This window comes from Rattus norvegicus, chromosome 4 (assembly GCF_036323735.1).
Source record: "Rattus norvegicus strain BN/NHsdMcwi chromosome 4, GRCr8, whole genome shotgun sequence".
NCBI lineage: Eukaryota > Metazoa > Chordata > Mammalia > Rodentia > Muridae > Rattus > Rattus norvegicus.
In genome coordinates, this window is record NC_086022.1 from 68,227,765 (window position 1) to 68,349,041 (window position 121,277).

General features: G+C 41.3%; 4 protein-coding genes, 1 long non-coding RNA gene, 1 other non-coding gene and 2 pseudogenes across 20 annotated transcripts; 5 read left to right on the plus strand and 3 right to left on the minus strand.

Moving 5' to 3' along the window:
* Positions 1-10,387: 10,387 nt before the first annotated feature.
* Positions 10,388-12,334, plus strand: LOC134486759 (uncharacterized). Its single transcript, XR_010066142.1, has 2 exons — positions 10,388-11,103; positions 12,061-12,334. It is a non-coding gene; the product is annotated as an uncharacterized LOC134486759 (long non-coding RNA).
* Positions 12,335-12,588: 254 nt separating this feature from the next.
* On the plus strand, positions 12,589-12,661 carry Trnar-ccu2 (transfer RNA arginine (anticodon CCU) 2). Its single transcript has one exon. It is a non-coding gene; the product is annotated as a tRNA-Arg (tRNA).
* A 583-nt stretch (positions 12,662-13,244) lies between these two features.
* On the plus strand, positions 13,245-21,281 carry Fmc1 (formation of mitochondrial complex V assembly factor 1). Its single transcript, NM_001037795.1, has 2 exons — positions 13,245-13,431; positions 20,133-21,281. Exons 1-2 carry the CDS (start codon positions 13,294-13,296, stop codon positions 20,334-20,336), a joined length of 342 nt encoding a protein of 113 aa, NP_001032884.1. The 5' UTR covers positions 13,245-13,293; the 3' UTR covers positions 20,337-21,281.
* A 2,389-nt stretch (positions 21,282-23,670) lies between these two features.
* Luc7l2 (LUC7-like 2 pre-mRNA splicing factor) lies at positions 23,671-87,097 on the plus strand. Of its 12 annotated transcripts, XM_006236315.5 has the most exons (12): positions 30,418-34,070; positions 40,594-40,661; positions 43,650-43,720; positions 45,372-45,466; positions 59,222-59,320; positions 62,554-62,664; positions 65,153-65,296; positions 73,226-73,402; positions 73,949-74,040; positions 79,035-79,064; positions 81,353-81,544; positions 85,788-87,075. In XM_006236315.5, the coding sequence occupies exons 3-12, from the start codon at positions 43,663-43,665 to the stop codon at positions 85,963-85,965; spliced, it is 1,176 nt and encodes a 391-aa protein (XP_006236377.1). In that variant the 5' UTR covers positions 30,418-34,070; positions 40,594-40,661; positions 43,650-43,662; the 3' UTR covers positions 85,966-87,075. The 12 variants fall into 12 exon arrangements, with proteins under 12 accessions (XP_006236378.1, XP_063142074.1, XP_063142073.1 ...); XM_006236316.5 differs by lacking the exons at positions 30,418-34,070; positions 40,594-40,661 and adding an exon at positions 23,671-27,198; XM_006236323.4 differs by lacking the exons at positions 30,418-34,070; positions 40,594-40,661; positions 43,650-43,720 and adding exons at positions 30,144-30,206; positions 45,910-45,956.
* Positions 66,088-68,582, plus strand: LOC103692107 (small nuclear ribonucleoprotein E pseudogene; annotated as a pseudogene).
* On the minus strand, positions 67,714-72,917 carry LOC120102490 (insulin-induced gene 1 protein-like). The gene has a single exon (XM_063286939.1). The coding sequence runs from the start codon at positions 70,481-70,483 to the stop codon at positions 69,725-69,727; it is 759 nt and encodes a 252-aa protein (XP_063143009.1). The 5' UTR covers positions 70,484-72,917; the 3' UTR covers positions 67,714-69,724.
* Positions 86,583-113,995, minus strand: Klrg2 (killer cell lectin like receptor G2). 4 transcript variants are annotated; one of them, XR_010066141.1, is made up of 6 exons: positions 112,424-113,995; positions 108,361-108,462; positions 107,841-107,986; positions 106,376-106,701; positions 104,359-104,462; positions 103,989-104,017 (listed from the first exon to the last, which is right to left on the minus strand). XR_010066141.1 is itself a non-coding variant. In XM_001072378.7 (5 exons), exons 1-5 carry the CDS (start codon positions 113,118-113,120, stop codon positions 103,897-103,899), a joined length of 1,170 nt encoding a protein of 389 aa, XP_001072378.2. In that variant the 5' UTR covers positions 113,121-113,933; the 3' UTR covers positions 86,583-103,896. The 4 variants fall into 4 exon arrangements, 3 of the variants coding, with proteins under 3 accessions (XP_001072378.2, XP_006236406.1, XP_006236407.1); XM_001072378.7 differs by lacking the exon at positions 106,376-106,701 and having other exon boundaries at positions 86,583-104,017; positions 112,424-113,933; XM_006236344.5 differs by lacking the exon at positions 106,376-106,701 and having other exon boundaries at positions 103,885-104,017; positions 104,355-104,462; positions 112,424-113,990.
* On the minus strand, positions 98,268-98,595 carry LOC134486758 (small nuclear ribonucleoprotein Sm D1-like; annotated as a pseudogene).
* Positions 113,996-121,277: the final 7,282 nt, after the last annotated feature.

Here is a 121,277-nt window from a genome sequence, read left to right on the forward strand (position 1 = left end):
GAGGTTTGATTCTTGAAAATCTATGGACTGAGCCGATGAAAAATAGAGTGCACTTGAAGCTGAGTGATGGCGGCCAACGCCTTTGATCCTGGCAGGGGGCAGGGTGGGGGCAGGGTGGGGGCAGGGGCAAGCGGATCTCCGAGTTTGAGTTCGAGGCCAGCCTAGTTCCGAGATAGGGTTGCACCAAAAAACCCTGCCTTGAAAAGCCAAAAACAAACAGAGAGAGAGAGAGAGAGAGAGAGAGAGAGAGAGAGAGAGAGAGAGAGAGAGTTGGGAACAGAAAGGTGAAGAGGCAAGCGTGTAAGAAGGCGTCCTACAGACGACTGGCAGTGGCAAGGGCATGAGAAAAGGATGCACACACAAGCACATGTGATTACTAATATTTGCTGTTTTGAGAGACAAGGTCTTGCTCTTTAGCCTGGATTGGCCTCAAAATCACAGCAATCCTGTCCCGGTCTCCCAGGTGCTGAGATTACAAGTATAAGCCCCCACACTTGCTAGCCATTACTAAATACTAATTTTATGTGCATCTGACTGGAGTATACTTCCCTGCTTCTCCTCTCAGTCTAATAGTATAACTTTGTTCTCAGTTGAACAGTTCGGACCTTACTGACAAGAAGACATGAGGGCAAAGAAGATGAAGTCCCTCGCTGTGAACTTGCAGAGAACTATGGGTAGAGTGCAGAATGTTCTTCCCACAGGGTGGTCTTCTAGAAGTAACTACATAAACTGTGATGAGCAAAAGCCAGGCCCGGCAGGGGTCAGGGGAGACCCCATCATGTGCGCTGTGTCTCTGTGGGAAAGGCAAAGGCAGGCCTGGGGTTCACCTGACCAAAGATGAGAAAACACACCACCAGGTGTGTTCCTTCGCTGCATTTGCATTTGCTTAAGCTAGCCGTGGACACCACCACCATCACGTTTTGCTTGCTTTAATAATAAAAATGAGATGCTTGCTCTTTGCCCTGCTGTTGAGATCAAATACTTGGAGTCCCCGGGTATCCCATTAGTCTTTGGAATATCCTTCAATTCACGGGGACTTAGCCTTGCTGGTTACAGGGTAGGGTTTACAATCATGCAAGGAAGACAGAATACAATGTTAAGTTACTGTGTTTTAGATACCCTGAATGGGAGGACAGTGATTCCCCCAAGAAGACATGGGTTAATAATGAAAATGTCAGTACCACATTTGGATACCTCCCTTCTAGTTATTGGTTAGGAAGGCCACTGAGGCCCTCAAATGACGCAATCTAGTGTCATTGCTCTTGCTTGCCCACTGGAACTCCATGGTAAGGCCCTATTTGTGGGGAGAAGAGGAAGTCCTGAGTGAATGATGTCCTGAGTAATTCTGCTGTTGACATAAACACAGCCATGTCAAGGACCAAAGCCTTATACCCATTGGAAAATGGGGAAGCCTCCACACTTCTGGCGAGGCTTGGTAGGATAGCAAAGCCTTCCACTGGTTCATGTGGATATTGACAGTATGTGCAGAAATATCCTCTATAACTTTTCTCCTCTGCAGGGACTGCTCCTACCAGGATTGGTAAACCTGTCTCCTTGTTCTGCTGTATATAAAATAATAAGCCCGCCTCCTGGCTTATACCCATGCACTAACCCACCTCCCTGTTCAGTTCTCCATCTGAGAGCCCAGACCAGCCAATCCCTGCTCTTGGTGCATGTGCCTGTGTGTGCATCCTTTTCTCATGCCCTTGCCACTGCCAGTCAAGTCTGTAGGATCTAAGCTGAGCAAGAATGCAGCCCCTATTGATGAGAATGCAACATGCTTTGGGTGCCGAGAAGTCAGGCTAGCACTGAGTGTTGGAAGCTCTCTCCCTGCTGAGTGGCTTTCACGGTGGAGAAAGTACTGTGCAGGCTTCTGAGGAAGAAAAAGGTGTGAGGTGTATACTGCGGCTGCCCTGCAAGCTATAGTTTCAACTTGTCAGGCAAGGCGTGCTTATGTATAATAATACCATGAAGGCTATACGGGTAACCTACTGTTTTTGCATCAAATTTGAGGCCTGCTTCACAGGAATGAATTCAGACCTGGTACTGTAATCCTGATCAATAGCTTGGGAGGCCATGGGCCATAGGGAATGTGCTAGCTAGTCTAATGTCAATAATACACAAGCTTGAGGTATCTGAAAAGAGGGAACCTCAGATTTTATGTCTCCATAAGATCCAGCTGTAGGGCTGGAGGGATGGCTCAGAGGTTAAGAGAGATGTCTGTCTGCTCTTCCAGAGATCCTCAGTTCAAGTCCCAGCAGCCACGTGGTGGCTCACAACCATCTGTAATGGGATCTGGTGCCCTCTTCTGGCCTTCAGGTATACATGCAGGCAGAATACTGTATACATAATAAATAAATCTTTAAAAGTTGCTTTTTGGTCATGGTGTTTCATCACAGCCATAGTAGCCCTAACCAAGATAAGTTGGCACCAGCGTCGTTGGGTGTTGCTGCGACAGACAGACCGTACCCATTTGGGGGGAGGATTATGGAAGGACTTTGGAACATTGGGTTAGAAAAGCCATTGCGTGTTGAGAGCTCTGTGGGATGTCCTGTGGGTCCCTGGAAGATAAGACTGTGGAGAGCAATGAGAGGATGGAGGCCTGGCTTGTGAAGTTCCAGAGAGAAGTTTAATGACTCTTCTCAGGGCCCTTTGCTGTTTTGATTTAAGATGCTGTCATTCTGGTTAGTTGGGGCAGAAGAACCAGCCGTGCTTAACAAGATACCAGAACCATTAAAGAGAAACTTTTAGGGGTTGGGGATTTAGCTCAGTGGTAGAGCGCTTGCCTAGCAAGCGCAAGGCCCTGGGTTCGGTCCTCAGCTCCGAAAAAAAGAAAAAAAGAAAAAGAAAGAAAGCCTGACTCGAGTTACCTGGGTGGTACTGTTTTGAAGGCATGAAGGAGACATGGAGAGACGCTGCCTGAGACTTGGTACTGTGAGCCTATGAGAGGCTATTGGTGAAAGTGTAGCCCATTTGCAGCAGAAGACCCCAGTGTCTTGAAAATGCCAGTACCATGAGGGTGTCCACCAAGAACTGCAGTGAAATGGAGCCAGCTGGGGCCTAGAAGACGAGCTGTGTGTGCTGCAAAGACAGAGCTGGAGAAGTGACCCAGGCTCCTTGGAGGAACCCAGAAATTCGTGATTGAATCCTGAATAATTATACAGTGGTTCTCAGACCGTAGCACGGACTATTGTTGTTTGACTACGTGACACTTTTCCAGACTGCTTCCTAAGTCATTCTGCCTCTGTAGATTAATCCTGCCATCAACCCAGGGAAGGGAAGCATCTCTCTGCAGTGGCCAACAGTTAGTGCAGAGACACAACTGCCGGAGTGATGAGTAAGCAAGTGTCTACTGGATGCTCAACACTGTGTGGGGTATTTATATCTGTAGGAGGCTCGGAGGTCTTTGTGTCCACAGATAAGCAGTGGGGGAGCTTGGAATGTTAAGCACACTAGGCTGTTCTTCAAGGGAAGGAATGCAATTCTGTTATCTGCCCAGAAGCCTGGAAGCAGATGTGTGTGTTTAGTGGCCTGTCAACCTTTGTGCCCTGTGGTGGAGACTTTTCTGGCAGCAAATCCTCCCCAGTGCCTACATTGTGCTTTTTACTCAGCCTTTCTTTATGGACTTTACACAGAGTTCCAATATAGTCACATCCATCTGATCTGTATTTAGCTTGTTTGTTCCCCAAGAAGATTCATGTAAGATTTGCTGTGACCATGAAGCCGTTCGCACCAGATTTTGCTGTGCTTAAATATGCCTAAAATAAAACCATGAGGGGACAGACCCCAGAAGCTTGAACCATCACTGGCTACTGGGTCATATTGAACTGGGCTGCCTCTGTGCTGCCTGCTGATGTCACTCTGCTGGTTGTGAAGGTTGTAGAGACCCCACACATATTACGCTGGCTCCCCAAGGCTCAGGGAACATCTCAGAAGAGCATAGAAAGAATGGACGGTCCAGAAGATGTACTGCAAGATGCTGTCTTGTGGATAAGACAAGGCCGTTGTACTCACGAACTCGATCTGCACGAGCCTGCACGAGCCTGCACAAGATTGAGTTGATGAAACTTGTGAGCATTCCAATGGGCAGCACGAGTTGGACTCAATGCATTATGAGTGGCAAAGAAGGCAAGGACACAAGCATTGGAGCTTCCTGAGGCAAGTGGGAAGGACGATCTGGGGACTCCTGAGGATGGGGAGGGAGGAGTTGGGGTGCATATGTTCAAAATGCATTGTTTACGTGTGTGAACTTGTCAAAGGATAAAGGATGGTTTTAAAAAGTGACTGTGTGGGGCTGGAGAGATGGCTCAGTGGTTAAGAGCGCCAACTGCTTTTCCAAAGGTCCTGAGTTTAATTCCCAGCAACCACATGGTGGCTCGAAACCCTCTTAATGGAATCTGGTGCCCTCTTCTGGTGTGTCTGAAGATATCAACAGTGTGCTTATATACATAAAGTATACGTGTATGTAAAATAAGTAAATAAATTTTTAAAAAGTTGCTGTTTGAGGTCTCTGCTACAGCAGGCTAGCTAGTCTTTAATAAAGTTATAATTGCAAGAAATTAGAAAAATTACTGTCCTCTACTTGAATATACAAGTCATTTGTTTCTGATAATTGTATAAGAGTGAAACTGGCACCAAAATCAAGTGTTTTGTCACCATAGACTATTACATTTATTTATTTACTTGTTTTGCATAGTGTGTAGGTTTTATGGTTTGCATAAGAATGACCCCCATAGGTTTATATATTTGAATGTTTAGTCACCAGGAATTGGAACTTTTTGAAAAGATAAGAAGGATTAGCATCTGTGTCCTTGTTGGAGGAAGAGTGTCACTGAGCGGTGGGCTGTTTTGAGGTTGCCGAAGCCATGCCAGGCCCAACTCTGTCTCTCTGCTTCTGTATCAGGGCATAGCTCTCAGCTACTGCTGTTCACCATGATGATCATGGACTAGGCCTCTGAACCAGCAAGCCAGGCCCAGCTTACTGCTTTTCATTGTGTGAGCTGCCTTGGACATGGTGTCTCCTTACAGCATTAGAACACTAGCTACACCAGAAGGCATGTGTGTGCCAGTGTCTGTGGGGAGCTCAGACAACCTGTGAGAATTCATTCCCTCCTTCCACCAGGAGGGGCTTGAGAGTCAGACTCAGGCTGGGAAGCTGGGCAGCAAGTGCCCTTACCTGCTGAGTCATCACGCCACTGGGCCCCTGTCACCACAGATTGATTTACATCTTACACAGATGTATACAGGTTTGGTGAGTCACTCTTTTTGGGGTGATGATTTTGAGATCTGTTCATGTTACTGCATAAGTCATTTATTTGTCCCTTTTATTTCTAACTAATATTCCACCATCTGGACATACTACATCTCTCTCTCTCTCTTTTTTTTTTTTTTTTTTTGGAGCTGAGGACCGAACCCAGGACCTCTACCACTGAGCTAAATCTCCAACCTCTACATCTCATTGTTTTATGCGTACATTTTAAAGATATTTTGTACAGGCTAATCTTATGTCACCTTGACACAAACTAGAGTCAGCAGGAGGGAGCCTTAATTGAAAAAAAAAATACTTCTGTGGGATCCAGTTGTGGGCAAGCTTGTAGGGCATTTTCTTAATTAGTGATTGACTGAGGAGGGCACAATCCATTATGGGAGGTGCCATCCCTGGGCTGGTGGTCCTGGCTTCTAAGAGAGAGCAGCTTCATCAAGCCATGAGGAGCAAGCCAGGAAGCAGCAGTCCTTTGCGGCCTCTGAATAAGCTTCTGCCTTCAAATTACTGCCCTGTTTTGGTTCCTGTCCTGACATCCTTCGATGATGAACTGCTAAACAGAAGTGTAACTCAAATAAACCCTTTGCTCCCCAGGCTGCTTTGGTCATGGTGTTTTCATCACAGCAACAGTAACCCTAAGACAGATTTTATATAGTATATATAATATATAATATTAACATATAATAATATACAGTAAGCACATATATATGTATATATATACATATACACATATATATGCTTATTTATTGACAGGGTTTCTCTGAGTAGCTTTGCATATCCTGGAACTCACCCTGTAGGCTAGGCTGGTCTTCAACTCAGAGATCTACTTGCCTCTGCCTTCTGAGTTCTGGGATTAAAGGCATGCACCACCGCTGTATGTGTGTGTGTGTGTGTGTGTGTGTGTGTGTGTGTGTGTGCACGTATGTGTGTGTTAGATGTACGGTCATGTGAATGCAGATGCCCAAGAGGCTAGAAGTCAGATGCCCTGGAACTGGGTTAAGATGTGGAATGTGCTGGGTCCTCTGGAAGAACAGTATGCACTCTTAACTACTGAGCTATCTCTCTAACTCCATGTCTGTTTTATTTTTAAAAATGCATGTTTTGGAGTGTGTGTTTGCAGGATGCTCACTTGAGTGAATCAGTGGAGGTCAGGTTGACTCCGGCTGTCTTCTCTTTTGCCACACCTTATCTTTGGAAACAGGATTGTTTGAAGCTTGTCGTTTTGGCTACACTATCTGGCCAGCAGACCCCAGCAATCTCTCTGTCTACTACTCCCCAGCACTGGGGTGGGGTAGGGCGGGGGCTGTTGGAGATCTAAACTCAGGACTTCACACTAGAATATCAAACACTTTACCCCCAGCTGTCTCTCTAATGCCATGTTTTGTTTATTCATTCCTGTTAATGGACATTAAATCAGGAGGGTCTGTTTTGTTTTGTTGGGTTTTCCCTGTGTAGCTCTGGCTGTTCTGGAACTCACTATGTAGATCAGGCTGGCCTCCAACTCAGAGATCCATTTGCCTCTGCCTCTGGAGTGTGGGGATTAAAGGTGTGCACCACCACTACCCAGCTTAAAGCAGTTGTTCTTATAACCATGGTGTGCACATCAGGAATGACTTCAAAAGTATTATCATTTCTCTGACATTTAGATTGTTTCTCAGATGGCCAACACCTTAGTGCCTAAAACTGCCACAGCTGCTGGCCTGGCTTGCTAAGCTTCCCAGCGTCGGTCAGTGAGGGGACACCATGGCAGAGTCACAGGGTTTCAGACAAACAGCAAAAAGAAAATCAGTAGCTGAGCATGATGGTTATGCCTGCAATCCCAGGACTTAGGTGGCTGATATGAGTCAGAAACTGAAAGGCAGCCTGGTCTATGCGGCAAGTCCAGGCTTTCTACTGAGACCCTATACCAAAGTAACATAAATACATAAAGAATATTAACTTTAAAAATAAACACCTAGCCAGGAGTTTGAAGGCACGGCACCAGCCACAGAGTTGAAATCCCAGTAGTTGGAGATGGAAGCCAGAGGGTCAAGAGTTCAAGCCCAGCTTCAACAGATATAGATACCAGGCTAGCCTCACTCAGCTAACAGGGAAGATTGACACTGTGTCTCTTCTCTATAGTCTTTGTTGTTTAACTAAAACAGAAGCACCAACAAACAACAGCAACAACGAAAGCAAAAACAAAAAAACCAACAAACGCCTGATGGTGCACTGGACTGTCAGTGCCCATGGAGGCCAGGAGAGGGCATCAGATCCTATGTGGCTCCAGTTACAGACACTTGTGGAGGACCTAAGTCCATTTGCAGCATCTCACCTCAGTACCTTGCATTTCCAGTCCTGCTCTGCCAAGTGCAGCAAGGCTGAGCTTTCAACAGAATCTCCAGTGTTAAATCACGACTTTGTAGTATGACTGTTCATACTTATTGTAAAGGTTTTGTTTACATTTATTCTCAGGAGCTTTTTTTCTTTCCAATAGGAATTTATTTTCTGTGTATGAGTGTTTTGCTTGCGTGTTTTTCTGTGTACTAAAGTGCATTTGGAGGTCAGAAGGGGCACTGGATCCTCTAGACCTACAGTGACATGGGTGTGAGCTGCTGTGTAGGTGTTGGGAACAGAACCTGGAATGTCTTTTTCCAAAGGTAAGATGGGTGACCAATGACCCATCTTTCTCCAAGAAGCACACACCACCTTTTGTCCATTTATGTGCCACACCCCCTTATACACACAGTTTTGTTCCTGTTTTGAAACAGGATGTCTCTGGGCAGTCCTTGCCGACCTGTAAACTATTTGATAGACCATGCTGGCCTCAGAGTTCTGACAATCACTGCGACTCTGTTCTCCTGAATGACGGGATGAAAGGTGGCAGGCCACGCCCTTCTTTTGATTTTTTAGTCGTAATGGGCTTTGTTTTGCATTTTTCATACAAATGTCATTGGTTTTTTTGCTCATATTCCTCCTCTTTCTATGCCCTCCCTCTTCCCTAGTACCCCACTTTTGCTGGCCAGCTTGTTCTAATGTCACATGTTTTCCAATTCTTGCCCCCCACCCTGCTTTGTTTTTGCTTCTAAAGATAGTCTCATGTAGCCCAGGCTGTCCACAGAGCCCGCTAAGTACCCAAGGCTAGCCTTAAACTGCTCCTGATCCTTCTGCCTCCTCCTACCAAGAGCTCAGATTCTCAGAGGTCTGCCGAAACTGCCTTGTAGCAACCTCACCTCTCCCCTTCCGTTTTTCACTACCAGAGGCTTATGGGCTATGTTGTTTTTGTTTTTTGATATTGTAGTATGCCTTATTTTCATTTCTGTTGCTGTGATAAAATACCCTGACAAAAAGCACCTTAGGGGAAAGGGTTTATTAACTTACCATTCCAGGCTAACATTCTCTCATTTTAATTTGAAGCAGCTGGTTCACAGCTATGGTCAGGAGCACAGAGAAATAAATGTGTACATGCTGACAGGCACTCAGCTCCTTTCTGCATTTACACGGTGCAGGGCCTTAAACCAGGGAAAGGTGCTGACCCCCATGAGCCGATCTTCCTACCTACGGAAAGCAAGCAAGTCCACAGGCCAACCTGATCTACATAGTCCATTGAGACATTCCTTCTAGGAGACTCCAGCTGTGTCAAGTTTACAATTTAACCATCACATAGTACTTTAAGAGGTTTTTAGGGTTGGGGATTTAGCTCAGTGGTAGAGCGCTTGCCTAGCAAGCGCAAGGCCCTGGGTTCGGTCCCCAGCTCCGGAAAAAAAAAAAAAGAAAAAGAAAAGGAAAAGAGGTTTTTAGAAGGAAAAAGTTAGATTTTTGAAAAACAAACAAACAAACAAACAAACAAACAAACAGATTTCCAGCAGTCCACCTCCTTTTGGGAAAAATGAATTAATTTTCCTACCAGGCAACACTTAATAGAGGGGAACAGTGTCTGCCTCTGGAAAAGTAGCCTGAGAGCCCACAGTCCACCAGGTTCATCAACCCTTTTTTAAAAGAGAAAAAATATATTTTATGTGTACATATGTTTTGCATGCATATATGTCTGTGGCTGGCATCCACAGAGGCCATAAGAAGGCATGAAACAATTGTGAGCTGACATGTGGGTGTGGGAATTGAACCCAGGCCCTCTGGAAGAGCAGCAATGCTCGCTCTCAACCACTGAGCCATCCCTCCAGTCCTTCATCAAGGTACTTGTACTCATTAGCCTATCACTACTATGCCACTGGGGCCATCCTTTGAGATATCAGGATGGTCTCTTGCTCCCACTAGGTTCTTGTCTAGCTCTCACCTTGATAAAACTGGGGGAAACGGTGAGCAAACAAGGAGGGTTAATTTGGGATTAACAACTTTTAATTGTTGTTAGAGGTTCTAAATGCAATCCCAGAAACCACATGGCATCTGTGCGCAAGCACCTACTCTGGGGTTCTGATGCCCTCTTCTGGCATGCAGGTATACATGCAGACAGAACGCTCATAGACGTAAAAATAAATACAGCTTTAGGAAAAAACAACTTTAAATGGAAAACCAGGTTGCCACACAGAATTGGCGACCGGATAGCAGCAGTGTGGAAGTGAGCTGGACTAGAGCTGGAACGTAGAAATAACACAGGCAATACCACAGGAAAGCCTGGACTTCCGGGTCTCAGAATAGCGGGTCCTAATGGCAGGAAGTAGCCGCAGGATGCGCTTCTGCCTCTCTGCCTACAGCACGGACTTTGACTCTGGCGAGTCTTGAAGGCTGTCTTCTTCCTGCCTGTTACAAGTGAGCTCAAGCTATCGAACCTGAAGGGAGAAGGGAAGAACACTGAGCCCACCAACTGTGTGCCCAATCAAGTGGGCCTGCTTCTCACCACCACCAATTACTTGCCTCTAGCTCCCAGCTGCCACAAACTCTGAATCTGAAACCCTTCTGTGTCTGTCACTCTTAGGAGCCTCAAACTAAAAGGGGAGCCCAGCACAACCTTATCTTTTTTCCTCTTAGGGAGATGACAAGTCTCCTCGTTGAAAGAAGAAAACAGACAACCACAACAGGATATTAATGTGGTAAACAGAGGGCACCAGGAAAGAAATAAACGTGGTATCAAGGAGACACAAGGCCACAGTGTCTTTGGGGTAAGACACTTTTTAAGACACTGTTCAGTAAATTTCTACTGGGTAAGAAACCTATTTAAATTATTAATGCCACAAACCAACAGGCAGTCAGCAGCATGGCAAGAATCCAAGGGCAGTTCAGGCCCAAGTATGTCAGAGTGGGTATCTCTTCTCAGAGGTTTCAGAGGGCAGGGTGGGGTGAGCCTCCATGCCAAGAGCCATGCTTGTAGGGGTGGGAGGAAGTTTACATCCCAAGGATGGATGTGCGATCATGAGGATATGAAAAGGCTGGAGGAGGAGCCTGTTTAGTTAGTGTGTATCCATCCTGCACTGTGTCACTGGTAGCTCCTGATAACTTTGTCTATAAACTTGGGTCCTGTACACAGAAGCCACTCCTAGGAAGGAGAGACATAGTCGCATATGGGTATGAACTAAGCATTTGGTCTGGGTTCTAATAGACAGGAATGCCTTTTCTTTTTTTTTTTTAAAGGATTTTTTAAATTATTTATTGATTCTACTGCTACTTTTAAAATGTTTATTTTTAAAGATTTTTTTTTTTACTTTTTCATTCATACAGTTTTTTATTGTTAGTTTTCTGACAAGCATTCAAGTGTCACAGAGGGAAAGAGAGAGAGTGTGTTATATTCCCTGCTGTAGGAGTTACAGACACGTGGGTGCTGAGAACCAAACTGGGTTCTCTGCAATGACAACTGCCAAGCTGTTTCCCCTCGCCCTCTAATGCTACCTTTAATTTTGACTGTAAATGTGAGTATCATGATCTCCATTTCATATTGCTTACATGTTCCTTCTTCTGCCAACCAGCTTTTAAACACATATACTCAAATGTATTATGCTCACACACATTATTGAAATATACATAACATGCAACAAATTGAAAATACTTAAAATACACTATTTAATATTTTTGACATCAAATGAAATAAGCACCCCTTCAACAAGTCACCACAATCATCATATATGTATATATATATATTTTAATGTAATTTGAGACAGGGTCTCACTGAGGCTGTCCTAGAATATCTGGCCCAGGATCCTTCTTCCTCTTCTTCCTAAGGACGCCACCACGAGTGACAAAACTAACTTTAACCTTGACATGTAAAGCATAAGGGCAGCTTCTAACAGACACTGAGCAAGTGAAAAAACCCCGAGGGTTAGTAAGGATACTTAGGCAATATGCAGGCTTTTAGGACTGAGGAAAGAGGCTAGCTCAGATATCTGAGTAGAGGGGCACAAGAAGCAACTGGCTCAGAGGTTAGGAGCACTGACTGCTCTTCCAGAGGTCGTGAGTTCAATTCCCAGCAACCACATGATGGCTCACAATCCTCTATAATGGGATCTGATGCCCTCTTCTGGTGTGTCTGAAGACAGCTACACAGTGTATGTAAAATAAATAAATATTAAAAAGAAAAAAGAAGCGACAGGTGCTAGACAAAGGTTAAGATATAAAAAGCTAATGAGGTAGGGCCTACTAGGGCACCCTCAAAAAGTGGTTTTGTGACACGGCGGTAATCCCTGCACTCGGGAGGCAGACTAATTTCTGAGTTCAATGGCTGCTGGTCTACAGACCACCAGGACTTCAGAAACATTGTCTCACCCTCCCCACCTCCCACACAGTGGTTTGTCCAATTTGACAAACATAATTATCCCTAATTAACTTCTAACTATAGTAGGTACTAATTTCTCGCCGTCCTATACTTATAGCCCACTTGAAAATTCGAAAACACAACCATTCTAATACATCATTGACTGCGGAAATGGCCTCAGCGCTGCAACCGGAAACAGAAACTGACCACTACATAAACGCCATCTAACGACCAGCTTAGAGCAAAGACAAACCCTGAAAGTAGCCCAATCGGAAGGGGCTTGGCTTTTCCTGTTAAAATCTGACAAAGAACAGGACGAGAGGGAGTCTCGAAGAACTGTTTTTTTTTTTTTCAGCCGGTTTGACTCTGTCGTCCCTCAAGACCACTTTTGCGCAGGCGCAGAGCTACTAGACACAGAAACGAACACGTAAGCAAAAGCGGGAGCCGGTTCTGCTTCGTTGCATCCACTGTTTGCAGGGTGAAACTGTTGACTCTCGGTATCTAAACTACATTTCCCAGCAGGCATCCGTTTCATACTGAGACTAAGTGTGGTTCTCTGCGATAGGGTAAAAACAATAAATTTGAGTGATGACGTATAAAACAGGAAATAACTTGATTACAGTGTTTGAGTGTGTCAGTACTAGAAGCCCCAGTGGCCTAATGGATAAGGCATTGGCCTCCTAAGCCAGGGATTGTGGGTTCGAGTCCCATCTGGGGTGGTGCTTTTTTAAATTTTAACACCTTTCAATTAGGAGATGATTGTTGCCAATCACACCTATTATTCATTTAATGTATTATTTTGAGAAAAGGTCTCTCTACACAGAATGGTCTATGAACTCTGTGATCCGCCTGCCTCTAGGGGCTGTAAAGGCGTATACCACAACGCCCGGCCGTTTTGTTTTAAAACTGGAGAAACTGATGTATGGTTTTACTAGTTGAGGATCTGCAGTTTGCCATACCAGGATATGAGTCCATTTTCTTCCCCTAGGCTGCGGGTAGCCAAGTTTGGAGGTCGGTACGTTTAATTTTGACATCCCTGGTAGAAATAGTTAAGACCTTTTTGGCGCGACCTAGGTCAAATCTACATACTCTCTTGCCAGACACCTTTTCTCTGAGACTCGGCGACCTTCGGATTAAGGAAGTCTAAAGTGACGCAGTCAGAAGGGCCGAGAGGATTCGGTACCTTCCCTTGCTTTTCTTCTGATTCCCTAAGGTGTCACTTGGCGTTTCACTCGCAGGGCACTCGGTAGACGGCGCTGTGGGGCGGAGTGGGCGGGCCAGTATCTGCCCCTGACTGTGCGAGCGAGGGCGCCAGAGGCTGTTAGGGACCAGGTTCGCCAAGGACAGGAAAATGGCGGCCTTGGGGTCGCCGGCGCGCACTCTGCGAGGCCTTCTGCGGGAGCTGCGCTACCTGAACGCGGCCACCGGGCGACCATACCGCGACACAGCAGCCTACCGGTACCTGGTTAAGGCTTTCCGAGCACATCGGGTACGCAAGCCGCGTCTGGTGGGCTCCAGGTCGCGGGAAAGGGAAGATGAGGGGGAAGTGTGATGGTGGAGTCTTAGGGCAAACGTGTCTGGTCGACCTGTCCTCCACCTGCGGTTCTCACCACATAATCCAACCCCTTTGGTACCCAACCTGTGGTCTCAAATCCTCTACTGGCCTAGAAGCCGCTTGGGGTGCACCTTCCTAGGGACTTCGTATCTGCCACCCACCAGGGTGGAGCTGTCTCTGACGATTTCATTGGTTTGTCTGGTACGTGGGGTGTGGAATGGGGTAAGGGGCGGGCGTTGTGGGAAGTAGGTACTAGGGGTCGTGAGACTTAAAGGCACAAGGGTACAAGCGTCCGCCTCCTCCTCACCCTTTCCACATTAAAATCTTAATAGGAAGCAATGGTGGTGGTGTGGTGGTGGTGGTGGTGGTGTGTGTATGTGTGCACGAGCGCACACTTGACATGTGTTTGTGGGGAGTGAAGATGCAGAATTTCAGTATTAATCTGGCCGACCTGGAATTTGCTGTTTAGCCAGATTGACCTTGAACTCACTCTGCCTTTTTCTTCTGGTGGGTCTTAAAGGCATGGGCCAGGTAAAAGCAATTTTTAAGGCAATTTAGTTGGGAATATTCAAGAGTTCAAGAGTGGTACAGTTTTATTAATTGTTAGCCTTTCATCACTGAGGAAAGCAATATCTTGTATTCTATAGAGATTGCATATCTTTAGCTTGCTGTATGACAGGATACAAACATAAACATACAAAATGCTATCCTTGAGAAGTACTATTTTGAAATCCACAGTTCACATCCCAATAGAAGATGGTTAATTTTCCAAAGGAGATAGTGCTCAATTCTCTGCCAATGCAAGAGGGGTAGCTAAGGCTCAGGGACACTTACTTGAACAGTTCTGCTCAGAACTACAATCTAGGGGAAGGAAAACTAATGTTCTTGAGCAATTATAATTATAATAATAATTATTATTTTTAAAGATTTATTTTATTTGTATGAGTATACTGTAGCTGTCTTCAGACACACCAGAAGAGGACATCAGATCCCATTACAGATGGTTGTGGTTGCTGGGAATTGAACTCAGGACCTCTGGAAGAGCAGTCAGTGCTCCTAACCACTGAGCCATCTCTCCAGCCCTTGAGCTTATCCCAACTGCTGAATTTGAGCAATGCAAAACCTTAGAACTAAAATTCACTTAGCTTTTAAAAAGTCATGTTAGGGGGTTGGGGATTTAGCTCAGTGGTAGAGCGCTTGCCTAGCAAGCGCAAGGCCCTGGGTTCGGTCCCCAGCTCTGAAAAAAAAGAAAAAGAAAGAAAAAAAAGTCATGTTAGGGACTGTGTATTAAGAACTACAGCCAAATATCAAGAATAAGATGTGACAGGTGGTGGTAGCACATGTCCTTTAATCCTAGCATTTGAGAGGCAGAGGCAGGTGAATCTTTGCCTTTGAGGCCAGTCTGGTCTCCACAGGGAGTTCCAAGACAGCAGGACTATAATAGAGAAACCCTGAAAAACAAACAAAACGATGTGCACGTAAGAAGCACCGTCTACCTGAAGAGCCATGAAGTAAGATCAAGTTTACCACAAACAAGTGCTAAGGGTATATAGATAGTCAGGGGACAGGGCTGTATAGATAGTCAGGGGACAGGGCTATATAGATAGTCAGGGGACAGGGCTGTATAGATAGTCAGGGGACAGGGCTATTTAGATAGTCAGGGACAGGGCTGTGAGGAAGAGGTGGTTAAGAAAGGCTAGCAGTCTACAATTAGGGATCTGGAATTTGCAAGTGAATGGAGGTTAGGAAAGGTTAAGGATACAGGGAAAGAAAATGCATAATCAAATGGCAAATCAACAGTTTCGAATAGTGGAAGGTAAGGTAGGTATATACGGCTGCAGCTGTACATTATAGACGGAACATTATTGCTCCTGAAGGGGCTTTGCAGTAAAGGTTTTGGAATTCCTCACAAACAACATTTGCAGGCAAAGGCCATCGGATCTCTGAGTTTGAGCCCAGCCTGCTCTAGAGTTGAATTCCAGGATAGAATTCCAGAGCTCCACAGTGAAATACTATGGAAAAAACAGTAACAACAAAAGAAATTCCTCAGGAAAACAACGTAAATTCATGCTCAAAATTCCAGGGCTGGGCCAGGCATTAAAGGTGATTCACACCTTTAATCCTGGAAGCGTAAGCGGGCAGATTCTGAATTCAAGGCCAGCCAGAGCTACCCTGTCTCAAGAAACTAGCAAAAACCCAAACAAAACAACAAAAACAGCCACTCAAAACACTAAGACATTTGCAGATGATATGATTGTATATTTAAGTGACCCCCAAAAGTTCCACCAGAGAACTACTAAACAACTTCAGCAAAGTGTTGGGGTATAAAGTTACCTCAAAGAAATCAGTAGCCTTCCTCTACTCAAAGGATAAACAGGCTGAGAAAGAAATTAGGGAAATGACACCCTTCACAATAGTCCCAAATAATATAAAATACCTTGGTGTGACTTTAACCAAGCAAGTAAAAAATCTGTATGACAAGAATTTCAAATCTCTGAAGAAAGAAATTGAAGAAGACCTCAGAAGATGGAAAGATCTTCCATGCTCATGGATCGGCAGGATTACTATAGTAAAAATGGCCATTTGCCAAAAGCAATCTACAGATTCAATGCAATCCCCATCAAAATCCCAACTCAATTCTTCATAGAAATAGAAAGAACAATTTGCAAATTCATTTGGAATAACAAAAACCCTAGGATAGTGAAAACTATACTCAACAATAAAAGAACTTCTGGGGGAAATCACCATTCCTGACCTCAAGCAGTATTACAGAGCAATAGTGATAAAAACTGTATGGTATTGGTACAGAGACAGGCAGATAGATTAATGAAATAGAACTGAAGACCCAGAAATGAACCCACACCCTATGGTCATTTGATCTTTGACAAAGGAGCTAAAGCCATCCAATGGGAAAAAGATAGCATTTTCAACAAATGGTGCTGGTTCAACTGGAAGTCAGCAGGTAGAATGCAAATTGGTCCATTCTTAACACCCTGTACAAAGCTTAAGTCCAAGTGGATCAAGGACCTCCACATCAAACCAGACACACTCAAACTAATAGAAGAAAAACTAGGGCAGCATCTCGAACACATGGGCACTGGAAAAAATTTCCTGAACAAAACACCAATGGCTTATGCTCTAAGAATCGACAAATGAGATCTCATAAAACTGCAAAGCTTCTGTAAGGCAAAGGACACTGTGGTTAGGACAAAACGGCAACCAACAGATTGGGAAAAGATCTTTACCAATCCTACAACTGATAGAGGGCTAATATCCAAAATATACAAAGAACTCAAGAAGTTAGACTCCAGAGAGCCAAATAACCCTATTAAAAATGGGGTACAGAGCTAAACAAAGAATTCTCAGCTGAGGAATATCGAATTTCATCAGGGAAATGCAAAGCAAAACAACCCTGAGATTCCACCTCACACCAGTGAGAATGGCTAAGATCAAAAACTCTGACGACAGCAGATGCTGGCAAGGATGTGGAGAAAGAGGAACACTCCTCCATTGTTGGTGGGATTGCAAACTGGTACAATCAGTCTGGAGGTTCCTCAGAAAATTGGACATTCCACTACCTGAGGACTCAGCTATACCTCTCCTGGGCATATACCCTTATTTATAATAGCCAGAAGCTGGAAAGAACCCAGATGCCCTTCAACAAAGGAATGGATTCAAAAAATGTGGTACATTTATATAATGGAGTACTACTCAGCTATCAGAAACAACGACTTCATGAAATTCATAGGGAAATGGAATGAACTGGAAAATATTATCCTGAGTGAGGTAACCCCAATCACAGAAAAACTACATGGTATGCACTCACTGATAAGTGGATATTAGCCCAAAAGCTTGAATTACCCTAGATACACAGACCACAGGAAGCTCAAGAAAAAGGATGACCAAAATGCGGATGCTTCCACTCCTTCTTAAAAGGGGGAACAAAAATATCTATAGGAGGGGATATGGAGGCAAAGTTTAGAGCAGAGACTGAAGGAACGGCCATTCAGAGCCTGCCCCACATGTGACCCCTAGACATACAGCCACAAAAACTAGATAAGATTGAAGCTAAGAAGTGCAGGCTGACAGGAACTGGATGTAGATCTCTTCTGAGAGACACAGCCAGAATATGTCAAACACAGAGGCGAACACTAGGAGCAAACCACTGAACCAAGAATGGGACCCCCATGGAGGAATTAGAGAAAGGATTGAAAGAGCTGAAGGGGCTTGCAACCACAAAAGAAAAACAATGCCAACCAACCAGAGCTTCCAGGGACTAAACCACTACCCAAAGACTATACATGGACTGACCCCGGGCTCCCACTGCATATGTAGCAGTGAATAGCTTTGTTGGGGCACCAGTGGAAGGGGAAGCCCTTGGTCCTGCCAAGGTTGGACCCCCAGTGCAAGGGAATGTGGGGGGTGGTGGTAAGGGGGGGTGGGGAACACCATTATGGGGGAGGGGGGATAGGGGGCTTAGGAACACAAAACCGGGAAAGGGAATGACATTTGAAATGTAAATAAATATGTCCAATAAAAAAAAAACCTAACACTAAGACAGATTATAAGACGCAGCAGAACAGTACTGGTCTAGCATGCCTGAGGCCCTGGGTTCTACCTCCAGTGATGGGGAGAAAAGGAAAAGTTGAGAAATCTCACTCTCCTGAATGTACATAAGAATGTGTTGGGGGGGTGCTTTTTCACTTTCTTCTGGCTCAGGGCTAAAAGTTTTCTGTGCTCATCTTTTCTGTTCTGTAGGGAGAAAAGATGTAACTGGGAACATCTCTTTTTTCCCCAACTTTGATTTTTTAATATATATATATATATATATATCCTTGGGGGGCATGCATGCCAAACATGGGAGGCCAGAAGACATAGAGTCAGTTTTCTTTTTCTACTCTGGGGTTTCAAGGATTGAACTGGGCATCAGGCCTGACTGGCAGCAAGTGTCCTTACCCACTGAGCTGTATCAATCAGCAATACCTTGATTTTTGGAGGTAGGATCAAAGTGATTTCCAAGAAGACTAGGATTTATAGTGAGACTCTCTTTTTTCTTTTCTTTTCTTTTCTTTTCTTTTCTTTTCTTTTCTTTTCTTTTCTTTCTTTTTTTTTTTTTTTTAAGATTTTTTTAATTTTATGTCTGTGAGTACAGTGTAGCTGTCTTCAGATACACCAGAAGAGGGCATCTGATCCCATTACAGATGGTTGTGAGCTACCATGTGGTTACTGGGAATTGAACTCAGGACCTCTGGAAGAGCAGGCAGTGCTCTTACCGCTGAGCCATCCCTCCAGCCTGAACCACATACATACCTAACTCTGACAAGGGGTGACTGTTGTGTCCCACACCTGTAAATGTCAGCTGTGGAAGGCCAAGGCAAGAAGGGCGAGTCACAGGCCAGTCCATGCTCTACAGTCTGAGCTTCCTTGTCTTAAAAACGTTTGCATTAGAGCACTTGGGCGCTCCCGTAGTGCATTAAATATTACATGTTCCAGTTTTCAGATTTTTACCTTGGATATTCAGACTGAGAAAGGGAATTATGGTGCTCAAGGAGTAATCCACACATCCCCATGTATGCTCAAATTTTTGATGTTCCTGATCCTTTCCCACAACCTTGGAACCCCAAAATAGTTAAGGACACAGTACTAGTAATGAAGCATTGTGAGGGACAACCAGGACAGGAATCACTCTGGGCCTTGATGCGGATTTTATAGTTCAAGTCATGAGGATCCAGATTTTCCAGATGGGTAAATTGTAAAAACAAGTTTAATGTCAAAACATACTTATTTCATATACATATGTACATACATAATCTCCATTTTGTTACAATCGAGTATAAAGCCATTTTTTTTAGATAAAATGTTTTTTTTTATAGTGTGAAAGGTGTGTTAGGTCTCAGGGAGTCCCTCTATCCAGAAATGAGCTAAGGTTGGATTATAGGATTCCTGGAGGCTTATAAAAGCCAGTGTTCCTCAGAAACAGGTTTTCTACCCAATAAAGGAGCCATTTCCCTTGCTCCTGGCAGAAGGGACTTGGCTGTCCCTTGAACTGCATCTGGGGTTGCACATCAGAGTCCATGCTAGCCTCTGGGTTCTCAGTTCCTATTCATAAGTTCTCCTTATACATGTCAAAGCCACTGTGCTGGCATCCTGGCCCTTCCTCCCTGCCCCAACTCCCAGGCCTGTTCCAGCTCACTGAGTTCCAACTCCAGCAACCCATTCTCCTGTAATTCTACTATCTCTTGCCATCTCACGGCCATGTCCAGTCTACTATTTCTGTATCTCTCTGTTGTAGACTCACCCAGAGGCTTCTGGGTGTTTTCTGTCACAATAAAAAATGTTCCACGAGTGGGCATTTCAGTGCTTTCTTTAATGTACCCCCTCACATACAGGACATATAGGCATTGTTTAAGCCACAGCACACAAAACAGCCCTAATTTGTTTAAATGGAGAGCATGCATTCTTTGTGACAGACCTGGAGGTCAGCTTTCCTTCTGCTACAGTGCTTCTACGGCGCTAGTAAATATGTGCATGTGGGTGACTGTAGAGTGCTTGTTACTGTTCCTTCCCCCCGTGGGTATGGGGATACAGTAGGTGGTGTTAACAGGGTATCTGACTCTGCTGATTACTCTTTTTAGGTCACCAGTGAGAAGTTGTGCAGAGCCCAACACGAGCTTCACTTCCAAGCTGCCACCTATCTCTGCCTCTTGCGTAGTATCCGGCAACATGTAGCCCTTCATCAGGAATTTCATGGCAAGGGTGAGCGCTCAGTGGAGGAGTCTGCTGGTTTGGTGGGCCTCCAGTTGCCCCATCAGCCTGGAGGGAAGGGCTGGGAGCCATGATGCAGAAAGTCCTCAGATGTTTCTTCATTCAAGAATTTAACCATTTCTACCAATATGTATTTATCATTAAATCTTTTTTAAAGTGTAGTTTTGGTTTTTGTTTGCTTTTCTGTGTTTTTTGTTGACTGAATAGTTAGGGAAATAAAATTGAAGTGAATCTGCTGAACTTTTTAACATTGGGTTCACTGATGTTCTTAAAGATTTATTTATTGTATATAAATACACTGTAGCTGTCTTCAGACACCCCAGAAGAGGGCATCAGATCTTATTACAGATGGTTGTGAGCCACCATGTGGTTGCTGGGATTTGAACTCAGGACCTCAGGAAGAGCAGTCAGTGCTCTTACCACTGATCCATCTCTCCAGCCCTCATTGATGTTATGTGTCAGTGCTCTTGCACATGAAGGTTCATGTGGAGACCAGAGTTTGGCAAAGGGATGCCTTTCTCAAGTACTTCTCTGCCTTGTTTCTTGACAGTGTCTCTCACTGAACTTGGAGCTCACTGTTTTGGGTTCAGTGACTAACTAGGAAGTGTCCAGGATCTATTTGTCTTGGCTCTCCAGCTCTGGGGTTAGAAACATGAACTGCAGTGACTATGTATGTGGGTGTTTGGGATTCAAACTCAGGCCCTTACGTGTGCACACTGTATCCAGTGAGCCTGCTCCCTAGTCCCTGATGTATTTGACTTAACTTTTAAAACTTAGGGCTTTTGTTGTTGTTGGTTTTGGTCATAAATGGAGAGATGGGCTTAGTGGTCAAGTGTGTGTGTGTTACTCTTGCAGAGGTTCTGAGGTTGGTTTCCAGCACCCATGTCAGGTAGCTAACAACCATCTTTTGTAACTTGTTACAGAGATCCCAGACCTCTAGTCTGTACAGGTACCTACACTCATGTGCACATACATATATACATATACATAATTAAAAATAAAATTTTGTTTTGCTGTTTTTTGTTTTGTTTTGCTTATTTTATTTTTTATTATTTATTTATTTATTTATTTATTTATTTTTTTCCGGAGCTGGGGACCGAACCCAGGGCCTTGCTCTTCCTAGGCAAGCGCTCTAACCACTGAGCTAAATCCCCAACCCCTGTTTTGCTTATTTTAGATAAGAGTCTTGCTGTGTAGTTCTAACTGGCCTGGAACTTGCTATGTAGAACAGGCAGACCTTGAACTCACAGAGCCCTGCCTGCCTCTGCCTCCAGAGTACTGGAATTAAAGCACCACCATGCTGAACTCTTACCATATTTTAAAAGATAAAAATAATGCAAGCCTATTCTTATGTTCTAATGCCATGAATATAATACCCACATTCATCCTTTGTCTCTTCTCACATTTCCATGCCTTTGGTAAGCATTACTAAGTTACCATGCATCTTTGAACATATTTCCTGTACCTCGACAAACACATAAATATACGGATGGGTATCTTTCTAAAACTTTTATTTTCTTATTGTATGGTATGTGTAAGTGCAGGTAGAGAGGTCAGAGGACAATTTTAGGGAGTCAGTTCTCTCCTTCCACAGTGGGATCCAGGGACTTTGTCTTAATGCTCCAAGTGTTTTGCCAACTTGCTAATCCCGTGTGTCTATCTTTTATAAAAGTACACAACTATGATGTGTTAGGTACTGGCAGGAAACAGAATAAGGTTGAGGAGAGCTAAAGGGATACGTGAAGATGTAGGATGAAAGTAATGCCAAACAGTAAGCTAACAACAGTGGGAGATATTACTTCCTTAGGCCTGATAAGCAATGACACTTAAGGACTATGGCCACAGTTGAACCCCAGCCTACAGGATGTCCAGGAATCGGGGAATAGACTGAGCACATTAACATCTACCTCTCATGACTGTCAACTTGCTCTCACTTTTAAACTGCACTTGAAAGAAATGGCTCTGCATTTAGCTAGTCTACTATAAAACGTGGGCTGTTTAGTATTGCTCTCTTTGCTAGTCAGGTTTAACTTGCCACAAGCTGCTTCTGCAGGTTCTACTTACCTCCTAGTCCTTGTCTTTACTGTGTCTGCCCCCAATTCATGCACTGATAATCTTTTTTTTTTTAATTAAAAAATATTTGGGGTTGGGGATTTAGCTCAGTGGTAGAGCACTTGCCTAGCAAGCGCAAGGCCCTGGGTTCGGTCCCCAGCTCCGAAAAAAAGAAAAAAAAATATTTACTGACAATTCTGCCATTTACTCCAACACTGAAATATATAATATAGAAATTTCAGAAGTCAATACTAGGAGAATTAAAGAGAACAATAAATAGAACCAGTAAAGGGAACACATAAATTTAATGTTACTGAGTACAAGTTCTTATGCTATACCAGTTTTTATACGTCAAATGAAGTTAAAATGTCTTAAGTATCTTAAAATTCAACCTTCCTCTTTACATGGGAAGGAATTTTAACATTTAATATTTCTTTCTAGTTCTAATCTCATTGAACTCATAAACTGGTTTAGCATTTCAGGAAAATAAATAATTTTTAAATTTTGTAGAGTGAATAGTTCATAGTAGAAATTCTATTTATACCAATATTTTTCATTATAAATTTACATTGAGAAATATTTTTCCTGATTCAAAAGTGTAGAATATACTACTGAAAGTAATAATTTCCCCCAAGTAAAAAGAAAAATGGAACATTTTACAAATTTGCATGTCCTCTTTGTGCAGGGCCATGCAATCCTCTTTTACTGTTCAAGTTTAGTGTGTATGAGTGAGCACCATTGATAATCTTTTGAAGTAATAAATGCCATAAATGACCCTTTTGCTTCAAATCTCCTTAATTCCAAAAGTTATTTTCTATAAATCACCAACTTTCCATTTGCTCCTCTTTTTTATGCGAAGGCTTCCCTCCCCCAACCCCCACACACAAGAAACTAGGTATCTTAAACCAAAACCCATGGCTCACTCATCTTTGTATTCTTCAAAGCATATTTTCATATGCATAAGCATGCTACCCACATAGCATGTGTTCAGGTGGTGCTATGGAATGCATGGCCCAGTTAACTCCACTTTAGAACTGTTAAATGGGAGGCAGAGGCAGATGGATCTCTGAGAGTTAGAGGCCAGCCTGGTCCAGGACAGCCAGGGCTGTTACACGGAAAAATCTTGTCTTAAGAGAACCCAAAAATGCAAAATTGTAAACTGAATAACAACCACTCAAAAAGGTTTTTGAGTACTGGTTATATCCATCCTCCTTTCTCAGCCTCTTCATTACTGGGATACAGGCTTGAGCCGCCCTATCTGGCTTAGTTATTTTAGCTTCAGTTTGACTCTTACTATGTTATTTCCTTCACAGACTTCAGATATCAATGCCTTTTTATTTTCACTAGAATTCTGGGACGGTATTTCTGCTGGTCAGTGGTGGGGTACAAAAGGCAGAGGCAGGTGGATCTCTAGGAGTTTGAGGGCCTGGTCTACATAGTTCCAGACCAGCCAGGGTTACATAATGAGATCCTACTTCAAGCTAACCAGCCAATGAACAAAACCAAAAGAACAACGCTGCTCACCCTGAAACAATCAAGGAGGCAGTGGTGTGGATTCAGTGTTTGGCTGCAGTTTCCTGAATCTTATTCAAAGAAAACCTTTGAACAAAAAGAAATGTTCCCAAATGGAAGGCAGAGGTATCAGAATGAAGAGGAAAGTTAATATATGAACCTGATTGTATGAAACGTGCTCTGAAATAGAACATCAGGAGTTGGATGCAGCACAGTAACAGAAGGCATGTTTAGTATGCTAAATCCCTGGATTTGGGGGTAGGAAGATGGCTCGATAGGTAAAGACCCTTGCCACCAAGGCTAAGCCTGACAACCTTACGTTTGCTCCTGGGATTAACATTGTAGTAGAGTATCACCTCTGAAAGCTGTCCTCTGGTCCCTACACTCCCGCTGTTACACAAAAATAAATGTTTCTGTCTTCTGGTTAGATTAAGCCCTACAAACCAAAAGGCCTGGTCACAAAGCAGAAGTCACAAGACTGAGGGAGGGGATTTCTACTCTAAAGCATTGAATTATTACTCACATTGATTTTCACGGTATTGAGTGTTTGAATTACAAATAGAAACATTTGGTAAGGACCAGATGCTTATCTTCTATAATTGTGTGACAGGGAAAGAGACCAATGCAGCCATGAAGAATACACAATTAGGCTAATCTGTTTTGTAAGGAAAGTTTTGTTTTTCCCCTTTTCCTTGTGGTCCTGGGGATTGAACCCAGGGCCTTACCAGCACCAAACAAGTGCTCTGCCACTGACCTATATCCTTTCCCTTTTGTTTCCATTTGGAAACAATCTCTGAGTTACATACAGGCCAGCTTGGTTTACATAGTCAGTTCCAATCCAGTCAGTTACATGGTGAGGACCTGTCTCAAACAGAAATCACAAACACTTCAACAGAATTACTCAGCATTTTAGTGTACCTTTCTAAGAATGTGTTTCTCAGGATAATACTGTAGCTATAATAGTGCGTCTGTCTAGAACATAGTTTGCAGTTTTCTATTTACATCAGTCTCCTTTTTAAAACACATTTTTATGTATTTGATTGTTTTACCTCAATGTATGTACATATATGTGCTTGGTGTTCTTAAAGGCCAGAAGAAAATACCAGTTCTGACGCTGGGGTTGGAGGGTGTGAGCTGCTGTAAGGATAATGGGAACTGAAGAACCTAGGTCTTCTGTAGCCAGTGCTTTTAACGTCTAAGGCTCTCTCCAGTTCCTCTGTACAATTTCCAAAGGATGTCTGCAAGTAGTCGTTTGGAATTGTTTACAATTTAATTTTTAACCCAGACATTGTGGCACATACCTACACCTAGAGTGGCTGAGGTAGGATGACAAGTTTCAGGGTAGTTTGAGCTACAGAGTTTAAGGAATAAATCATTTGTCCATTGTCAGCATGAGCTGCATTAGATAAAGCTGGTTACAGATCACCGATAAACAGGAGACACTAGGCCCCATAGTCCCTACTTGGGAGCTGGCTGCCTGTTAAGGCCCTTGCAGTTGATCACAGGGTTGAAATGCTACAGGCCAGCTGGGCTCACAAGTGGAAGAGAGAACCTTGGGCTCCAAGCAAAAGGGTGAGGAAATTGGAGAGGGGGGCAATATTAGAATTTGGGAAGAGATAAAAAGTGGAGAGACATGCAATTAGGCAATTTGAAAAACAAAACACCAAACAACAGCTAAACAGTTTTAGGCTAAGTTGGCAGTTCAATTGTTTTGCCTTTTGTGTCAGGGTAATGCTTAGCTTTTGCAGACTGAAAAATGTCTGTCCCTAACCTATGCCTCACTTTTTAAAACTATTTTCCTCATAACAGTAACACCCTGCCTCAAAAACAGTTTTTTTTTTTGTTTTTTTTTGGTTTTTTTTTTTTTGCTACTTGTTGACGATAACATGATTACAATTTGCATTGGCTCAATATGTAGTACTAATCTTGGGAACTGTGATTGTCCTTTCACATTATTTTACTATTATGGACTTGGCACTAGTTAATTTTAATTCAATGCGTGTGCGATTATAATGAAACGGCAACAAAATATCCATAATTTCCCTCCTATTATCTAGAAAGTAGCGACATATTAGCTTAAAAGAATCGCCAGTTTCTTTTTGCGCACCAGCTCTTTTTCAAAAAACCAGTAAGCAGCGGTGGCCTAGGTATTTCCCCTTGGCTCCTCTGGCCTCACGAGGCCGTTTATTCGGTCACCCACACTAGCTTTGAGATGAAGAAATCAACTATGGATGGAAGGTCGCAGTTAGCAAGGCGTGGGAGTGCTGGGCGACAGTTAGCCAAGAACCCAGGCGGCTGTCCTCCTTCCCAGGCCTGTCGCGGAAACATTGCTCTGCATCATGGCCTGTCCCAAGCTCTCACTTGCCCAGATTCAAATCCAGACTAGCAGCCTCCAGCTGTCCTAAACGTAGCAAAAGGGTCGGGATGCCTAATTTCCACTGTGTTGAGTTCGTTGATGTTTTTTCCTTTTCCTGAACCTGACATGTCCCAGCTCGGGCACTGATGAGGGGCAGTGGCTTGAGGATAAGGTTAGGTGTCAGCGGCTCGGGCTTGCGATTCCGCCAGCCTCCGTCAGGAACGCACTAACCTTGGGAACTTCCGTCGAACTACTTACTCCGACTAGTTCTAAGCTTGGCACTTGCTAATTTGGGACCCGGCTGCCGGAGCAGCAAGCAAAAAAGGCCTACTTGACTTGTCGCTTAAACGCCTGGGGCCGAACAGGCTCCAGAGTCGGCTAAACGAGCAACATTCTCGCGAGACTTCGCCTCCGAGAGGGGCGGGGCAAGCAGGCATGAACGCGCTCTGCAGCCGTTAGGGTGGGACCCTTCGCGGGAGGGGCAGGGCGGGGCGAAGCGAGCTGCCTGGCGATTGGCCGGACCCCCACGGGAAACGACTAGGCGCGAGCAGCGTGCGCGCTCCCGTCGCGGCGGCGGCGGTGGCGAGCGGCGTCAGAGCTCACTAGGGGGGGTTTGACGGCTTCTGGCGGGTGTCGCTGTCGGGAGGAGGCGAGAGTCGGCTTAGTCTGTGTCGCGTTTGTCTCAGGAACCGGACGGAGAGTGAGGGCACGAGAGCTCTCTCTCGAGGTGGTTGCCATCTTCCACGTCCACGCCGCCGTGAGGAGTGCAGCCCGGACTCTCCACGACCCCTCCGACTCCCCACTTGCAGGCCTCGAGGCCGCAGCGGCCACCGAGACAGCGCCGCACCTCCCCCACCCCTTCCCCTCGTCCCCCGCCCGCCAGGGCCCGGCCGGTGCCCACCCCCGCCCGCCTGTCTGCCTGCCTGTCTGCCCGCCCGCCCGCTACGCCGCCGCCATGTCGGCGCAGGCCCAGATGCGCGCTATGCTGGACCAGTTAATGGGCACCTCTCGGGACGGTAAGTCGCTGCCAGAGCCCTGGGGGTGGGGGAGGGGCCGCTGCCGGAGAGGGGGGGAAGGCCTCTAAGGGAGCACATAGGTGCGCGCGTGCGGCCGAGTAAGGGGCTCCCAGATTGGTAGCGCGAGGTCCCCTGTCTTTCTTCTAGCCCAATCAGGGCTTGGCAGGCGGGCTTGAGGGCGGTGACCGCGCGGATTGGCGGGAACTCCTGCCAATGGGGCGAGGCGGGGCCTGGGCGCAGAAAGGAGAGTTTGTGCTTTTTGCTGTTGACTTGGCGGGGTTGGCAGAGCCCAAGTCTGTTTTGCGTAGTGGGGCGGTCAGTTATGACTACTGACTAGGGACCGGCAGAGCGCTAAGGTCTCCACCCCCAGCTCTAGCTCCTTTGCCCTGGGCTTTCGGATCACCCCTCGCCGCTGTCTTTAGAGTTTGGAGAAAAACACCCCCTCCCTCCCCGGTCTTAACGAAACCTTCACTACTAACCCCCAGTTCCAGGGACGCTTCATCGAGCCCTACAGAATCAACTTTTTTTTTCGTGTGTGTGGAAAATCTGACCCAAACCATGGTTTCTTAAAGTGGGTGTGTTTGGCCCCATTTTGTAGAAGTGTTTAGGCACATTTTTTTTTTTCCACCGAGAGACTTCCATTTTGTTAGGCCACTAATAAAGACTTTCTTCAGTAAATATTGGCAAATTTTACATCTGCCAGAATCATTTTGGATATTTGATGCCCACTGAATTAGAATTGAAGAAAAGAAAGGGCTTTTAAGAGTGCAGTTGGATTAGAATCCATATAGGAAGTTATTTGTGTGTTGGGTTATCCTTTGTTTTTTAAAATGATGAAATGTTGCTTTTCGGATAATTAACAGTGTACTTTCAAATTAAAGTTCAGCACTTTCTTAAAAAACAAGACCAAATCCTGACTTGTAAAACTCGTTTAGGCAAGTTTCTTAGCGATTTAAATCTTTTTTTTTTTTTTTTTTTGACAAGTTTGGCTTACAAGAAAAGACATGCGTAAATTTAGCTTAATTGTAAATCCTGTTGAATTTTATTGATTTCTTTGCGGAAAAATACGGGAGATTATACCTATCTCAGCTCTTTAGCAATACTTTAAACAGCTTTCAGGGTACGGTTAAGGTCTAATAAAAAACTCACCGGGAACTTTTCCTAATAGAACATTGAGCCAAATACGGGTGGATAACAGATTTATTGTGTAGAGAAGAGGGTAAAAAAAAAATGGAAAGAAAGTAATATTTGTGTGTAGTAAGTAATCCCTTGAAAGTTAACTAATTAAAAACACCACTGGAATAACCTAACCTTTCATGTTTGGGTAAGAATGTTTATAATTGCACCACGGCTTAACTTTCTTCCTTTGCCATCATAAGTGAGGATATTTAGAAGGGGCTTCATCCGGGAACCTAACAGCTCAATGTTTGTAATAACATTTTAGAAATTTTTAAGGCTTACTTTATGTAGTCCTTTTAATTTGGATTGATACCATTATTGGTATCTTCTGCATAGATAGGAGGATTTCCTTATATATTACTTGGAGGTTAGTTGGATCAAGGTAATTATGACCTGACAATTTTCTGATAGCAGCCCCCTCTAGTATTACAAAACTGAACTGTTAAATATGTAGTATATTTATAAAATTCTCTATGTGGTATCAACAGGAAGCTGGATTCTTAAAATTTTAATTATTTAACTTTATATTCCTATCTCTGTCCCTGAATTTTTTTTAATCCTTCAGTTGAACTTAAAAATGAACTTATATTTATGAGTAAAACAATAGTATTTAGTGGAAGTGATTTGATTTTCAGTGTTGTATTGATTCAGAAGAAACATCAATTCTGGCTTGGTAGAATGCTGAGGTAGGAGAATTTCAGTGAGTTCAAGGCTACCCTAGGCTTTATAGTTCCAGGCTAGCCTGAGTTAAGGCAAGACCCTGCCTTCAAGCAAAAACAGTAAAGAACAACTACTTTTATGGAAAAGTGGACAAAAGTGATGAATGTTAGCTGGGTGTTGTGCAGTGAGACCCCTAGTTCAATAAAACAAAAAGCCTTTTTTTAAGGCTTAGTTTAAATTAGTTCCTTCATATATGTAAAATAACATAGTATGTTTCCTTCTTTTTAGATATTTAATGAATTTGTAATTCAGGACCTTGAAATAAAAGCAGAATTACTTTTCTTTTTTGGTATACTGTAAACAAAATTACCCAAGGATAGGAGAACATAGGTATATCACTGAGAAGCACTATCTAATTTGAACCACATAGTGGCAAACCTTGTGTCACACACATGGAACAGTTTACCAAAAATGTTGTTGTTTAAGAGGTGGAGTTGGGGACCCAGAAAGTGGGAGAGAGATGGAAAAGGTAGGTAAGCGTGGGTATTTAAAGGAGCTTTGGTTATTATTTGATCCTGCAGACTTAACTATAAAAAGAGCCCAGACTAGTTTGGGTAATGGTGCCTTAAGTGGCAGTTGCCCCCCTTAACAGTATTGTATTTGTGAAGGAATCTGAAACAATAAAGAAATTTTGGGGTTCTGGGAAGATGTTGCTCCCCCTTTCCAAATATTCCCCACCCTCACTTTTCTAAAAAAAAGTTTTTCTTTTTTAAATTACTTGGAGATTTGTCTGTTGGTTAAGTGTATCATCTGTTACTTAAATCAGCTAATCATTTAAGTGACTTAAACCTCACTAGAATCCTTAGGAATAGGAATTATGGAGGTAGTAAAATAGATAACTTGCATTATCGGGCACTTCAAGAAAGGACAGTCCATGATGTGTGGAAGGGCTTGGGACAGTCAGAAGAGCAACTTGGTGGCATTGGGAGGTTGGGTATTGGGAGGGTGATCAGGAGGTGGGAGAGATGCTTAAGGAAGATGGGAGGGCCAAAGACAAACTTTGCCTTCTTTGCAATTTTGCCTAGGGCCCTGGTGGTGGCAACCGCCTGTGTGCCACTGAAAATCGTGCCGATGCCTGGCATACTGCATAAATGGAAGCAGGGTACCGCGTGAGTTGAAACATTGGTCACACTATATAAAGTTTGTATATGTGAATCAGTGTAACTCAATCCCATGTAACTGGGGGTCTGTCTATATTTGGAATTTTCTAATAAGACATAAGTTAAGGAAAAGAACACTGGGCTGAGACTCAGGAGACCTGGTTTCTAATTAGAAGCTTGGGTAAGTCACATAACCTTTTTGCCTCAAATTAAATCTTATAATTTGTCAAATGAGAATCCAAATAATTTTCTGTTACACTAAAAATGTTGAATAAATATAATTTTTCTTTGAAAAAATCACCTATTACTAGTATTTTAATCTCAAGTTTAAAATTAATTACATTTAAAAAAATTTTTTTTGTCTTAGAAAAGAGAGGGGTAATTAATTTGTTTTCCCTGAGCATATTCTAGATTGTAACAGATAACATAGGAAATTTTAAGAAACATTTTGAGAATTGTCTTTGTGACAGTTGAGAGAAAGCACTCTAGTGCCCTCAGATGGACCATGGTCGTTTTGACTAGATTGGATTAATTGTAAGAATATCCCTTGGTGTAAATTATCTTTGTGAGCACATAGTTTAGTTATGAATATCTGGCTGTGATTCCAGAAAGATTTAGGAATGCACAACTAGTGTGAATTAAACAAAATTGATGTGGGTTGGAACACTAGCACCTCCGGAGTGATAGGGATCAAGCTCCAGGCTTTGCATATGCTAGGGGAGCTCTGAACCACTAAACTATATACCCTTAGGCCTAGGACCTGGACCTAGATTACATCTTAAAGTTTGAAGTTTAGAAGGTTGTTCTAAGGGTACCATGCTTTTAAAAATTGTTTTTATGGGAGCACAAACCACTTCTGAATGGTTAAAATGAACCAGGAATGATAGTGTATCTTCAACTGTGCCTTGGAAACCAACCTGTAGACCCAGAGTGTAGATCATAGAAATAAAATTGTATGGTATCATCCATGTTGGTAGGTAGCTTTGAGCAGACAAGTTTCCTACAGCTGGGGATGTATCTTAGTGGTGGAGCGCTTTCCTAGCATGTGCAATGACCTGAAAAATCCAATCTTTAGTACCACAACCCTTCATCCTAACTTCTCTGAGTGACAAAAGGCACCCTAATGGCTCTATATCCTATTAGGAATGTCGGCCAATGTTCCTGGAATAGTATAGATCATTATTCTTGTGTGTGGGGCTCTCCTCTGATCCTACCTAGCATTTGGCTGTGGAGACAAAGAGCATCAGGAGTGTCCCACACACAGCTACATAGTTAATTTGAGGCTACCCTTGGCAGCATGAGACACCATATCAAAAGCCAAATCAACAAAACACCAAAAACATACATAAAAATTTTTAGATAATTTTAGCTATTTGGAATAGTAATATTACTTAGCTATAGGATACTTCCTCAGTTAATAATACAGGATGCTAATCTTAACTGCTAACCAGTTATGTAGTGTATGATAACAAAAGGTTGAAAGAATAGTCATTTTAGGTAATAACCTTGGAAAATACAGTTCAGAAAGTAATTTACCCATTCCTAATACAATTTTAGAAATATATAACTGATACATCTACATCTGGTTAGAACACTACTACAAAATTATTGAATCAAAGATTTCAAGTAGTGTTTTTTTCTCCCCTGTGGGTCTATCTTCATTGTAAAATCACCTTTATTGTAACTTGTGTTTCTTCACTTGCCATCAACACACATATTCACTTAATTTTCTTCTTATCTTAATGAATTATACCTTTGGTTAGTTGTAAGCAATTCTTTTATTATACTTGGCTCATTTCATTTTAAGCAAAAGAGGTATGTATAGCCTTTAATGTACAAGCATACATTTTAAAAAATATTATAATGAGATATTTCTTAGTCTAGAGCATGTACATATAAGGCCAAATAGTTTTCATGTGTAATCATTTGATTTTTGTCAGTGTTCAGGCATCTCCAAAACATTGAAAAACTCTTGTTAGCACTTGAATAGTGAACCAGTTAAAGTTTCCCCCTCATTTTGTATTTGAATTCTAAATAATATTTCTATCTACAGAGCAGCCCAGAAAACAATAAAAATCTCACCTCATAGAACCCTGTTATCTTGGAATTTCTGCAGTTGTTTAGCACTCCTCAAGTAAGCCTTTGTTTTTTAGACTATTTCAGGTAAAAAAAAAAAAAAAAAAAGAAACAGAAGACAAATTATTTTTTGTGTATGTGTAAGCACTGTAAGTGGCAAGTATGTTTTTAGTTAAAGTAGGATGTCAGCTAAAGATAAAATGTGTTCAGAATAGGTACTTCAAAAGCAAGTAGATCTTAGGGTCATGCTCAGGTTCATTGAATCAGGTTCAGTACCGTGCTTCTTACAGTGAGACTTAAAGTTGCTAAGGGTTCAGATGAGCAGTGGGCTGAGCACTTACATAGGCAGATGGCTTAACTACTAAATGAAGGTTGGTGAGTGTGGTAAGACTAGAAAAAAATGAGATAGTTGCTTCTTTTTTTTTTTTTTTTTTTGGGGGTTCTTTTTTTCGGAGAGATGGTTGCTTCTTAATGAGCTTCCAGCTGGGCATGGTGACCCACACTTGTAATCCCATTGAGAGGCTTAAGCAGGAATATCTAGAATTCCAGACTGGGCTACAGAGTTAAGAGCCTGTCTCAAACAAAAAATGAAATTGCAAACATGGAAGGATTACTTTTGTAATCCTAGCATTCTACCATTTGGGAGGCTGAAGCAGGAAGATGATGAGTTTTGAGGTCAGCATAGGTTTTAAAGGAAAAAAAAAAGATTTGTGAAGCAGTTCAGAGCTGCTACTTTTGAGGAAATATAAACAGGACTATCCACCCTAATCAGTCTTTGAAGAAATTGTATACTAAGAAGACGAAAGAAGTTGGATCATCTTATTGGAAAAAAAATGAGGGAGTGAAACAGGGTAAGTTTCTGAGAATAATCTTAACAGCTTTAGCACCTAGAGAAAAACCAATCTGTTCCTTTTTGGGTATGTGTGAGTGTGGGTCTATGCATGCAGGTATGTATATGTTAGAGGTAAATGAACAGTTTCTGGTATTGTCCCACTGACCAGTGGCCTGGGATCTGTGTCTGTCTATGCAGGCTAGCATTACAAGTGTGTACCACTGTAAATAACTTTTTTTTCCACATGGGTTCTAGGGATCAAACTTGGGTACAAGCAAAGCATTTTAGCAATGAAGTTAATTGCTCCAGCTGTTTGTTTTATGCTTGTCTTGGAACTCCTGACTCAAGCAATTCCTAACCTTAGCTTCCCAAGTTGCTGGGACCATAGGCATGCACCATTGTTCTACTCCTGTTCTTTTGGGTTTAAATGATCATTTACTAGCAGCTGCTTAGGTAGAAATGGAAAGGCAAGACTAAAATATAAAATAGATTTATCAATTTTGTACGCTTATTGAGGACATAGAGGAAAGTAGTTTTTAAAGAATTAAAATTTATGAGGCTGTAGAGATGGCTCAGTGGTTAAGAGCACTGTCTGCTCTTCCAGAGGACCTGAGTTTAATTCCCAACAACTGCATGGTGGCTCATGAACATCTGTTATTGGATCCGATGCCCTCTTCTGGTGTGTCTGAAGACAGCTACAGTGTATTCATATATAAAGTTTATATCATGTTTTTGTTTTAGCTGAATAACTTAACAGAAAGTAATTTCAATTGAATGTCATATCTTGTTTCTTAACATTAGCCAGAGAAAGAACTTATTTTTTTTGTAGAAAACACTTTATTGACCCATATGTTTTAATTTAGTTGTGAACCATGTACAACTGATGTTTGACCTATTTGACTCAACGTGAAAAGAATTTAACCAGCTGCCCTTGCTGACTCTTTTTATCCTGTCTCAAGAATATGGTAAATTGTTTGTTTTTATTTTCTTGAGACCTCAGATTTCTGTAGGCCTCAGTTTTATATTTTAAGAGTTAAAGTATCCAAAGCTTTGCTTTTCAGTTAGGCAAGGTGGATATTTATGGAAGATACATACCGTACCAGCTTTTGTGTTGTATTCTGTTCTGCTGTTTATATATTATGCCCTTTGCAGTTAGTGCTTGAAGATGTTTCAAATAAAGGTTTAGTAGCTTTTATAAATTTATTTTTAGAAATATCCCAGGATGACCTTCAACTTCTGATCTTCTTGACTTGGGAATGCTAGAATTATAGGATGGGCTATCTCATCTAATTTGATGTTTACTTGGTATTAAACTGAGGGTTTCATGCATGCTGGACAAAACACTCTATGAATAAACACTCATTTGGCCAGATATAATGTCTCTAGATGTAATTCTGCCTAGGGAGTGGCTGAGGCAGGAGAGTTTCAGTGTTTGAGACCAGCTGGGCTATAGAATGAGATTGTTTCAAACTCTAAACCTCACACCTCCCAAATAGGAAAATGTTTGTTGGCTACTGTTCTGTGTCACAGTGTGTCACAGACTAGCAACAGCTGCATTCCTGTACTCAGTTAAATGCTGATTCTTGAGATGTATGCCAACAATTAGATTTAAGAAAGTCTTGTGGATTCCTTCCTTCCTTCCTTCCTTCCTTCCTTCCTTCCTTCCTTCCTTCCTTCCTTCCTTCCTTTTTTTTTTCTCTCGGAGCTGGGGACCGAACCCAGGGCCTTGCGCCTTCCTTCCTTTTTAAAACATTTTTATTTTTAGTATAGAGTAGAGTTTATTTAGGGCATGGGGAGGGAGGTTGTGGGGGTAGGAGGGGAGAGGGAGGGAGGGGAGGAGAGGAGAGGAGTGGAGGCATTTAGGAGAGACAGGTTATGTGTACTTGAAGAGAGGGGGAAGAGGGTAAAGGAACAGGAGCAAGAGGAGAAGAGAGCAAGAGCCTTTGTTTACTTGAGATGTTGTTTTAGTTTTTTTGAGTGATACTGGACCTTCTTAAGTAAACTAGGCTGTCCTGGAGCTGAGAGCCAGCTCTTCTGTCCTGAGTGCTGACATTAAAAGCATTCGGACCTTGCTTGGCTCTCAGTTTTGATGCATACTGACATTTCAAGAAGCCCCGTTGTAGATAAATGTTTCCCACCCTTACTTTTGCTTGTTTGTTTGTTTGTTTCCTAGTATTACTTTTTTTGATTTTTTTCCAGACAGGGCTGTCCTGAAATTTGCCCTGTAGACCAAATTGGCCTTGAACTCCAAAGATCCACCTTTTTCTGCTTCCTGAGTACTGGGGATTAAAGGCATGCACCACCATTACCAAAAATACTTAATATTTTTTGTCAACTAACTTTCTAAATATGTTTTGTCTGTGTATGCACACAGGTTTTTGGTGGGGTGTTGCTGAGTATTGGACCCATGGTCTTCTACAAAACTAGGCAAGCACTGTACTACCTGTGCTATATTCCAGCACTTGGTATTTTATAAGGTTTCAGTATATATACCAAGCTGGCCTTTATCATCCTCTGTAGCTCTAGGCAGACTTTGAAATTGTGGTCCTGCTTCTTCAAGGAGTTGGCATTACAGCTTGTGCTTAAATTAATTTTAAAAAGACACTTGTACTGCCATAAAAATAAATACAAATAGGACATGTTATAATGATACAACTAATAGAACTAGACTCCTTTACTTTCCTTCCTTCCTTCCTTCCTTCCTTCCTTCCTTCCTTCCTTCCTTCCTTCCCTCTCTCTCTCTCTCTCTCTCTCTCTCTCTCTCTCTCTTTCTCTCTTTCTTTCTTTCTTTCTTTCTTGGCGAGACAGGATGTCACAATATAACCCTTGCTAGCCTGGAACTCTGAATGTAGGACAGGCTGGCCTCTACAGAGATTGTCAATTGCTGGGAATCAAGGGGGTACACCACCATGCCCAGCTTAGACCCTTGTCACTTAAAATTCCATATGCTTAAAGTTAGAGTTTGTCAGGTCAATATTAAAAAGATAATATTGCCAAGAAGAAACTTCTTTCCTGAGTTACTGTTTCTTACAGTGTAGTAAGTATTTTGTTCATGAAATTGAATGATACCCCAAATCATCTTGTGTCAATTCCATGTTTTAGAAAAATATTGTTGTAGGTTTCCATATAAGATGTAAAGTTACTTGCCAGTTTCTATATCCAGTGTGTATCCATTCCTATGAATAGAAATGACTAATTAGAAACAACAAAACTTGTGAAATAGAGAGTTCTTGGTCATTTCTTGGGAGATCATCTAGACCTGCAGAATGAAATTAGTTTCTCTTGGTTTCTCATTTTTCCTTTGTTTTGGTTCATGAGAGCTACTAGTTCTTCAGGTTGTCAAAAACACAGTGACAATGTGAAATGAGAATGCAGCAGTAGAAACCCTGAGGAGAAACATGATTGTGATTTATGGAATAGAGAGGGATATATTTGCTAGGGAAGAGGTGTTTTATATTAGACTGTAAATAGTATGGGAAGTTGTATCACAATTTAATTTGTAGTATTAGAGGGAGTAGTGACTACAGTGGTGTTTTGTCTTTTTTTTTTTTTAAGTTTATTTGTATACGTGTGCCTACTTGTTTGTATGTGCACCATGAGTATAGTGCCAGAAGAAGGCAGAAAGAGGCCCATGGAAGTGAAGTCACAGGCAGTGGATGACCAGCCTAATGTAGATGTCAAGAATCAAGTCTAAGTCCTCTGTAGGAGCATCCAAGTTCTTGTAACTGTTGAGCTATCTTTCCATTCCCCCCACAGTAGTATTTTAATTGATTGTTGGTTGACATACTTTAGGGCGTAATTAATTGATAGCAGTTGAATTTCAACTACTTTTGGTATCCCCCAATTCTCATTCATATTCATTCATCCCCCCCCCCCCCCCAATGGGGTCTCTCTATATAGTTCTGACTGCCCTGGAAATCCCTAAATAGATGATGCTTGACTCATTCCCAAAGACCTGCCTGCCTCTACTTCCCAAGTTCTTATTTTTCTTAGAAATTTGGTGTGTATTTGCTTTATTTCTTTGTCTTGTCTGTTTTACCGAAGCTGGCCTTGTTTTTAGGTCATCTCCTGCCTCTGCCTTCTGAGTGCTTGGATCACAGTATGAGCTACCAATAATCCCAGAGAGACAAAAAAACCTAATGTGTAAATATTTACAAAATAACACCTGTAAGTGACACATTCTTTTTAGTACTGATAGTTATCTCATTTTGAAAACAAAACACCTATATGAATGAACAAGTAGTACCTTGTATATTTTGCTCATATTTTAAAGTGAATGGTGGAGTCCCCAGAGGTAGCTCTAGTGAATGTGATCTGTGTTCAGTACTACAATTTCTCTGCTGTGCTGTTTTGTAGCTTTAAGGCTTACATATCCTTCCTAATGTGTGCTTTTTCGTTTTATCTTGTCCTTAGGTTTCACTTGTTTTTTAGTACTCTCCTTTTTTTCTTTGTTGATTTTTTGTTTGAGGATGTTTTCCTTGATGTTTATAGTTATTTTGAACAGTTGGGGACTTGCTTGTTTTAGGAGACAGGGTCTTACTATGCTTGAAACAGCCTCAGGAATGCTTGGATTAGAGGTGAGCCCTACCACACACACCTCTTTGGGAGTCTTTTTTTTTTTTTTTTTTTTTTTTTTTTGGTTCTTTTTTTTTTTCCGGAGCTGGGGACCGAACCCAGGGCCTTGTGCTTCCTAGGTAAGCGCTCTACCACTGAGCTAAATCCCCAGCCCCATGGGAGTCTTTTTAATGAATAATCAGCTAATGTATCATCTTTGGTTCTTTTCACCTATTTCTTAATATGGCCTTTAATGAGGATGAGGTGCTTGCTGCACATCTGTAATTCCAGCAGTTGAGAAGCTGAGGCAGAAAAATCATAAGTTTTAGCTAACTTAGTCTACATAGTGAGATACCCCATCTCAAAAGAAAAAAACAATTAAAAGAATGAGGAAAAAAAACCATGGCTTCTATTGCTTCTAATTTTGTATGTAGAAAAAAACTCTGGATAAAAGGCACCAAATAACCAGAGTACAAGTGTTACTGTATCAGAATTGAACTGCAATTCTGTGTCACAATAAAGGTAAGCAGGCTAATTTTTGACATGCATGTTAAATTCTGCATAACCTTATTAAATATTTTGAGTCAAGGTCTCATTCTATAGCTCTCTTCAGTCTGGTCTAGAACTCACTATGTAGTACCACTGGCTTCAAGCTTACTGGCAGTCCTGCCTTTGTCTCCCAGATTCTGAGGCTGCAGGCATGAGGCACCCTACCTAGTTTTGTATTAACTTACTTTTCCAATTCTAAGGCAATACTTTAGGTTCTTGTAATGTCTCTCTTTAAGTCTGAGAAGTATGCTGATGAAAAAACTCCTGAAGTAGTTGTCCACAAAAAATGAAATGGCACAAATTTTTGCTAGACCCTTTGCTTTGGGTAATGAGAGAAGACAAGGTTGGAGCATAGCTTTGGGATGTAGTTTCTGTTTTTATATTTTCATCATTGCTATTCTGTTAGCATCTTACAGTTGCCTTTTCTCCAGCTTAATTTTTTTAATATAATTTTGTTACATAAGTGATTTAGATTTTAAAAGTTTGTAAAATATCAATAGTATTTGATTATATCCAATAGCACTGACATTACTAGCTAGGTGTGGTGGTACATGCTTGTAATTCCAATACTGGAGAAGTGAGGCAGGAGGATTGTGAGTTCGAGAGTAAGCCAGGGTTGCATAGTTAAACTGTGTTTCTAACCCCATCTCCCCAAACCCCTTATTTACCTTGTAAGTTTTTTTCTATATAATAACCATTGTTCTTTTTAAGCTTGTCAAGAGGATTATACTAGTATGGACTTATACTACTAGCTATTAGTGATTAGTAAAGTATAGGACTATATTAACCAAAGGACTATGAAGAAATAGCCTTTTCTAAACTATGTAGTAGTCTTATGTTTACATTTCCTGAAGAGAGAGAAAGCTCCTACTACTATTCAGTGTGACTTTATTCATTCAGAAAGAAACATCTTACAGAAGTACAAATATATTAAGTTATATTAAGTAGTTTCAAAGCATCTTTGATTATATTAAAATATCATTTTATAAAATATACTTTAAATTGCTTACATATACAGTAGGTCAAACTGTATACACTTATTTAGGTAGCATGAAGAAAAAAAATGAGTATTTTAAAAAGTAACTACAAAAATTGGGCATGGTGATACATACCTGTAATTCCAACATTTGGCAGGTGAAAACAGGAAGAGCAGAAGTTCTGAATTATCCTTGTCTGCATGAGTTTTAGGCTATTCTGGTCTACATAAGACTGTTTCCAAAAAAACCCAAAAATAAAGTAATTACGGCTGGAAGGATGGCTCAGTGGTTAAGAGCATTTGCTGTTCTTGTAGAGGACCCTAGTTCAGTTTCCAGCACTCACAGGACATCTCACAACTGTCTATAACTCCAGTTCCAGGGCATTCTCTGCCTTCTTTTCACCTAGAGCACCAGGCACAAGTGTGATATACATACATACATACATACTACATGCATGCAGACGAAACTCATACACATAAAAGCAAAAGTAATTATAAGCTATATACCTATAATATCAGCATTTAGAGAGAGGCAGAAGGATCAGGAGCTGCAGTTTGAGGCACTTAGCCAACTTCTGTCTCAAGCAAAAACTAGTTGCCAAAAAGATATATATATATATATATATATATATGTATATATATATATATATATATATATTAGATGAATGTTGAAAAACAAAACAAAGAAAGATAGGTGAGATGGGTAAGGTGCAAGGAGAATTATAAGAATGATCAGATTGACTCTAGTATAGTTGTCCCCTTGGCTCATGTGAAAACATAGGTTTAATTTTGCACTTCTTAAATTATCTCTTGCCCTTCAGTAGACTAGAAACTGTCCATAGGTTTTTACGTAATTCCTACAATTATGTGGAAGTGGAATTTATATTGGAAGGCAGGGTAATAATGCTCCCTCTGTATTTGGGGGATTCAAGAGAGGTTAGGTGAAGAAGCTGCTACTGGTTTTTGTTCTTTTCTTTTCCAGCTCTAGCTTTACTGTCACTGCAGGGGTGTGGGTCTTATTCAGAGGGAAGGGACCTTCTGTGTCCCCCAGGTCAACTGAGATGTCCTAGAAATATCTACAGATGGTGGTGGTGGACATTTTGTCTGTCCACTAGAAAATGTGGGAGAGCTTCCCTGTCCCCGCCTCTGCCTTCATTTATAGACAAGGATACATCTGTTGCTTTGTATGTTGATGCATTTTCTGCTCACTCTTTGTTTTCCTGGTCGAGCTCTGAGCTAAATCTGTACAAAGAAATATTGACTGCTTTTATAAGTTGCTTGCCATTAATGCCTGATGATATATATAGTAAGATAGGATTCTGCCTACCATTAAATATGTCAAGTATACAAACTTTAAGGTTTTTTGAAATTATAATACTAAACTCAGTTCACTTTTGCTAACTTCACAGTTGTTGATCACATAGCATGGTCATCCACTCACAGCTTAAAAAAATACAGGGAGCATCGGAGAGAATGGGTAAAGTAAAATTTTGATGTTCTTAAAATAGCACCTAAATTTATGAAAGTTGATTTGGTTTATTGTTTGTAAGGGAGGGAGAGGGTGGGAAATATTGAGGGGGAGAGGGCGGGTTTTGGGAAAAAAAGCATGCACTGTGTACAATGTCAGATACCACTTAGGCCAAGGTTTTATGTGCTACTAATACAATTTATATTAGGTAGTAGGATCATCATTTCATATTGGGTATTGCAATGGGGTTCTTTTTCCTTCACAGCAAATTGAAGGGAATTTTGATAGCACTATTGAGTGCTATCCTGGTTTTAGAGAAGTCGAGTCCATATCCCAGAGGGAAACTGGTGTCTCAGTGCCACCTTAGGTTCAGTTACTAGAGTCATGTAGTATGCATTTCAGGGGTTTGTATGCTTTTTACACAAGTGTTCTCAACTGTTAGAATTTTTGACACCCAAGAAGGGATTGAACAAAAGAAGGCAATGAAGTTGTAATTCTGAAGATAGTTGTTTGGTGGACATGATTAATAGAACTTTTTGTGTTTCTATTCAAATGAAAAACTTGTGGCCACCCAAAATTCTAAGCCAGATTCCTCATTAGACCTGGTGGTGCAGGCCTGTGTATAATCTCAGCACTTGAGTAGAGCAGGAACATCAGAATCATAGTCATTTTTTTATGATGAGTTCAAGGGCAACTTGAGCTACACGAGGCCCTGTCTCAAACATAAAAATGGTGGGCTAGAGAGATTACTCAGAGGTAAGAGCACTGTGTACTCTTCCAGAGGTCCTGAGTTCAGTTCCTAGCAACCACATGGTGACTCTCATGTAGGTGTATATGTAGATAGAGCACTCAAAGCTAAATAAATCTTTAAAAAATTATTTAATAAGTAAGTAAATGATGGTCTAATTCCTTATTCAAAAACTTTGCCATTGTCATTATATATAAAACTTAATTTTTGTGGAGGTTGTAGGGCAGAGAGACCTGCTTTTATAGATTAAGATAATTTGTTTTTGACTGAATTTGATCTAATTGCTGCCTCACTTAAAAACTGAATAAATTCATTTATACACAATAAATATGGATTGAAGAAAAAATTTAAGACACCAAATGTCACCCTCCAAGAATTGTATCTTTGGCTCTAATTTGTGTATTTCCAGATGTACTCAGCCATGTACCAAAGCTGACTATAGTTTACTTACTGTTTCCCCAGACCTTCAAGCCTTTGTAAATTTTGACAAAGATACTATTCTGGTATGGAATGCTCATCTTTCCTCTAAGTCTTGTGTGTAGTGTTCAAAGTTTGGCTTCTACTTACTTAATGAAGCCTTTCCCAGTTTTTCCAACCTTTTGCTGGTAGTTCAAAATATCCCTTTGGCACTTGGATTATACTATTTTGTATTATTGTTATTTATATGTTCTATTTTTCTAATGAATATGCGTCTCCTTAGGAGCAGAATATTGTTTTTAAGTTTTGTTACTTCGTTTTGTAGCATAGAGGATAGAGTCACTAGTAGATTTTATTCTATGATTTAAGATAATTTATCATTGATTGACAGGGCAATTTCCCCCCATTATTAGTTTTTAAACATAGGAAAATTTATTAGGGTAATTAACTCAGATTTTTTTGTATGATTCAGTGATTCAGTGACCAGGAAACACTCATATAAAGCACGTTGAATTGATAAAATCCTATATTATAAGGATATTTTTTTCAAAGTCCCTGCCTATTTCTAGCCTCTTTTTTTCAGTCTCCATTTAACAGTTCTATTTATCTTGTTTTTTTGTTTGTTTGTTTTGTTTTGTTTTTTATTAGAAAAACATGGTTTGGGCCAGATATTGTGACGGAAATAAAAATTATAAGCATTTCTGTTTCAAAGTGTGGTTAAATTATGCTTATGTCCTAAACCCAAACTTATTCAAACGCTGAATGATTTTGTAATTTTATAACAAAATTATTTTAAAATATTAAGTATAAAGTCTCCCTAAGTAGAACTTGAAGTATCAATAGACAGAATTCACTTGCAAGTACCTCATTGTTTTATCTTGTACTGCCAGTTTTATTATTTCATTAGAAAGATTTTTATAATGGCTAATAGCTGAAAGCTATATTTGATATTTTTGCTATAGTTATCACATGTTTATAGAATACTTATTTGCAGTGAGGTAGTTTAGGTGATTTTTTTTTTTTTTTGCACTTATAGAAATAGATTCCGTCATTATTTTAAAGCTCACCAAGGCTATTATATATTTGTAATTCTTCATGCTTTATCTGATAGTATCTTCAGGGCATGTATACCTTATTATATTTAAAGTGATTTCTTAAGCATTGATGTTTGATTATTAAAACTTCTATAAATATTAGCTTTATTTTAAGACCTCATTTAAACATAATCCTTATACCTATGAGCCATGTTTTGTAATTGATTGAACTGACACTGCTGCTTCATTATCAAAAAGCTTAGATAATCTGTAGCAGGATAAGTCTGAGATTTGTAAGTACTCCCTACCCCCTAGAAATATATCACTTTTAAAGTTTTTAACATAATTACATTTAAAAGTCTTCTACAGTAAAAAAAAACTTTGTGTACTTTTTGCTTTCTGGTGTGAGCTTATGTAGTTCTGATATGAGCTTGAGGCACTCATGGAGTCTTCATTGAAACATATTTTAAAGAAATATTTCTCACCATCTTAAGGGCCACTTGAGCTCCAGTCTTGGACCTTTGTTATCTCCATTCATAATTTTCTCTGGTCTTATATTTGTTAAGTCAGTATTGTTCAAAAGCAAAAACAAAAGCAAAAAAAACAAAAAACAAAAAACCCAAAAAATTCCACAGACAAAACAAAAAAAAAAAACGAACACTCTGATTTTGTTCACTTTTGTTTTTATATACAAGAATCTTTACAGTCAACATGTACTTCTAGGTGCTGTATTGAAATTGCTGGCAGAGTCTATTCTATACAAACTGAACAATCTGGCCCCTTGTTTTATTTGTAAAGGTTCAATGTATCTATGCCTGCCTACTTCAATCTGCAAGGGAGTTTCAGAAAGGCCCCGCATTCGCCGAGCCGTGAGTTATCACTAACTTTTCAGATGTGTTAATGAATGTGGAACAGAAGCAGTTGTGTTTAAAAGGAAATAAAAGGCCATCAAAGTAACCTATATTATAGTAGCAGGCTTGAACACTAAATGGATTATTCCAAATTGTGTCACAAATAACCTACTAGAGACTAGCCTCAGAAAACCTATTGTTGAACTGCTCTGAAGCTGTGATTTTAGCAATATTATCTTTCTTAAAAATGTATGTGTCCTAGTTGCAAATTAGAATGTTCTTTAAATCTTCTTAATCAAGTTAAAACAATCTGAACAAAATCTTACCCCACAGTGTTTAGTTGAATTAAGTTAAACTCTACAATGTAAGACCACATGAAAGGGGTAAAGTTGGAATTTTGTTTGTTATTCATGTGTGAAAATATAGAATTTAACTTAAAAATTACTTCCTAGTTGACATGTTTGGAGTGCTCTAGGTATCATGTGAACTGCAGAAGTTTTTACAGTCTCTTTTGGTTTGTTTCAGCCGTTTTTGCTTCAGTAATTCATCAGTAGGTTTTCCTTTAACAGTGATATCAATTTAAGGCTAAACTACATTTTTTTAGGGCATATCATTCTGCATAGAGGAAACGACCCTGTGAGTTTTTCTTTTATTCAGAAGTTCTAAGCAAAAAATTTGTAACTAACATTTGTATTTTGTTACTCTAGTTAGTTACCTTTCCTTTTCTTTAAACTTTTGAGTAAGAGCTGTATTAGATAAGCAGGCTGGTTGCTTCTGTTGCTTAGGAGTTGTGTGGGTTGTTTTCTTCTCTTTTCTTTTCTTTTCCTTTTTTTTTTCTTTTTCTTTTTCTTTTTCTTCTTTTTCTTTTTTTTTTTTTTTTTTTTTTTTGTAGTGTGAGCACAAAATGTATTTTATTTTGCCTGGTTTGTCAATATACTACAGACCACATAAAACTTGGAAGTATGGAATCTTTGGCGGTATTAAAGTTAACATTTCATTTAGGCAATGTGCCTTTGTTTGACTGGTGTGTAAGTCCTTCTTCCAGGTTTGTACGCTCTTAAACACCTTATTCTACCCTCTAACTCCTCCCAGCAGCAAAAGGGAGACACTTCAGCTGGAACAAAGTAGTGGAAGAAATGGCGTCTGGGGTTCAGTGGGGATTCGCAGTGTGTATGCAATGTTTGCAAGATTACTTTTATGTTTTTCAATTAATGTAAATAATTACAAAATAAATTAGTGCTTACTGTCAAGAAGAGACCATTGTATACCAGTAGAAACTCTTGGTGGGTCTTCTGCAAGTTGCTTAACCTCTTGGGGCCTCATTTTTCTGATCTGCAATGTGAAGGGAGTTGGACTTGATAACCTATAAAGTCCATTCCTGCTCTAAAATCTTATGCTTTTCTGAAGTACTTTTATTTAACAGAATGCTTTGCTTTCCCACTTTGACTTTTATTTGAATTACATTTGCAGTACATAGACTGCAACTGCATGTTGTCTAAAATAGTTTTTCTATAGGGTGGTACATAAAAAACTAATCCCTCCTGGGTTGATTTATAAGTGTGTGCATATAGATAGTCACACACCAAAAGCTAGTAATAACTAGGACTTTCAAAAATAAGCACTGTCTAGTTATCTAACCTTGAATATTATTAACTTTTCTATATTACAGGAGATACTACTCGTCAACGAATCAAATTCAGTGATGATAGAGTATGCAAGAGCCATCTTCTCAACTGTTGCCCCCATGATGTCCTTTCTGGAACAGTACGTGGTTATTTATTGTTTTATTACTAGTGTGCCAGAAAAATGAAGTTATTGGTAAAGCCTTTTCTGTCTGTAGGCTGACGGACAGAAGACAGTGAATCAACCAATACACAAGATTATTGTTTGTACATGACTAAAGATGGGCGATTTTATAGCATTTTGGGCCTTTTATCCATATGAAATAGTAGTTGGGGCTCTGTGTCAGGTGCTTTTTCTTATTTCCTCTTCTCTTCTGGAGAGGGATGAAGGAAATATTTTGCTAGGGGCATGTTCTCACAGGGTCACTGTCCCTCATCTTTTATTTTTAAATGGCATAGAGGATATGAGCCTTTAACTTTTAAATTTGATTGAAATTATGAGTAACTTCCCTTCACAGATACACTTGTTGATGGGGAATTGTTAGGGGATAAATCTTGACCCTGATTTTATTTCTCATTTGCCAGAAATATCTGGAATGAAGAAAAGATTTCCAGATTACTTTTCGTAAGCAGTGAGTACCCTTAATCACAGATGCCCAAATGAGTGTTTTTTGTTTTTTGTTTTTTTTTTTAAGTGAAATTAAAGATATCTCCCAAACATAAAAGTATCAAGACATATGCAACAGGAAGCATCTTTATCATTTTTAGTAGAAATCACAGTTGAAACTATAAGCGTCTTAAGCCGAGTGTGGTGGCCTAAATGTGGAATTGTGGCCCTTTACCAGCCTGAAGACAGAGTCAGAAGTTTGAGCCACCTTGACATACATATTGAGACCTGGTCTCAAATCAAAGCCTGAAGAGTTCTAAGTGTAATACAATGGAGGTTTTTTGTTTTTTGTTTTTTTTAAATGTAGTTTGTGTTTATTTTGTTGCTAATCCTGACTGCAGGGATTATAGGCAAGTTCCAGTGTGCATAGCTTTAGATGTTTTCTACTGTACCAATCCATTTATAATCTATAAATTTTTCATTTGTAGACTACTTTGGTATTTTTCCACATTTAAATCATTTGCTTGCTTATACTATGTGTAGGATTGCATTTTATCTGTGCACTGTGTGTCTACCTAGTACTGGGGAGGCCAAAAAGAGGGTATTGGATTCTCTGGGATTGGAGTTCTAGACAGTTGTGAACTGCCATGTGTGTGCTAGGAGTCAAACTAAGGTCCGATGAAAGAGCAGCCAGTACTCTTAATGCTGGACCATCTCTCTAGCCCCAGAGATTTTTCATTAGGTGTTATAAAAATAATTAAATTTTTTATTTTTGTAATTTTTATTTTCTATATTGGTGTATGTATTTGGGGCATGTGTGCACATGTGGACGGTAAGAGAAAGTCTCGGGTGTCTTGCGCAGAAACACCCTCCAGCCCACTCACCTGGCCTGGAGCTTACTGATAATGACAAACTGGCTGGCCAGTGAGTCCCAGGAATCCTTATGCTTCCCCCCCCCCCCCCCCCCCCCCCCGGAGCTGGGGACCGAACCCAGGGCCTTGCGCTTCCTAGGCAAGCGCTCTACCGCTGAGCTAAATCCCCAACCTAATCCTTATGCTTTTATGTCCTCTGCCTTGATAATAACATATCTGGCACTTTACATGGGCGCTGAGTGTGTAGGTTAGTTTATGTCAGTTTGACACAAGTTAAGGTCAGGGAAGAAGAGAAAGCCTCTATTGAGGAAAAAAGCCTTCATAAGTCCTGGGTTCTATACAGAAGCAGTCTGAGCAGACTAGTAAACAATACCCTTCCATGGCCTCTATTCAGTCCCTGCCTCCAGGTTCCTGCTCTGCTTAAGTCCCTGTCCTGACTTTGTTCAGTGATAAATAATGATGTAGACGCATAAGCCAAATAAAAATAAACCCTTTCCTCCCTGTTTTAGTTAGGGTTTTACTGCTGTGAACAAACACCTTGACCAAGGCAAATCTTATAAGGACAACATTTAATTGGGGCTGGCTTACAGATTCAGAGGTTCAGTCCAGTATCATCAAGGCAGGAGCATGGCAACATCTAGGCAGGCATGGTGCAGGAGGAGTAGAGTTCTACATCTTCATCTGAAGGCTGCTAATGGAAGACTCACTTCCAGGGAGTTAGGGTGAAGTCTTATAACCTACATCTACAATCACACACACCTATTCCAACAAAATCACAGCTTCTAATAGTGCCACTCTCTGGGCTGATCAAATACAAACCATGACACTCCCAAGTTACTTTTGGTCATCAAGCAGTAGTAACCTAAGACACTGGGGTTCATTTTCAGGTCTTTATGCTGGTAAAGGAAGTACTTTACAAACTGAATTATCTCCATAGCTACCAAAATGACTTTATTTAGTAGATAAATTCCCTTTTGATAAACTTAGAAATAAAAGCAACAAAATGACAGAATCTATTGTTGCTTATTTTTCTGTCATTGAGACAGGATACCATGTAACATTGCCTATCTTTGAGTTATAGAACGATGGGTGACCTTGAACTTCAGATATTGTATCCTACCATACCTTTTAAACATTTTTATATCAGATATATTTTATACGAGTGTTTTACCTACACATATGTATGTTTGTGCACTACCATGTGTTAGTCTGGTGCCAATGGAGTCAGAAAATGGTGTTGAATCCCTTGGAATTGGAGTTACAGGTAAGCCACGTGTAGTTGTTAGGAACAAGTGCTCTTTAACCACTCAAGAAGTGTATACACACACACACTCTCTCTCTCTCTCTCTCTCTCTCTCTCTCTCTCTCTTTCTCTCTCTCTCTCACACACACACACACACACACACACACACACTTTTAAACATTCTTGAACAACCCTTAAGCCTGAATTTTAAAAAAAAATTAGCAATTGTATATGCTTGCATGATATATATGTTTTATGTTATTGCATATGTATAGAGATCAGAGGACAACTTAAAGGAGTCAGTATTTTCTTAGATTTCAGATGTTTGTGGGCTGTTTTTCATGTGGGTGCTGGGAATCTATTTTGGGTATTTCGGAGGAGAAGCCTGTTCTCTTAAGCACTAAGTCTTGCCTTGCCTTGGTTTGCCTTGCCTTGCCTTGCCTTCTGTTCTCTTCTACTATTCTTTAGTTTTTTGGGAAACAGAATCTTGTGTATTCATCCCAACCTGATCTTAATCTTGGCCTTGTATTGGAGGATGGCTTTGAACTTGTGATCATTTAGTCTTTCTCCCTAACAAGCATGGTAACACAGCTGTTTTTTTGTGGTGCTGGAGATAACAGGGTGTTGCTGATAACTGGGTATTAGACAAATTTAAAAACTTAAGATGGTTTCTGTTCTATTGCTGTGAAGAGGCAACCGTGATCAAGGTAACTCCTATAAAGGAAAAGGGCTTGTTTATAATTTCAGAAGGTTAATCATCATGGCAAGGAGACAGGCCAGAACGTTTGGTGCTCGAGTGGTTGCTGAGAGCTTCATGTACATTCTATTCCACAGGCAGAGACATAGACTGAGAGGTGGCCTGCCTTCTGGCTTTTGAAACCTAGCCTACTCCCACTGCCCTTCAAACCTTAGGTGTCCATATCAACTTTAGCAATGGTATAGTAGCCTCATTGGGTTGGGAGTTGGGGTTTGTGGAAGGGGAGAACTATAGCAGGTCAAAACTCCCAGCTAGCTGATCAGTAATTATTACATAAGGACCAAGAATTAGCCTCTCACTTAACCTTGAACCCGTATAGCATTTTAAGAGATTGTTTGAGTTTATTCAATAACACTCTTAAAAGTCTAAAGAAACTACTGTGTTCTTGGAGGCTCTTGATTGAAAAGGGAGGATAGAGTTATGAATGTACCATTTAATTGTAGAGCAAATCAAACACATGCTAATAAAAACTTGAAGTAATTCTTTCATATATACCTACAGTTGATTATCCACAAACATCCAAATACTTTGAGGTTTTTTCATTGTTCAGATATTTTTAAAAATACAGTGAAACAAGAACGAGTTGATAAAATCCTTTATTTGGGAAGGGGGTGAGAGGTAGGGAAGATGTTCTCATATAGACCAGCCTGGTCTTAAATTGACCTTGATCCACCTGCCTCTGTTTAAGTGTTGAGATTATAGTTATCTACCACCACCTCCATCCAGCCCTCTAAAAAGTGATAAATTCTACTCATTATAGAAAGTTGGGTTTGTGGGGATGGGTATTAAATCTAGGCTCTTTTCTAAGCATGCAGGGACAGAGTCCTATACTGAGCTGCATGCCTAATCGTCTTTGCATTATTTTTATTTTGAGAAAAGGTCTCACTGGCCCATGCTGTCCTTGAACTTATTCTGTTGCCCAGACAGGATTCATTCTTAAAATGCTTCAGTCCTTCTCAGAACAGCCGAGATGACTGGTCTGGCTAACCAAGTCCAACTGAGATAACTTTTAAGTGGTGACTTAGTGGTTAAGAGTTTTGGCTGTGCTTCTAGAGGATCTGGGTTCAATCTGTAGCATCCACATGGCAGCTCACAACACTCTTAATTCTAGTCCTAGGAGATCTAGCACCTTCTTCTGGCCTCTGGAGGCTCTGCATGCATTTGGTTTATAAGTAGGCACAGTGATCCCCCCACAAAAATTTCTTTCTTTTTAAAGTTGTTGTTGGTTTTTTTTAAAGATTTATTTATTTAATTTTTAAAGATTTGTTTTATTTTATTTATATGAGTACACTGTAGCTGTTTTCAGACACACCAGAAGAGATCTCATTACAGATGGTTGTGAGCCACCATGTGGTTGTTGGGATTTGAACTCAGGACCTCTGGAAAAGCAGTCAATGCTCTTAACCACTGAGCCATCTCACCAGCCTCACAAAATTTTTTTTAAAGAAAAATAACTTTAAAAATGTTTTGTTTGACCTATAAAGAATTATAGCCTCTTGAGTGGGTGTAGTAGCACACCCCCTATAATTCTTTTTAGTTCTTTTAATTAGATTTAAGTGTGTGGGCATTTGCATCTAAGTGCTTCAGATTCCCTGGAGTTGTAAATGATTGGTAGCCACTTGATGTTAATGCTGGTTTTGGAAGAACAGCAAATGCTTTTTTAACAATTGATCCATCACCCAATTCTTGTAATTTATTATTCCCAGAGGATTGCAAGTTTGGGGATAGCCTGGGCTATATACCAAATTCTAAGGCACCCAGGACTACAAGAGGACTGGGCTTCAATTTTTTTTTTTTTTAAATTCATTTTATGTCTATGAGTACACTGTAGCTATCTTCAGACACACTACAAGAGGGCCTCAAATCCCATTACAGGTGGTTGTGAGCCACCATGTAGTTGCTGGGAATAGAACTCAGGACCTCTGGAAGAATAACCAGTGCTCTTTTTTTTTTTTTTTTTTTTTTTTTTTAAGATTTATTCATTTATTATATAGAAGTACACTGTAGATGTCTTCAGATACACCAGAAGAGGGCATCAGATCTCTTTACAGATCGTTGTGAGCCACCATGTAGTTGCTGGAAATTGAACTCAGGACCTCTGGAAAAGTAGTCGGGTGCTCTTAACCTCTGAGCCATCTCTCCAGCCCACAACCAGTGCTCTTAACCGCTGAGCCATCTCACCAGCTCCGTGGGCTTCAATTTTTTTTCCTTTTGACCATTGTCTTAGTTAGGGTTTTTCTTCTGTGAACAGACACCGTGACCAGTGCAAGTCTTATAAAGGATGACTTTTAATTGATGGGCTTACAGGTTCAGTGGTTCAATCCATTATCATCAAGGTGGAACCATGGCAGCATCCAGACTGACCTGGTTTAAGAACCTTCATCTGAAGGCTGCTAGTGGAATACTGGCTCGCAGGCAGCTAGGATGAGGGTATTATAGCCCATACCCACAGTGACACACCCTTAATAGTGCTACTCTTAGTGGCAAGTGTATACAAACCATCAACAACCATATACTATAATGTCTTATAAAAAATTGTTATATAGGAAAAATATAGGTATATATGTGTAAATTTATTCAAATAATGTGTATGGTAAAACTTGTAATTAGATGGATTTTCATATTTTTATGTTTAATAATGTTGGAGTAATGAAACTACTTGAATAGGCACGTGTGGTATTTTTCCAGTCAAGATAATATTTGAGAGGGAAGATGAATGTTAGTTTTTTCAAGCTACCTTTGCATCTTTCAGGTCACGTAAAAAACTAAACCAGATACAATCTTTAAAAGGCTAAGATCTGTAAGGCAAGGTAGCACACACATCTTTAATTCCAGCACTTGGGAGGCAGAGGCAGGCAGATCTCTGTGGATTTAAGGTCACTGTAGGCTATAGGGTAAATTACGAGGCAGCCAGGGCTATGTAGAGCAACCCTGTTTCTAAATAAATAATATTTGAAAAATAAAATGCTAAGATATGAGCATGATGGTACTTCCTTGCCTGTACTGCTAGCACTTTGGAAGTTGAGACAAGAGGATTTTGAGTTTGAGGCCAATTTGAACTATATAGTGAGACTCTGTCTTGTAAACAAACAAAAGTAAATTGTGAAGGGATAGAAAAACAGGACTGCTGTTAGTGTTCCCTTTCACAGATAAGCTTTTTTTTTTTTTTTTTTAAACACGCTCATTTTTAACATTGGTAATTGCTATGTTAGCCTTGCTTAGGTGGATGCCCCCATACCCATGTATGGCGTGGGAAGAAGGGAAGGGAAGGTCTGGAAATAGGAGGGGAATAGAAGGAGAATTGGGGTTGGATGTGATCAAGATAAATTGCACATATGCATAAGATTGTCAAAGAATAAAAATAACCCTTAAGAAAAACTATAAAGTTAATTAGGAGTGTTAGGATTGACATTTGTAGGGAACAATATATTTTAAGCAGTAGTGGTGTAATTGAAATTCATACCCACCTCTTGTTATTTCAAAGCTCTGCTATTTCAAAGCTCTGCTTGTTGCATGCCATATTATAGTTTCGTTTTTAAGCTGAGTTTTGAAGCAGTCCTTAAATTTGGGTGATAAGTGATTTTACAAATACAACAAAGGAAGGGACTGAAGGTTCTGCAAGGGCAAGATATTTGTGGTTTAGAAAATAGTGTTGTCTAACAGTGGTAGGTGGAAGGCTGTGCATGCTAAACCTGCAGTGTGTTTTCTGAGATTTATCTCTATCACTGAGAGTCATCTACTTTTTTGATTACTTGGTATGATTGTACTTTACCTAGATTATCTTTTTTTTTTTTTTTTTTTCCCCCGGAGCTGAGGACCAAAGGATGCCCAGGAAAGTCAGGTTCCATGTGGGTACTGGGAGTCAAGCCTGAGCTCTTGCAAGAACAAGTGTTCTTAACTACTGAGCCAACTCTTCCAGCTCAGGAGTGGCCCAGGCTGGCCTTGAATTTAATTATGGGGAGGTTGTCTTCTTCAGCAAATCCTACTAGCTTGAGCAACCACACCTATCCACTGATGGTTGTGGTATTAATTCTGGGTTGTAGGAACATCTTTATATTCTCTTTCTACTTACTCTCTTTTTTTTCTTCTCAATCCATCCTACTGTGTTAATGTTCATGTTTCTTAATATATAAACCATTTCCCACAATCCTCTCTTAGAAAGTCATTTATGTCTCTCTTTGTTCTCCAAATAGGTTATAATTTATTCTTCTTTCAAAACATGAACTGAATGTATTGCCCACTAGTCTTTAGTGTGTGTAAATTGGCTTTATTTTTATGGAAACATACCTCATACATACTGGTATTTGATAAAAAATATCCTTTTATGAGTTGCTTTGAGAATATAAGCACTAGAAAGTTATGAGTCAAGAAAACATGTTCTTTGTTCTTCAACAGTTATTGAATGATAATACTACATGACAAGGAACTGAGCACAAGGAGTGGTGGCTCCTGATACAGGCCTAAGAAGTATAACAGTGATCAAAACTGTCTCCATTGAATTTACCAACTCAGTTTAGTCAGTATACATAAGTAACTACATTGTTATCTTCACAGTGTTTTCATAAACATCTTATTTGTTCCATATAACAATCTGGAAGTACTTGAGGAAAAAAAAGTAATTAAATGAGTTTTTCAGAATCAGGAGGTTAATAAGAGATAAGTGGACATTTTTCTTTTTTGGATTTGGTTCAATGCCCAGTATAAAGACAGGGTTTCTGTGTAGCCTTGACTGTTCTGGAACTCATTCTGTAGACCAGTTTGACTTTGAACTCAAATGTCTACCTGGTTTTGCTTCCAAAGTATTAGGATTAAAGGCATGTGCCACTGCCACCTGGCACTAGTGTACGTTTTGAGAAACAGCATTTTATTGTTTAAATTGTTTTTTTTTTTTTTTTAAAGATTTATTTATTTTATATATAAGTACACTGTAGCTGTCTCCAGACACACCAGACGAGGGCATCAGATCTCATTACAGATGGTTGTGAGCCACCATGTGGTTGCTGGGATTTGAACTCAGGACCTCTGGAAGAGCAGTCAGTGCTCTTAACCGCTGAGCCATCTCTCCAGCCCTAAATTGTTTTGATAATATTGTTGAGAGATTTTCATATAGTCGTCTTTAAGTTTATAAAAACCACAATATAATTTTTAGCCAATTCAATTTTGAGACAGGGACTAATTATTAGTCTTGACCTGGAACTCACTATGTAGACCAAGCTAACTTTGAACTCACTGGGATCTTCCTGCCTCTCCCTTCATAGTGATGGGATTAAAGATGTGTGCCACCATATCCCTCTCATGTATGGTATCTTATAATAGGATTCTTCTATATTTTATCCAGTGTTTATTATTAATATCAATAATTTATTTTGTTTTCAGTTTTGGTGTACAGTATCACAGTAAAATCCTCATGTTTCTGCATATCTGTAGTTATAATTGGATCTGTTACTGTTCGTAGTTTGAGTGGTGTGTGTGCGTGCGCGCGCGCATTCTTATGTGTGTACATAAATATTAATTAGTGTACTCTGAGTTAGAGGACATTCAGGGCTACACAGAAACCTTATCTCTAAAACCCAAAATCCCTTAGTCAGCACAGCAGCATGGAGGGTAGGCAGCTGTCCAGCGATTGTGCTGCCTCAAGCATAGCAAAAATATTAAGACTCTGTGCATCTTTCATGTGGGAACATAAATGGTCAAAAATGGGGAAGAAGCTGTGATTTTTAATATTTATTACTACAACAAACAAAAAAAATAAAATTATAAAGAAAGTTCAAATGTCCCATAGTAATGCACCTCCCATTCCACCTCCTATTTCCCGATAGCTTCACCTAGCTAGTACTTGCATTAAAGTTGTGTAGCCAGGCTGGATTTGAATTTCATGAGCACCATGGCTGACATACCACTAGCTTAGTATGTATTTCTAAAGCACACACATATAAGGAGCATATTTTATGTCTTTTTGCCATCTCTTTTCCACTTGTCAAGGATGTGTGAAAAAATTTAAATTTGTATTGTGTAAGCACTCTTTCTGAACCATTTGCTAAAGGAACGTTTTGTTAAATAACACTCCCTCTCCCCCCACCCCTGGCCCCCTCTTTACCCGACAAGACAGTTCTTTGTAGCGCTGGCTTTCTTGGAACTCTAGAGACAGGCTGACCTCAAACTCAGAGTCCACTTCTCTCTGCCTCCCAAATGATACAATTAAGTGAATGTGCCACCACACCCAGCAAGAGAGAGTGTAATTTTTAGAGCCTGTGTTAGCCTGTAGCACTGGCTGACCTTCACTTTCCTGTTTCTGTCTTCCTAATACTAAATTTACAGGCTTGGATTACTAGGCACATTGGAAGGGACATGAGTTTTGGTCTTTTAAAATTTATTATTTCTAAATTTTTATTTCATATATACATATATACATACATACAGATACATACATATACACACACATATACATATGCATGCATGGGTGTTTTGCCTATATACTTGTGTTTACCACATGTATGTCTGGTGCCCTTCAAGGCTAGAAGATGTCCTTGGGATCCCTTGGAATTAGATTTACAGACTGTTGTAAGCCACCATGTATGTACTAGGAATTGAACTTTGGTTCTGGAAAAGCTACTAGTTCTTTAACCCCTGAACACCTTTCTAGCCCCAGATCATGGTTTTTAGTGGATATATATGTTCCATCAAACTCTGGTAGAGCCCCCCCCCCCCCCCAGCCGAGGACCAAACCCAGGGCCTTGCACTTGCTAGGCAAGCACTCTACCACTGAGCTAAATCCCCAACCCCTGAGGGGCTCTTAAAATAATTATTTTCTACATTAGAAAATGAAATTGTTAAAGCTTATATCTATGTACCTTTGTACAGGTTTTATACCTCAAGTTCTTAGAATTGCCTAGTCTAGCCAAATGCATTTAATAGTAATGATTTGGGAAACATGGATAGTGCAAAACATGGTTTGTAGAAACAGAAATAGATCATTTTTCTTAGGAAGCTTAGAGTCCATTTGGAATGATAACATCAACTTTCAGAAATGAAAAAATCAACAGCACTTAATAGAATCTACTTTGTTAAACAGAAAAACTATAGACTATTGAGGAATTTTAAAGAGGAATTATTAGGATCAGAAATAATTGGTCAAGACTTCTTGGAAAAACAAATTTGAAATGCAGAAGTTAAATGTGGAACTGAATTGTTGCCACTTGTAACTTGCATGTCTGTTAGTTACAACACCTGAAATGAACTTGTAGAAAATTTAATGAAGAAGTAAACTATTAGTTAAATTAAAAAAAAAACTCTTCTTGGTCATAGTAGTTTGAAATCAGAGTAACCAAACATTTTATTTGTTTTCACTCACTATTTCTAAAGAGAAGTACCAGCAGCGGCAGCCAGTGTGCTTTCACTTGGCTTTGGAAGCACTAGTGCTCCATCTATGTGGTGTCTGCTTGGAGCTTCAGAGGAACAAAGGCTCTGGAGAATTGTCTTGCTACTCTGTGTTTTTATCGTGATTTCCTCTGTAGTGGCTTTTAATTACATAGGAGGTCATGGAATTTGTTAACCAAGGTAGGTTTTCCCTCACATTGACTTTTACAAGGGCAGGGAGTTGTTAGGAGCGTCCTTTGAACTTGTTTGTGTTTTTTTTTTTTTTTTTTTTTGAATGCCATGTCTGATATCATGTCAAAGCAGATACTTTGTCATGGTGATAGGGAAAGAGAAAACTTTTTGGTTTCTAGAATTTAGAGAAACTGTCTTGTAATACCTATTCTGCTATGTTCCTGAGAAATGAGATACTGAAGGTACTGGGGTACAGATATCCTCATTATAGCTAATTTTAGAAGGGCACAAGTGAAGTGAAGAAATCTCTAAGACTAGTTTTAGTTGCCTTGAGTTTTTGCTGTTTTGGGTTTTGTTTTTGACTGAGGACCAAACTCAGGGTCTTGTATTTGCTCTACCTCTGAGCTGGACTCCCAATTCCAGAAGACTTGCTTTAAGAATAAGCTCTGGTCTGGTAAAGATGGCTTCATGGATAAAAGCACTTGGTGTGCAAGCTTGGCAACCAGAGTTCCATCCTTAGAACTCATGTAAAGTAAATACAGACGGCGGAAACAGACTCTGCAAGATTGTTTTTTCATCTCCACAGGCATCCTGTGACCCCCACCTCACTCCTCACACTCACATTGCACACACAAGCAATAATCATGAATGAAGAACTATATTAGAACAAATTCTGACATAAGAAGCACATTTTGAAAGATGAGTAGTTGAGACCAGGTATCTTTATACTAAAACATGCAAGAGAAAATCAAGATGTAAAGTTAATTATCAAAGTATTCATTAAAAAACAGAAATAGATATGAGATTGTAGAGTACAGTTTTAGATCACATAGATTTATCTTAGTCATGCCATACTGTGAAACATTCTCATTTTGTGTGCGTGTGTGTGTGTGTGTGTGTGTGTGTGTGTGTGTGTGTGTCTGTCTGTCTGTCTTAGGGTCTGTGTGTCTTTGTGTATATGTGCCAGGTATATGCAGGTGGCTGTGTAGGCATCATATTCCTGAGCTATAGTTACAGGCTATTGTGAGCCTGCCTGACTGGGGTGCTGGAAATTAACTGGAGTACTTTGGAAGAGGAGGGGCAAGTGTTCTAAGCAGCTGAGCCATTTTTCTAGCACCTTAGCTTAATTTTTTGAGGCAGTGTTTTGATATGTAGTCAACTGGAGATGGTTCTACCTCAGCTTCCTAATTATATCCTATGTAGGATTACAGGTATCCTATGTAGATCTGGTTTGAATGCCTAAAGCGCCTCCTCTGCCTTCTAAGCCTTAGAATTCTTTGCTCATACCTAAGTATTTGTAAATTTTTATAACTGTAAGTGTAAGTATTTAAAAATTTCCTACTTTATATCAGTTCTTTTAAATCTTTTTAAAATTTTTCAAAATCTTTAGTAAATATACTATCTTTAGTTTGGGATGTTATACAAAATGATTGTTAATATATTTTTTCATACATATGTAGGTTATTGGCAAAATAAAAGCAAGGTTGGCTGAGTCATTTTAGCTTCTGTATGTGTAAGTAAAGATCAGACTACTGTAGAAGATATTCTAATACTATTCCTGGTAGAAATTTGTTTTGCTAGCTGGTTTTTGGTTTTGGTTTTGGTTTTGGTTTTGGTTTTGTTTTTTTTTTGTTTTTTGTTTTTTTTTTTTTTTGTTTTTTTGTTGTTGTTGTTGTTTTTTTGTTTTGTTTTGTTTTTTTGTTTTTTGTTTTTTGTTTTGCTTTGGACATAGGAGGGAGACACTGACTGATTACTGGCCCCTAACTTGTAATCTTCCTGTCTCCGTGTTTCAAGTGCTGTGATTATTACAGGAATGTTCCACTAAATGTGTTTGTAATACTACTATAATTCTGCTTCCTCCACCCCTGCCTCTTCCCTTGCCCAGTTTTTCTTGTTTGTCTGTCTGTCATCAGATCCTCTAGCCTGAGACTTTTTAAGATTCATTTTTATTTTGTTCATATTTTATCTGCATTCTGTGTACCACATGCATGCCTGGTGCTGGATGAGAGTGTCATAGCCAGAAGAGGGCGTCAAACCCCCTGTAACTGTAATTGCAGGTCATTGTTAGGCGCCATGTAGGTGCTGAAAATGGAACCAAGGCCTGTGAAAGAATAACCAGTGTTCTTAGCTGCACTAAGCCATCTCTCCAGCCTCCACCTGAGACTCTTGAGATGCTAGGATTACAGATATTTGCTGCCACACCAGCGTTTCCCACTCTTCAGATTCATTTTAAATGCATCCTCATGAGAAATATTTTTCTGGGCTAATGAGAAGGGGTCAGTGTCAATCTGAGTTCAAATCCCCATGATTGGTAGAAGGAGAGAAACAATTCCCACCTGTTGATCTCTGTCCTCCACATTTGCACCATGGCGAGTGTCTGTGCATGTAAAGAAAATAAAATATAATAAAACGAGAAAGGCCACCTTATTCTAAAAAGATTCCAATAGTATTATTAAGAATCATAGTTTTATTACCCCCCCCCCCTTTTTTTTTTTTTGGTTTGTGCTTTCCCCCTGAGATTTCCTCATGGAGATTTCCTCATGAGCCCAGGCTGATCTTGAACTTGCTATGTATTTGGCCTTGTATTTCCAATCTTCCTCCTACTATGTACACAGCGCTGATACTATAGGTCTGTACCACCACATTTATGGAGAGCTAGGGATTGAACCCAGGACTTTTGTATACCAGCACTCAGCAACCAATTTACCTGCTCAGGTCTAATTATGTAAAATTTTATATTTTGAAGGTCCATTAAATGAAGAAATGTACTCACTGTGTGTATGACTTAGTATATATTCTGAAGCGAACTGTGATAGTGATGAATTTTACAATACATGTCTCTAATATATTGTCTTTATTTTCTTTTCTAGAGAATGGATCTTGGAGAATGCTTGAAAGTACATGACCTGGCTTTAAGAGCAGATTATGAAATTGCATCCAAAGAACAAGACTTTTTCTTTGAACTTGATGTATGTGGTTTTGCTTTCATGTTACATTGTTTCTTGCAGTAAGATATTTTGAACATGAACTAGTGTCTAAGTAGGAAAGACTTAGGAATGTATCTTTGTGATTGTGTGAAGGTTAGTACACATACACCCAAATACCCGCACTACCCCAGTGTGTAGTACTGAGGTGAAACCTAAGGCCTTATAGAGAGCAGACAAATACTTTATCACTGATCTAGTCCTATCTCCCAATTTTCAGTATATGAGATTGAGTGTTTATGAAAATTTATAAAAGTGTAGGCAAGCACTTATCTCCAGAGTATCCTGCAGCCTTGGGACCCTATTGGCCATCGCGCACGCATGCACGTGCGCCTTATCCTTGGTACCAGGCTGCCTACCTCCCCACTCCCCATTCCTCTTTGCAGCTCTGGTTGTCCTGGAGGTTATTCTGTAGAACAGGCTGGTCTTGATCCACCTGCCTCTGTCTCCCAAGTTCTGGGTTTAAAAAGCATGCTCCAACCCCCACTTCCCAGCTTGGTACCATGTTTTTAATGTAAAATAATAAAAAACATAGAAAATACTGTTTAGGTATCCACAAGTTACAAAGTGACTTAATATCCTTTTTTTAATAGAAGACTTTCTTGCTGTGTGGTTGTGGGGTACACTTTTAATCCTAGCACAGGGGAGACAGGCAGGCAAATCTTCAGTTTAAGGCCAGCCTGGTCTACAGATAACCAAGGTTACACAAAGAAACCCTGTCTCAAAGGCAAAAAAACCAAAGCAAAACCAAAAAAATAAAAATAAATAAAGGCTGGGGGGGGGAGATGAAAGAAAGAAAAATTTCTTGTATAAAGATAGAGAAACATGGGGCTGAAGAGATGACTTAGTGGTTAAGAGCACTCATTTTTGCTCACAAGCATAATTTCAGTTCTAGGAGATCTGATGCCCTCTTCTGATGTCTGTAGACAATGTGTATACACATAGTACCCATAGATATGTGCAGGCAAAGCATTTATGTATATGAAATAAATACTTCAAAAATAGAAAAATTAAATTACACGTTTTAAAGAACATATCACCTTAAACTATTGACATTTTATGAAATACATGTACATAAGACATAATGGTCAATAAAAATCTTCTCTGTCAGTGAAATTTAGGTAATTTTATTTAGTTGAAGCTAACAATACATAGGTCCTACGTCTCTTTGAATATCTAAGAACTTTTGTTAATGGAAATGAAAACCATCTATAGAAATACATTTAATACTGACTGGGCCTGAGTTACAAGGAAATCTTACCATCAGTTGAACATTGTTGTTAGATATTGTCTTAGTTAGGGTTTTACTGCTGTGAAGAGACACCATGATCAAGGACATTTAATTGGGGCTGGCTTACAGGTTCAGAGGTTCAGTCCATTATCATCAAGGCAGGAACATGGCAGCATCCAGGCAGACATGGTGCAGGTGGAACTGAGAGTTCTACATCTTCATCTGAAGGCTGCTAGTGAAAGACCGACTTCTAGGCGCTAGGGTGACGGTCTTCAGCCCACGTCCACAGTTGCACACCTAAGTAGTTGAGCCAAAGGCAATTTTTATAGATTATGCTTAATTACTCTTTGTGAGAATTTCAGCTATTTATTTTTAAGTAATACAGTGGATTTTTCCCCTGTGTACTGCACAGTGTTGTTAAGACTTTTTTAGGCACTGCTGATAGACAGAATATGAATGTAAGGGTTTTAATTTGCATTTTTATGAGTGAAAGTGAATGTGCTTATTGTATATCATGTATATAATGCATGTGTTTTCCAAGTTGGCTAAATGTGTTAATCAGTTTTCTAGTTGACCTATATTAACTTTTTACAAATTATGAAAGTTGACCTCTTTTCTTGTGTATAGTGGGGTTTTTTTGTTTTTTGTTTTTTGTTTTTTTGTTTTGTTTTTTCCTTTTCTTTTCTTTTTCTTTTTTTCGGAGCTGGGGACCGAACCCAGGGCCTTGAGCTTGCTAGGCAAGCACTCTACCACTGAGTTAAATCCCCAAACCCGTGTAGAGTGTTAATATATTTTCCTATTTTATTTTTCTTTGGATAACTTTGTCTTTAGATAGTATTTTTATTTATTTTATCAATTTGAAAAATCTTTTCAATTTTAACCTGAAAATAGTTACTACCTATTGTTTCTTCTTCTATGTATTTTCAGCTTCTAGATTTTCTTTTTGTGTGTGTTTGAATATTTTGTACGCCCACACATGTGAGTGCTTGTGTGTCTTTTGAGTATATGTTCAGCAGGTGCATCACTGGTGCCCATGGAGCATCAGATACCCTTGTAGTTACAGATGGTTGCTAACTGTATGTGGATGCTGGGAACCAAACCCAAGTGTTTTACAAGAAAAGCAAGTGCTGAACTACTTTGTTTACTTTTTTTCTGATCTGAGCATTGTTAAATTAGTTAATGGCATAGTTCATCTTTATTGTAATAATTTGAAAACCACAGAATACAAATAATTACCTAAATATCCAGAAATAAATCTTACTGACATTATAGTGGTCTTCCATGATGTGTCTCTGTCTGTCTGGTCAAAGATTAGCTTGCAGGAATTGGTTCTTTCCTGTGTCTCCTGGAGAAGGAACTTAAGTCTTTAGGCTTAGTAGCAATCAAGTTATCTTGACTTGGTAGAGATGTTTTCTTAGTTGTATTGCCTTGGTTGACTTGACACGTGATGTCATTCAAGCTACTCTTTGCTTCACCCTTCTTCAGCCTCCCAAATGCTGAGACTACAACAGTGTACTTCTAAATTGTTGTTACTGTTTGGCTTCTTCTTTTTTTTTTTTTTAATGATACCATAAGAACAAAACTATTTTTATTATTGTTGCTTCGAGGGTTTTATTTTTGTTTTTGGATCCTTTTTCTGAACTTTATTTTTCAGAATTGCTTGAAACCCAGAGCCTCAAACATGCTCTGTCACTAACCCATGTCATCAGCCCTGTGATTTTCTTGTTTTAGGAGGAGGCTACAGAGGAATGTTGCAAATTTATCTTAGGGTTTCCTGTGTGATAGGAAAGCATTTCTGTACTTAAGACTTCTTCCCCTATCCAGAATATATTGTTTTTTTTTTTGGTTCTTTTTTTCGGAGCTGGGGACCAAACCCAGGGCCTTGCGCTTCCTAGGTAAGCGCTCTACCCAGAATATATTGTTTTATAATTATTGTTCAGGTTAACATTAATTTGTGGCAGTAATTGTTTTATGTTAAATCTTCTAGGCCATGGATCATCTACAGTCATTCATTGCAGATTGTGATAGAAGAACAGAAGTGTCTAAGAAAAGATTAGCAGAAACTCAAGAAGAGATAAGTGCTGAAGTGGCAGCAAAGGTAAAAATTTCATTAGTTCAAAGTATCAGGGTTTTTTGTTTTATTTGGTTTTATTGTTACTGTCTGAGATAGGGAACTCTGTTTATACTCCTGACTGTTTTAGAACTCACTTTGTAGACCATACTAGATTCAGACTCACAGAGATCTGCCTGGCTTTGCCTCTGCCTCCCAAGTGTTGGGATTTTAAAGTCTACTTTTAACCTGTTTTATTTACTCTCTCTTTATTCATTTCTCTTTGTTTTTTTAAGACAGGGACTCACTGTGTAACTCTAGCTGGCTTAGAACATAATTTATAGACCAGGCTGGTCTTGAACTCTACTTGCCTTTGCGTCAGAGTGCTAAGATCAAATAAAGGAATGTGCCACTATGCCAGGCTTAGTCCAACTTTTGATTACTGATAAGTAATCTATGGAATTATTTTTACCTACACAAATGTTAACAACTAATATAACAATTAGCAAAGTAATATTATATAAATTAATGATTATATATTATAATTATATATATTGATAATTAAATATTACTTAGAATTTGTCAGTCATGCGTGTATTCATTTGCATACATGTATAGTTCCATCATTTTAAAAAAGAATTTTTTATTTTTTTTTATTTTTTTATTTTTTTTAAAAGAATTTTAAACCTTTGTTTTCCCCCTTTTGGTTTTTTGAGGCAGGATCTGTAGCCTTAACTGTCCTGGAACAGGACATTGTGTAGACCACTAGTCTTGAATTCACTGAGATCCACCTGCCTTTGCCTCCCAAGTGCTGGGATTAAAGGCATATATCACCAATGCCCAGCAAGATTTATTTTTATGTGCATGACTGTTTTACTTTTACATAAAAGTATGTATGTATAGCATATGTATGCCTTGAGCCATGTACACGCTATGGTCTATTAGGAAAGAAATGTTTTGATTGGGGACACTTTAGTAAGTAACTTACTGGCACACTAATTTGTTAAGATTGGGTATTTCTGGGGTCTGACTTAGTGGTTAAGAGCACTGACTGCTCTTCCAGAGAACCTGGGTTCAATTTCCAGCACGTTTATGGTCGTTCACGACCATTTTAAAGGGATTTCATGTCCTGGCATGCAGGTGTACATGCAGCAGAGTTCCCATACAGAAAATGAATAAAGTAAATAAAAACAAATCTAAAAAAAAAGCTTAATAAAGAAACCCTAGGTTTTTTTTGTTGTTGTTTTTAAGTTTGGATGTTTCTATTAATTTAAAACTTTCTTTTCCAAGTGTGGTGATTTATAATTGTGTTTGGGAGGCATAGGAGGGAGGATTGGGATTGGAGTTCAGCTTGTACTATAGCAAGAGTCCTGTCTTGCTTCATTAATGGGTCTTTTATGGGTTTCTGAAATAACCTTGTATATGTTCCTTTGCTTTTTTTTTTCTTTTTCACTTTTTTATCTGTGTGTTTTGCCTTTTGTGTATCATATGTGGTCCTAGTGCCTCTGAAGGCCAAAATAGGGCTTTGGATCTCCTAGAACTGGAATTGCAGATGATTATTAGCTGTAGTATGGGTGCTAGGAATTGAAACCAGGTTCTCTAGAAGAGCAGCCTGTAATTATTATTATTATTTTTGCAGTGTAGAAATAGCTAGATGTTTCCAATATAATTCATTTACATATATTTTTGTCTTCTGATTCTTAGAAAAATCCTTATATGGATTTTCTTTTTTTTTCCCCATCTTTATTAACTTGGGTATTTCTTATTTACATTTCGATTGTTATTCCCCTTCCCGGTTTCCAGGCCAACATACCCCTAACCCTTCCTCCTCCCCTTCTCTATGGGTGTTCCCCTCCCCATCCTCCCCCCATTATCGCCCTCCCCCCAACAATCACGTTCACTGGGGGTTCAGTCTTGTCAGGACCAAGGGCTTCCCCTTCCACTGGTGCTCTTACTAGGCCATTCATTGCTACCTATGAGGTTGGAGCCCAGGGTCAGTCCATGTATAGTCTTTAGGTAGTGGCTTAGTCCCTGGAAGCTCTGGTTGGTTGGCACTGTTGTTTATATAGGGTCTCGAGCCCCTTCAAGCTCTTCTAGTCCTTTCTCTGATTCCTTCAACAGGGGTCCCGTTCTCAGTTCAGTGGTTTGCTGCTAGCATTCGCCTATGTATTTGCTGTATTCTGGGTGTGTCTCTCAGGAGAGATCTACATCCGGTTCCTGTTCTTTGCTTCATCCATCTTCTCTAATTGGGTGGCTGCCTATGTATGGACCACATGTGGGGCAGGCTCTGAATGGGTGTTCCTTCTGCCTCTGTTCTAAACTTTGCCTCCCTATTCCCTCCCAAAGGTATTCTTGTTCCCCTTTTAAAGAAGGAGTGAAGCATTCACATTTTGGTCATCCTTGAGTTTCATGTGTTCTTTGCATCTAGGGTAATTCAAGCATTTGGGCTAATAGCTACTTATCAATGAGGCAGCCTGTAATCTTATCACTGAATCTCTCCAGTCCATTCATGATCTTTTGTTGTTGATTTTTCTAGGCAGAGCGTGTTCATGAGTTAAATGAGGAAATAGGCAAGTTGTTGGCCAAAGTGGAACAACTGGGAGCTGAAGGAAATGTGGAAGAATCTCAGAAAGTCATGGATGAAGTAGAGAAAGCACGGGCAAAGAAAAGAGAAGCAGAGGTAAAACTTCTTTTTCTTTTTGTTCTTTTTTTTTTTTTTTTTTTGGTTGAGATAAGATCTTTTGAGACCCAGTTATCTTGGAAAGAGGTAAATTCTTAATAGAGGTCAAATGTTAGTATCTATACTTTTTAGAGAATATATATTTCACTCAATTATTAAAAATTTTATTAAAGGAAATTAAATCACTTTAGAAATACTTAAGCAGTTGCTGTTTTACTATAGGATTCTGTTTCAAAGTTTTTTTTTTTTTTTGACAATTGGAAGTGTTGCTATATTGAATTTTTTATTGTAATTAAACTAGTAGCTAACCATATAAAACTAACACACCTGTTTACACTGTGCTACTTACTTTTTTCCATAGTGAGTTTACTTACTGTAGCAGTACAATTTGCTATTTTATGGTATAGGTCTTTATCATAATCTTTTATCATGTAAACAAATTGTTTTAATTGGTACTCTTGTGGTTTAATAATGGCCTCCATAGGCTCCTAGTGCACTAGGATAGGGCTTCCCCCATAGGCACTATTAGGAGGTGTGGCCTTATTGGAGTAGGTGTGGTGGAGTTCGAAGACTGTGGGTGGACTTTGAGGTCTCAGATGCTCAAGTTATGCCCAGGTGATTGGCTTACTTGCTCTTCCTGCTCCCTGGGGATCCAGATGCCTCTCGGCTATCTCTTCAGAGTCATTTGTGCCCCAATACTGCTGTGCTTCAAACCAAGATGATAATGAACCAGTCCTCTGAACTATAAGGCAGCCCCATTTAGTTTTCCCTTTACAAGATTTGCTGTAGTCATGGTATCTCTTCAAAACAAATTTAAAATATTTTGGTGTTTGAAAGTACAGATCTGCAGATGAAGTAGATCACAACTATAATCTCAGCAGTTGGAAAGCAGAGCAAGAGGATCATAGATTTATTGAGAACCTGTTTTGAAAGAAAGAAAAAGACCCTGTCTTGAAAGAAAGAAAAAGAAGCCAGGTGACTTCTAACCATGGCTTACCTCGCCAGGGCCAGAAGGTGCAGAAGGTGATGGTGTAGCCCATCAACCTTATCTTCAGATACTTGCAAAATAGATCTAGGATTCGAGCGTGGCTGTATGAACAAGTGAATATGTGGATAGAGGGTTGTATTATTGGCTTTGATGAGTACATGAACCTCGTATTAGATGATGCAGAAGAAATTCATTCTAAAAGTCAAGAAAAAACTGGGTCGGGTCATGCTAAAAGGAGATATTACTCTGCTCCAAAGTGTTTCCAACTATCAAGGTCAAGCATGGGAAAGTTGAGAAGGCAGTTCAGTGTTTTTAAAAGTGTCTTCTGCTGGGAGCTACATTTACTCATCTTGTTTTACTTGCATATTAATTATTAGGTGACAATAAATGTTGTGAGATTGTTTTTGTTACCCCCCTCCCCAAAAGAAGAAGCCAGAAAAATGAAGCCTTTATCATTCAAATCTCTTTGGAGTACATTCTAATTTTTCTTCTATTCTGCTGTAGTTTTCCTGTTTTTCCATTCTATATACTAGTGTGGAAAAGCAGAGTAGAAGGAAGCAATTTTAGTACCTTCTTCAGCATATTTCCATGTCTTTCATTACAGGAAGGAAAATTGAGGTGAAGCAGGATAAAAGGAAAAATTTGTCATTGCTTTTTATAACACATATGTAATATACATACCACAGTCATGACCCTAAGACATCTAAAAATACTAATTTAAGAAACAAAAAAGCTGGGGTTAGGGATTTAGCTCAGTGGTAGAGTGCTTGCCTAGCAAGCGCAAGGCCCTGGGTTCGGTCCCCAGCTCCGAAAAAAAGAAAGAAACAAAAAAGCCTAATGCATGTGCTGGTCCCACACTCAGAGATTTGCCTTCCTGTGCCTCATAAGTGCTGGGATTAAAGGCATGCATGTTCACCCAGGTTTTATCCCCATATTTTTAAGTTTCCTTTTTGGACAGAACAGGACGTTAGAAGTTTCTCAGTCTTGCCTTGAGCTTGTGATCTCCCTGCTTCAGCCTTCCAAACAGCCAGTATTCTTTTCTCCCAGCCATTCTGACTTGTCTATAACTTGGTTTTTGGCTTGGTATCAGTATAGTGTCAATTTATAAAATTAGTTTGTAAATTTTCTATTGTTTCTAAAAGTAATATCATATACTCAATATTTTTCTCCTGTAATTACTTGATAGACTGTACCGGAAGCCATTAAAGAATGAAGCTTAGGTTTTTTGTTTTTACTTTTTATGAGAAAGTTTGGTTAAAAAGTAAATTCTGACCAGATGCATATAGCTCATTCTTGGAGTCACAGCACTCAGGTGGTATGACCACTATTACTTTTAGTTCATGGCCAACCTGAGCTATAGGGTGAAATAATATCTTAGAATGAATAGCCTAACAATCAGAAATTTACATTCTTGAGCAATTTTATAGAATTCTTTTTTTTTTTTTTTGGTTTTGAACCTTTAATAAAAGTAAAAAAAGAATGCAAAAGAACACAATGCTGCAAACTTAGCACGGACATGAACCTCGCTGGGTGTTCAGATCAGGACAGTGAGTATGCTTGGTACGGATTGCCATCTGTACAAACTCAGTCACTTTGGTTCAGTGTAACTGCTCTAACTATTGGCAAAAGCATCCTTCAGATTCACCTTTTTTTTTGGCTACATTATTTCTAACAGATTTATTTCCAGTTTAAGAGAAAAAATACTCATTGTATACAATCAAGTGCATCACCAAGATCACTTGCTCTTCTAGTCACTTGTGGTTTCTGCTAGACACTGAAGTCTTGGCTAAAGAATGTCTTTGAAGTGCCAATCATTTATTTTTATTTCCAGGAAACTTTAAGAACCATTCCAAAGTCTAGAACAACCCATTTTCTTTTAGCTAAAGTAGTTTCAGAAAACAAAGGTTTACTCCAGACATTTCCCTCAAAACAAAATAAGCAAAGCCTCTATGAGGAGCCCTGCAAGAGTGAACCCAAACCCGATTCCCACAGGCAGAGCTTCTGCCTGCCCGGGGACCAATGACTGCCTCACCAAGTCAGTTCCATATAATTTAAAACAAACACATTTTAGAATGCAAAAAAGGATAAATTTGTAAGTAAAAATCACTAAACTGGGCTGGAGAGATGGCTCAGTGGTTAGGAGCGCTGACTGCTCTTCCACAGGTCCTGAGTTCAATTTCTAGCAACCACATGGTGGCTCACAACCATCTGTAATGGGTTCTGATGCCCTCTTCTGGTGTGTCTGAAGACAGCTACAGTGTACTCATATAAATAAAATAAATCTTTAAAAAAAAAAAATCACTAAACTTACAAACCTGGAGTATGTCAGGGGACTAGGGTGTAGTGGAGGGTGTGACTGGGGAGCGTCACGGCTGACACAGTATTGCTGAGTGTGCCTCCACACAGCTCTGAAATGACCCGAGAACCCTTCTCTGGAACAGCTCGCGCGGTTAAAAAAAATAATAAATATTTAAGAGAATACAAGGCTCAGATTGGTTTCATACACATTGCACTTGAAGTTGAAGACCCAATACTTGCAAGGTCCCATGTGTTCTACGCTGTCCAACACACACAGGACACTGCGCACCGAACGCAGTGACGTGCACACTCAACCTTTTACAAGGCAATCACAGATTGCAAGCTCCATAGGGCTGTGGAAAAGTCCTCTCCACTCTGGAGTGACAGAGACACAATTTCAGCTCATTACGACTGAAACAGCAGACAGCTATTCACTCTTAGATGGTCCAGATCTTGGATAAAACTTCACTTAAATTGAGATGAAAAGTCCGGCATCGAAATGCAGAATCCTGACTTTGTGTTGTCCTGGGCTGTCAGTAAGATTGTCTACAAACCTCCTGTCAGTAAACAGCATAGTTCCCACACTGATGAGACCCACGTGTGAGCGCCAGCCTGAGCGAGACCTGGAGATGTGGCTGCACTGGGTCCTCCGGGGAGCATGATCTTCCTCCAACTTACTGCTGCCCTTAGCCCCTCTTTACACAACCCTATATTTTAATTCTGGATAAATATTCTTACTGCACATACTTCATCTCTGTTAAGCACCATCAACCCCTCTCCTTTGGGCACTGATATAAAACTGCTAGTTGGTAATTCATTTTGATTCAAGGCTTTGAAATATGGCATTTTGCTTTGAATGATGAGTGAAATCTAATACTCGGGGAACCGGCCCCCTTACCCAACTCTCACAGCCTGGGATAGAATGTTCCAGTGCAGACAGGTGTGAGGGTGGGTGAGCAAGGTATAAGACTTTAGGTAAGTAGACCTTGCCTCCACTTGCTATTTAGACTACGTGAACGCATCTTTAGGAGTCATTTATCATCAGCCCAGTCTAAATGGAACATTGAGAAAAAGATCATCTTCACCACACCCAGGACCAGTGTCTCCACATTCTGCTTCCGCCCTGAATCATGTGCTCAAACTCAGTCACTGTGAGCTAACTGTCGTCCTATGTTTCCCACTGTGACACCTCCTGAGAAAAATATACACAGGAGCCAAGAACGGATATAGAGGAAATCCGGGGACGTGTACTGGTAGACGCCATTATAAACAAGAAACTGAGTGATCAGCGTGGCTAGGAAGGCGATGGTGATCCCGAGCCCAAGGCCACTTAGGGATCGATCAAACGTCCACCACAAGCCCAAGGACAGGGCTGCCAGTGTCAGGGACAGCTGCACATTATTGGCGAAATCTAATTTGGCACTGGCATGGTTGATGCCAACAAACACCCCGATACATCGCATGACACTGGCCCACTCTCTCTTGAACTTGTGTGGTTCTCCCAGGTGACTGTCAATACAGGGATACAATAAGCCGACAACAGCGGCTGCCGTGCCACAGCACGGGGGCACCCACCAGGCGGAGGAGAAGATGGTGGCTATCACCTCGTCCGGGAAGAGCGTGACATTCCGCTGGATCTGCAGCAGGTTGAGCACCAGAGCCAGGACCACGCCAAATGAGAAGAGCACGAGGCTCCGCTGCACCAGGTCATGGTGCCAGCTGCCGGGTCGTGTGCTGAAGGCTGCGGTTCCCTCTCGCTGGCCCTGGGGCGCGGGCTCGGGCTCGGGGGCTCCGGGGCCCTGCGGACAGAGGGCCGCCGCAATCATGCCTCGCGGGAGGCTGTACGGCCTCGCAGCGCCCGCGCTTGGGTAGCTCCAGACGTGGTCGTGCAGCCTGGGCATCGGCGGCTAGGCACACCGTGAGAGGTGCACGCCACCACAGCACATGTATCGCGCCCGGACGGCCCAGGAGCGGCCGAATTCAAATTTTTTTTTTTTTTTTTTCATTTTTAAGTCACTTCAAAAGTTTTCTCTCATGGAATTTCTATATTTTACTTGACAAAATTATTCAGAAACGGCTTTTTTAAAAATATATCATTTACCTACCTTTCATATGCATTGGTACTTTACCTGCATGTATGTGAGGGTGTCAGATTGGAGTTATAGACATTTGTGAGCTACAATATGGGTTTTGCGATTTGAATCTAGGTCCTCCGGAAGAGCAACCAGTGCTCTTAATTGCTGAGCCATCTCTCCAGCCCCATACTGCTTCTTGTTAAAGGGTGTTCTCATTTGGCAACTTTACCCTCCCTTCTTCCTTTGGCCTTGGTGATATAAATACTCTACCTCTGACTGGCACTTGCAGCTCTTTCTGATGATTTGACTAGCTGGATATTTACTGACTTTATTTTCCCCTGCAGAGAACCAATCTTTTGACTTTACTTTTCCCTTATCAACCAAATGTGGTTTCTGTTCACATTTTTCTTCTCTTTGTTCTGTAATTTATTTGTATTCTACTCTTGTGAAATAGCTGCTTGGATTGATTTTAGACCTTTTTAAAAATTATACTTTGTTTGGTGGTGATGGCACATACCTTTATACCCAGCACTTGGGAAGCAGAGGTAGACAGACCTTTGAGTTGTAGGCCATCCTGTTCTATAGAGTGAGTTCCAAGATAGCCAAGACTACACAGAGAGCCTGTCTCAAACAAAAACACAACCAAAAAACAACAAAAAAAATGTGTATACTTATACATTATTTGTTGTTACTGTTGTATGGTATATGTTGCCTTCTATGATCCCTTTTTCCTCATGATTGTAGTTGACGATATGCACACAAACATAGGGAGACTGTCTTAAACAAAACAAAGGGACAATTAGAATAGCACAAGGCTTTATATATAGTGAACTCAGAACTTTACACAGTGGTTTAAAACCTTAATTTTAATGTGTTACTGTTAGTTGATTTTCACTGAGGCTAGCACATTTTAAAGTTTACTTGTTTCTAAATATATCTAAGATTCTGTTTTTTCTTTGGTCTTTATCAGTTGTAAACATGTCAGGTATCCCTTAGGCCATTTAGGTTTCTTAGTAACTTTGAAGATAATAGTTTTAAAACTTTTCTAAATCTTGTGTTTTGATTGTGAAGACATTGAAGTATGGTTCTCTGGAAAAGCTAGTACCCACACTTGATTATATATTGTTCCTTTCCTAACTGTCATTATCTTAATTCTCATGCTTAAAATATACTTTTTAAAAATGTTCTCTAATAAACCAATTCTTTAAGAACCCCATACTCATACTCTTGTATTATGTCTTTCTAAGCAACTCTTTTTCTCCTTATACTTACATATAAAGTATATATTAAAATATCTTTAATTGTAAAAATTTGTGAAGATTGCTTAGTTGTAAAATTCTTGCCATACAAGCATGAGGACCTGAGCCCTGGACCATACATCTTAAATTTAAAGTGGGGGGAGTTGGTGTTTACAGCAAAATTTACCTCCAGTCCTAGTGGATCTCAAGAGCTTGCTGTCTAATCAGTCTAGCCAGTCTAGAGTTCTTGGTTGAATTCCAGGTTGGAGAGATCCTGTCTCATAAAGGTAGAAGGGGGAGTGTGGAGAAATGGCTCCACAGTTAAGAACACTTACTGCTTTTTAACAGAGACCTCAGGTTTGGTTCCCAGCATCCACATGTCAGCTCAAAGCTGTTTGTAACTTTAGTTTCAGGGGATCAGATATCTCTGTGATGTCCATGTCTTCCTCCATCTATATGGTGTATATATATATATGTACTCAGGCCACATGTATACAGAAAATTAAGTATTTTATAAAAAATAAAGTGGAGAGCAATAAAAGTAGATTCCTATTTGGCTTCCAGCCTTAACACACATCTACTCTGGCACATGTAGTTCCATGTACACATAGAAACCACCCCAGTAATCCCACTCTACACATAGATTCTATTCAGTTGGATATAATGTGACTCAGTTACGTGGGATCTCACACCTGGCCTTTGTGAGCACTCACATACATTAGGTGTATATACTCAAACCTACACATAAAAATCCCCCTAAACATTTATATTGAGATAAAGTGCATTTTTTTCCTTTATTCATAGCTTATAGCGATATAGTAAGGTAAAATGGAGCCAAAGTTTAAGCTGTTTATTTTTTGCTTTATCAGTTCCTTCCTGACTTGAAACTATTAGATTATTGTTTTCATGGCATTTACAGTAGATTCTGTCCAGCTATTTTTATCTATATCACCCTAGCCAAAGCTACATACAGGCTTGGAAAATGTATTTTTAACTGTTTCAAACAAAAAAAAAAAAAAAAAAAAAAACCCAGGATTGTGTTAGTTAAAGGAAAAGAGGATAGTGGATTGGCCAATTTACCAGTGTGTGTTGAGAATACCTTGTAAATAAAATGCATGAGCATAAATCATCTGAATCCTGATGAAGATAACCTTTAATCTGTTGTCTTGGCATCATAGGGAGGTGCGGAGTAAAGGATAGTTGAAGTCTTGACTTCCAACAGAGCTGTCTCTCAAAGGATTTACTATAAACATTTTATTTAAAAATAGTATATTTTCTTGCATTATTTTAAGGACATTTGTGTGACATTGGTTTTCTTGATTTTGTTTAGGAAGTTTATCGGAATTCTATGCCAGCTTCCAGCTTTCAACAGCAGAAACTTCGTGTCTGTGAAGTCTGTTCTGCATATTTAGGTCTTCATGATAATGACCGACGACTTGCTGATCATTTTGGGGGTAAATTGCATCTGGGATTTATTGAAATAAGAGAGAAGCTCGAAGAATTAAAGGTACATTTTTTTAAATTAATGCCCTTCGCTTTATCCTGGGTAACCTGACTCTTTTGGTCTGTATCAGTTTTCTTTTAGTTTCATTGATAAGGTTTCATTGTGTAGCTCTGTGTGATCTTCAACTACTTGTAATCAATCCTCTTGTCTCAGTTTCCCTGTACTGTAATTAGTTAGGATTAGAATAATACTGCTTATTCTGATTTATCAGTCTTGAGACTCTGTTGACAACGTAGTATAATACTATTATTATTAATTAAATTATTAAATGTCATTAAGGAATGATGGGACTGGAGCTCAGTGGTATACTTGCCTTTCCTACTTGTAAAAAAAAAAAACCATGGTGAAACATGAAACTTCTAACGTCCCGTTTTCCACAATTCTGGAAGACCAGCTTGGAAGTCTAATAATTGTAGTACCTGACAAAATTTTAAATTATATTAATGTTAATTGTACTATGTGGGAAACCATTTATGTTTTAAGGTAAAGATATTAAGGGATTTGCCCAGTAAATTTATAACCAGTTTTGTAATTTTTATTACCTTAAAGAGAGTTGTAGCTGAGAAGCAGGAGAAGAGAAACCAGGAACGTCTGAAACGAAGAGAAGAGAGGGAGAGAGAAGAACGGGAGAAACTGAGGAGGTATGTAGGGAGTCAAATAGTTCTTGTGTTTGAAGCGCGTCTCCAGCCTGAATGAGACAGGACTTGGAGATGCCATTGATTCTGGACATGGTAATTTTGAAACTTGTCCTAAAAAATTTTATTCTGCAAGACTATTTTAATTAATAGAAATAATATAGGTTCAATAGCTCATATTTATGTAAAATGCTTTAAACCAGACATGTTTAGAAATTTGGGGTTTTTTAATTTGGGAATCTGAGTAACAAACCTAACCTGTTTAACATCTCTTAATTTAAAATCTGAAATGATTTTATATTATAAATCCAAGGTTTTTGAGTATGCTTGGTTTTGTGGGTTTTTTTGTTTGTTTGTTTGTTTTATGCTAGAGATGTTCAGTGTTCAAATTTTAGTCAACTAAACTGATGTGATTTCTCTCAAAATTTGAGGAAAATCGAATAACGGATGTTCCATGTCTTCAGGTTGTATGATTTGCAGTAAAACCTTTTACTACCCATTGATTAATTCATATTAGGATAGATTTGTATCGTTATAAAACAGAATTATGGCCTTTTCTTCTTTTGTGGTGGTGGTCTTAGGCCCTCGCCTGGTTGTTGTTATGTGCCAGGGGAGGACATCCTTTGTTTATTTTATACTTTTTGAGGAAAGATTTGGAAATTCTTATTTTTATATTAAGCTATTATTATTTTCTCAATTGTAGGAACCATAATTTTTGTTACATTTTTTGAAACAGTGTTTCTCTGTGTAGTTCTAGCTGACTTGGAACTCACTATGTAGACCAGGCTAGCCTTGAACTTATAGACAGCCTCTTGCCTCTGCCTCCTGAGTGTTGGAATTAAAGGTATGCATCACCACACTCTGTGGGGCCATAAATCATAAAAATCCATTAACTTGATGCAGCTTGATCATACACACGTCTGCTTATAAACATCCTTCTTAGTCATTTTTTACCCATTGGCAGCTCAAATTTCATGGCACAATTGTGGCAACATTGTTTTTATAGCACCTGTTCAGAACTTTATAGTAGATAGTCATGTCACAAAGAAATTTAAGTGTTCTGATTTTTAGTGTTCTCTGATTGTATTATGTCTTTGATATTCAGTACCTTCTCTCAGAGTTAATATATATCTCAAAAATAATTAAATTTATTGGTCATTCTAACTGAAAAGCTCTGAGCATATTACTTTCAGTTTAGTTGAACTTTAGTTTGCATTTCATAGGCGTGTGTGCATCTGTCTATCTGTCTGTCTCCATTTCACTGGTCCCTGGTGTTGCTGGATTTTAGCTGGCAATCTTTTTGACTTTAAGGGCAAAGCTACAATGCTATGTTGTTGATTATCTGTTTTGAGAAATCCTTTGTTTCTCTCTTTTTCTCAGTCTTGCTCCTTCCCCTATTTCTTCCTGTGTTTTCCACTTAGCAAGTTTTACCTCAGAACTTTCTCTTTGTTAGTTTATCCTGAGGTTTTCCCCACCATTCCAGATGTTTTTGCTGTTTGTGTGGTGTGTGTCTGTATCTTTTTGTGCATATGCATATATATAAGTCAGAGACTGTTCTTTGGAACTTCTTGCAACTAACTATAAATTTATTGTTGATATCACTATTTTTGTTGAGACATTGTCTCTCTATATACCCCTGGCTGTCCTAGATCTATATAGGATAGGCTGGCCTTCAACTCATAGAGAGGCTTCCAGCTGCCTCTTGTTCTAGGGTTAAAAGTCACATACCACATCTAGATTCCTTGCTTGTTAAACCCAGGTCTTGTATAACTCAAGCCTGAATGCAGAGATTTCAAGTATTTGTCACTAGTCCTAGGTTGATCTGTCTAGAGATATTGTTCAGGAATCTAGTATTTATAATAGTGTACATAGCATTTTAAATAATGTTGGAATTCTCAGTATATTGACTTAGATGACCTCATATTGTTTGTAGGACTGCAATATTTGTAGATTGTGTAAAAGTGGATTACCTCTTAATCCTTTTTCTCTGACTTCCCAGCACTGGGGTTACTGGGCCTGAGTTTCCCCCCCAGTGCCAAGGAAGTAAGCCCTGACAGCATTCATAGCTTACCTACTGAGTACCTTATAGACCTTTGGGATGTAGCAGTGGACAGGCCCTGTTTTCCAGAGGGAATTGACTCTTAAAAAGTAAAGAGGAACTGGGCCTCTGAGGATGAAGAACCAGGAAGGAGTATTGCCAACTAACATGCCCAGACAGGGAGCCCCAAGTGCACTATTCTTAAAAACTGAAGCTCAAATCTTTATCCCACATTTCCCTGGTAGACTGAGAAACCAATCTCAGTCCTCTTAAAGCCTCAATTTCTTTTCATTGCAAAGTATAATCTTATTGGGGAAATATTTAGCTAGGTATGGTAGTTCATACCTGAAATCTTAGCATATAAGAAACTAAAGTAGAAGGACCTGCAGCTTTGAGACTAGCTTAATCTGTGTAGTAAGTTACATAGTGAATTCTCATCTCTCCCCACCCCCAACAAAAAGGGAAAAGAAAAAAAGCAGATGTGGTTCATATCTGTAATCTTAGCACTCAGGAGAGTACCTAGAATAAAGCCATCCTGGTCTGTAGTGTAAGACTACCTTAAAAAAGTTAAAACAACTTCTAAGAAGTATTGTAACTGTGTTTATAAAATAAAGTTATAAAATAGTGTAAAATTATATAAGCTGGATTTTTTCTTTTTTCTTTTTTTTTTTTTTTTTTTTTTTTTTTTTGGAGCTGGGGACGGAACCCAGGGCTTTGTGCTTGCTAGGCAAGTGCTCTACCACTGAGCTAAATCCCCAACCCCTAAGCTGGATTTCTAACTGCTCCTGAAATAATCAACTAAAAAAGTGTGTCACTTACTCACTATTTATGCTAGGCTCTGTTTTAAACAATATCTTTGTTTATCTGATCTATGTTAGTTAGATTTTCATTGCTATTATAAAATATTTGAGAAAACAGCTTTAAAAAAGTAAAGATTTATTTTGATTCATGAACTCAGAAGTTTCAGCACCTGGTTTGATCACTATATTGCTGTGGGCCTGTGTTTGAGGCAGAACATCATGGTGGTTAAAAGATCAAAAAGGGCTATGGTAGAGAAAAGCTGCTTACTTCAAGATAGGCAAGTACAGAAAGTTTTCAGACAGATCCAGGGATAATATGCACCCTTCAAAGAACCTACATTTTGAACTAGGTTGCACTTAGTGTTTTCTGTAGCCTAACAACAGTACTGTCAACTTAAGAATCTGTCAGTAGGGGCTGGAGAAATGGTAAGAACATTTGCTGCTCTTTGAGGAAACAGACCTGAGTTCAGTTCTACATTGAGCAGTTCATAACTGCCTGTAACTCCCAACTCCATGAGAGCTAACACCTTCTGGCCTCCATGAGTGTACACAAGCTTAAATATACATGACTACATTAAAAATTGTCAGTAGGGGCTGGGGATTTAGCTCAGTGGTAGAGCGCTTACCTAGGAAGCGCAAGGCCCTGGGTTCGGTCCCCAGCTCCGAAAAAAAGAACCAAAAAAAAAAAAATTGTCAGTATATTTTTTATCCATTAGGTAAGATTAGATAAGAATACTTATGATTCAGTTAGCTCTGGATGATTAGATTTACCAGTTGGGGACCAGATCATCAGCGTGAATTTTTGGAGGACATTTCACACTGAAATCACATTTATATTGCTATTCTTCTCTTACAAATGATTGATTAAACTAAGGTAGGATATATATCTGTCCTCTGGTTGCACAGACAGTGAATGAATGGAACCATAGTTAAGACAGCCCAAAGCATACTTTAAAACATGCTTGCATATACATTCATACCACAGAATAAACTGCTGAAGTGTACTAATCATGGAATTGGAATTGAGTACTGACAACTGTACTGGGAAATGTGAAGAGTATGCTGTAGAAGAATGTAATCTGGGGCTGGATCATTTGGAGGTTGGAGAAATATCCCAGTAGTTTTTTAAGAGAGCACCCACATGGTAGCTCACAACCATCCATACAAAACTCTATTTCTGGGGAGCCAGTGTCTTTTGACCTCACACGTGCACATGGTTAACATTCAGATACACATATAGGAAAACACATTTTTAAAAACATGATTAGCATACATATACACATATAGACAAACATGGTTTTTTTTTTTTTTTTAAATAGGAAGGAATATAAGCATTTTGGGGCTAGAGAGGTAGCTTCAGTGATTGAGAACGTGTACCTGCACTTCCAGAGGACCTGAGTCCAGTTACTAGCTAACATCCACATTGGGTAGGGAACAATTTTTTGTGACTCTAGTTTCAGGGGATCCAATGTTTCTAACATTTTAAGTCATCCACACTCAAGTTCATATGCAAGCACACACAACAATTTGAAGTACTAATTGTCTTATAGTCTAATTTTCTGTATTCTTTTATAAAGAATAGAGTTTGTTGTGTAAGCAGACAAAGATGTAAGCTTGACATCATTTTTCTAGAACTGTAGTATGAAGGTGTAGGTTCAAAAATGGGCATTTTAACATCTTGAAACATTTTTCTGTTTGCAGAAGAGAAAAAGCACAGTATAAAAGCTATAGGAAAAAAATAGTTTGCTGTTCTAGTTAGGAAGTGGGTTTTGGAGAATTAAGTTTTTATGATAAGCACACAATTTGTCACCAGAAGTACATTCTTTTCTTTTTTTTTTTTTTTTTTTTTTTGGTTCTTTTTTTCGGAGCTGGGGACCGAACCCAGGGCCTTGCGCTTCCTAGGTAAGCGCTCTACCACTGAGCTAAATCCCCAGCCCCAAGTACATTCTTTTCTAAGCCAGCCTAGTTGAAAGAACTTCTGTGAGAAGGCAGGGAATTCTATAGAGTTTTGTTGTTGTTGTTTTGGGGGAGACTCATTCAAGTATATGCCTTGTTTTATAGAAGTAACATAAAAGTCAGAACTCAGGAATGTCATTAAGCAGCACATTGTGCCAGTTTAAAAATTTTAGTCACTTTTCTAAAAGTAGATATTCTTTTTTTAGGTCCCGATCACATAGCAAGAATCCCAAAAGGTAGGTACTGTAGTAGATGGATAAAACAGTAAAGCTATATTTTTCAAATGTATGCTTTTTAGATTATATATCTTTCAAACTCCAGTGAGAATTAATAAATTAGTGATTTAGCCAGGTGGTGGTGTTGTGTGATTTTAATCCCGGCATTTAGAAGGCAGGGACAGGCAGATCTCCTGAGTTCCAGGACAGCCAGGGCTACACAGAGGAACTCTGTCCCAAAACAAAAACAAATTACCACTGACTCTTTGGTACTTGAGGTTTGAGCATTGCTATTGAAGAATAACTGCTCAGAACATATTCAGAACTACTACTTAGTTTTCTCAGAGTAGAATTAGGCATACTGCTCTGGTATTAAATGAGTAAGCAAAACATATTTTGAAATTTGAAATAAAAACAAAATCCAATTTGAATGGTCCATTTAAGAAACGATTTCCTAATATACCTGTTGGAAATACAAATGGGTTAGCCATCTACTTGGGTTTTTACTGTCAGTATTGTATGGGATTTGTTGGTTTTCTTCTTCAGCCTTGTTGAGCCAACAGTATAGCCCTGTTTGGTTCCAGTTTGTGTTCTGGAACTCATTGTCTTTCCTCTGGACTGTTAGGAAAGATTACAGGCATGTGTCTGCAGACTAGTTAGGTTCTTCAGGCAGTTTGAGTCCATTATCCTCCTTCCTCTATGCTAATATTACAGCTGTGTATGGTACCTACCTGGTACCATAGCTTTTGGTGGAGTGACAAGAGTGATCATGTGACCGCGTGCCATGAGATGATTTTGTTGTCACAATAATACTTCCATTCACTTTGTGTAATACACTGCTTAGAGCTACCTGGTTTGAATGATAAAATACTGAATCCTCATGCTTGTCAATCCTCAATGTTGCTCCTGTTTACTCACTTCATTGTAGCCAAATAGCTTTCTTCTATTCCTTCAGCATGTTGAACTTGCTCCCATTCCATCACTTTATACCTGGGTGCTCCTGTCTACACTGGCTGTTTTGTTTCTCTTGGCCATTTACAATGGCCTTCTGTCAGAAAATCCTTTTCTTCCTGTTCTATGTAAACTATTACTGCCCACTTTTACATTTACTTATTTCTTTGCTAGAGGTAGGTCTTTTGTTTCTAAACTAAACTCCAACAATGAAGGAACTTGATTTTACTTTATTATTTTTTTCTCTTGTAAATAAAATGTGCTAGGGTTAGGTACCTAGTAAATATTTTATGTATAATTATCTTGACATTTTTAAAAGCTTCATTAGATTATGTATTAGAAGTAGGTTAGGGCTGTAGAGATGGCTCAGCTGTTAAGAGCACTGACTGATCTTCCAGAGGTCTTGAGTTCAATTCCCAGCACCTACATGGTGGCTCGCAATCATCTGTAAAGGGATCCGATGCGCTCTTCTGGTGTGTCTGAAGAGAGTGACAGTGTACATGAAATAAATACATTCTTCTTAAAAGGATCTCACTATGTATATGTAGTCCTGGCTGGCCTCAATTTTCACAATTTGCCCTTATCCTTTTTTATTTCTATTTGTGTGTGTGTGTGTGTGTGTGTGTGTGTGTGTGTGTGTGTGTGTGTGTGTTTTACGAAGGCCAAAAGAGGGTTCTGCTGTTGTCCTTTTTGGTCCCTGTCTGGAATTTGTGTTTCATGTTTTGTTGGCTGTGGTCTAAACTTACACTTGTCTGTCTTCTGAGCTGGCATTAGGTCTGTGCTCTAGTACTCTAGTACTCAGGGTTGTGTCACATGCACTTTCAACCACTTACCTTTTTTCTTTTTTTTTTTTTTTTTCTTCCCTTTTTCCCTACTAGTGGGTGTGGATCCTATTAATCCCTTGGATGTTAGCAAGTTTTGTACCACTGAGCTACATTCCTAGTATACTGATATAAATTTATATATTATTGATTGACTTCTGAGAACTAGTACTCTTGTTTTTATTTGGTATCTTAGTATCTAGCCAATAACATATTAGCAGTTTATTTCCACTGCACATATAGTTTTTTAGAATAGAATCGCCATCAAGTACAGCACTGAAGAATAACTTCTCAGTATTGGCGAGATGGATCAGCTGGTTAAAAGTACCTGCCACCAAGCCCTGATAACCTGAGTTCAGTTCCCGGGAACCACATTGTGGAAGGGGTCTCCCAAAACTTTGTTCTCTGACCTATGCTGTTCTGTGATGTGTATGTGTACAGACTTTTTAAAAGTAAAAAAATTAAAACTTTTTTTAAAGGAAAGATTTTAGTGTAAATTAGATTTGTAGTACTAACAATAAAATAATTTTCTTGTAGATCTAGATCCAGAGAGCATCGCAGACACCGATCTCGCTCCATGTCACGAGAACGCAAGAGGAGGACTCGATCAAAATCTCGTGAGAAACGCCATCGCCACAGGTCCCGGTCCAGTAGCAGAAGCCGCAGCCGAAGCCACCAGAGAAGTCGGCACAGTTCAAGAGATAGGAGCAGAGAGCGATCCAAGAGGAGGTACTGAAGTGCGGATCAGAGGATGCGGAACTACCTTTATGATTTAGCCTTTTGTTTATTATGTTACTTATGCTTAGATTATTGGTTTGCAACCTGCACCTGATATTGATAATGTACTCAATTGTAGGTGTGTACATTTTTTTTTTCTGATTGTATGGGGTAGTTCATGCAGAGTTAATGTGTGAGCGAGAGTAAGAAATTGAAGCCAGTATGTGCAGAGGTTATTGTTTTTCTTGGAATGTTGGGGAGGTGGGAGGGGAGCTGATAAAAACAAAAAAACAAAAACAAAAACAAAAACTATTTTATAGGCAAATAATTTTAGGTACTAATACTCTTGAGGGTTGTGGGGCTTTCTGTTTATCGTTCTCCAATATGTATTAACAAATGGGGACTCTTAGAAGTCCTTTCATTAAAAGCATTGTTTAGCTATGTTTGCCTGGTTTCCACACTTCGGTGCACTTCTAACAAGCAAATAGATTCTACTATGTTGTTTAATCTACAATATAAATCATACATTTTCGTGTTCACCTTTAGTGTAATGGGAAGATTCTGAGTTTGGAGGAAGCTACACCACCTTAGTATAGGAGGAAACTTCAAAAGATGCAATGAGAGCAGACACTGCACCTGATTATCTAGTGAGAGAGAGATAACAAAGTGTTAGAATGCAGTGGAGCTGTTAAGTCCCCAAAACTCAGGTCACATGATAATCCTATGGAGCATAAATTATACTTAAGATTACCTTTTCTCTCCTGGATAACTATTCTTAGATAAATATAAGAGGCAAAACTTGGAGTTCCTAGTTATTAGTCTTAAATTTTCTGTGGCTTACTCCATATAAATTAAACCCTCAGAAAGCCAGCAAAATCTTTGAAGATTTGACTGAATCACTCACTCCCTGAAATCACAAGCTGAGTTTCTTAATAGGCTTTCAATCAACATTTTATTTTATATATTTCTGTCTTTGTTCTAAGTAGTCCTTTAAAGTGATTTTAACTAGGTAGGGGTATGTGCGTGCCTGTGTGTGAGCGTGCGTGCGTGTGTGCGGTGTGTGTGTGTGTGTGTGTGTTTGTGTGCGTTGGGGGGAGGGTTTGCAGGGGAGGTCAGGAGGCCAAGGTCTTATGTAGCTCAAATTGGCCTCATACTCATCCTTTAGCCTCAGCTTCCTCTTAAGTGCTGGGATTATAGGCATATGACGCCTTGCCTGGCTTTATGAATTAGATACTTTCCTCTGTGCTAGGCTTGTTAAAAAATAGCAAAGTAATAATAGTGTATATAAATAACCATTTTCATGTTGCTCTATGGTGTTTTCTGTGTGGGAGAATGCTTGGCCACAGATTATAAAGTGATAAACTGGATGTCGTAGGTAAATGACATAAATTTAGATGAGGAAAATTTTCAGAAGGATTTTTTAAAAATGGATTTAGGTAATGGATCAGGCTTGAATAACTGGTTGTAATTAAATAAGTAGGAAAATATCTGTGGGCTTCTTACATTTCAAAACTAGGTTTGTCCTCAGTGCAGTGTCCAGAAACACTTTTTTTTTGTAATGTTATTTATGATTCTAAATCTGCACACTAAATCTGAGAATGGGACAATGTTAGGTGATAAAGGATTTAGATGACTCTTGTGTTGACCTGCTCAGCTGTCATTTTTCTGATGTTTCTCTTCCTTGTCTTTATTGGTGATGGAGAAGGGAGGGCTGGGTGGGGAGTCTTGTCCTGTCATTGTGTCATCTGAGGCTTCCTGAACTTGGGAAGTTTATTTATATAGGAAAACTTCCCACCATATTCAGCATGTTCAAAAGAGGATTATTTTTGTAAAACTATTAAAGATTTTGCTTTTCTCAAGAGTATTTCATATCTTTGAATTCAAATTACTTTTAAAACATCATTGTTTTTAACAAAAAAGCAAATGATTGCTACTTGTTATTTCATATATATAACATCAAATTATTGATATACATGTGAGTTTAGTGTTTTTGATGGTAAAAAGAGTCCATTAAAAGTCTTGACATTTTGCTGTTTTCTTACCCTTGATGTGAAATACTGATCTCTGCTACTACAAGTGGGTTGTCTATATGAACCTTGTCTTGGCAACAGTTCCCACAGGTCAGTGAGGACCTTCTGCAACTTTATATTTTTTGGGTGTTCTGTCATGTAGTACAGACTTCAAAGTCAGACTACTTGGGTTCAGAATTCTTTGCCGATATTTAATTATATTTCATCTGTTTTTATATATTTCATTAAATAGAGGTAATAGGAATATTTGGCTTATTAGGCTTTCACTAGTAATCCGTAACCATTGTCATGTAGGAGGATGTTTGTAATCTTGAACAAACATTAGTCCTTGTCTTTGTTCTTTTTCAGTTATCACTGACCTCAGGGACTTGCCAGCATCTAATGTCATTGTTCTTAGTGATCATTTCTATCATTAATAGAAGCTTTGGAGATGGCTTGTGTAGACTTGGAATGTGGTTTTATGTCTTGTAAAATGCTTTTTAAGCAGGAGCTTCTGAAATGATAACTTTTGAGGGCTGAAGCACAGGAGCCTTGGCATACATTGAGGCCAGCCTGGGCTAGGGAGAGACCTTGATTCAGAAAACAAAAGGGGAAAATGATTATATAACTTCAAGAAGAATGCTTGAGATTGATGTTGATTTTTCAAGCTTTTTAAATTTTAATCTCTGTTGCCATAGTTTTGTATTATGACAAAGTACTTGAAAAAAAATTAATGAGGAGGGACTTTCTTTTAGCGCAAACTTTTATGAAGTGAGATTTCAGTTCATGGCCATTTTTGAATTGCTTTTGGGCCCATGTCTAACCAGAACCCCATGACATGGAGCCTGTAATAGAGCCTAGTGACTCAATCTTATGGCAGAGGAAATAGAGAACAAAGGAACAGGTACAAGTTAAAATAAAATACACCCCTCTTGACCTGTTTCCTCCTGCCAGAAACCATCTTCTAATGGCTGTGAACTTGCAGTGGATTAATTCATTGGTTGTACCATCTTTATGACCTAGTCACCTTTTTCTGTAGCACCATCACCAGTTTCAAGTCTTCAACGTACACTAGCCTTTTGGACTGTTTTATATCCAAACTACAATACTCTCCGTATCTATATTTTTCAAACTGGTTATAGTAGTATTTTCTATCTTGCCTTATGTTTTTCTGAAAGTATTGCATTTTCTGTGTTAGTAGCATGCAAACATAGCATATTGAGACCCAAGTTTAAACTCCAACTTAAAAAAAAAAGTATTATGCAGGACTTGGCAGTGCCTCTGATCATAATTCTAAACCTTGATTGAGATAAATTATGTGTAAACGTTCTGTATCACCTGTAAAGAACTAAATAAATGTAATATTTGTTGTTAATTCATTTTAGGTGTTAAAAGTATATATTCTATGCTAACCAATATAGTTAGATTCTACATAATGTGTTTGTGTTTTTGTTTTTTCTGGTTGCATTTCTGATCCGAAGGTGTTTTGTTTATGTACCTTTCTTTGAAGATGGGATGAGAATGGACATAATAGTATTAGGAGCAGTTAAGATTTTATTATAACATGATCATTTTTGATACCCAACATTTTGGTTTTAATGAATCCACTCAAAGAATAAAGCAGATTTTTAAATTAGCACATGGTTATTTAAAGCCATATTATTGAGTAGTTTTCTTACCTAGTTTACAACATACTGCCTGTAGGACAGATGTGGCTGAAACCTGTTTTTGTAAAACCAGAAAGCTATGGATGGTTCTGCATTTTTTTTTCTCATTTTTATAGTTGATAGAAAAGAACAACTCATATGCCCTGAGCTTGTGTGTGATTTACAACACCTCAAATCCTTATTGTTTGTCATTTAGCACAGAAGAGATGACTGCTATACAGATTCATTGTTTACCATCCAGTTTGAAATCTTGATACTTTCCTCTTATAAAAGCAATTACTTATATATTGTTTTTATACCTTTTTAATTAATTGAAGAAACTTTATGATTATCTCTGAAATACTAAGAATATATTATTTAGTGTAGGCTCTTTTACTCTTAACTATATAGTTATCTGTTGTTCCCAATTTTGTTTTGGTGCTCTTATCAGCTATAGTAGGACCTCTTCTAGAAGAAACTCTCTTCTCAGGTTTATTCTTACCTATTTCTTCAGCTATCAGAAACTTAATATTGATCCTATTTTTTCATTGGATTTTGGGTGTCCCAACATATTTTGCTCCTTAAATTAATATTTTTCAGATCCTCAAAAGAAAGATTCAGAGATCAAGACTTAGCATCACGTGACAGAGACAGGAGTTCAAGAGACAGATCACCCCGTGACCGAGATCGAAAAGATAAGAAGCGGTCCTATGAGAGTGCTAATGGCAGATCAGAAGACAGGAGGAGCTCTGAAGAGCGTGAAGCAGGGGAGATCTAACTAGCTGTGTACATATCTTCAATCCTTAAACTTCCTATGGCGCTACATGCTATTGTTTAGTTTACAGCTGTTCAGATGACAGTGAACAGTTCTAGACACCAATCCAGTCAGGCTAGATGTCTAGTATCCAATGATCTGAACTGAACCTGCTCTCCTTGATGAAGCCTAAAACTACATCCATAGTTTTTTGTGAACCTGAACGTAACAGTTTATATTATGAGACACTGTTGTCTATTTCTTAGGAGCGATAGTAAATGAATTGTGTTGATGCCTTGCAGTTTTTGAACATTTGTAAAATACTGTTTTCCTTTCTATTCCAAACAGCAGCAGCTTTAGGAAATCCTTTTTCTTTATAATTCTTCCTTTGACTTTTGTATCTCCTAATACCTGTGCCTCCAACTATAAAAGAGTAAAGGGAAGCAGTATAACTTCTAAGGTTCTGTTCACATTGGTTATTATTGGTTGATTAGAGTTGAGCATTTCTACTGGATTGTGTGCTGGAGAAATTTAAATATGGGGCTGTTTTGTTTGGGGCCTATTAGAGTTGGAAGTTGAACAGTTGTTGGATTACATACTTTTGCTTTTATATTGAAATTTTGAAATCAGACTTGTCTTGATTTTTGTTTTTGATTTTTTTTGTTGTTTTTGGTTTTGGTTTTTTGTTCTATTAAACTGCTGCGTTCAGTATATTGAGGGGGATGGGGGCAGGGACTGTTTCAAAAGCACTTGTTTTGTGTGTGCAGGGGGTATGTGTGCATAGTTTAAAGACTATACTCTTAAGTGTAAAAAAAATAAAATGAAAAGAATCACCACCACTACTGTAACTTGTTCAGTAAGTTGTCACTAGAACTATTTGCTGTGGGTATTCTCTATTTTGTAACATCCTTAACAGTGCCTTTCTGTGTACAAGGCACCAAAGGAAGTAAACATTTAATTGTGGATTCCAGATGGACTGTTGCCCCACCAAAACCTCTTGCTGACTATACTACACTACTTCAGAGCTGTGTTTAACAGCTTCTGTAAGGAAAGATTGAACTTGTAGAAGCAGCTAAGAGTTGTTTGTTTGTATTTTTTAATTGACAAGCCTGAATAAAAACAATATGTAACCAACATATTGAAACCAGCAGTTTCTGCATTAAAGAGCTAATTCCCTACTCTTGACCACCTAATAGTTAACAAACACCTTTTCTTCTAGAATACAGGGGAAGTAATATATTAACTAGTAAAGTTAATATATATTAGGATCAATTTTTGGAGAGTAAGATCTCATGTAGTGTGAGCTGACCTTGAATTCACTGTGTAACTGGGTATGACTTTGAACTCCTGGACCTTTGAGCCTTTGCCTCACTGCCCAAGATTATTGATGTGAACAACGAAACCCTGTTTAAGTATTATTTCAAAAGGGTGGGGGGGTCAGTCCCAAAAATTTGATGACAGTAATTTGGCCCTTTGTGAATGTAAAAGAGCAGAAAACTAATTTGTGTGATAATAGATTTTCTGAGTTTTAGAGATGACATTTTGCTTATGTGTCCTTACCTGACCTTGAATTGCAAACTTCCTGACTTGGTCTCCTAAATGTTGGGAACATAGGCAAAGCACAAACCAGCAGGTATAGTTTTAACTTTATTTTTTTTAACAGCAGGAAGGAACAAAAGCATGGTGGATTATGCCTGTTATCTCAATGCTGAAACATTTGTAAGGCTGAGGCATGTGCTTCACAAGTTTAAGGTTAGGTGGAGGCACTCAAGTTTCCAGTTTACTAAGTGAACACATTTATAGAAGGGCGCGTCAGTAATGCCTGGGACAAAGCCAAAATGAATGAAGGAATAACTGTATGTGGTGCCACCCTATTTCCAGAACACCATTGTTACAGTTTTTTTTTTTTTTTTACTTTATCTTTTTCTTTTGAACTGTGAAATAATTATAGTTAGCAAAATTGGGGTGTGAGTTATATTTATGTGAGTTATGACTTGAAGGTTGGATAAAGCACACCCCAGCCCCCCACCCCCCGGTATGATACCCAGTTTTAGTTCCCAGCATTGTAAAAGTTATTTCCTCAAGTGTTTGTGAGGCGTGGTGACTGCTCCAGCCCCATAATTGAGGGTAGTGGGGAAGCTGAGGTGGATTTGAAGTTCAACACCTGCCTTGGCAGCCTTTTTAAGCTTTACACAAAGCACACTTGTAAAAGTGTGGCTTTAAATCACATAACGGATCCATCTCAAAAATAGGCCTGTAGTGAATCTACTCCCAAATTCAATTTTATAGACAATAAGGTAAGTTCAGAATTTCATTTTACAAAATAACTGGCTGAATTTCCTCAAAAAGTCAAAGATTTCGGTTAACCAATAACCATGTTTATAGTCTAATTAGATATAAATAAAAGAGATTTTTGACTAGCTGGGCATGGTGGTTCATGCCTGTAATCTAGACACATGAAAGTCGGGAGAATTCCTATGATTCTGAGGGTAACCTGGGCTACAATAGATCCTGCCCTTTTTAGGAAAAAAGCAAGGGGGAAAAAGGTAGAGAAACTGAGAGATTATGTAGACTGGATAGAGCTTGTTAATTTGTGTAATGATAAACTTGCCCTACATAAAAAACATCTCATTTTTTAGTATTCATGTGAGACATGATGTCTGGTACTTATTTTCAAATGATCCAGTTCTGTATCCACCAACACATAAAAATAATATGTAAAATGTTAAGTATTAGGAGAGCTTTACATATGTTTATTTTCATTTCTTAACTTGTGTGTCTTGAAAATTTAAAAGTTGAGAGGAACTCTTGGATTTTTTACCTAACTTACCACTTTAAAATGTTCTGCCTGGGCTGGGGAGTCCATTCCTGCAATATAAGCCCAAGGACCTGAATAAGTAAAATGATCTAGCCTGACACATACATGGATGGGTGTTTTAATATTTCTTAAGGTTTGATCTCTGAACATTATCAGAATCACAAATATAGATACACCAGTGGATACATACACAAAAGAACCTAAAGACCATCAGTCATGAGGTACCACTGTATACCTACTGAAATGGCCCACAGAGGGACAGAATAGCAATATCAAGTGCTATATAGAGATGAGCAGCTAGAACTCCGAACAGGACTGAAAATGGCACAGCTGCTGCTTCTAAGTTCAGCGAGTCCATAACATAGTTCAGTCGTCTTGCTACCCAAGGAAACAAAACCATGAGGCTCCAAAGGTTTATATTTAAATACTTACAGTAGTTGTGTTTACAGTAATCCAAATATTTGAAAGATTCATCAATTAGAAATCCGACAAACCGATAACATCCACACAAAGGAAAAATTGCTAATGTATTTACCAGTGAGTAACTTAGTATACTCAGCTAAAGGAGCTAGACCCAGAAGAGAACACTGTACGGCTCTCTTCATGTAAACTAGAACAGGCAAAAATAGCCTGTAACCTTTGCCTCAGGGCTTGCTGCTGAGCAGCGAGTGTTTTAGGATGTGAGAAATTTTCCATATGTTGAGTGGTAATGTTTACGTGCAGCCTACTCCTTGGCCTTTTAAAAGTTCCTATTTCTATAAAAATAAAGAAATACTGGTACCTTAAAAATGTGAATATGGGGCTAGAGGGAGGACTCAGGTTAAGAACACTGCTCATGAGTACTGGGGTAAGGTTCCCAACACCCATGCCACATGCTGTCATCTGGAACTGGTGTCCACTGACACTACCCTAACAGGCACAATATACAATTGAGAACAAGAACGTCTTTCAAATGTGAGTATGATTCCCAAGTGTGTAATTTTTTTTTTTTTTTTTGGTTCTTTTTTTTCGGAGCTGGGGACCGAACCCAGGGCCTTGTAATTTTTTTTTTTAAAGTTGCTCCTAGTACTGACAAGATGACCCAACAAGTGAAAGTGATAGCAGGGTAAGGTTAACAACCTGAGTTCAGTCACCGCAACACACACGGAAGGAGAAAAAACCCAGAAGTTACATTCTGACATTCTCATGTCCAGGGTGCACAAGTCCCCACCACAATAATGTTCTCTAAACGTCAATGTCAAATAAAAGAATTAGGCTTATCCCTGTCTATCAATTGAGAAACAAAACTATGATTTATTTATTAGGCTCTGCGCAGTTACTGGGGAATTAAACTAATTAATTCTCTAGCAGTAGACTGGTTGCTTCTCCAACTGTTCTCCCAAATACTTGCTGTTTGAATCTTCCTGGGCTCTGCTCCAACAGTCTGGTATTCGGGGAGGCATTTTCATTCTGACACTTGCTGCTGGTCAAGCTTCTCTCCTTTTACCTCTTTGTGGTTTCTATCTGCGACCCCCACCCAGGTAACTGAAAAACCTGCCTGCCTTTTATTTCCTACAGCAGTTGGCTGTAGCATTCAATAAAGACAATTATTAAACAATTATGAAATCTCTTGTGTACTTATATTCACAATGCCCAATCCATTTGTATCTGGCACCTATAAGAAATTATTCTATTTGTCCTATCTTGGTGAGTTCACAGTTCTGTACTTTTCTTATTACTATCTTAAGCAATTAAATCCTTTAACTTTCATAGCTTGCACTTACAATTTTAAGACACCTGTTTAAAATTTCCTCCAGTTTTCATTTAAAAAAAAAAAAGAAAACTACTAGATCCTTTAATCTTTTTCACCAACCTTAAAATACCTACAACTTTCACCTACTCCAGCCTTTATAAATTGGATTTACCATCCTTAAAACATCTCCTGAAACTAAAACATTTTCTTAAGTTCTTTGTACCTTAGTTTAATTGTGACACTATCTAGTGTTCAACCCCACCAGAGACTTGAGAAGGAATAAATATTACCTGACTATTTAGGAAGCACAAGCAAGCTGCTTCCAAAATTATCCAAATAACAGACATTGTTGGCTGCCTGAGCAGTCCCCCAGAAAAGTCTGTAACATTGGAGCATCTGTCTTCAGCCTTCTGGACCAGTATATCTGACAAACTTTTGTTAAGCAGGAATTATGAAGGACTTAATTACCCTGTATTGGCAAGAGCTTGGCAGTTGACTTTGCCTGGTCCCGAGTTTTGTCCATTTTGGACAGTATTCTGTCTGCAGAATGCTGCAGTTAGGGCATTTTCTTTGCCCCATGGCTAGCTTGCCATAATTGAAGCTGTCTTTAAATGGAGGTCCTTCGATGCTCTTCTTCCAAGTTGAATGGGGTGCTGTCAGAAGCTGACATGTCTTGTCAAAAAAGGCCTTTAATAAATAAAATAAATGCCATATTCTGTTAGGTCTCTGAGGTTTGGAAGACTATGTATCAATACCATATGAGTAGATAAACTTTGTTCTTAGCTATTTACTGTCTGTTTAACCGAGGAAGCATATTTTGTGATAAACTGGTCCAGTATTTGACTGTAAGTTCGACTGTTTTATCAACTTGTAGTACATATTTATGCTGAACACTTTGTAATAGCAGCTTTTAAAAGGACTAGAATTTTACATCTTCAAATGACTATAAGAGCTGAAACTTAACATATAGTAAGTTGTGACAAAAATAACTTCAAATTTTGTATCAGTGTACAAAGCCTTATACCAATGTACTAAAATACACAAATGTAATAAAGTATAACTTTAACTTTGTATCAACATTCAAAGATCCATATTAATGTAAGATGATGGCTATAAGCTGTTTTTTGGTTTAACATTAGATTCAGCAATCTATCTTTCCTATTATTCCTGTAAAATCCTGTCCCTGCTCCCTTTCTCTTTTTACCCCTTCTCCCATTACATAAGAAAGAAAGGATAGAGAAAAGAAAAGAGAAATTCCCAAGTGTAGCCTCCTATTCCGTGTTTTCTCACTAGTCAAGATCATTTAATAACTTGTAACCAACCCCTTTATAATAATAAGCATCCTCCACTCAATAGAACAACCAAAACCCTGGCTTAATGGAACTTTGTTTATTAAAATGGCTTCGTGCTTATTTGGGATGTAGTATTTATTTCTTGGAGGCGAAAGAGATTTGGAGAATGTTTAATCTTAGGAAAGCTAGCTGTAGCTTTTTTTTTTTTTTGTCCAGTTTCTATACTCTGAGAAAGCTTAGGCATAAGTGAAGTCCTGGCTGAATCCGAATGTAGCTGGATGGATTGAGGTCATTTGCGATCAGCAGCTTTCTTTGAAGCTGTATTGGAAGTCTTGAGCAAACAACATTGAGGCAGTTTGGGGTAATATCAGGTGTCTCAGTATCCCTAAGGGTGAATCTTTCCCAGAACCACTATTTTTGATGTTATTTTCTGCGAACATATCTTTTACAGGTGTTTTGTATTAACATACATAATGGAATCTGCAAGGTGCACATTGCAGTTAACCCAGAACCAAGATTCTTTGCTCTTTATTTGAGCAGGTAAAAGACATCTGTCTTTCCTAGGCTAATTTGGATTATAAACAAACTGCAATATAAATTCTATGCCATGAAAGAATATCATGATAAGCCCTGAGGACTTTGTAGCCAACAAAATTTACTGACTACACATGGATATTTAAGTCTCAGCCAGTCTTAGAGCTGTTCCCATATAAAGAGGTCAACAAATACATTACCTATCTTGGTCTTTTATTTCCTTTTCTGTGATTGAGATCCTCAGGAGGGTCGCCCCCACCTGGTTTCTACCAATTTGGAACGACTAGAGCTTTTTCCCCTGTGGGAATCTAGGTATATTCCTTCCCCCAGCACATTTCCTGTTTTCCATTCTAAGGTTAGGAGATCTTTAAAACAGGCTGTTTTAGTTCATCAGTACTTTCTATAACCCAGTGTCTCTCAGCAGCTATAGGTTTTTTTGTTAATGTTCACAAGCATTTTAAAATTTAAAAGTTAGTAAAGTGCTATATAATCAATCTCTGGGGGGTCTTTGTTATCCATTTCTGATTGTTAAGTATCTCTTAAAGTACGATTAGATCTCTCCACTATTGCTTCTCTTAGAGAATTGTGTGGTATACCTATAATGTTTTATAATATGTAAAAAAATTATTTCATTTTATTAGAGACATATGCTGAAGCATTCTCAATCTTTATACAGGTATTCCCATAATAGCCATAACTTGTAATAAATGTGTAATTACAGAATCAGCCTTTTCAGATATTAAAACACTTACCCAGTGAATTCTTGAGTATATGTCTATATTAATGATTCCAATTTCTGATCACTTGTAGTTGAATAAACAGTGAAATCAATTCAGAATCATCCTGAATAAATTCAGCACTTTGTTTATGAAAAACAATTCTCTACATATAGTCAATCACTAAATTAAGAGATTCTTGAAAATATAATACTGTATATAATTCTGATATTTAAATGGAATCATAAGGACTCTATAATCTCCCTTACATATATTTTCTGATTTATATCCTGCCTTTCCTGCTATATTTGCATCAGCATAAAATGTAGGGGCCTCAGAAATTGGTATCCTTTTATTCTATAAGGGAGAATCTGATTAGTTCTTTTTATAATCTGAAGTTGCTTGCTTTGGGGTATTTGTTGTTAATTTCTCCCCAAAAAAGTACTTCAAGCTCTTTGCCAATGTTCATTTTTTGCTCATAATGAGCCAATGTAAGCATTAATAAAAGGCAGCATAATTTCTGCTGGATCTATTTCTGCTAACTGATGAAGTCTTATTTTTTTCCTTTTAAGATTAGTTTAGATACTTTTTCTATATAGGTCTTTAATTTTTTTACTCTATGTGCTAAAAATGGATATTTTTATCCATTTGGATAAATGGATCAGACATTATTCTCTCTCTGTACAATTTTTGAGGGAGAATGAGAAGACAACAAGGTAACTAACATTCAAGCCGTCTTTGGATTTAGGCAGTCTGTATGAGCACTTTGTAGTTTATTTTCTACCAGAGCTAATTATCAGCTTCAGCTGATTACCTTCTTGGATCATTAAGAGTTCTTTTCTTTTTTAAAAATATTATTTAGTGTATATGATTACACACCAGAAGAGGGCATCAGATCCCATTACAGATGGTTGTGAGCCACCATGTGGTTGTTGGGATTTGAACTCAGGACCTTTGGAAGAGAAGTCAGAGAAGTCAATACTGAGCCACTGAGCCACCTCTTCAGTCCTCATTAAGAGTTCTTTTTTTTTTTTTTAAAGATTTATTTCTTATATATAAGTACACTGTAGCTGTTTTCAGACACACCAGAAGAGGGCATCAGATCTCATTACAGATGGTTGTGAGCCACCATGTGGTTGCTGGGATTTGAATTCAGAACCTCTGGAAGAGCAGTCAGTGCTCTTAACCACTAAGCCATCTCTCCAGCCCTCATTAAGAGTTCTTAAGTGTTCTCTTATGATTTTACCTTTTGTTGTAGAATTTCCTGTAGACTTATATCCTAGATAATTAATACAGTCTCTTCTATGTATTTTTTTCCGGAGAATTTTAAATCCCCAATTAGGTAAAAGTCTCTTTGCTTCAGTAACTTTTTTCTTTTTTTTTTTTTTTTCTTCTTTTTCTTTTTTTTCAGAGCTGAGGACCAAACCCAGGGCCTTGTGCTTGCTAGGCAAGCGCTCTACCACTGAGCTAAATCCCCAACCCCAGTAACTTTTTTTCTAAGGTTTATCTCTATTTGAATCTGAAAGCAAAATATCCATATAATTGTAAATTATGGACTCAGGAAATTGCTCATGAATTATTTCCATTGGCTGTTGTACAAAATATTGGTACAAGGTAGAGGACTATTCAACATTCCTTGTGCTACCTTTTGATTGGCATTGAATGGGCACTGTGAAAGTAAATCTACCTTGTTCCTGTAAGGGGATTGTGAAAAAGAGTCTTTTAAACAAATTGCTATGATAGGCGATTCTTTAGGTAACAAGGAAGGCAATAGAATTTCAGGCCGCACAGAACTGAATAGGGTTGTCTGTAGGAAAAGGAAAAAGTGAAGCTTCTGTGATCATGAGCTGGTGCTGTCTTCTTTCTCCTACACGTGACCTCTATTATGACTTTTCCTCTGTTGGAAAAATGGCATGAGTCCACCTCGAAGCCTGCAATGTGCATGGCAGTTAGGATGAAGGTATTAAAACCCATGCCCACGGTGACACAAAAAAAGGCCATACCTAATAGTGCCACCTTTTTGACCAAGCTTAGTTCCCTTCCTGCCCCCATAAACTTCTTCAAACACATAAGTCTGTGAGGGCCATAGGTTCATTTAGTCCAACTTCCAAAGTCCCTGTCGTCTATAGCAGTCTTAACTATGGTAATGGTCCAAAGTTCAAAGTCTTCTGAGATTCATCCAATTACTTAACCAAAGCAAGACAGGAAGCCAACTGAGCAAACTGCAAACTCTCTCATCTCCGTGTCTGAGGTCAAAGTGGTCTTCAGATCGCCAACTCCTTTTCATCTTTGTTAGCTACAACAAACTTCTTTCTCCTGGACTGTTAGTAGCTTTCCTCACACAGTTCTGGTATCTTGGGGTCTCCAAGGCAACTCCAACAATTGAACTTCTTGTTCTGGGATCCACACGTGATCATCTGGGCTCCTCCAAAGGTCTTGGGTCTCATCTCCAGCTTTGCCCTCTGTAGCACTCTAGGCTCTGGTTGACTTCACTGCACTACTGCAGATGTTCTTGGTGATCATCCTGTGGTACTAGCATCTATATTATATGGAGTCTTCCATGGCAACTAGGCTTCACCAATAGCCTCTCATAGGCTCTCTTCATGGTGCCAAGCTTCAAATCCTTTGCATGACCCCTTCAGTCCTGGCCATCAACTGCAAATGAGGCTGCACCTTCACCAATGGCCTTCAACTGTTCTCCATGACCCCATAATACCTTTAAGACTACTACCACCTGGGTGATTCTTAAATATTGCCAAGTCCAGCTGCAGTATGAGGTACAACCTTGGCTATCTCTGGAACACAGGTTCTTGGTGCTCTCAGGAAACACTTCCCAAATTTCACCTCAATGATGCTGGTCTCTTCTTAACCACTGTAATTTCTTAACTCCAACTAGCCATCATCAATTGTCCCAATAGTCCCATCTATTCTTGACTCTAAAGCCTGGAACATGACCCCCTTGTTCTACTATCACCAGCTTTCTGTTTTCAATGAATTTACTCTGCTTAAGCTTGGTTATCTTGGAACTTGTTCTCTAGATTGACTTTGAACTCAGTGGTCTGCATGCCTGTCTCCTAAATGGTAGGATTAAAGGTGTGATCCACCATGCCTTGGTTTAAGCTTTTCTCTACTTAGAAATTTCTCTGTCCCAGACTGGTCTTGAACTCAGATATCTGTCTATGGAGATTGAAGGTGTACTACCATGCCTGGACTTAAACTTTTCCTCACCTAGAACTTGCTCTGTCCCAGGCTGACCTTAAACCCAGTGATCTGCTTGGTTTTATCTCCTTGAATTAAAGGTGTGCCTCATCATATATTGAACTAAACTTAGCTGGGTGGGATCTTGCCCCAAAGTCCCATTCCCTTAATCTGTTATCTCTTAGAGGATTCAGTTCCAATCTACTTCCTGGTGTCCCTGTAATACTCGAACCATTTATTTTGTATTTTTCCTCTCTCAGCTTGCTCCTTTTCATTAAAATGCTCTTTATAAGACCAGAGAATAAAGTCTCTGTTGGGCTTTTTTGAGACTTCATTTGTCAATGCAATTAGTAAAAATCTCTTTACCTTAGCCTCAGGTAGACTCTTTAGATAAGGGCAAAAGGCAGTCACATTCTTAACCAAAATACCACAAAAACAGTCTCTATGCCACATACTGAAATTCTCCTGAAACTTCTTGGGCCAGGGCTGCACAATTCTAATCACTCTCAGCAACATGATCTTCCATATTCCTACCAGGATGGCCCATTACACCCCACTTGAAGCATTCCACTGCTTTCCAAATCCAAAGTCCCCCAAATCCATATTTTTTCCAAACAAAGGCATGGTCAGGTCCGTCACAGCAATACCCCAGTCCCTGAAACCAATGTCTGTCTTAGGGTTTTACTGCTGTGAACAGACACCATGACCCAGGCAACTTTTATAAAGGATGACATTTAATTGGGGCTGGTTTATAGGTTCAGAGGTTCAGTGCATTATCATTAAGGCAGGAACATGGCAGCATCCAGGAAGGCCTGGTGCAGGAGGAGCTGAAAGTTCTACATCTTCATCTATAGGCTGCTAGGAGAAGACTGGCTTCCAGGAGGTTAGGACAAGGTTCTTAAAGCCTATGCCCACAGTGATACACCTACCCCAGCAAGGCCATACCTCCTAATAGTGCCACTTCTTGGGTTAATCATATACAAACCATCACACGCTGTAATTTCAATTCTGTTTCTAAGAGGCAGCAACTTAAGCCAATTGTGTGCATTTAAGAGTATGGCTTGATTTGTATATACTTATTAGTATATACAAATTAAGATAGAATGTCCTCTAAAGTCCCTCCTTGGGAAATTTCTCTCATCCCCAAGATAACCATTCTAATTTCTGTTAAAAGCAATTGTCCTCATATTGTAAAATTATATTCCTGCTGCCATTTCTTGGTTTGTCAATTTTGGACAGCAGTAGCTACTCAAAATGATGGATTGCAAGCTTTACCTGTTGTCCTAGTTCTTCTTCAAGTGAAGCTAAAATATTTTGTTTACAGCCTCACCACATCCACATAGTCACTTTCTCCCTCTAAGTTTCTAAGTTTGACATCCAGGTACGGGGCAGGCAGGGGAGCTCCAAGCATATCATTCTTGGCTTTGAAACTGAGAACAGCTGGGGACTGGCTCCTGAAATCAAGACTACCAAAAGGGCTGAGAGCATGGTGGAGTACTTGGGAGGTTTAAGACAAAGGATCAGGAGTTCAAGGTCATTCTCTAATACATAGTGTTTGGCCGACAAAAGATGGCTGAAAGCACCACACACAGGATGTTTGCTGGAAGGGCTTAGAAGTGATCATAAGAAACTCGTGGGAAATCTGGTAGTGGCACAGGCCTTTAATCCCAGCACTCAGGCAGAGGCACACAGATCTCTGTGAGTTTGAGGCCAGCCTGGTCTACATAGTTCAGGATAGCCAGCGCTACATAGTGAGAACCTGTCTTGAAAAAAGAAACAGCAAAAGAGAGAAAAGCCGTGAGAAAACCCAGGGTGTTCCTAAGATGCTCCCTGCCCATTGAGTGTATTGCTGGGATTCAGCGTCTGAATGGCCAGGGCTAAGCTTTGCTTTTTATTAGTTTGGCTCTGGCCTCTGTTTTCTTTCTTTTTTTTTTTCTCCCTATCCTTATGTTTATTAAAAACTGACAAGCAAACAAAACCTGTACAAAAAATACCCCAAATTCCTTATCAATTTGAAACAGCAATCTTGAGAGACCTTATCGCCTAGGACCCCCTCTTCCTCTACCCCGGCCTCGGCCTCTTCCTGCAACAGCTTCTCTTTTCTTAGATTTCACTTTAGGTTCAACATCCACAAGTAGTGTATCTAGAGGTAAGCTGTCTGGTAGAATAAAATACCGAATGTTATTGCCTCGAATACCCAATGTTTCCAACTGTACAGGTCCTCTGTTCTCCAGGGTCATTTTCACAGCTTTGAGGTGCGTATTCATGTTGACATCTACATGTGACTGTTCCATGGACTCGTGTTCCATTCTTCAATTCAATGGTTACAGTTTCATGACTCAGTTTCATCAAAAATCTCACGAAATTCACCCTAGCATCACAGTCTCCCTTCTAGTCCGACTGTCCATGGAATTCAGGCTCCAAAGACCCACGGAATAGGGGTATGAATGCCCGGAAGAGCGCGCAGAGGCCTGCGGATCTGGCCTCTGTTTTCTTAACCTTTGTCTGCTCAGGTACAATTTCTTAGAGTTTGTTCTCCGTTAGTTTCTGTTCACCGCCCCAGATAGTGATTTTTGTGGTCCTCCTGTGTATAAGGAGGCCCTGTCACCATTCTTGGAGAAGCAACGACCCACACATCCACAGACAGTCAGCCTGGGTCTGCACCTGCCCTCCTGCACTGAGGCTTCGGAGCTCTTCACCTGCCTTCCCTGTCAGAACAGACCTGCAGCTCTGGAGCACCCTGCTTCCCCCTTTTTTCATAATGTATTTGAGCAGAACATCTAGTTCTTCCTCCTACAGTTTGTAGTTAGTGCTCCTGCTTGCTGATGAATGTGTTCTACAAGAAAAGCCAGGGCGCAGAAGCATGATGGGTGGCTTAGAAGTATTAAAGGCAATGCTAAGCAGGGCAGGAGCATGGTGGCTGACAGACCTGGAACCCCAGGTTCTGCCACATACTAGCTATGTAACTAGATACTACAGTCAGACTAAGTAACAGCCCCAGCACTAAAGAACTGCCCATGTTCCCTAGTTTCTCAGCTATTTAGGTTTGAGGAAGCCAAAAAATATTCAAGAATCAGTGACCAGACCAGGTGATATAAATTCAGTTCAGACTGACTCTTAGCCTGTAACTCTTTATTTTTTCCAATTATTAAATGGCAAATTACATGTTCAATGTGCTTAAAAGGACAGTGTAGTTGTGTTACATGCTTTTAGTCCCAGCAGAGCAAATTCAAGGACCGCCAAGACATCATAGTGAAAACCCTGTGTCAAAATAAAACAAAAAGAAACAGAAGAAAAGAAAAATGCCTAAAAGGCTACAACAGTTGTCTTCAGCAAAAACTTTGAGATGGAGTTTTCCCCCACTGGCATTCAGCAGTTACATACTCAGTACACTTGACAAGGTTGTGCCACTGTTGAGAAGCCTGTCTTCCCTTATTTCTGGCAGAATTATCTCTGTTCTCAGACTTGTTCTGTCTCCTTTGAATAGCACAGGTAGAAGTATCAGTAGTCACTTTCAAGTCTGGCTGCTTTTCCAGAGATTCGTCTGTGTTTTGTGTCTATCAATAGATATACGTTCACAGGTTAGAAAAGTACAGTGTTCGCCATACACGTGTTAACCCCCAGAACTTATATAAAGCCTGATATGGAGGCTCCTACCATGAGATGGGAGCAGAGAGGAGAAACCCAAAAGTTTGGCAGCCAGTGGACTTGGCATGTGCAACAGTGATAAGAGACTCCATGCCTAACAAGGTGAAAAATGAGGTCTACACCCAAGATTGCCCTTTAACCTCCACATACACACTGTGTCATACCCCACTTAGGTTCATATGTGTGCACAAGCACATCATACATGCATAAGCACACATACAAAAGACAAGCGTTTAAAAAAAAAAAAGACGTGGCCATATGTTTGGCACACACCTTTAATTCCTGCATTCAGGAGGCAGAGGCAAGAGGATCTTCATGAGTTCGAAGCCAGCCTGGTCTACCTAGTGAGTTCCAGGACATCCAGGACTACATCAAAAGACTGTCACGAACAACCAAAATAAATAAAACAGTAGAGAAATTTAAAGTGTGCATGTGAGTGCTTTGCCTGCATGTATGTTATGTGCACTCTAGCACCTGTGGTAGTCATAAGAGGTGATCAGATCTGGGGCTGCAGTTCCAGATGCTTGTAAGCTACCATCTGGGTTCTGGGGACCAAATCAGGTCTTCTGCAAAGGTTATGAGTGCTCTTAGTTACTGGGCCAGCCCCAGAACTATTTGTTTTTATAACTGAGTATACGCCAATGTAAGGCCGTGGCACCGGTGGACTCTTCACTCTTTGTATGTTTATCTGGTTTTTATGTTTTCTTTGATAAAGTGTGGATTCACTTCTCCAGGGTCTGCACTATTGACCTCCCCTCTGCTGCCTGGCAAATCCTTTATCCTCTTTGATTTTCAGCTTTGGAATAGCAGAGTAACATGAGCCTGGAAGATTCCTACTGTTCACTGTACTATCAGCCTGCTGTCCTGTTCTGAAAACTCTCCCCTCCTCCCATTGTCTTCATATTTTAGTGCAGTGTGGAAGTTTCCACTCTGGTTGCAGTGTGACTTCATTCCTGGCCACAGTTCAGCAATCCAGGGGCACTAGAGCCTGCCTAAGGTGTTCAGAGTCCTTTTGACTAGAAGTTTCCAGCTTAGGTTGGCTATCTCTTCTAGACTTGAGGACAGGTAAGGTAAGCACTTTTGGTGACTATGTTCTTCCAGGCAGGAAATGGCCCAAAAGGAGAAAGAAAGAAAGAAAGAAAGAAAGAAAGAAAGAAAGAAAGAAAGAAAGAAAGAAAGAAAGAAAGAAAGAAAGGAAGGAAGGAAGGAAGGAAGGAAGGAAGGAAGAAAGAAAGAAAGAAAGAAAGATGATCATGTGAAGAGAAACCGCTCCAGTTCCCCTTTTCTGCTTATCCTATTTAAAATTTGTTGTTAATAACCTGGAATCTAGCTTTACTAGTTTACTAGGTCATAGTGGGAATTAGATGTGCTCATGCAGGTAAGTACACTGGATGGCACGCCACAAGAACTGTTAATGTAAGAAGACATGGCTTTCCTAGGCAGGATTGCTTAGCATTGGAGCCCCGGTGTTCCTGGGGTGTCCTTAGATCCACACACACCTTAACCACAGATCCATGTGCATCGTGGGGAAATGCCTTTGTAGTTTTGGGCCAGCTTCTCTTCAAAGCATAGCTTGTCCACTCTTGGTCAGAACTTTGACAGGGACTGAAGCATACCTTTAAGACTCTGAGAAATGGGAACTGCTATCTCTGAGAGGCAGGTTTGCTTGATGCCTTTATTCTCAGACTCCCTACAGATAATCTAAATGTCTCTTTGTGCTGTTCGGGACCTGGGGATTGAAATCAGGTCACAAGCTTGGTGGTAAGTGCCTTCACCTGTTGAGCTGAGCTATCTTGCCAGCACTACATTCTTAAAATTGTGTGTGTGTGTGTGTGTGTGTGTGTGTGTGTGTGTGTGTGTGTGTGCGTGCGCGCGTGAGTGCGAATGTGTGAGGGGGTTGGGGCTAGTGCACATGTGGAAGTGAGAGTCAGTTCTCGTCTTCCCTCTCCACGTGGGTTCTGGGGATCACATTCAGGTTGCCAGGCTGTGCAGGCTGTGTGCTTTTACGAGCTGAGCCATCTTGTTAGCCACAAAGTTCTTCATAAAGATACCAGTCATACTTGATTAGTCACATGAATGGCCTCATTTTTACGTGAGTGTGCACACACACCGTATTTCCCTAAAGGTCACATTGTAGGTATTGGGAATTGGAATTTCCATAGTTTGAAGAGACCCAATTCAATCCAAAGGCATAATCCTGGTTATACTGCTGCTGCTTATTCTAAGGATATGGATTCTCTAGAGTTTTCTCTTGCTTAGGATTCTCCCTTGGCTGCTGCTCTCTAAATGGGTACTGGCTGCTTGGACAGACTGACACACACAATAGACTTTTAGCATAGGGATGCCAGGACATTGCTTTCTCCTGCAAATGTCTGTGTGAGCACCAAGGGCGGGAAGCTGAAACAGTTCAGAACTTTGTCAAAGAGTGAATTCAGATGAATACAGCTTAAGCCCTGCATTGGAGAAGCACCGGGGAAGGGGACCTAGGACAGGAACCCTTAGTAGCTTGTGGAGGACCTCAGGGAGCAGGGTATGACCAGATGTTCCATGGGTGTTTCCTCAATCCACAATGGTGTGTGCTGATGTATTAGCTACTTTTCTGGTTGCTGCAGTGAGTTAGGTGACAACTTACAGAAGGGAGAGTGTTTTGGCTCCCAATTTGAGGAAGCAAACAGGAAACAGGGAGGGATGAATGCTGGTGCTCAACCCTTTTCTCTCTATTCATCCCAGGACCCCAGCCTGTGGGATGCTACCACATTTAGAATGGCTCTTCCCGGGGTTGGGGATTTAGCTCAGTGGTAGAGCGCTTGCCTAGGAAGCGCAAGGCCCTGGGTTCGGTCCCCAGCTCCGGAAAAAAAAAAAAAAAAGTAGAAAAAAAAGAATGGCTCTTCCCACCTCAATCCAACTCCCTCACAGGCACGCCCGGGGTGGGTGTGTATCTTCTTTTCTCAAATGTATTGTATGAGCCTCTACAAGGCTCCCCCATTCTATTTTATGTATTTTTCCTGGATGTATATCTGCATCTGTAGGTCATGCAGTGCCTGAGGATGGGGGTGTGTTATGGGGGGTGTTGGGGAAGGCAATGCTGGAGTTAGTTTGAGTTCTAGGAATCAAACATGGGTCCTCTGGAAGAGGAGCCACGGGCTTTTACCTGCTAAACCATCTTATGAGGGCCCAGTCTTAAAAAAAAAAAAGATTTTATTTTAGTGTGTGAACTTGTGGATTTTTTTGGGGGTGGGGGTGCCCACCCCTTTACATTTGGTCCCAGCCAGCCCATCTCAGAATAGGTTTGGTGCCTCCCTTTGGGGACTCCCGGGCTCCCAGCTAGCTCATCTCTTAAGGTTGTGGCAAGGCAGAGAAGGTAGGGCTGCCTGGTCAGAAGACCAGAAGTGCCCCAGCTTGGCAAGCAGAAACTTCTATGGAGCATGAGGCTGACTGAGGAAGGAAATGGAAGGTGGGGAGGTTTGGTGCAGCTCCTCCTCCCATGGCTGCGGGGACCACCAGCCTGAAGTGTCTTTGGACTTCTGAACAATGTTGGGACTGTTAAGACTAGAGTCTGTGGAAATTAGACTGAATACATTTTGCATCATGAGTTAACCACGGGCTGGGTGTGGTGGCACACCCCCTCACAGTAAGTTCCAGGCCAGGAGAGCCTGTCTCAAAACAAAGCAAGACAGCCATGAATCTTCAGGGTATTTGTTACAGGAGTGCTCTGGATTGATGCTGAAATGTCTGGCACAAGTTTGCTCACGGCTGGTAGTGCTGTGTTTAGGGTGACTTGGGAGTCTTAGGAGGTAGAGCCTGTCTGTGGAGGTATGTCAACAGTGACAGGCCTTTGAAGGATCTTCCCACTCCTGGCTCCAGCTCTTCCTCGGCCGCTGCGGACTGGGCAGCTCTGCCAGGTGCAACCCTCTGAAACCGTGAGCCTGGTAATTCTTGCCTCTTTGAAGTTGTTCCTGTCACCAAAGCAAAAGCAATGGATACAGCAGCAGACAGGTCTGATAACAGGAGACTAAGTCATTTGGTTCCTTTGGCACAGACCCAGGGTCTGGGAGAGCTGCAGTCAAGAGCCACGAGCCTGCCTTCTTCCAAACCCCCACAGCTGAAGTCTGGGTGGTCCTCACTGTCTTCCAGGAACCTGTGGTGGGGTGGGGGAGAGAGAAAAGAGAAAACACTCAGGTTGCTGGGTGCAATACTGTGTAAGTGACTACACAGGAAATACCTGGAAAGAGCCCTGGCAGTGTCTTCCGATGGTCAGCTACATGGCAGAACCAACAAATCCCTATTCTACAGACTGTGTATCTGAAAAGCAGCCGTGGCAGTTCTGTCTTGGTAAATGTGTTGGGGACCTACATCAGGGTTGGGGTGGAAGGGTAAGCCAGTGCTAGCCCACCTTGGCTGGATGTAGAAGGAGTCTCTTGTCGGCACTGAAGGCTGGGTGGGGCAAAAGGAGGCTATAGAGGGAACCCACTTACTCACAGTTGGGATGGCAAGGGAACCCCATCAGTCCAGTGCCAGCCTTCAGGGCCTCGTCGGGCCCCCACCCAGGAGCCCTTGGTGACCTGGTATTTTCTTAAGAAGTCCTAGGGGAGAAAAGTGGGAAGTTACTCTTTGCACACCATGGCTCACTAGGGCATTCATTTCTCTGAAGCTTCTGCAGGATTCCAGCATAATTTTCCAGGAAGTAATCGGCTCAAAGAGCTTGCAAAATACCTGCACTTATGGAAGATTATCTGGATGCTCACTGGCGGCCTGGCACTGTGCTTGGGCCAGTAGGCAGAAGGGCTGGGGGCCAGGGATTAGGGTCAGGGGAGGCATGAGGCAGATTAATGGTATTGTCTCTATAGGAGCAAAATTACTTTGCCTGGGTTCAGTGGTGTTAAAGCCGGTGAGCACAGGACTAGGAGGAGGCTCAGTGGTTAAAGGGCTTGCTTCCAAGCTTGATGAGCTAGGTTCAATCCCTGGGACACACATGACAGAGAACTAACTCCTCAAAAACTGCCTTCCCACCTCCACACACATTGTGGTGTGTGCATGTATGTCCCCCTCCAACAATAATAAAATGCACTAAAACTATGGCATGACCTTAGCAACAAGAAACAAAATGTGTGCATGAATGTCTACGTAAGGAGTAACAGAAACCAGCAGCCATTCAGCCCAGCCAAACTGGTGTGCCCCAGATCCAAAGAGCCCTTGTCTCAAGCGGCCCCCGAGGAACAACACCACAGGTTGACTTCTGGCATCTACATGCAAGAGCACATGTATGTATACACATCACATGTGCAAGGGCACACGTGCTGGTGGTGGGTGTTGTCAGCCTGACAGGGCTGGGAAAAGGGAATCCTAACAGGGAAAACGAATGGCCCCAGAGGACTGGCCACAGGCAAGTCCATGGTGTTTTCTTGGCTGTCAATTTGACAACATCTGAAATTAACTAAACCCAGAGGGCTGGGAACACCTGTGGGGGATTCTTTTTTCTAAATTAAACTATCTGAAGTGGGAAGACACAGTCTAATCTGGATCCTTGAGGTAGAAAGATACACTCTTTAAATCAGATCTTTAGAGATGGCAAGACCCACCTTTAATCTGGCCCACACCTCCTGCTGGCAGTCTCGGTAAAGGACACAGAAGAAGGAAGCTTGTTTCCTTTCTGCTTGCTTGCTCTCCCTCTCACTAGCAAGTCCACCCTGGCACTGGCATTAGAGCCTCCTTCTTCAGGATTCTGGCAGATACTGAAGACCAGTAGGGACATCCAGCCTTACAGACTGAACAACTACTGGATTGTTGAACCTTCCATTGGGAGACATCCTGATCCCATTTATATACACAGAAAATGCGTGCATGCATGCACACGGGTAATATTTATATTCACTCCATAAGTTCACTTACTCGGGAGAGCCCTGACTCATACAGGCCATGTAAGAAAGCGGGACAAGCAAGCCACAGGGAGCAAGACAGTAAGCAGCACTCTTTCATGGCCTCCGCATCAGCTGCTGTCTCCAGGTTCCTGCCCTGAGTTCCCACGCTGCCTTCCCAGAAGATGGACTGTAAGCTGTAAGTGAAATAACCCTTTCCTCCACTAGTAACTTTTAATCATGGCGTTTTATCACAGCAATAGGAACCTGACGAGATAGGAGTGCTGTGATAGACCTAATCATGTGTTGTGTGAGGATGGTGAGCTTTCGGCTGGGAAAGCCCTTGAGTGCCCAGAGCTCACTGAGGTGCTGCGGGAACACTGTCTCAGAAGATAATGCTGAGAGCAGGCAGAGGTGAAGGCGGAGGTCTGGCTTGTGAGATTTCAGGGGGAAGCTTGAGAGTCCTGTAAAGACTCTCAGAGCCCCTGATAATTTGAACCACTAAAGTGACACCTTTGCTTTGCTGGGCCAATTGATACAGCTAGGGCTGTGACTGAGAAGAGACCAGCATCACTGAGGCAAAATCATGTAGGAAGTGTCCACACACAGAGGCTGTGGCCCAGAGTAGGCCCAGGCTTTACCTTGTGTTGGTAATGTGTAAGAGTCCCCATGGTACTAGATTTGAAGGCATGAAGAGGTCATGGAGAGCAATTGAGGCTTGGCATCATGAGAGGAGAGGCCAGTGGTGAAGGTGCAGCCTCGATTGAAGTAGAAGCCAAAGAGTTGAGGGGGCCATGGAGAGAAGTTGAGGCTTTACACATGTGGCAAGGTCAGAGTTCCCGAAGAGAGCCCAGGGGAGGCAGGTGAAGGTGCAGCTAGTTGCAGTGGAGACTCCAACAATTTGGAGATGTCAGGACCATGGGATGGCCACCAAGGACAGCAGTTGTAGAATGGAGCTGGCTTAGGCCTAGGAGATAAGATGTGTGTGCTGTGAATGGGAGAGCTGGAGAGGCCGGGCTGTCCAAGCCGTTTGGAACCCAAGCTGTAAGTAAACCCTAGACACTGGACACTGAGTTACTTAGGTAGTTGGGGTTGGATTTTGCTTTGTTCAAATTGTAACTGTGCCCTGGTTCTTCCTTTTTGGTGTAAGAAAGTATTTACAATTTTTTAGTATTCTAAAGACGGGAGACTTTGAACAATAAAAAGACTCTGGATGTTTTTAAAAAGACTAAACTTTTAAAGTATTTGCAAGTTTAAATACTGTGGGACTTTTAAATGTTGGATGTCTTGTACTGTGATATTTATATTAATTGGAGCTCTTGAGGTAAACAAGAAAGGAAATATTATGGTTTAATAAGTGTTATTTTTGTGTGTCAAGGGTCAGTTGTGCTGACTGTTTTTGTCAACCTGACACAAATCCAGGCACAAATCTTTTTGTTGTTTTATTTTTAAGACAAGGTCTTACTATGCAACCCTGGCTGGCCTGAAACTTATGTAGGTCATACTGGCTTTGAACTCACAGAGATCCACTGACCTCTGCCTCCAGGGTGCTGGGATTAAAGTTGTGCAAACTTTACACATCTAGAGGAAAGGGAATATCTAGACAAGGCCTGTATAAGGCTGGCCTGTAAGCTGCTGTTGCACCCCTTTATTCCCAGCACTCAGGAGGCAGAGGCATGTGGATTTCTGTCAGTTCAGGCCTGCCTGGACTACAAAGTAAGTTCTAGGACATTGAGGGCTGTTACACAGAGAAACTCTGACTTGAAAGTAAAAACAAAACAAAAATTGAGAAGCTATAGGCACGTCTCTTGATTAGTGATTGACAGGAAAGATCCCCCCAGTAAGCAGCACTCCTCCATGGCCTCTGCATCAGCTCCTGCCTTGACTTCCTAGGTTGATGGATGAAAAGCTGTAAGAAGAATAAATCTTTTCTTTCCTTCCTAGGTTGACTTTGATCATGGTGTCTCATCACAGCAATATAACCCTAACTTAGACAGACAGACACCAGACAGACATGCACTCGGAGGTGGGGGGAAGAGGTCCTTCCAAGGCTAAGATTCAGGGGTCTGGGACGACACATACCCTCCCCTAGCCAGCCATTCTCACCTGGGTGTGGTTCAGCAGAGGCAGTGTGGCCTGGTGGGCTGAGCAAAATGCTTGGCTGCTCTCCCAGTCTTGGACTTCTTCAGAGAGGTAGTAACAGTGTTCCTGAGACCACATCCAGCCTTGAGGGCACGGTTGGCATTTGGCTCCTGAAAGCAGAGACTTGTCAGTCAAGGGGAGTATCTAAGGAGCTATGCATGAGTACACTGAAAAAACAAATCCTGGTCCTGACCTTGGCTAAGGAGGTCAGTCTACGGGTAGGGAGCTGGCAAGCATCGGTGGGAAGGATGGTGGCCAGAGGGAGCCCTAGGAAGGTTGTCCAGCTTTTACACTGTGCACAGTTCCCTTGGATAGGGGCTGGCGTTCTCATTACCAGACAGGTCATAGGCTGTGACTGACGGGAGAAAAGGGTCAAGCTCTCTTCCCTTTGCTAAATAAGGCCTGTGTCTTCATGCTGCACCTCATATCCCGCTCTGGCCTCAAAGGTGCTGTAAGTACACAAAATAGGGATGGGGTACCATACCGCCTCTAGAGGCCAGTGCCACAATCGCCACAGTGCAGACTGCTAGCAACACAGCCATGACCACCAGAGCCCAGCGCAGAGACTTCATGTACTGGGGCAGCCCTGGAGAAGGAACAGAGAGGTAAGTGATGAGAGGCCACTCTGACTACATATATACAACCCAGAACGATCCTGCTCGCCACCCCACCCCACACAGACCAGCCCCATGGTCACCTTGGCTCAAGATACAGAGGCAAAGCACCCAGGTTAGATCAGAACTTTATATTCAGGAGAGAGGTGCTACAATAAGCTCTACTTCCTTCTCACATGGCTACAGGACAAAGGCTCTACAAAACAGAGCAAGGGACTGGCACACGTGTGTGCCGGGCAGTAGATGTGGGCAGGGTGCCTACAGGCAGCAGCGGACAGAGGAACCAGGACACTAGGGGTAACCTGCCACAGAAGAGCAATCCCGCTAAACTGCAACTCCACAAGGCCAAGGTCAAGCAAGGTCAAGTCCCGGTGCTACATCTCACTCAAAGATTTTTTTTTCCCCATCAAAACTGAGCTGCCTTTCCAGATCTGAGGTCATGGATGAAGACGAGTGCAAACTCTATTCTCTACGGCCGTGAGTAGTCAGCAGCTGTGGGCCTTGTCAAGGGCTCCAGGGCCAAGGGCATGAGGTACCTGGGAGGCTGTAGGCAGGGAATGAGAGTCTGAACAGGAGACGGGGTCACACCCACCTCTTTTCTGTTATTCTTAGGGGGTTTTGTTTACTTTGTTTTGTTTGAGACAGGGTCTCTCTATATAGTCATGACTGTCCTGGAACTCTCTATGTAGCCCAGGCTGGCCTTGAACTTAGAGAAAACCACCTGTCTCTGCCTCTGGAGTGCTGGGTTTAAGGACATGAACCACCATACCCAGCTATCCCTATATTTTGAGATAGCATATTACTGTGTTTCCCAGTCTGGCTCCGTGCGTGTGTTCCTCCCTCCCACCTCAGCCTTCTGAGAAGCTGGGGTGACAGGCTGTACCCAAGGCAGGCATGTGGCTCAGCAGGTGACCGTGCTTGCCACCAACCCTGATGCTGGTCTGAGACCTGCATGGTAGGAGAAGATCAACGTAGAAGTTTTCCGTCTGACCTCCACACACATCCAGTGGTGCATGCCACCCACACCAATAAGAATATAAACGTAGCCTCTAAGAGGTTGCCTGGCCCAAGACACAGCTTGTGGCTGAGTCGCCCTGAGAGTGAGTACCAAGTGTCTGACTTTCTTCTGCTGCCGTGATAAAATACCCTGAGAAAAGCAACTTAGGGAGAAACAGCTTCTGATGGCTCCCAGCTCAAGCACATATTTCATCATGGCGGGAGGTGAAGGCAGCAGGAGCCTGAGGCAGCTCTCCTGTCATGTCCACAACAAGGGAACAGTGAAAGATGAATGCATTAGTACACAGTTTACCACCCTCCTTTTATATATGTATGTTCTCCTTCGAGACAGGGTTTCTCTGTGTAGTCCTGGCTGTCCTGGAACTCTGTGTAGACGAGGCTGGCCTCAAACTCAGAGATCTTTGAGTCAGACTTAACAGGTTCACTTCCTTCTGCTCAGGGCGTCTGCTCCCCTCCTGTGGTGTCTTCCTCTGCACTGAGTACCAAGAACAGTCTTGCTTCAAAATCCCAACCACCCCACAACCCCATCAAAACCTGAACTGTCTTTGGAATTCCACATCCCCCAGCCTCATTCCAGCAGTCTCCCTGGCCCACTACAATGTAGTCAAACTGACCTGTGCTTACACTTTTTAGAGTTCCTACTGCCTGGACAATATGGAGGACAGGGGTCAGGTGAGGCTTGTCTTCAGATCCTTCTCCATAGGAGGTGTGCTAATTGCCAGACAACCACTGAGATCAAACACCTTGTCTTCTCCCCAGAGGGATCGGGGAATAATGCGTTCTGACTTGTACAGACAGACAGACTGTCTGAAAAGACACTGATGTGCCAGGCACTGGAGATGTGGGCAGGTCCATGCCGCCACCTTCTGAACCCCTGAGGAGATACTTAGAAGGGGCAATCATAGCCTGTGTGGAGAATCCTGGGATAGTGAGGCAAAATCCAACTTGATCTAAGTTGCCCTTGGCAGTGATACGGTAAATCCAAGCCAAGACCCAAGGGAGAGGCATCTGCCACGTGGGACTGCAGACCCTCATACAAGCAGGACCCTGCAGACCCAGGCACCTTTTTATTTATCTCTCCAACTCTCCGCATGTTTTCCTTTGTGGAAGGACATCTGGTCCACTATCTAGGTACCCATAAGAGATGTGGGAGAGATCTCCATCCTTCAGCCAGTTTAGTTGTACCTGGCTCGTGGTCCTGCCCTCTGTACTGCCTCCTGATCCTGCCTTCTGCCATCGTTCCTGTCTCTAGGCCCAGCATTTGCCTCAGCCCTCCTCCAGATTAAAGAATCTGATAAAGGAGCTGACAGGTGGCTCAGTGGTTAAGAGCACTGGCTGTTCTTGCAAAGGCTCTGGGTTTAATTCCCATCACCCACAATCTGGCTTACAACTAAGTGCCTTTAATTCCAGTTTGAGAGATCTAATATCCTCTTCTTTCTGACCTCTGTAGGCACCAGGAGTGTAAGTGGTATACAGACATACAAGCAGACACTCATATACATAAAAATTAAAAATATAAAAATGTTGATAAAAAACTATAGGCTAGTACATTTCCCTAAAGAGGTGCATGTTATCATCCCTAGAACAGTGACTAAACGAAGGCCATTTGGCAAAGACAAATTAAGGTTCCAATGGAGGTGAGGTTGCTGCTCAATTAACCCTGAGATGGTGGCTGTCCCTGTCTCAGGTCTCAGTGTAATCATGAAGGTCCCTACCGGAGAGCAGACGGATCCAGTCTAATACCAGAGGGACAGCAAGGGATCTAGCACTAAGGGGAAATAAGGGATCTGTCCTGGAGCCTCAGTGAGAGAAGCACAGCCCTGTTGATAGCACCACCTTAGACTAGGGATCCTGTGTCAGACCTCTGATGTTCACACTGCAAGATACTAAACTTGCATCAACCAGAGGAGCAAGCCTGAGGGAAACTTGCAATACTCACCCCACTCTGCAGAAGTCTGCTCATGGAATTCTAGGTTTTTAGTGATCTAAGTCTCTGAGCCCTCCCTTACCTGAGGACCCCTGGGTACTGCCTATGGCTTAACCTTTCTATTGCCCCACGTTCGGGCAGTTTGCTTTCTGGGCGAGATACTACTAGCCCCTTCAGGCCTCTCTGTTCTCTCCAGAAAAATTGAACATCCACTACCCACAACCCAGGATGGCCGGGTTAACCAACCACTAACAACCTTTAGGGGGCTGTACTAGTTAGTGTTTTGTCAACCTGGAAAGGGGATCCTCCCTTGAGAAAATGCACCCATCAGATTGGCAAGTACAGCTCGTAGGCAAGTCTGTAGGGCACTTTCTTAACCACCACGGGCAGACGGAGGTGGGGCAGAGGTGGTATAAGAAAGCACGCTGAGCAGAAAGCCAGTAAACAGCCTTCCTCCGTGGTTTTGCTTCTGTTCCTGCTTTGGCTTCCCTTGATGATAAACTGTAACCTGGAAACCAATAAATCCTTTCCTCCCGAAGTTGTTTTTGGTCAGTGTTTGTTTTATCAGAGAAAGAAAAAGCAAACCAACACAGGGGCTTTCTGCACTGCTAGACTCTGTCTCTCCTTCACAAGTAAAGCGACACGCATGCCCAGCCATCTGGCTCCGAGCTAGTTCAATGGTGCTGATGGATAATCCTCCTCAAGGCGGAAAGGAGTCCAGCCCTTAGAAGTGTACCCAGACCACCACTGCCACGAGATTCTGAATCACTTCCCCTCACCTTACCCAGAGTTCAACACAAGATGCTGCGCACACTAAGAAGCAATGAGAAAGTTTCTGGGAGCAGGGCTGGGGGTGGCGAGGGGGGCGGGCAGAATCCTGGGTTGGTTCTTAGTAATTCTGAGACAGAAGCAGGATGGACTTGGGGAATCAGATGGGCTCCTGGTTAGTCTAGTGAAGGGATGGGGCACGGACACCTTTGAGCACTCACCTATGAGCGTGATGGCCCGCGGCAGTTTCTTGCCATCTAGGCCTACGCGCTGCAGCAGTGCATCGTCCTCCTTGGTCAGCCCGGGCTCGCGGCAGGGGCAGCGGCAGCGGCAGGGGGGCGAGCCTGGGGGAACGGTGCAGCCCTCAGCGGGGCCGATAGGCTCCGTCGGGGTCGCGGCAAGCGGCGATCCTCGGCTCCACGTGGAGCCGGGTGACGGGGCGCGCGGCAGCCACTGGGGAGTGGGAGCCGAGCGGCGGGCAAAGGCTGGCGATTCCGGCACTGGAACGGTGAGGAAGCGCGTGGACGGCGCAGGCGAGGGCGCGCGACTAGCCCCAGCGGCGCCCACCGGCTTCACGCGCACGTCCACCTGCAGCTCCACGGGCGCCCAGGATCCCGGCGCGGGCTCTCCTGACGCGGTCCAAGGCTCCAGCTCCCCTTCGCCATTCCGGGGCTGCTCGGTGCACGAGTGGCTCGGGGACGGCAGCTCGCGGCTGCACGAGCCCAGGCGGCGGAAAGCGCCGTAGCCCAGGCTGAGCGGCGGCACGCGCGGGGAACCGGACCCGGTGGGAGGCTGAGATTTCTCCCGGAGCTCCTGGGACTGCGCGTCCGCCGCCTCCCTCCGGGTCCGCTCCGGCCTCGGGCTGTCTTCGGAGGCCCTGGGTTGTGGCGCCTCCGCGGGGACCTGCGGCGGCTCCATTTTCGAGCTTTCCGAGGGCTCCGCTAGGGACCTGGTCTCACCCTGGCCTCCTCCAGACGCCTCTCGGATCCGCTCCGTCCCGCGCTCCGGGACCTCGAGACTCGCGGAGCGTCGCGTTCTAGGCTGGGCCCCCAGAAGTTTCGGGTCACTTAAGTTATCAACTGCAGGCTTCACTAGGGGACCGTGTGTGATTGGCTGTGGCTATGGATTGGCCAGCCCCGCCTTTCCGTGGCACGGGTTGCTGGGAGGACCGGGTTGAAGGAGTCACAGGGTGGGCGGTGGCTCTAAAGGCAGCACTGGGAACCCCGGACTGGAGCCCCACCCGTTCTCTCCGCTGGCTCTGTGCCGCGTGTGGATTTAGTTGTAGACGGGTTGGGAAGCGATTGGCTAAGTCTGCGTGAACAAGGACTTCAGAAGTATCAGAACAAGGAAAAGGGATGGTACCAGGGGTCACCGGTTGCGGTTTGGAAGAGAGTGGAAGGTTGAAATCCTGATTCCAACTCTGGAAGCTTGACTAGTAGTAGTCACACTAGTAGTACAGTCGGAGGATGAGGAATGAGCCAGGCGCCTTGGTCCATGTCTTTAATCCCATCACTCTGATAGCAGAGGCATCCCTGAGAGTTTGAGACCAGCCTGGTCTATCTACACAGTGAGTTCAGACCAGCCCGAGTTTATAGTGAAACCCTGTTTTACCAAAACAAAAATTAAAACGAAATTTTAAAAAAAAGGGAGGAGTGAATGCTCATTTCCCCATGAAGTGTCGTGCTCCACCAACCTGGTGAGATAGCACGATGGGCTGAATACAGTTTTGTGGGTTTTTCCGTTTGGGTTGATTTTTTTGTTGTTTTGTTTGATTTTGTTTTGCCTTTTTGCTTTCGTCTTGATTTTTGAGACAATCTTTCTAGGCAGTCCTGGTCGTCTTGGGACTTGCTATGTAGATCAAGCTGGCCTCGAACTCACAGAAACACCCACGTGTGCTGAGATTAAAGGCATGCACCACGACACTTGTCCTGAATGTAGTTTTTGTTATAGATGTGCTTGTTGTATTGACTTGTGTGTAGCAGGGTGCGTATGGCCATCTCTTGAAGCTCAGACATCTTGAACTCAGAGTTGCAGGCATTGGTGAACTGCCGGATGTTGGTGTTGGGATTTGGACCTGATTTCTGATGACAGGACAGCAAGCCCTTATCGATGAGCTATCTCTCCGGCTCCTGAATAGCCTTTTAAGATACAGATTGGGCTGGGGATTTAGCTCAGTGGTAGAGCACTTACCTAGGAAGCGCAAGGCCCTGGGTTCAGTCCCCAGCTCCGAAAAAAAGAACCCCCCCCCAAAAAAAAGATACAGATTGCCTTAAGGTTCCTTCTGCACCTCCCGAGTCTGAAGGGGCCTGAGGCCTCTTTAACCAAGATTCTAGGGTAGGGCTAGCAGATTAAAAAAAAAAAAAAAAAGGTGGTGGATCTCTGAGTTTGAGGCCAGGCTGGTCTACAGAGCAAGTTGCAGGACACCTAGGACTACACAGAGAAACCCTGTCTTGAAAAGCAAAAGCAAAAAAGAACACGAGGTGGTTCAGTTCAGGTAAAGTCTGACTTCAGGTGAGCAAGACATTCATTCTGGAGGTCAAACCCAACCCCTCCTGTCTGCACGACAGGCACCTTACCAACTGAGCTGTCTTCTCCTAGTCCCATTAGAAATGCATCTTAAAAGGCCCGGAACTGTGATTTCCAGGTGGGAGAGAGTTCGCTTGTAATCCCAGCACTTAGGACATCAGAAGCTTGAGATCACACATGATGATTTCCAAGCCAACCTGAGCTACAGGAGAGGAAATTTCAAAAACTCAGACCGAAAAAAATGGGGTGGGGTGGGGGAGTATAGCTCAGTGGTGGAGCACACACATACCTGATGTAAGTGACCCAGGGTTTTATCTCTAGCACCTTTTGTCACCATCAGCCTTCTCTTAACAGAACTGTCCCACCCACTACCTCAGGTCATGTCCCCAGTACATTTGAAACCACTGCTTTTTTTTCTGTCCTTTTTATCTTTCCAGCACCTTCCTGGAAGGTCACCTTCCTTGTCACCAAACTCAGGTGCTCTTCTGTGCTTCGTGCCCCTTAGAACCCTTTGATGGCTTGGCACTCTCCTTCTCACTGTCTTTACCCTCGCTCCCTGTTTCGTTTTGTTGTTTTAGAAAGAGTTTTCCAAGCAGCCCAGGTCTTCCTTGAACCCTCTGCAGATGAGGATGGTGGCGTTAAACTCCTGATCCTCCTGCCTCCGCCTCCCAGCACTGGGATTACAGGCTTGTTTCACCATACCCAGGTACTTTTCCTGCCGTAGAATCCCTCTCGCCCACACTTTCCCCACCACCAGAGCTGACTGGTTTCCTCCTTCCCTTTGGTTCTGCTGCCTCAGGTCTGCTGTCTTCAGCTTCTCTGGTTTTCTTTTTTTCAGGGGGAGCTCTTTCCTACCTGATATCAGTTTATATATCAAAGTCTTCTTTCACAGGACCTCAGCTGGAAACAGGGTCACTGAAGAGGGGATTTGCTGAGAGGAGGTTACACTAACCCAATATAGCTGGTATCTGTAGAAAAAGAAGAAATTTAGAGACCTGTGCGCAGAGAAAATGCCAGAACTTGAAGACAGGGACCAGGATAATGCACCCAGAAGCCAAACAAACAAAAACACTAAAGAAATTACGAGGGAGCCCAGCAAGCTTTGAGAAGCTAGGAGAGGAGCGGGAATAATAGATGCTATCATAAGGGAGCAACCCTCCAGACACCTTGATTCTGAATTTCTGGTCTCCAGAATTGAGGGGGTAATTTAATCCACTCAGCCTACAGGACTTTACCCAGCAGCTCTTAGGTCCTAAGCTGGCTTCCTGGGAGGGCTCTGCCTCCCTGGGTGGTCAGCCCAGCATGTTTGTGACTGCCTCAGTCAGCATGTGAGGTATTCCCTTGTAGGAATCTGGCACTCTAAATGTGGAAAAGACAGAGCTGGAAGTGTGAGAACCACAAGGGGAGCAGCTCCAGGGAGATCTGCAAATGCTGCCCCAGCCTCAAGGTTCCTGGTTGCAGCTGGGCTCCAGGCACATTAGTGCAATCTTCTGGGCTTCATGAGACACAGCGTATCTTTCTGTTATGTACCCTGTCCCTTGCTGTGTTCATGAGACACAGTGTATCTTTCTGTTATGTACCCTGTGCCTTGCCGTGTTTTAGTGCCCTGGTTTCATTTCCACTTCATTTCTACAGTCCATCCTTGAGGGAAAGTCTAGGCAGTCACATGTCCACAGTCTAGAGCAGAGAGAAATACATGTATTCATATTCCTGGCTTGCCAGTGCTTAGCTTGACTTCCCCTATACAGTTCAAAACTTCCGGCTTAGAAGCGATGCCGCCTACAGTGGGCTGGGTTTTTCCCACACCAATTGCCAATCAAGACAGTTGTCCACAGATATGCCCACATGCCAACCTGATCTAGATAATTCTTCAATTAGGACTTTTCCAGGTAATTAATTATAGGTTATGCAAGGTTAACATTTTAAATTAACCATCACCGTTATCATATCTTTACTCAAATGCAAGTGGCAGGAAGCCCAAGTCCTTCCAAGTCTTTGGGTTCCTTTGAAATAAGTCAGTCTCTGCTTTCATTGCACTGCCGCAGGAAGTCTTGGTGCCAGAAGCCATTTGTGACTGCTATGGTGGAAGCTAGGTGAGCTTCCAGATCCTTCCGGAGATGGGTCAATGCTAAAGAAGGACAGACATCCACTGTGGTCCTTCCTTCCTCCGGTCTTCTCTCACTTTCCCTCACTTCGAGCTGTGCATGGAGGCCAGCAAGTAGCCCAGGGGACTGACTCTCACACGTTAGGTAGTTTAGAATGTTAGGTCTCCACCCAAGGCGTTCTGTGACAGGAGGAAATAGCTTTTCCTCAGAGTTTCAACAGAACCTCATTAAGGCTACTGTGACTACCCATTCTGAAGAGGTAACTCTAAAATCAGTTAGGAGACAGGCTGAAATTGGGAAGTAGATAGAAACCATTTCTGTGGTGAAAAATTTAGAGATTAAGATCCAAGATGCTGGGGGTTAGTGTGTCTGGTCTAGAGTCCTTTGTATACTGCCTCAAGGCAGGGACACTCAGGAGGAGGTAAGAGACCAGAGCACTCCCTCCCTCCCTCCCAACTAACTCTCTCTCTCTCTCTCTCTCTCTCTCTCTCTCTCTCTCTCTCTCTCTCTCCCTCCCTCCTTCCCTCCCTCCCTCTCCCCCTCCCCCTCCCCTTCCTCCTCCTCTCAGTAAAGCCAGAGAGCCAAGGGCACGAGTCGCTGCTCTCAGGCGCCTGCAGCCGCTGTCTGTTTCCACCTCCGGTTCTCACCGAGAGTTTGGCGCTGTAGCCTCCTGGGTGTTTGCAGTGGCGCTCACTAACCTTTACTGCTGCTGTATCAACACTATCTTTATTTTTAATGTCTGCCTCTGCTGGTGAGCATTTGAACTGTTACCGTGGTTAAATACCTCGGTGCTGCTGCACATGCTGGGGGATAACTCTGTGGACAATTTTGTGCTGTGTTGTTTAAAGAGCACATCTCTGAGTAACTCAGAACAGGTTGAGTTGAGTGAAATTGCCGAGCTGAAGGGTGGCTACAGCTTCAAATGTGATAAATAGTGCCAAGTGACCCATCGGAGGCTGGGCAAAGAGTCTAGGGACTGTTCCCTTTGGAGTTAGCACGGCCCCGTGTTATCAATCTCCTTAGCTTTTAAACAGCACGTGGGTGAAAATATTGGATTTCAATGTGTATCTCTTTAATTATGCATGAGTATGAGGTCGAATGTCTTTTCATTTGTTAATGGTGTTCTTGAGAATTGTCTGGGTCAGTCTCATGGCCTGGCTAAAGGTCCGCTGAGATCCCCTGAGGCCAGTTCCAGATCACCCGGCTGATTCCAGGAAGTAGGAGCCCTGACCACACCGCGGAGTTCACTGGGCAAGGAAGCCTGATGGTATCTACTTGTCTGATCAGACAGCAGGGCTGTGTGTGAGTTTACCACAGCTTGATTCCCTAGAGAGGAGCAAACACCTTCACTTGAATTTCCAGCTATGTCACCTCCCTGGGGCAGCCTAAGCTTTCCTAGGTCATGGACACACACAAGGACATGTGGGTAGTCACCTCAGAGCTGGCTTTCTGACATGGCTCCTCCACTGCCTAGAGGTTTCCAGGCACCCATGCTAGAGTGACCCCCCCCCCCCATGGTCCTCAGTCTCATTCTGGACAACCCTGGGCGCTGTGAGCAGCTAACACACTCACATGTCTGCTTTATCATTTGATGCTGGTCTCTAGCTCTCAAGAAAATATTTGTTATGTCTGAGATCAAGGTCTGACATGCCCAAGATCTGACAAGCCCAACCTGCTCCTGGGATGATGTCACCCAGTGGCTTAGTGAACACTTGCTATTAAATAATGCCAAACTAGGCAGTGGGCAGGGTGCTTGGCTTACCATGTCTCGTTTATTCTCTTTTGCTCCTAGTTTTTAGTTGACAAACTTTAGATATTAAGGAGAGTGGAAAGACAACAAAATGTTGGAATTAATCTTCACTGCCAGTTTGACTGGATTGAGAATCACCATGAAAGCACACCCCTGGATTTTCCAGAAGTTTAACTGCGGGGAAGACCTGCCCTAAGTGTGGATGGCACCATTTTGTGTGCTGGGGACCTGGACTGAATAAAAGGTGAAAAGGAGCTGAGAACCAGCGTTCCTTGCTCTCTAAGGATACAGTGTAACCAGCTGCCCTGGGCTCCCACTGTCAACCATTCTCCACCAAGATAGACTTGCCCACCCTCCCTCCCTCTCTCCCTCCCTCCCTTTCTCTCTCTCTTTCTCCATCCCTCCTTTCCTACCATTGCTTTAGTTATATATTTTGTCAATAAACAATACAGATAGCCAAAATATATCTCCCACCTAGGTCCTGCAGCTGGAATTTCATAAGACCTGCTTTCCTGTTCTGTTTCCACGCAAACGCACTTTCTGTTGTTGAACCCTTGATGGGGAGAGCAAACCTCCTGAAGCTTCTTCCTTCGAAGCATTGGCACACGTCTGCCTCCTCCTCTCAGAGCATCATCACCGCCCTCTCAGCAACAGTACCATCCTCTCTGAGCAAACAGCTTCACCACATCAGAGGCCATGTTCAGACTGCCCCAGTGATTTTTCAAACCTGGTTTCCATCAAAGGTTTCCATCCAGCCATTGGGCCCATTTACTCCTTGCAATAATTCTAGAAGGTTCTTCCAATGCTTTGGATCCCAAATTCATGTATGGGAAGCATATTCCCCAGGTTCCAAAATCATGGTGTTTGGATATGGGGCTTTGGGGAGGTGACCAGGCCAAGAGCCCTTAGAATGGCTAAATCCACTCACCAGGGCTAGAGAGGTGGCTTGGAGGTTAAGAGCGTCTGCTGCTCTTGCAGAGTCTGGGCTCCATCCTCAGCAACCACATGGTGGCTCACAACTGTCTACAACTCCAGTACCAAGAGATCTGACCTCTTGTTCTGACCTCCTAAGGTGCCAGGTATGTACATGGGACACCTACATATATACAAGCACAGCATGTGTACCTGTAAAGAAGGTACCTTTAAATCTGCTCATGAAGGGGCTGGAGAGATGGCTCAGGGGTTGAGAACACTAACTGCTCTTCCAGAGGTCCTGAGTTCAATTCCAGCAACCACATGATGGCTCACAACCATCTGTAATGGGATCTGATGCCCTATTCTGGTGTCTGAGGACAACTACAGCATACTCACATACATGAAATAAATAAATCTTTAAATCTGCTCGTGAATTAATAGCTTCTCCCAGGAATGGCTTTGTTATAAAAATCAAGTTGTCTCTGGCATGCTTTCCCTTTTCTTACCGTGGGATACTCTCCACCACATGCAGCAAATGGCTCTCACCGGGTGCCAAACAGAGACCAGCATCTAGCCCTCTGGATTCTCAGGCACATTATCCCCATGCTGGCTGATCTGGTTTCTTCAGGTCCTGGGCTGGTGTGGAGGAACAGTCCTGGCCATCCCCTCAGATGATCGATCAGGTTTCACTTCACAGTTTCCTCAGGCACAGACCTCCTGTGCTTACCTCTTGCAACATTCAGGGGTGTTTGTCCTCAGTCAGGAGCCAGAGGCAGTCATCATTTAGTAAAGGACCCACTTGTAGCTGGGTGAGGCCTTGTAGAGACAAACGAGTCCCTGGTAGAGGCCCCAAAAGTGGCTCCCATCTGTGGTGCCAATGAGGCAGACATGGGCTTGAGAAAACAGCCCTGTTGCAGACATTCCTGCTGCGTGCATGGGCGCTGCAGACCTGGAGAAGAGCCACACAGAGAGGGAGACGCCCCCCTGAGTCATCTGCATGTTGGAACGCACATCATCCTTGTTGGAAGCCACACCCGGTTATGGTTGGGATAGGAAGTGGCCTCCAAGAAGGTGAATGTGTTAAAGACCTGGTTTTCAGGAGCTATTGAAGGGGGTTTGGAGCCCTAGCACGTTAACCTTACTTATCATCGGGTTAATCCATTGATGAGTTCTTAGATGAATGGGCTCTTAGCAGATGGGCTGGAAGAAACAGGTCACTGGACTACCTTTTGAAGGGTACTCTTTGCCCCTGCCCCACCCCTACCCTCCAGCTGTCATAAGATAGCAGCAGGTTCAGCCCCAGCCCTCTCTCACCATGATATTCTGCCTCATGCCTAAAGCCAGGGACCCTGCCAGTCTTGGACAAAACCTGCAGCGTTGTTCTCTGCTGTGGGTGGGGAGATCCCTCCCCAAATCCTTCTGATCCCAGCTGCTACAATTCTTAGGCTCCAAAGGGAGAAAAACTCACACCAGGGCACAGGTATGGCAGGCAAGCAAGCACTCAAGGTTTGCTTTCAGTGGGCGAGCAAGCAAAAGGATTGCTTCCCATGGTGGGGGTGCGCTGGGCACCTCTCTCTAGTGTTTGACTTACAACTCTTGATCCATGGTTGATTCTCCTCCTTTGGTGGCCACTATCCCAGGTGGTCCCTGGGAGAGGCTAAGCAGAGAGGTTTATTAGGGAAAGGGCAGCAGTACCTTGTCATTCCTCTCAGTGAGTGGCTTTGTGGATGCTCACCAGAACCTGCCATTTCTAGCTTTTTTTTTTTTTAGACTTCTTTC

Coding starts and splice junctions, on each gene's coding strand:
- LOC120102490 (XM_063286939.1), bottom strand. CDS start 70,483: ATGCCCAGGCTGCACGACCACGTCTGGAGCTACCCAAGCGCGGGCGCT.
- Klrg2 (XM_001072378.7), bottom strand. CDS start 113,120: ATGGAGCCGCCGCAGGTCCCCGCGGAGGCGCCACAACCCAGGGCCTCC. Junction 108,463..112,423: donor GCGGGCCATCACGCTCATAG/GTGAGTGCTCAA, acceptor TTCCTTCTCCAG/GGCTGCCCCAGTACATGAAG. Junction 104,463..107,840: donor CTCTGCTGAACCACACCCAG/GTGAGAATGGCT, acceptor TTTCTCCCCTAG/GACTTCTTAAGAAAATACCA.
- Fmc1 (NM_001037795.1), top strand. CDS start 13,294: ATGGCGGCCTTGGGGTCGCCGGCGCGCACTCTGCGAGGCCTTCTGCGG. Junction 13,432..20,132: donor AGGCTTTCCGAGCACATCGG/GTACGCAAGCCG, acceptor TACTCTTTTTAG/GTCACCAGTGAGAAGTTGTG.
- Luc7l2 (XM_063286000.1), top strand. CDS start 30,169: ATGCCTGGCATACTGCATAAATGGAAGCAGGGTACCGC. Junction 59,321..62,553: donor ACTTTTTCTTTGAACTTGAT/GTATGTGGTTTT, acceptor TAAATCTTCTAG/GCCATGGATCATCTACAGTC. Junction 73,403..73,948: donor AGAAGCTCGAAGAATTAAAG/GTACATTTTTTT, acceptor ATTACCTTAAAG/AGAGTTGTAGCTGAGAAGCA.